A 138,895-nucleotide genomic window follows, 5' to 3' on the forward strand; every position below is an offset into this window, starting at 1 on the left:
GAAGGCGATCTCCGCTTATTCCGGTCGACAAGGAGTAAAAACAAAATTCTCCGACAAATACAACCACATAAACACGAGCCCCTCTCCCACTGAGCGCAACAGCAAAAGGGCAGCCATGTTACATTCAATTAAGTATAATAAAATTCAGTAAACATGCCTGACAGCAAGAGGTAAACACAAAATCCCCCGTCAAATACAACCATATAAACTTGAGCCCCTACACAAATTAAGTGACACAGGATTATGTTAGCATAAAACATGGAAATTACTATACGAGCACAATGTCACTTACCTGTCCCATGGAGCACAACAGCAAAAGGGGAGAGGCAAGGCGGGAGACACATCCAAAGGTGAACATAGGGGTACAGACACTAAGTATCAACTGTTCCTGGTTGGTTATTGATTTTGGAGGCCCTAGCGTGTCAGGTAATAACAACTGAAACTAATTTTGTGTAATTATAATAGATTAAAATTATCTTTGTCTTGTTCTCTTGCACTCACAACATTATCATTTATTTTCTGAGTTAAGTGATCTCATAGAAATCCCATTTCCCACAAACTCTCTTTCACTATCTTGAAGCTGCAGGGCACATTTGCGTGACGGCATTTTGCTAATGAATCTGGGCCTCAGTGTTGTGTTGATCAAACATTATTGAAAGGAGGGAGTTCACTAACTACTGTTAGTGGTGTCTTTTTTGTTACAAACTTTTAGTAGTGTCTGCCCACACAGAGATTTCATTAGTCAAATTAGTGTCAACCCTCTCACAGAGAACTAATGTACCTTTGTTGTGTGATGCATTTTCACAGCAAAAATGAAATGAAACTTAAATTTGTTCCTGTTGAGAAAACGTTTTGACGACACAAATAAGTGCAACAGTCAAACCAAAACCCATGAACACATATACTGATTTCCTTTAATCATGCACGCCAAAATATTTCTTCTCTTCAAAACACCATTTATTCCTTGTTGGAGCGCATGATTCACTGTTTTCCCTGCTGTGCCTTTATAAGCATCCAGAGCAATGAGACTTTTATCTAATGGATAATTGAAGCGGTTTATGAATCAGTCATTTCCGCAGCAGCGGAGCAAGCAAAGAACATGTAACCCATCCCAAGACAAGTAATGAACAGGCATCTGAGAGAGACATATCTGCGGGATTCGGTGTTTTGTTTTGACTCTCAGGCTTTTAGGAAAGCACAGCGCTGCTACAAGGGTTGACTTTGGCTAAAATACTCTTAAAGAGTAAACGGGATAATGCTCCAGCACAGGACGCACCTATAAATGCATGTTTTATGCCACCTTGTCATTTTCTTCTTTAGTCTTTAGAGAAACATGAGGATTAAGAGATGAGACAGAAGTACTTCTTGTATTTTATGCCAGTTTAGCACCTCTGAGTTTAAAGTAAAGTGACAGAGCAGAAAAAAGAGAAACTGATCTTCTTGATAGTACCTCCACAGAAGCGTCTTCACTTTATTGGCGAAATTAAAAGAGACAATTAGAAAGACAGAGATGGAGAGAAGAGATGTACAGTATGATTTCATCACACCTAACAGGGACACAGGTTGAAGACAACAGTTAGGAGTTCTGTGGGGGAAGGAGGGGATGAAAAGGGGAAGGGTGAAAGTGGGAAAAGGAGAGTGGGAGAGAAGTGCTGTTTGTGGGGGAGGGAAGGGGCAAATGCACCCGTGATGAGGCCAGGAGGGTGCCGAGAGTACCCCCCTCACACACACACACACACACACACACACACACTCCTGCCTGCGTGTCTCATTTGAGAGAGCTGTCAGCAAAATGAAGGAGAGGAGACAGAAGTAATGTAATGAGTGCGGTCTCGACACAGCCCCGGCATGTCTCTGCTGCTTCACTGGTCATCACTACATCCCACAGAGAAACAAGAGTGTTTGCTTTTATCTGCCGTCGCTCCCCCCTCCTCCTCCTCCTCCCCCATCACCACCCGGGCCGGTTGCCATGACAACAGCGGAGCTCCACCCAGGACAGAGATGTGTATGCTGGTAGAAAGAGGATTATTGGGGTCAGTGGTCTCTGTGTGTGTGCGTCTCTCTCTCTCTCTGTCTCTCTCTCTCTCTCTCTCACGCACTTACACACATGTTTTCTCATGGCATATGATTATGCACAGACACATGACAATACAGTAACTGCTTTACTCTAACCTGAATGGAGCCAGACAATTAGTTTTGTTTTGTTGTTATTCATCGTTTAATGGATTCTCTGAACGGATAATTTCATGCATTTCAACGCAAGAATTAATTCTCCACTGATTAAGTCCACATTTTATCGTTTTCTTTAGGTTCATATTTATGGATATTTGCTATTATTTAAAAATATTTACATGTTTTTTTTTAAAACCAATGGTTGGGTTTCTCATCTCCTTTAATGGCTACTCCAGTGATTTACTGCAGAACTTCCATGAGGTTAGACGACTTGCAAGAGACGGATTAAACAGGGTCAACACAGAAGCAGCAGAGGCGAGATACTCTTACTTATTGTTCCTGTTATTGGCCAAAACTCCATAAATACTGAATCTTACATTCCCCTATAATGTTAGAACCTCCATGTCTAGTAAATAATAATAATAATAATAATAGATTTTATTTATAACGCACTTTACATTTGAATACAAATCTCAAAGTGCACAGTACAAAGGCAAATAAAAGCAACAATAACAGTAAAATCGAGCAACAGAACAAAACAATAAAAACAGTCAGCAGATAAAATCAGATAAGATTAGTCAGGATAGGCTTTCTGAAAAAGGAAGGTTTTGAGTCCTTTTTTAAAAGCATCCACCGACTGTGGAGCCCTGAGGTGGTTGGGGAGGGCGTTCCACAGACGGGGAGCAGCAGCCTCGAAGGCCCTGTCGCCCATGGTCTTGAGCCGAGTCCTGGGCGGGCGCAGATGGTGCAGTTGGCCTGACCGGGTTCTGGCTGAGGCAAGTGGGTTGAGGAGTTCGGTGAGGTAGGTGGGGGCTACACCGTGCAGACAATGATGGGTGTGAAGGAGGATTTTGAATTCAATGCGGAGGTGAACGGGGAGCCAGTGCAGAGTGTGAAGGATGGGGGAGATGTGCTCATGTTTACGCACTCTCATCAGGACCCGAGCAGCGCTGTTTTGGACATATTGGAGCCTTTGTAGGCTCTTGCCCGGGATCCCGATGAAGAGCGCGTTACAGTAGTCCAGCCTGGAGGAGACAAAGGCATGGACGAGCCTCTCTGCTGCAGGACGAGAGAGAGATGGCCGGAGTTTGGCGATATTACGGAGGTGAAAGAAGGAAGTCTTGCAGATATGGTTGATATGATCGTCAAAGCTAAGATGGGGGTCAAACCTGACTCCCAAATTAGTCACGGAAGGAGAGAAGGAAAAGTTGTGGCCGAGAAAAGAGATGGAGGAAATGCGGGAAGAACGGAGCTGGTGAGGGGTGCCGATATGAATGGCTTCCGTTTTGGAGCTGTTCAGCTGTAAGAAGTTTTCACTCATCCAAGCCTTTATCTCCTCCAGGCAGGAGTCCAGTTGAGTGACAGAGGAGGAGGAAGTGGAGGAGGGGGTGACCTTGAGGTAGAGTTGTGTGTCGTCAGCATAGCAATGGAATTGTATTCCATGCCTGCTGACGACACGACCAAGGGGTAGCATGTAGATGGTGAAGAGGGTTGGACCGAGCACAGAGCCCTGGGGGACCCCACAGACAACAGAGTGGGGGTGGGATTTAGCATCCCCCAGGGCTACGAACTCGGTCCTTCCCGTGAGGTAAGAGTGAAACCATTGAAGGGCGGTGCCAGAGATACCAATGTCGTGTTGGAGGCGGTGAAGGAGGATGTGGTGATCAACAGTATCAAAAGCAGCAGAGAGGTTGAGAAGGATGAGGAGGGAAGTGGAGCCGGAGTCAGAGGTCATCAGGAGGTCATTGGTGACTCTGATGAGAGCTGTCTCGGTGCTGTGGGAGGGACGAAAACCAGATTGGAATTTTTCATACAGACTGTTTGATTTAAGATGGTTGTGAAGTTGGATGGATACAATTCTTTCAAGAGTTTTGGAGATGAAGGGGAGATTGGAGATGGGTCTGTAGTTTGACAGAGATTAAGGATCAAGAGTGGGTTTTTTGAGGAGGGGCTTGATGATAGCTGTTTTGAGGCTGGCCGGAACGTGGCCGGTTTGAAGAGAGAGATTAATTATGTTTGTTATTAGTTGACTGATGGAATGACAGTGAGCTTTAAGCAGAGGGGAGGGGAAGGGGTCGAGGAAACATGTGGACGGTTTGGATTTACTGATTATTTTTTCGACCTCCTGCTGCACTGTGGGGGTGAATTGAGACAGGTGTTGTGTGGTGGGTGCGATGTCACCTGATGGGATAGAACTGTTGGCGGAGGAGAGAGATGCGCGGATATTGTGTATTTTGGAGGTAAAAAAATCCAAGAATTTGTTGCACTGGGTGACTGTTTGGTTGTGGTGTGGAGAAGTCTGAGGTTTGAGAAGGTGTTTGACGGTGGTAAAGAGTTGTTTGGAATTACCTGGGTTATTGTTAATGATGTTGGAGTAGTGTGCTGACCTGGCCTTGGAGAGTTCTTTGGCATATCTCCGTCGATGTTCCCGATAGGCCAACTTATGCACCGTCAGCCCAGATGTGACATAGGCCCGCTCAAGGACTCGGCCGGTCCTCTTCAGCAGTCTCAGCTCCTCTGTGAACCAGGGGGCGGAACGGGTGAAGGTGACTGTCCTGGTTTTTAGTGGAGCATGAAAGTCAAGGATAGAGTGAAGATTATGGTTGTAGTAGTCCATGAGGTCAGTAAGTGATGTGTTTGAAGGAGGAGAAAGGAGCTGGAGATGCTGATTGAGGGAGGTGGAGTCAATGTTCTTGAAATTTCTAAAGGATATAAGGCGTTGTGGTTTGGTGAGGGGGGAGGGGTGAGGGGTCCTGAAGGTGACTGCATAATGGTCTGAAATGCCGATGTCCTGGACGTGAAGGTCTGAGATGTGGATGGAATCTGTGATGACCAGGTCCAGTGTGTGGCCCTTAGTGTGGGTGGGTCCAACATCAGATTGGTGGAGGTTGAGGCAGTCCAGAACCTGTTTAAATTCAACAGCCAGTTGGCAGGAGAGTGAGTCCATGTGAATGTTGAAGTCCCCCAAAACCAGAATGTTTGAGTGTGAGGTGCAAAGTGAGATGAGAAAGTCATGAATTTCAGAGAGGAATGATGGATGTGGTTTGGGGGGGCGATAAATGAGAGCTATGGTTGCAGAGGTGATGTGATGTGATGCGATGTGTTTGCAATTAAAAACCAGATGTTCAAAAGTGTTGACGGGTGGGACAGACAGTAGAGAGGTTTGAATGGTGCTGCGGTGAAAAACAGCAAGGCCACCCCCCCGACCGGTAGTCCAGGCCTTACTGAGGTAGCTATACCCAGGGGGACAGGCCTCATTGAGGACAGAGTAGACCTCAGGCTGTTGCCAGGTCTCTGTAAGACAAAGAATGTCAATTCCCTTGTCTGTGATGTGGTCATTGATAAGTCCAGCTTTGTTTGTCAGTGACTGAACATTTAGTAATTCCAGTGTGGAATGGCCTGCGGAGTCCAGTCCATTAAGGGGGCGCAGGACGCTGTGATCCACTCCGGGTTTTCTGTCCATCCGGCCATAGGCGTTCCTGTCTTTTGTGACTGGAGTAGTGGTGTTCTGATGACGCCATTGTTGTGCGACGGTGCGACCAGCCGACCAGAGGGATGTGATGAATCGGTGAGGGTTACCATGATTACCGTGTTTGGACAAAACAAACCGGCAACCAGATCCTCTGTGGCTGTAGCGGGGTCGGTGAGGTAGTTGGAGTTGATCAGAAGGAGTGCTGATGTGATGGGAGCTCTGAAGTGGCACAGAGATGACGGTGGAGTAGCCTGGAGTGTCGGTGTTAGCCATTAGCCAGGATCCTGGCGAGCGACGATGGATGGCAGCCGCACAGCCCAGGATGGTCCAGAGCCTCCACAGAGATGGCAGCCCACTTGCAGACATCCGTTCGAGGGCAGATGACATGCAGAAGCCGGGGAGATTGGCGAAACGGAGAGAGGTCGATATAACAGCTAGCACCAAGATCAGTCTAGCAGCTAGCACCGTATTAGCGCCACCGTCCCAGCTGAAGGGGGACCAGGCTTGCTAGTTACCATACAGATGATTCCTGGGGGTTTGTGCGATACCAGAGGCACAATCCGGGGAAAAATTAAGAAACCAGAGTTAGGTGGAGCAATAACCTAGCTGTGGAGGGTGAAATTTGTGAGGTTTGGAGTCAACAGGTATGGAGAAGCGGCGAACAGTCAACGCCAGCGTCCTCTCCCCCTCTCCGTCCTCTCCCAATGCCCACTTCTTTCATACTCTACATCTCCAGTTTGTTACACATTCTATTACAACCACAGTGTTGTTTACAGTGTTGCGGCACGGTGGGGCAGTGGTTAGCATTGTGGCCTCACAGCAAGAGGGTTCCTGGTTCGAACCCAGTGTAGGTGTTCTCCAGGTACTCCAGCTTCCTCCCACAGTCCAAAGACATGCAGGTTAATTGTGACTCTAAATTGACTGTAGTTGTGAAAGTGAGTGTGAATGGTTGTCTGACTCTATGTGTCAGCCCTGTGATAGTCTGGTGACCTGTTCAGGTTGTACCCTGCCTCTCGCCCAATGTCAGCTTAAGATACCTGCTTTTGTCACTACATGGCCAGACATGTCCCGAACCATCTTTAAAAAAACACCCGCTTTTGTTAGTCTTAAACGGATAGTGCACCCAAAAATGAAAATTCAGCCATTATCTACTCACCCATATGCCGAGGGAGGCTCAGGTGAAGTTTTAGAGTCCTCACATCCCTTGCGGAGATCCCAGGGGAGAGGGGGTAGCAACACAACCCCACCTAATGCAGGCTGATGGCGCCCCAGATTCAGATGTCCAAAAACACATAATTGAAGCCACAAAATATCTCCATACTGCTCGTCCGCAGTGATCCAAGTGTCCGGAAGCCCCGACATAAAAAGTTGTTTGGAAAAACGTCATTTGAACTCTGTTTTTAGCCTGTAGCTCTAACTGCCTCTCTGTGCAACACTCCCACAAGACCATGAGACATGGGCACCACCTTCATGTGTGTTCACGTGCTTTCGCTGGTCTCGCGCGCAATCACGCACACGTGAGCTGAGCTGAATTTTCATTTTTGGGGGCAGTATCCCTTTAAACAGGTCTGCTGCTGCCCTTCTCTTAATGAGAAGCTCAGCTCATATACATGTAATTTGAACAACGCCATGCATATCAAACAATAACAATGTATCATAGATGTAACATATCCGTGGTTTTTGTAAAGCAAATCCCAACTTTCTATTCTGGCAACTGGTCTCACACAGAACACTATGTGACTCTTGTAAGTAAGTCAAGTTTAAAAAAAGGAAACCAAGTGAAATAATTAGTTATTTCAACTGGAGCAAGTTAACAAGGAGATTAGAGTTTGGTCATTAGGAACACTGGCAGACACATTCACCACTCATTCAGGGTCTGGCTGCTGCTCGCTCCAGATCACTGAACACAATCAATTCACTGAGAAAAATTAGCAAGTGGAACTTATAAAAACGTTGCTGAAGGGGTTTTACAAGTTGTCGAATCTGAAATGGCTAAGTTGGCAACACTGGTCTCCAAGCCCAAGTCAATGACCCCTCATGATGTCAGTGGTAAATGGACTGCACTTGTATAGCACCACTCAAAGCACTTTTTACACAACATGTCACATTCACCAATTCATACACACATTCACACACGGGTGGCCGAGGCTACCATACACGGTGCCACCCGCTACATGCACTCATACATCAATGGAACAGCCACTGGGGGCAATGTGGGGTTCAGTATCTTGCCCAAGGATACTTTGACTCATGGACTGGAGGAACCGAGGATCGAACCAAAGATCTTCCGATTAGTGGATGACCCGCTTTACCTCTAAGCCACAGGGTTATTTCCTCAGACTTTTCTTGCCCTTTTTAAAAATATGTCCACATTCCTCCTAATAATACCGTTATTGTGACATTTCAGTTGGAATTTTAGCCCAGTCACCAGATGTTAATGTTGGTGTTGTATTCTTCTGAAACCACAGTTACGTTGCACATTATAAACGTATCATAAATGTTTCTAAAGTGACATACCTGTGATATGAGTATATGAGCTGACCTTGTCATCGAAATATGGAGGGGATGGTGGATGATGTGACACCTAGGTGATATTTCTGCCAAGCAGCAGACCTCTGTCTGAGACCAACAAACAACAAACCTTTTTTTGTGAGTCATTGGAGACATTTCCAACCAAAAACCAGTTATTTTAGGGTGCTTTCACACCTGCCTTTTTTGGTTCCGTTCAATTGCACTTAAGTTCGTTTGCCCCCTAAGTGCGGTTCGTTTGGGCAGGTGTGAACACAACAATCACACTCGGGTGCGCACTAAACACCTGGAAAGAGACCTTCTTGAAGAGGTGGTCTCGGTCTTACAAACGAACTCTGGTGCGGTTCATTTGTGGTGAGAACGTGTTCAGACCTTGATCGGAACCAACTGCAGTCGCATGACACATTGTTTGGGTTAAACATGAGCATGTTACAGTCCTGGAGGATTATTAATGTGCGCCTCCTCCTGTACTGCCTTAATATGCACATTCAGCACATCCAACGCATCAAAACATTGTTTTCTAGTTGGAGCCGCGCCTCGTTTTCAAACTGTATGGTTTGACTAAAATGAACAATGACAGCAATATAGCACACGATGACCAGCGCTAAAATCAACCTGCGTAGTTGTCCCTCCATTGTGACATTAGAAAGTGTCGCATTTATCTTGCAAGTGTACTCTTCCTCAACGTTTTGTTTTGTCTTGGATTTTTTCCGCATGGAAATTCTGACCAATCAAGAGCAGCTTTCTCACACAAGGCATTTGATCTGGTCCGCTTGTAAATGCTGCTGTGAGAACACGAACCAACTCTTGGCAATTATACTTATTATACAATATACAATTATAACTTTGTAACAAAATAAATCCCCGATTCAGACCAAAACAAACAAACTCTACGTCTGAAAGCACCCTTAAGCCAAAACATGATCTTTTCCTGACCATAACCAAGTGGTTTATGTGCCTAAACATAACCAAACATTAACCCCAGTGTTGCTGAAATGCAAAGAAACATCTAGTTGAAACATATCTGCTACATAACTTACAAATGTTGCATGTCCATGGTTTGCAGAAATGTACAATGCCAACAGTTAATCTGTGGACGGGGTTGGGAATATAGTAATTATTCTTGCAAACTGGCTCACTGGGCACATTACTGTGAACAAACACAGCTCTGCTCGGCTCCACAGTGAAGCCTGTCATCAGGATGTTTAATGCAGCTCAATTGACATGACAGGAATCTCCACCTGAGTTTTTCTGCCTGCTGCTTCTGTTGTGACTTTGTCTTTGTTTTCCTGCAGCAGCCCAGGGTTGCTCCCTGTTTGTGTTGTCTGAGGAGATAAATGTTGGGGCAGACAGCCGAGGTGGGTCGATGTTAATATCAGCTCTGGGTCTCTCTGTATAGATCAGACATTTTTGGGTCTGAGGGGGGCTCCTGGCGAAATTCTCATGAATGACTGGGCAGATTTTTATCCTCAGACGCTCAGCACTGTGTAGACATGTTTAAACAACAGCCTCCTGTTAATCACCCTCTGCGTCTCTCTCAGACATTGTTTGATTTGACTTGATATTTGAGGTATTTTAATATTTGAGTTTTGTCTGAGGGACCTCAACTTGCATTTATAAACAGTGTTGTGCACACACTCTGAGCAAACAGCAAATCAGAGCTTGAGTTGTGACTGATGAAAAACTAATCTTGCTGTCAAAAACTCTGAAGCTCTGACTGTTTTGACTTCCTGTGAGAAGAAGTTTTATGAAGTGCGTGAACTGCATAAAAAAGGTATATGGACCTATTTTTTTATTTAAAAGATGTGTCTAATTGGCTTTGAAGGACAGGAGAGAGCATGTTCACTGGTAGACAGAGCAGTGTGGGAGAAACAACGCAGAGTCTGAGTTATCGCGTAATCACTGTGCAGGTTGTCATACCAACTGATCCATGAATGGCTTATTTGTCTGATTTGTGTTCCTGCGTTCATCCAGAAGGATCCGCAGAGTGAAATCATTTGATGAGGCTCCACGTGTCTCTCAGTGGGTTGCTCCGCTGCCTCTAAATCTCAGAGCCATCCTGGCCTCCTCCTGCTTTTATGAGTTGTCATATGCAGCCATCTTGTGGCTATCATATGGCATTACAGACTCCCAGCCTCCCATGTGAGAGCTAATAACCACATCCCCTGAAGCAGAACACCTCCTTTCCCACAGCTCTGCATTTGTGATTCCATAGTATGAATAATGCATTAAAAGGTATGAAAATCTTAATTTATTTAATGGAAGAACATCTGGTGCCATTTCCACAGTTAATTGGATCCATCAAGCATGAGATTAAGCAGCACATGAGTGGCTGCAAAGTGATTTGATTATCAGCCGCTGCTAGAGTTTTGGATATATGTTCTTCTTCACATTATACCTCTCATTAATGAGACTGTGGAGCTGTTTCAGTCCACACATGAAAGTTTCTGAAAAAATGTTTTTCATTCTGCAACCTTGCTGAGAAAGAATCGTCCATTCCCAGTCCCGCTCCCAGCAACTGCCTCCATTTAGGGTGAAAAATGCAAAGATAGATCAAAGTTTCGAAATCGAGGAATGTCATCTGGACTCTGATGCTCACAGAAGCAGCAAGTAACTTATGGGAAAGTGTTCAAGAATTACGGAGCACATTTTCTGTGTGACTGTGAGCCATGAATTAACAAGATTTGATTTTGGTTGGTACTGAGGACTGTTTAGTTGGTCAGAAACAAGGGAGTCATAATTTAATGCCTGTATGACCATTCACCTCTGTACCACTTTCCAATGAGTCTTTATAAAGGAGTTATGTAATGTATGGCTCTGTTTTTGGTTAATAAGTTATTTATTAAAGCTTCACAGATCAGTAAGCGTGACAATTTACCAGGCTGTGAAACTCAATTTGCCTTGTGTTTATCCTCCTCCAGCAGTTAAGTTGCTTTTTAACTGGCTCTTAATTGAATTAGGAATAGCCAAATGTATGAAGAAGGAGTTAAGACTGAAACTAATATTACAGTAAATATGTAGCTGGATCTAGAACAGTGGCTCCCAGCCTTTCTTCTGAAGGGACCATTTTGCTGTCATTGAGTAAACTGATGACCTCTTACTAATGGAATCTAACCCTTTTTTCATTTCATGAAATGGCATGGGGGTCGTACACATGCTGTGTTTTTATGCCCTCAAATTCGTTGTCTTCAGTATAGATGCGCAACAGGCTCAAAAACCATAGTGACGCTGTTGCAGCATGCCTGTTCTTAAGTGCCTATTTTTCAACTTTTGTCATGTGTTAAGGAACAACCAATCACAGCGGGCAGATATCTTTCCCTTCTTCCATAAATATCAGTCTGTGATAAATATGGAGGAGAAGTTGATCATTTTAATGCAGAGCTGCCAGATCTTTACATCTGCCCCACGGACACCAGGCCGACACAAAAACAGCGCCTGAAAGAAGATCAGCTCTGCAGGCTATAGCCCCTTTTACACTGCCAGATTTTCAGCGAATGTTGGGCCGTTTTGCCGGCAAGCTGCAAGCGTTTAGACACACAGAGCCGGATTGGCGAGTTGATCCGAGGTGCCCAATTTTCCGCCTCGTAGAGTAGACATATTGGCGGAACCTTTTGGGTTTAAACAGAACGAGGCGGCCTTCTTCAAGGGGAGGGGCTGTTGAAGACTTGTGGGAGGAGCTGTTGATGACGCCACATGTGCGAGCCACTGGCGGTGGATAAACAGGAAACAGCTGATAGCAGGAATGAGCAGCAGGTAGCAAGAGGGAAACGCAAACCTGACAGACACTGTAAAGATGAGCAACTACGGAGACAAGGAATTGCGCAGCCTCCTTGCCCTCGCAAATTAACTGTCAAGTGGCGGCAACGGTGAAGGACGGGCCAGCTTATGAAAGAATTGCGGAAGGACTGACCAGCCGCGGCTTTCCTCTCACATCACTGTTTACGTCACACGCTGAGCTACACGTTTTGTTACTTGCTCACGCCCCCCATTGCCCTGAAAAAGGTACATTCTGTATAAACAAAAGTAGGCAGGCGGCATTTTGCCACACTCCCTGATTTTGTTTTTATACTGCCAATGCTGAAAGAAGACTGATTGGGCTTTCCTGCAGAGAAGGCACAAGAGTAGCAACCAGTGCCTGACCTTGTGTTTTCCAGGCAGTTAAAGACGCTGCATGGGTACGGCCCCTAAGGAGTCAGGACCTCCCAGGTTGGGAACCAGTGATCGAGGACACTGGTTCCCAACCTTTTTCTGGAGGGATCCATATTGTTACCAATGTAGACATTGGTGCCCTAAGGGGGGTGTTCCCCCTGGTTGGGAACCACTGGTTTGGCTTATGAAACAGGGGACACAGCGAGCCTGGTTCAGTCCAAAGGTAACAAAATCTGCCTCCCAGCACCTCTAAAACAAACTCATTAACATGTTAAATCTCATTTGTTTATTTTGCATTTTCACCCAGATCAGTAACTTCTGGGGTGTCTGTTGGTTGCTGGGCAACTGGTCACACACAAGGAAGTGAAAAAGCATATTTCCCCAAACTTTGAACTATTCCTTTAAATATTCTAACTGCAGTCTTGACAGCTAATTAGAGACTGCTAAATCACTGACACTCTATTAATGACTGGCTAAGATTTATAACTGCAGATTAAAGGCTTATTATAAAGTGAGTTAGTCAGTAATCCATCACGTCTGCTGCTGAGGCCGTTACAGTACATGCTGTACTGTACTGTGGTGGAACTCCTCACATTTCAGCTGGTCTGGAAGAAGCCTGAGAACCAGATCCCAACCACATTATAGAAAAAAAATGTACTTAGGAGACAAATCTCACAATGAAAAATGTCTCCTTAATAAGAATAAACAAATGTCCCTTCAATAGTAAACAAATACATTCATATATGAGGTTAGGGGTTATATTGTGTTTCAGTGAAAATAAATAAATCACAAAATAAAGCCTGTGGGCATCACGTTATCATTAGGCAAGCAAAACTCAGGTTTAAAACCTGTGGAAACAAAGTCCTGGAACAGTGAGATGATGCTGCTGACCTATAGCAACATATAGGCTCCTCTTTTTTTCTGAGACTCCAGACTTTCGTCCATGGATACTTTTTTCTTCAGTGATCTGGTTGGTCAGGTGCCGAGGTGTTGACAGGCTGTGATCCGATACTCTGAGTCAGCCTGCTCTGGAGCAGGTTAGCTGTTCTGCGTAAGTTACCATGGTGATGGCTTCATAGTACTGGAAACTCAGAGTTAACCCTGAAGTCACCTACTAACTCCAAATCCTGCTTCATAGTACGGGGCTCTGTTATTCTGGCTGACAATATCTGCTAACGTGATGTCTGCATTAGATTGAGGAAGGACCAGAATGCACTAGGTATGCAATTACCCACGTCTCTTAAGCCCCACAAGGCATCACCACACCCTGATTGGCCCAGGGAGGAAATGCTCTCAGTTCCTCTCTAGGAGACAACACTTTCATGTGATTACATTTTTTTTTCACTGAAAAAAAAAAAAAAAAATCTAAGAAATGATGATGTCATTTTTGCCCGGGTCTGCAAACAAGCATGTTCCTTATGCCCTACATCCAGCTGAAAACAACTGGGGAGAGGGAAATGACAGCAGGTAGCAAGGAATGAGGAACTGCTACAGTACTATCACTAAAGACAGCAGCTTGGCAACCCAAAAGTTGCTGAGATCTGATTCAGTGCTTCAGTCCTGTTGGTGATGTCATTCATCAGAGAGGCTGAGGAGAGCTACATCTTGACAATGGTCAGCCATAACAGTGGATGTGGAGTGACTCTGCGGTCCTGACTGGAGGTCAAAAGGTCACCTTCCACCACAGAGCCCAGGAGGAAGAACAGTCAGTCCTGTGTGGAGCCGTGACCAGGTCAGCACAGTGCACAGAGCCAGACACAGAGCTGTGACTGACTGCAGCGCTGCACCAGGCCCAGAGGTATCCAGGTCATGTTAGTTTGTCATCCTGGTGTGAGACAACCAGGGTTTATTGATACAAGCAGCCGCGGGGAGTCAGAGGAGGGAGGTGACACGGAGCTGTCAGACGGCAGGGTGGCCTCCACAGTTCAGGGTTTTATCTGTTAGTTAGTTTCTCTTTATGCACTGAAGCTTTGTTGGATCCTGTTATTCCACACTGTGTGGTGCTGCATTCAGACCCAACACTCAAACATTTAGTTATGTTGTAGCTTCACTGAGTCGTCTCTCAGCCACCCCTGTGTTGTCCCGACTGTGTGTAGGGTCACTGTCCTGTCGGAGGACGGACCTTCAGCCCCCTGTGAAGTGCTCTGGACCTGTTTTTTATTAAAGACATCTCTGTACTTTGTTCAGCTTTCCCTCCACCCTGACCCACCCCCAGTCCCTGCCTCTGAAAAACACCCTCCGGCATGATGCTGCCACCGCCGCGCCTCTCCGCTGGGATGGCATTGCGCGGGTGATGAGCAATGCCTGGTTTCCTCTAGATATGACACTTAGAAGTGAGACCAAACAGTTCAATCTCAGTTTCATCAGAGCAGAGGATCTTGTTTCTCACAGATCTGTGCCTCGACACAATCCTGCCTCTGAGCTCTGCGGGCAGTTTCCTCTGATTGCTGTTTGCTCATTGTCAGCTGTGAGACCTCATACGGGCAGGTGTGTGCCTTCAAATCCTGTCCAATCAATTTAACTGACCACAGGTGGCGTCTGATCAAGGTGTAGGAGCATCTCAAGGATGATCAGGAGCAATGGGAGGCACTTGGGCTTAATTTCAAGTGTCATAGCAAAAGAGCTTTATACTTCTTCATGTGTTCTTTCAGTTTTTTCTTCTCATACACTTGCAAAAATGTCTAAAATCCAGTTTTCACTTTGTCATTATTGAGTGTAGACTGAAGAGGGAACACATTAAACTACTTGTGTGAAGGGATCTACAAACTTTCTGATTGTTTGTTCAAAAGTTTCACTGAAGCTTAATGATTTTAAAACTAAGCAGAGGATTTTTGTTTTTGTATTTTTTATTATCATTTATTTTTATTTAATCTTTAATTCACCTACAAAACCACCCTAAAACCATTATCCATACCGCAAAAAAGAGCAATACGAATTTTACACAATGTTGGCTATCAGGAACTCACCAATAACCCGCTTTTGAAGTCACATGAACTGGGGGGTGTAATTTATGAGGTAGATTAAAATTGAAACAACCTTGTTTTCACACCACTCTTGTGGAACGCTCTGGGTGAAGATAAAAACAAAGTAAAGATATCAGACACTTTAAAGATTCACTAAGACAGTATTTTCATAGGGTACGGAAATGATTAGAGGGAATGTAATACACACTCAGGGTGATGCTGTTGCCTGTATTCCCAATTTGTTTTTTTTTGTATTTGTTTTATATGAATCTGTTTTTGCATCTGGAACCTCCCGTCTACAACAGGCTTGAGACGCGCCCTCGTTTGAGGACTTGGCTCAGATTCCGGTTTTACTCCTTAAAGGGATAGTGCACCCAAAAATGAAAATTCAGCCATTATCTACTCACCCATATGCCGAGGGAGGCTCAGGTGAAGTTTTAGTCCTCACAACACTTGTGGAGATCCAAGGGGAGAGTGGGTAGCAACACAACTCCACCTAATGGACTCTAAAACTTCACCATCGGCATATGGGTGAGTAGATATTAGCTATGTTTCCATCCAAAAGTGATTAGAATCATTGGGAAATGCGCATTAAAAGAAATATGAATCCTGTGTTTCCATTAAATGTTCGGACTTTGGTGAAAACTACTAACTCGCGCGAGTTTTCCGCAGAACCGGAAACAAAACAAGTCTCGCATTCTTCTTCTTCTATGTTTTCTGGCGGTTGGCAACCAGCTTATAAATGCATTACCGCCTTCCCGACCCGGAGTGTGGATATCACCACGGAGAGAGGTGCGCTACGTCAGACTTAATTCGAACATAACTGTTTCCATCCCCCGTTTTGCAAATCAACATTTTTTCAAATCAACCAAAACCCGGCTAAAGTGAACATATTTTAGTTTGTGCGAATCAGGGGATTTTAATTCAGATTTTGGCGTTTCCATCATAATTTTCCGATGAGATACTTCTAGATGCGCATCTAAACATGTTGATTGGCTAATGGCTGAATTTTCATTTTTGGGTGCACTATCCCTTTAAGGAATCTTATCCCATTTTGATTTGGCGGTGGGAACCTCTTGCAACCGCGTGCCTTTGCTGGACAAGTGCTCTAACCACTATTTGTTTTATACACGGGTAATATTGGTTATCAGGTATGAAGAATTGCAGTATTTATGTTATAGTTTGATTAGTGATGGATTAGCATAGTTTGGGATTAGGGGCAGGGCTACACAAGCATGTTGCTTCCTTCTCCTTTTCGGACATGAAATGTTCTTTTATGTTTCTCATTATAAATCTTTTCATGAATCACTGTTTGTCTCTGTTTTGTAGGGTTTTTTTTTAACAATATAGTCTTTTTTTTTAAATGTTCAACATAATTATTAGTATTATATTACTGTAGTGTTCCATCAAACTGAAAATATTAGATGTTATCTGTATCATTTCTTACACACCAGCATGACATGTTTAAGATGTTTGAAAGATTTGGGATCACCACAGGAGTTAAAAATCAAGTTTTGAGTGTTGTAACAGAACTTTGTAAAGTTTGTAATGACTGACCCATTAGCTGGCCACTGCTTGTTAAGAAGTTCAACACACTTTTGTTGCTCTGATAAAAATAAGAGTTACTGTAAATAAATTAAAAGTCATTTATCACATGGTGCGATAAAGATTATTTTCATTACAGATTGATCTGAAAATAATTTTCTCAAATAATCGTCAGGACACAATTACAAATAAATTAAAAAGTGACGTGTTAAGTTTGAATCAATGCTCCAGCCTTCAAACATTTAACATTAACTTTATGCACTAACAACACCAGCGACAGACAACCTATTTAAATCAGATTACCACAACAACCTGGTTCTCTTCATAAATACAGTTAGTAAATAACTGCACGCAGACAGCGGAGATATTTTTTAGGAATAATTTATTGCCAGTAGGAAAGCGTGAGCTTGTGGCAGTATTCAATAAAAACCTTAACAAGACCATAGCGTTGCTCACACACACATAGACACCTGAAAAAGTCACGTGTCCATGGATAACTCTGCACTATAAATATATTGGGTCCCATTTTCTTGGTGGAAAAATAAAGAGGTTCCAAAGTCAAAATTTACAAACAAACAAATAAAAAAAACAACACAAGAATATGCAGTCGTTCATTGAAGACCCTTTTTGAAATGAGCAGGAGACAATAAACGTTACGAGTACACTGTGTTTCGGAAAAGCCACGCTCTTTTCTTCTTTCTCTCTCTTTTTTTTTTAAATGTTTCCTTTTGTGAATGTAAGCACAGTAAGGCTGATAATGTCACACCATTTAACTCTTTTTTGTTGAAAATAAAAGCATAGAATATCTACAAAACCTAGTAAACTTTAAAATCAAAACTGTACATTTAAATTTACACTGAAAATGAGGACTTGTATAAAAACATTTTGCTTGGTTTTATTTATAGAAACGAAGATGTTGACGTGAAATATTCTTTTTTTTTCTCTCATGATGCTTTTCCTGTTGCACATTGAAATGTTGACCCTTCAGACAGTCCACTTCCTGTGTATGATGACAGTTATAGCGATGGCGCTGCCAACTCAGAGGGGCAGGAGTTGGACTGAGCAGATGTTGAGATGCTACAGAGTCTCTCCCATAGCTTCATGAGATCTTCTCAGCCGATTGGCCTTCACAACCAGTCTCAACAACCCGTGTTCAGACTCAATTCGTGTGTGTGTGTGTGTGTGTGTGTGTGTGTGTATGAGTGTGTGTGTTTTCTGTGTACACATACTGTGCGTGTTTGGTGTGGGTGGTGTGTGAGGGGTTAACATATGGTGTAGCTGTGGGTTCAGGCACTTTTGTTTGGATCCAGTGTCAGACTTCAGTGTGCTGTTGGGAGTCCAGCGCCGGGATGGCCAGCCGCTCAAAGTGGCCCTCATCGCCGCTCTCGTAGTCGCTTATCATCACCTCGGACTCCTCGCAGCACGCCGACATGTCCGAGCAGGAGGCTGTGGACGTGTACAGAGACATGGACATGTTGTCCAGAGCTGAGGAGTCAAAGTCCCGACTACAACCTAAAGGGTAGCCCCCTCTGTAGCCACCGGCGCCCATGGTGGAAGCTGGGGTGGTGGTGCCCGAGGTGGAAGTCGCACCCTGGCCCTCGGTGTCGCCCCCGTCGCTTGGGTAGGAGTGCTGTGGTAGGTACTGGTTAAGGCTGTAGAGCTGGGGCAGGGCCGGGCGCTGGCGGACCCCAGCCGGGCCGCCCGGGCCGGTCGTAGGCAGGTCAAAATCTCTGGGCCGCAGCGTGTCACAGCGGTCGGCGTACTCCGGCAAAGGTGGTGGCGGCAGGTCGTCGTTTGTGGGGAAGTCCTCCGGCGGCGGAGGGAAGTCGCTCTCAATGTCGAAGCCGCCGGGATAGTAGTCGGTGTCGATGGCATTGGGGTCACTGTACAGAGGGGCGGGCGACTCCACAACCTCATACTGTGGGCACTCCTGGATTCCAGGAAGTTGAACACTTGGCATCCAATCAGATGTGTCCCAGTGATATCCTGTTTGATAGGGAAGAGCCCAAACACACTCGTTAGTGTTCCGCACCAAAGCTAACACACAGTACAGTTAGTTACATCCACCAAATGACATCATGTTAATGTTAAAAACCCCACGCCATGCAACACAAACACAACACGTCACACACCAACACGATGAGTCCTTCATTAATAAACACACCACTTTGTGAGAGCAACTTTTTAACACACTGCAGACACATTTACAGACTTAAAGACACAGTGACATAAAAAATACATTTATTATCACCTAGTTCTGTCTGTCTGTTTTCTTGTTATGAGCCAAAAATATGTTAAAAAAAACTTAATCGAGGATTTTTATAGCAAAAAATTCAGTTTTCTTCAGTGTATACATATTTATTAAATCAAATGATTTATGGTGACAAGCTAACCCCACCCAACATATCAATCCCTGCTTTAACACACCTAATGAATTTGACTGAAGTCCCTCCAGCTATTCTATCTTGCCCATGTGATGTGTTCATATGGAAACGATAATAAACAGAAGATAAAGACGCCCTGACTTCCGTTTCACCGTGACTTAAAGACAGAGCTGTCGTTCCCTTCACCACAAACAAATCATATTAAATATATGCTTTCAATTTTAGGGTTTTAAGTGTTTTGAAAATAGTTACTATAAATGCTGTGACAAACACACACACACACACACACACACACACACACACACACCATCCAGTCTGTTAAATTTAAAAATTATTTACTGAGCAAAACCCTTGATCATATAATAATTATATAAACATTTTCTTTAACGTCACAGCATCAAAGTCATGCATGGGAATGTTTTCAGGCCGATAAACACTCTTACAGAGTCAGACGTGACGTAGAGAGCGCTCAGTGTCACAGCAGCTCGGCCTTAACCCTCTCCTCATTAAGCTCTGGGGTTAGTGGTTAAGAGTTAGACGGGGGGGACGAGATCAGGGGGGAACACCAGTGAACACCAGGCAAACAAAGATGTAAAAAGTCACCTCTTGGGTTCTTGAGATCATGAGCCAAAAAAGACTCTTTATACGAGGCAAGGAGGAGGAGAAAGAGAGAAAGAACAAGTCACTTTAAAACCTGAGAGGAGAGAACAATGGGCTGAGAACACCAATCAAAATGTGGACAATGAAACACTGAGAGACACGGTAATGATAAAAGAGAGCGGCAGGTAATTAATGGACAACAGCTTTGCCATTTTCTTAAACAGACTTGAGGTGTGTAATCAAAAGTTGTCAAAGATCAATAGTGGGACTTGAAGGCAACACTTCTGCGCCTGTTTAATTGAGTTTATTTGCATATCTTTTTAATTAGCGGCTGAATCTAGAAAGGAGCGCGTCAGGCTTGGCTAAGGTTTGTCAGTGTAAGATAATGGCAGCTCTATAACCTGCACTTCAAATCCCAACACCAAGGACAAAACTACTGGCAGATGGAAGCAATAAAAGAGTACCTTCTCCTTCCACCGTGTCAACAGCAGAGTTGACAAGGTGGATTACAGTCACTATGGAGGCTTGTGAGAGGCAGGAGAGGGGAGAGTGGGTGGAAGAGAGCTAGCATTAGTACAAATGCTTTTATAATTTCAAAAGTCAAGAAGACATATGGAGTGCATGGTGGTGGGAGTGGTGCCAACACAAGCGACACTTCCCACGAGCGTCTTTGTCCGTGTTGCTGGACAGGTTTTATCTTTTCTGTATCAACACTGAATGTCAGGGGGGGTGTTTCATGGCTGGGCACAAGACAATGGTGGAAGGTGACACAGTGGGCGGATGGGGAAGGTCTGGTTTTGTTTGTGCAAGATAACACACAACAACAACATACTGAGATGCTACAGGGTGCCATTGACAGTACAGATGGAAGAATCAGTGAAATCCCCCAGAGATATAAACACATTTCCAACCCTAACACAGAGAAAAGCCTGTGTGTGTGTGTGTGTGTTTAGAAAACAAACCGAGGAAATGAGGAAACAGAGAGGAAATATTCGATCTCTAATTCAATTTAGGATTCATTTGCAGTTTTCGAGGTAAGAAATGAAGGTTTTGATGACTTATGAGCAGCACAATCCCCATCGTGATATCCCGGTAATGACAGGGTAATAAGTGAGATATGAGGAGGAAATAACAGGAGAACATAACGTATGTGTGTATACCCTTGTGATATGTTCCTTGATGTTTGCTTTAAACATCCGTTTGTAGCTACACTTCGAAGAAAAAAAAAAGAAGAGACAAACAAAAGAAGGAGAAAAGGCATGCTTGTAAATTAAAAAGTAAATGAAAGGCAGACAGTTGTCAAAGTCGATGACCTTGTGAGTGATTTCCAAACAGAATGTAACTGCTTCCTGAGTAAGTCATCAAATTCCTTTCGAACATGACAGATTAGAAAACAGGGTCGCGTTGTTTTTTTATTTTGTTTGTTTGTTAAATACACATATGTCTGTCTATCATCCCGGGAGAATTACACCTAACAAGTTGTTGTGATTGCTTCCGTCTGTACCGGCAGTGATTGAGGACTTACAGGCTGGACCCCCCTATTTAAAACCTTGTTCTGGATCTGTGGACTGATTTGATCCATATGGGAGCTGAAGCCCCGCAGCAAAAAGAAAGAGAAAAGAACATGTGACCCCAGAGCCACCATTTGGGTCATCCATTCTGAGCATGCAGAGAAACAAGAGTTAGCATCGAAATCATTAAGACAAAAGGTAACTATTGCAAAACCCTGCAGGCTGATCACACAAAAGAAAAACAAAAGAAAAGAAAGCAATAACTCATCCCAGGTGCAGAACGACATCTCATACATGTACGTGTTACAAAAACATGGCATTTTTCACACTAGGCTGGCTTGTTAGTTTTTCTTTGTATGACTAAGAGGGATGACTTTAACATGCTGGATGGCAGCATACCGTTATCATCGCAGGACTCTGACTGGAAGGAGCTGAGGGACTGGACCTCAGACATGCTGCCCCTAGTGTTGTAGGGGTGACAGGCACTGTCCTCCACAGGCTTCTTGGTCAGGCACGGGTCCAAGTCCACCACTTTAGCTGGAAGAGACGGCACAGTTTGATTTTAGTGAAAACCTACATACATAGATGAGATGGCTAACCATACAGTTTGAAAACAAGGCGTGGCTCCAACTAGAAAACAATGTTTTGATGCATTGGATGTGCTGAATGTGCATATTAAGGCAGTACAGGAGGAGGTGCACATTAATAATCCTCCAGGACTGTAACATGCTCATGTTTAACCCAAACAATGTGTCATGTGACTGCAGTTGGTTCAGATCGAGGTCAGAACACGTTCTCACTACAAACAAACCGCACCAGAGTTCTTTGTAACTGGACCGAGACCACCTCTTCAGAAGGTCTTGGTTTGGTTGTTTTGGTGCGCACCCGAGTGTGATTGCAGTGTTCACACTTGCACAAATGAACCGCGTTTAGGGGGCAAGCGAATTTGAGTTCGATTGAACCGAACTAAACAGGGCAGGTATGAAAGCACACAAAGTAAAAAGTACACGATGACCAGCGCTAAAATCAACCCATGTAGTTGTCCCTCCATAGCGCAAGGCATTTGATCTGGTCAGCTTGTAAATGCTGCCATGAGAACAAGAACCAACTCTAGGCAATTAAGCAACTTTGTAACAAAATTCGTCCCTGCTTTGGAGCAAAGCAGCAAGCTCTAGGTCTGAAAGTACTCAGCGATTTGATCCTTGACTCCTTCAGTCCACATGAGGGCAAGATTGCTCCCAAATTGTTCCTGAAAGCTGTTCAATCAGCGTGTGTGTGTGTGTGTGTGTGTGTGTGTGTTAAGATTAGATGAAATCCTGATGAATATTTTGGCACTTTGCGTGGTGTGTTTATGAATGTAATATGTTGTGAAATGTTGAGTGGAAAGGCCTTATTGTCCATATATCACAATATGGCAAATATGTACAAAATCTCTGATATAATGTGATTAATGTTCAAAGAATTTCTGCTCCACTGTTGTGCATAAGGCAACACTTTCATTATCACATGTAAAACCACCACTATTTTCTTTAAATTTAATTTGGGATGAAGTTGAACAACAGAATTTAGCAAGTTTCCTGGCTGGAGCTTCATAATTTGATTCGCAATTATAGAGGAAATAGAGACAAAGTTAAACTAGTAATTAACTGAAGTGTTCCAGTTCAGCATTGCCTTTATTTTTCCTATAATTAGGACCAAATTACATCGTCCTTTCCCGGATATTCACAAGACAATGATTAGGTAAATATGGACCCATAAAATTGTGTTACCCAGAATTAAAACTAAACATTATCATGATAGGATTTTGCTGAAACTCAGTGATACTTTTGAATTGTTTGCTTTAAATGCAGCACAAGTCATAATAGCAGCAATTTGGACCTCCTGCCTGGGCACAGGTAAGTAAAGCTGTTGAGGACTTACCATCATAATCATAGTCCCAGTTTGGCTTCTGGATGGAGTCGCTGTCTGAGACAGAGTTGGAGGGAGGGGGAGGAGGGAGGTTGGGTGCTACACTGCACACAGCCACAGTCTTGCGGTGTCCGTGCACAGAGTCTGGGTTGAAGGTGCTGAACTCCGGGTGCTCCGGGATGGCCGAGCCCTCGAATGAGTTCCTGTCCAAGTTGTTTCTTGAGTCGCTTGGAATGCTGGGAGTGTAGGAGATGGGCCTCACGGGGACCTGAGGCGGGATGTCGGAGTAGATGTTCTTGTTGAGTTTGGCGTCAAAGTAAGGTCTCTGCAGGAAGGAGTGAGGCGCTGTTGAGCCTCCGAGATGTTTATCGTCGTCGTTGTTCTTTGACCTCCTGCGGCAAGCCTTCTTGCGGATGATGATGAAGAGGAGGACCAGGATGAAGATGCTGGACACAAAGACCACGATGCCGATCACTTCCTCCAGGCCAATGTTCCAGGAGGTGGAGATGAATTCATTGCGGACCTCAGCGCGGAGCTCACACATCTGTCCGTTGAAACCCAGCGAGCAGTTGCACTTGTAGGAGCCGTATGTGTTCTGGCACTGGCCTCCGTTGGCACAGGGGTTCTTGATGCACTCGTCCACATCGCTCAGGCACCTGGACGGCACAGTGGAATTTAGTGAGGTGTTAAAAACCACTGATGCAAGAGTGTCAAGGTGAAGATACTGAATAATTTAATGTGTTCAGTTCATAAATTCAAACACATACCTGTCACCCTGGAAGCCTGCTTCACACTCACACACTGGACCGTCCAGACTGTCAATGCACTTTCCACTGTTTTTACAGGGGTTGTCTCTGCAGTACGGCCCCAACTGGCACCTGCATTCAAAACAAGTTCACTTAAGAAGCCTAAAAAATATATGAGAACTGCATTTCTGAAATGTGTTTTTGCAAACGTAGAAAGGATATACTACAGTGTAAAGCAATGGGTATAATTCATGAATACAGATCTACAAAATCCCCCTGACATGAAAATGTAGGTTCAAACTCAAACGACTTCTCAACGTTAAATGTTAGTATTAAGTATGTATTTCAGTATTAGAGTTACAATATCATACCGACATGGCATCAATGCTGTATGCAGCAAGAAATTGTTCTCTTTTTCTATTTAAAACCAAACAGAAAAAGGTTGTGGTACCTTTGTCCTGAATACTGCCCTCTGCACTGGCAGTAGAAGTCCTCTGCGCGAGGTACACAGGTGCCCCCGTACAGGCAGGGGTTGGAGGCACAAGGGCTTATGCCAATCTCACAGTGGGTTCCCATGAACGAGGCGGGACACTTACAGAAGTAGCCTGCAGAATTTAGAAACAAGACAATGACATTTTTAAACTTCTCAAGTCCCAGTCAGTTTAGGAAGAATCACTGGAGGTGAATTTCCTCTTTAAACAGCTAAAGGTGAGCCACGTATAAACACAATTTCCTGGTGCTTTCACTTTAACTGTTCACTTGTTAAATTCTGCACATTCATATTAATTCCAATAGTACAATGATGAGCTGAGCATGCTGTTTGGAGTGTGATCTTTTTTTAAATTCAGCTGATGTAACTGTAATTTAACACATCCTGCAGATGTTTTACAAAGAGCCTTCCAGCGATGGTGAGGGATTATGCCCCCTGAACCGCTGGCAGGTTTTTAATGTGAAACAGATGCAGAAGTGTTGAGTTTGCAATAACAGCAAACAGCACTAACTGCAAATTAACACAGCAACAGGAACACATAAGAAAACAGTGAGAGGTCCTGCAAAGCTACGGTAGGAGATGCCTGACTCTAATAGCCTGTCTTGAATAAAAGAAGAGGGTAATCTGTTTCAGTAGCATGTAGCAGAGAGGAAACTATGCTTGATTTGCAGTTAGGGATTTAGAGCACAACTAAAACTCCTCTTCAACTCGCTGAGACCTAACATAATGTACAGATACTGACGTCGTAAAGCATACTAAAAGGACAGCCTTAAGTTTACCTAAAGCTACACCAGAGAGACTCTGAGTGCAATGAGCTGAGCAGGACATTAATGTACCTCCATTGGGCAGCGAGGTGCAGCTGCCTCCATTGGTGCAGGGGTTGCTGGAACAACTCTCGGCGGGTGCGAGCGCACAGCCTGGGGTGACGTCCACTATGTCCTCCAGCACAGCGTGGGCCCGGTGAGCTTTGGTATTGAGAGGCAGCTCCTGGCCGTTCAGGGTGATGGCCTCCATGCAGCCGCGGAGCCCGTTGGTGACGGGCAAGCTGCGTCCATGGCGAGCCGAGGCAAGCTGGCGTATGTGACCACCGAAATAAATGCTGTTGTCGAGGTTGAGGGTTCGCAGGGTGCCCGGTGCTGTGCCTGAGGCTGCGTGCACCCGGTCCAGCACCAGCTTAGCGTAGTTACCATCCACCTCCAGTGTGAGAGCGTGCCACTCCCCGTCATTAACCTGAGCGCTGTGGACTGACACGAGGCCGGGGCCGCTGCCACAGTCGAACTTGTACTGCAGACGGCCGTTCACGATCTGTCAGAGTCACAAAAAAAGGAGTTAGAGCACGATAAACATCCAGCAGTGAGCAGACTTAACAAAGTTTTTATCTCATCAATTCTGCTTTTTCATTCACAGTCCTCAAGATTACAACTTCGGTGGAAAAATCATAATCAAATCATCAAGCCACAGTTATAAATCAATGTCTAACACAGTCATAAATCCCTCCCCATCAGAAAATACACTGTGCATCAATGTATTACCAAGCCATGAAATAATTTTGACTCTTATCTTGATATAGAGCAGACTAATGTCGAGTAGCAACACAAGCTTTACAGGAGATCTTTACATAACATATACCTTGTGCTGGTGCCTCGAAACAAAACAAGACCCTCTCCAAACAGTTAGGAGATATTAAAAGCCTCACACAGCAACCTGATAAACAATAACTGCTTCTCTGCCAGCCAGGTTTTAGCCTAAAGTCTGGCATGCAGACTGCTACACCAGACAGACTCTGAAAGGAATGTGTGGAAAACTGCTTTCTGTTCCCCTCCCAGCACTAAAATAGCTCTTGTGTGTGAGATTTTTTTTTTTCTTCAACCCACCACCACATTCCCATAGTCCCTCAAGTGAAAGGGGTTTTAAAATGGCTTTTTGAACCCTTCAGCATAGTTGATTGGTACACATGGCTGGATGGTCTCATGGGAGGGCGGGTCAGTTATGTGTTTATTAAGCCCTTCTGATATGGAAATGCTGGGCAGTAATACAGAGGCCAGCTCAGAAATGCAGAGGGACTGTCAGTCTAGACTTAATTATGATAAGCGAAGGTTATCGTTTCGGTTTTTAAGAAGCAGAAGGAATAAATGCACGGTTACGGCTCAGTAATAAGGCTGGACCAATACCTTTAAACACACACACACACACACACCTCAAGGATGCTGTAGTCGGTTCCTTTAGCATACATGACAGTAGCATGGCTGGAGAAGGTCCTGAGTCTCAGCGAGAGTTTCATCAGCTCCTTGTTCTCATTCTCCATCAGAAGGTATTTCACATAGCCACTGCCGCTGAACGTCAGTGAGTGGCCATCTGATAAGAAGTAACAGACATGTGTTAATAATAAGGGTGGGGAAAAATAATAAAGGGTACAGGTAGAAGAAGCTAGAGACGAGTGAAGGACAAAGAGATATCTGGGAAGACAGACTATTAAAAGGTGGGATGTCTTACCAGAGCATTTGCCCTTTTTGCCCTCTGGACACACACAGCTGTACACGGTATCTCTTGGATCTGCCACACACTCCATCCCCTCAGGACAGGGGCTGTTCTCACACAGGTTGTTCAACACGGGACATCTGCCACCTAAATGAAAACACACCTCCATTTAGAAAAAGGTGTTTCTAACAGGCAGGAAATGTGTAAATGCACGTGTGTGTGTGTGTGGTGTAACAGTCTACCTTCACACTGGCAGGTTGCAGTTCTCAGGTGTCGCGGGGTGACAAAGCTCAGGCGAGCTGTGCTATAAGTAGACATAGCAGTCTTGTCCAGGGAGATGACCTCATCGCAGAAGCTTAACGGGCAGTCCAGACCCGCACACAGCTTCTGCACCACCCGCACGATCCTAACGCCCGTCATCTCCTCAATCACAGCTGCGGAGGAGTTCAGCTTACGGAAGACGACCTGAAGACAATTAAAACATGAGAATCAGCTTTTCTCCGTCGCAGACAAAATATCTATCTCAAAGATGCTTTTCATTTTTCTGATGTTTTAAGGCCTAATTGAGTGATGGTCCTTAGATGCTGCCTAGCAACAAACACTCTGGTACCATCTGCGACAAATGAACTTCTAGAGACATAAAAAGTAATCTTGGCTTACCTCCTGAGACTGGTACGGGCTCCCAGATCTCTCTAAAGCCAGCAGCACATCCAGATCTCCCTGCTCTGAAGGCTGCAGGCTCACTAACTGGACCTCACTCCTCCTGACTCCAGCGATGTTCCTCAGAGCCCGCTGGAAGTTGCGCCAGTAGTCCCCGATAAACTCCTCGGGGGCGATATTTGCAAAGCGCACTGCGATAGAGTTGTCCAGAGCCTGACGAGTTGCCTGTCTGACGTGCACGGTGACGTCAGCTGCTGTGGTGAAGCGTCCATCGGTCACCGTCACGTTGAGAGGGTAGTGGCCCACGTCGAGTGGTCGTAGGGCGATAACTTTACCATCAGAGGCTGAAACTGAAAACAAGGCACCACTCTCGTCTGAGGAAGAGGATGAAGAGGGGGCAAGGCTGTAGGTGAGAGTGTCATAGATGTCTTGGTCAGTGGCATGGATCTTGCCCAGGACACCTCCGGGGTATTCATCACTGGCGGTGGTCACAAAGATGTCCAGTGGAAGAATGGCAGGAGGGTAGACGCTCTCCTCAATTATGCGTACGCTGATGAAAGCGGTGGAAAAGAGCTTGGGTTTGCCGCTGTCTGACACCTGAACATGACAGAGGAAAAGGAGACATATGGAAATGATGTGCACCGTAAGTTTTATTTTTCCAACAGCAGAGGGCAATCAAGCTCTTCAGTGATATCCTTAAGCTGCCAGCATCTACAAACTGTAGGTTCACTGGATATTAAAGCCAACATCTACAGATCATGCATTTTAACATTCACACTCTCACACGCATGGTCATCAGCTCAACCCAAAAAACAACCGTGACTCAAATCTGAGTGTACATCTCGTGTGTAACAAGACATCGCACTTACATTTCATATCCCGTCTGCCCACTCATTTTTTTCCCTGTGTTCTCTCCTCTAAGGTGACACATCAACACCCAGCAACACACACCATCATGCCACCTCAAAGCAAATGTCTTTGATTTATGATTCTCCTGTGAGATGCTCTCTGATGCAGCAGCATTACTGTATGCCTCTTTCAATTCTTATAGACACTTGTTTGTTGTTAGAATATGTTTAAAGGTTTCAAAGATGGAGAGATGAACACTGACTGGTTGGGGAGGGTTATAAGAGATAGCATGATGGAGAGAAGGCACAGAGAGGGAAAAGAGGGAAGACAAATAGATCGGGCTGCTGTGGCATGACGGCTAAATCAATACCACCTCTCCACTGTGGTTTCTTCTCAGCGCTGTGACTCACCTGAGCTTGAAGTAGGTAGTGTTCTTTACTTTTCCTATTCAGCGCTCCCACGGCCACTAGAGCTCCCTGCTGATTGATGTGGAAAGCATCACCCTCGTTCCCATCCACGATGGCAAAGGCGAAAGGTGGGCCGTTGTGGGAAGCGTCCCGATCGGTTACGGTGAGCTGAAGAACACTTGTGCCTTTCGGTCGATTCTCCTGTGGGATACAAGAGAGGCATGTTTAATATTTCTGATGAGAGGACGCGGTTCTCCTCATGCTCTTTGGCTCTGCAATGTTTTCCAAAAGATAAGAAATGCACCCACAGAACACTGCTGATGTGAGAGAAACTGAGTCTGAGTCTGTTTAAACCTGCTGTTAATATGTGTTCTAGTGATCTGAACACAAGTGGACAGCCGACACATTGACGTTCACATCTGTGTCTATCATGTGTCTCCAGTACATCACTTGCGTTCCAATTTCGTTACAGACTTGCAGCAAAGGGTCAAAGGGCCCTGGTCACAGTCTGACAATGAAGATTCTCAGTCGTCCAGGTGAGGTGTCAAAGAGGCGTGGAAGAAGTCATCTCTAAACTGGAACGACCATCGTTAAACAGAGGAGGTGGCCTACAACACCACTCATCTCCCACTTACAATACAGTCTTGGGATCCCTCCCCAGACGACTTAACACCCATTCTCACTTGAACCCATCTAACCCTAATGACACACAAGATGGCCGGGTGGGTCAACAACTCACATGTGACCTCAAAGACTCTGTAAGGGTTCACAACCACACAGAGTTTGGAGCCTGCGACTCTGCCCCAGTCCGTTAGAACTGAAGAAGCTTCTTGGATGAAAGGCGAAACGTCTTCAAGAAACTCAAGCAAGTCCAGTTGCCTATGATATAGCACTTAAGATTACCCACCCACAGTCATTACGTCCACACTGGCTAGTCAAGTTAGCAGCTGTGTTGGTACAACTGAAGATATCGCTGTCACCAGAATTCAACACGTCTTCATCCACAGGCCTAAATGATGCATGGTTATGCAACACGTCATCCAATTCATTGTAAATTGGCCAAGTTATCGAGTGTTAGCAACAACAATCATGTCCTGCATTGATGTTGAAATTCTTGTTGGAATGCATCTGGACAAATTAGTGTTTACATTACAAAAGATTCAATGGTCCAATGCGTCCCAGACCACCTTGGAAAGGGGTTTGAATGATCAGATCACAATGTGTCTTGGTGGTCATTTACACTTGTATATATTGCTGTCCCCTTGTGATCAGATCACCCAACATACATGTTAATACCAGGTATAAACAGGTTTATGGAATTTTTTTTACAGCTGAAAATGGACAAACCAAAGCTTTCCTTTTTGTTTTAAAGGATTTCTATGTCAACTACTCACCCAATGTTACATTGAATTCATAAAGACAACTTTGTTTTTCTGGCATGCCTCAGGGGAGAACAAAGAAGCCACATCAACAAACATTCTTGATGAATTGAAGTAAAGCAGGGCTGTTTTTAATGACAGCAGAATCATATCTAAATATCCGTTTACAAACTCTCACACAACTCGACTTGCACTAAAATCCAAATCCTATTTATCCAGTTTTTCTTAGTACTTCCCAAACACTTGCATTTTCCCTAAAACCTTACTATTTGAATAATTTCTGCACGTCCTTCCATTTGAACTCTGCTCGTGCATAACACTGAGATGAGTTCAAACGCACTCAGGTTACTCAGGTGCATTACTCGCATGTATTTGGGAAGCAAAGAGCAAACGACCTGATAAATGAGACTTGGATTATACTGCACGAGTTGTGTGGGAGTTTGTTAATGGATGTTTTGATGTAGTTTTGCTGTATGGTGAGTAATTGATATACAAATGGTCATTTTTTGGGTGAAGTATTCCTTTAATTAAAAAACTGATCACCACCACATAGTCATTTGACTCATTGCATATATAATACTGATTGACTTTGGTTTAAAGACTTGAGCAAAGTTACAGATGACCTAATTCTTCTGTTATTAACAGAACAGCTGGTCCATGATGTTGTGGCTCGGCTTCTGATCAGTAAAAGGTAATGTTGAAATTAAGTCTTTGTCTTTAATGTTTTGTGTCCCTGAATGGGCGTCTGATCTATCTCTCATGTTGACACTTTCAAGTCCCAAATCAAAACGCACTTTTATTCTCAAGTGTTAAAAAGACTCTTGATATTCCTGACGGTGTGCGCAGTGTGTGCCCCGTGTTTCTTTATTGTTGTGTTGTAGAGTGATTTTGTGCTTCACTTTGATCAAGGATCCATAGTAAGTAAAATAAAGCCAGTAAGGATTTTTTCAGAGGCAAAACAATGTTTCATCCTGAAGTGCCGGAGCTGTGTACAATATGTGCCGAGCCTCCCCACAGTATCTTTTAAATTGCTATTTTTCAGTTTTCTAAACAGACAGGAAAATTGGAAAAGAAATCATCTTCCATCCAACCTTTGGAATTATTATTATTTTTTATCTCTCAAACTGGAACACAGATTCATCTCCTTTCATTCTTCTCATTCTGGTACATTTTTCCTTTACTTCATACAAGCATCCATTATCAGCTCAGTATCTTGCACATTCCCACTGCCTTACAGCCGTTCCCTTCCATCTCTTATCTGAATTCCTATACTTAAGATGCAGCCTCTGTCTTTTAATTCCCTCGCCCCCCCTTCTCCCTCCTCTGTCCTTACCTCTGTTCTTGCTCCAACCTCCTACTTGCTTCTTGACATTCTAGTCGCACAGTCTCCCATTATTCCTCCTTGTTAATCCCTCTCTCTGTGTCCACTGCTTTCCCCCTGCACCTCCCCCTCGCTTTCTCCCTTTCCATCTACCTCAATCTCATCCTTTCCACCTCTAATCAGCCATCTACACTGATCCCTTTCCCCCTCTCACCTGGATGATAAGGCTGTAGTTGGCCTGGGAGAATAGTGGCGGGTTGTCATTGACGTCGGAGATGTCTATGTTGATCATGGCACTGCTGGAAAGAGGGGGCACCCCGTTGTCTGAGGCTACCACCGTCAGAGTGTACCCTGAAGTCTGAGACAGAGAGCGAGAGAATTACCATACAAAGGCAAAGCTGCTTTTGTGAGCAATAATGCAGCAGAGATCAGTAAACAAGCTTCCCTATTAGGCCTGACATGACTCTGATTGGATTCTGCATAGAGAGCAATTAGTTCCTCAGTGGATTAAACTCCATGTGTACAGTCAGCATTGTATCTGCTGTTTCTCTTACTCTTTCTCTGTCCAGCTGGCGAGCAACTTTAAGCTCTCCTCTGAGTGGATCGATGGTGAAGGGGCTGCCTTGGTTACCGTCCACGATGGCGTACCGCACGTGATCGTAAGAGGGGCCGTCGACATCTTCAGCCATCACCTTTGGGTCGATCAAACAAAGAAAAGATCAATCAACAATCTGTGAATGTGGCTTTACATGGCAATGTAACGATTCTGTTTGTACATGTTGTGTTAACTAGTGCTGTCATGACACCAGAATTTTGAACTTCAATACAATACCCGAGTAAAAAAAAGGATGCTTGATACTTCTTTTGATGCCAAATCAAAAAGAAAACAGTCCTTGGAGGGGGGATTAGAATTTTTTTTTTACTAGCAACCTGCCCATAGTGCTGATACATAAAAAGTTACTGAAAACATGACCCCGGTCACGTGATGGGTTTGTTGCTGGAGAGAGTTTCTATCAGCCACAGACTGATGACGAGATGATTTTCTCCCCTGTTGTTACATCAGTGCAGCCTTGGGTTGAAAATCTAATCCAATCTGTTTTTTTTATATAGCTTTGGTACGTTTGATACTATGGAATGTAAAATTTATGGAGAGCAAAGTTTTTGAACACATGGTACCAGAGAAGATTCAAAGTATCAGTACTTCGACAACCTTAACGCGTGTTGAAAGCCGTAAAAACCTATTTTATCAGCTGATGGGGTCCCTACCTGAACGCACAATTACCTGCGAAATGGAGAAGAGGTGATTTCTCCTCTTGTGTTTGTGTCTGTGCTTGTCACTTTTTTTTAAAGTGGGTGGGACTCCACACACCAATCAGAATTTGATTGTTGAAAATTGCGCACACAGTTCTGATGAAGCAAATGAACCATTTTTTTCAGTGTTGATCTCTTAAGCCTAGTTCAGACCAAAGATTCACGACAAGATGAAACCATTTTTGAGTGTTGCAGAGAAAAATTTCAGTGGTGTGAACTGACCGTCTGAGCTCGACTCAAGTCGGCTGCCAACTGGCTTGTAGTGAAGTCTGCTGGTCAGGTCAAAATGACTGCAGATGGTGTGTTCGCTTGCTGCGGCAGGTGCTCTGTCCCTGCCGAGCTTTCTGTTTTTGTCCTCACAGTGTGTCGGTGTCGAATGGTGGGTCGCTGCTGCTGCTCTCTGTATGTACTTATGCCCCCTCACACACACACATGCGTATTGACTAACTAACTGGCGCTGCTTACTTATATTACTGAGGCATATTTATTATGATTACAGTCCATCTGATTGTACTACAAATGCAACTGTAGCCAGTATCTCACTATCACTATCCTTATTCATATCTTAAGAAGCTACAAAGTATATTCAGCCACAAAATAAATCTGAAAAGCTGCAATCAGAACAGAAGTACAGAGAAGTGTTGCATAGAGATGATACACCATCTCATCTAGTTGCATTGGTGTGGACCAGCAGGTTTTTAGAACGCTGCAGAACGGCGCATTGCAAGTTGTGTGTTTCAACTCGTCCCATCACGAATCTTTAGTCTGAACTTTAGCGAATAGTAACCAAGGATATTTATTCTTAAATGTATCATTAATTGTTGTTTGTTAATGAATATTAATTGTTAGAAAGAATTAATTTGGATTTGAAATCAAGTTTTCAGGACCTTTAAAGCACTATTGTAAAGCAGAGACCATCAGCTGATTAATCGATGAGTCATTCTCCACAAACTAATCAGCCACTCCTTTGATAATTGATCGTCTGAGTAATTTTTAAAGCACAATGACAAACATTTTCTTGTTCCAGTTCCTCAAATGTCTCAGATTTTCAGTTTGGGTTTTAGACTGTTGAACGAAGTAAGATATCTGAAGATGTCACCTTCAACTTTTTCCTCATTTTCTGACATTTTATAGACAAAACGACTAATTATCTATCAAACAAATAACCAGCTGATTAATCGATAATGAAAATTATCATTAGTTTCACCCCTAAAATCATATAGATGCCTACAATCACTTCTCCCTCCTGTGCACCCTCCTCTAAAACACACACAGTCCTAAAACCCACCAAGCGTCACATATTGAAAGGGATCCCCGGGGAAATCAGCAGACAGTGAAGATTTACAAGTCTGAGACAATGGCAGGTATTAAAATCTAATTTTCTGATGGGTAATTTATATTCAGGTACATTAGACACACAGATAAATGGCCATAAGCAGAGGTCTTTTATGAGGGAAGGGTGGAGAGGAGGGCAGCGGGGACAGACGGAAATAGATGGAGAAAGAAATGGAACATGCTAAAAGCTAGGGAATGCTTTATCTAGGAGAGAGGGCTTAATGAGTCAAACGCCTTTCAATTAGACTGTTTGAGCATGTGTGTCAGATAATGCATGAGAACAGGGGTGCAGTGAGCATGAAGAGCATTGGTGCTAATTTAGCTGTGCCACCAGATGGTGATTTGCCACAGGTGCAGATATGTGATAGTGTATGCAGTGAGTAATGGGCAGAGAGGAGAGAGGCTGGAAGGGGAGTAAATGAACAAAGGTGAAAGAACTGGCAGATCTGGCTGTAGGAAAGTTCAGAGCGAGAGATTAAAATTGTCTTCTACCCTGCATGCAGTTTTTTCCTTTTTGTAATTATGGGTTATTTTCCCACAACAAGCACCATCTGTCCCTCAAGATAGTGTGTGTGTATTTTTACCGCCATCACAGTCTTTCCCAGCTCAGTATCCTCGCTGACGACGGCTGTGTAGATGTCCTGGCTGAATACAGGTCTGTTGTCATTGACATCAGTCAGGTTGATGTTCACAGTTGCCATGTCACTGAGCGGTGGTGAGCCACCATCTGTAGCCTCAATGGTGATGTAGTATTCATGGGACACCTCGAAGTCCAACGGCTCAATCACAAAGATGTCACCTAAGGACAAAGAGACAGCAGGAAGTCAGAGAGGTAGGGAGACCTGGTGTCATGTTGGAATACACACTTCAATACTGGTATGATATCTCAATTTAAAAAAGAATATATCAAAAAACACGAGTCATTTTGGTGCCAAACGCTGTGCTTCTTTATTTTTATGTATTGTATTCGCAGCATTATTTGCAGAGGGGGTAACCTGCTGCAAGTCTTTCCTTCCTCTGCTCCTGTCATACATTCTTTCAGCTGGTTTGTAACTCTACTTGCAAACATCTTCAGCTGAAATGCACCGCAAACCAGAAGTCAAACAGTCATCCATCACTGACTCTCATTTGAAATTCAAAAGTTATGCTTGGCTCAGCTGCTCTAACTTGAATTACTGCCTGCAGCGAGACAACAGGAAAGTATCAATTTTTTGTTTTCCTGTAGTGTCGTGTTGCACGGACTAAACTTCCCAATCATAGCTCAACCTGAGTGACACTCTGTGATGGCTGAGCACTGCTTGCAGTTCCATTACCACTCTTTCATCTGTAAAAATTCACACACAGGATAAGGTGCTCGCTTGATGACACTGCCATTTGTCAGCCGTTTTTCCCCATGGCATTTCAGCATGATGTCATGATAATGTTAAAGACAGGAATGCAGACTGTGTAGACACAACAACAATTAGATGGCATGTGCGATGACGCTCTTTATGTTTTGACTTCCTGTGTCCTGTGGACTTAAAAAAATCTATATGGTGTGTATCCTTGAAGCCTAACAAACCTGATAAACACATTTCCTTTCTCGTATAACACTTGCAAAAATTATATTTTTGAGCATTTTAGTTAAGGATGCACAATAATATCGGCATGTCATCAGTGAAAGTGATGACGCAGTAATTATGCAACTTTAATTACTTGAAATTGGTCAAATTAAAGCAGGAAGCCTGTTAAAGTTGGATGAATTTTAAAGTTTTGTTTTAAAGTGTTACATAAAATTAAAATGGCATGATTTACATGTAACGTGAGCTGAAGTAGTACTCTGATTTTGCCCAGTGAATGTGTGCATTTTGAAAAACATTACATTTTATGTCTGCATCTACCAGTTGGCCATCAAAATAAGAGTAGGCATAATAATATGTTTATTCCACTACAGGAGAGACTTGATGTTCTCTGCAATTAGATGGTAAATTTTGTGCATATATTTGTATCAGCAGTTGTCGAAGGGCAAAAATTTGTTGGAACATATCTTCATATGTTTGGCAAAAATTGAATATTGTGCATTCCCAATTTTAGTTTACATTCATGCTTTCTGTCTTCCTCATCACAGCCTTTGTTAACAAATTGCTATGCTTCTTTGAACACAACAGACACCAACTGTTTATCAGTGAAACTGTGTGAAACCAGGGCAGGAATGCACTTCCTCGTTTGTGTACATGATATAAACAGAACAGGAAACCACTAACACAACACTGCTCAACAGCACTACTAGTGATCAAACCTCCACAGGGCACATTTAACCCATTGTGGTGACAGTGAAAATGTCATTTAATTTACTAAAGTTATCAAAGTTTTTTAAGAATTCAGTATCAAATATAATTAAATTGGAATTATGTTATTTTTTGTTTCACCACCACAGTGAAAAGCTAAGAGCACAGTAAAAGCTAAGCTAAAAGAACACATTTCATGGTGCTACATACCAGTACGCCGGTCCACACTGAACATGCCATGCTCATTCCCACTGATGATGCTGTAGGAGATCTCTCCGTTAGCGTCCGTGTCCCGGCTGGCTGCCTGCACTCTGAGCACCTGTGTGCCCACCGTCACATCCTCAGACACGGTGGTCGTGTATTCACGGTGCTCGAACACCGGCGGGTTGTCGTTGATGTCTAGCACGGAGATCACCACCTGGCACAGTGAGGAGAGACGTGGGGAGCCCTGGTCACTGGCGCGGGCCTTCAGCTCATATGTCAACTGCAGCTCGCGGTCTAGGGGGCGCTCCAGGCTTATCACACCGGTGTGCTCATCGATTGAGAAAAATCCATCGATGGAATCCACCAGTGAGTAGATGATGTCGCTGTTGAGACCTGGAATGACAGAAAAGGCACAATTCAGTTTGGTTTTTGCAATTTCAAACTTATTTTTACAGTGTAGACGATCTTTTCTGGTCGTTAAGATGTGACACCTCAGCTTACATCCTGTCAGGCTGTCTGTCTGTTCATGTTGCTTCCCACATCTCAGCATTTTAACTGCTGAGTAAAATGTTATCCTCATCAATAAGACTGAAAGCAACGTCAAGAGAAATACGCCTGTGAGTACGGGACGTAACAAGCAAATTGATTCTCATATTGATGTATTGATTCTTCAATGATTAAAATCGTCACCCTCTGTTCTCGTTCCGAAACATCCATCTTTGACGCAGCCTCTGATAAACAGGAGCTGTAAACGTCTAATCCATGCCATCCTCATAACTCACGTCCTCCCACTAGCAAGACGCTCCCAGCAACAAGACAGAGACGGATCACAATAATAATCATAATGCCTTTCTGCAGGTGGCCCCCATTTGGAATACGCTATTATATTCCCATTTATCAGGTAAGTGCCCCCGTCCTCTGTGGATCTCATTACCGTGCTGGAGACACTACCATGGGGAGCGCTGCTTATATGGTTTCCCATCACTTTTATCAGGTCTGATCATCTTTGAGACAACTGCTTAATGGTGATTAAGTGAATTGTGCTGCATCTCGAATGGCTATATTGCCTAAAATGCTGTTTATCATCGTGTGCTCATCTTAGGCCCCTGGCTGGAATGTTTAATATCAATGTAAAGATGAATTAGGGCTGGGCAATATGACGATATTACATTTAAATCGTGATATGAGACTAGATATCGATATATTGTAAGTGTTGTCTTTTCCTGGTTTTAAAGCTGCATTACATTAAAGTGATGTAATTTTTTCAACTTCCCAAACTGTTTTACCTGTTCTGCCTTTTGCCTTTACCCACTTAAATATTATAGCCACATTACTTACTTATCAAAAACCTCATTGTGTAAATATTTTGAGAAGCACCTATAGCTGCCTAAAATATCGATATCGAGGTATTCAAAAATATCGTGATATTTAAATTTGCTAGAAAATGAATCAACAATTTCTTTGTCATATATAATGATATGGACTGGTGCTTGAATAAAACGATACAATTTGAATATCATTTTTTGGGCTATCAACAATTTTTTTGTCGTGTTTTTTCATAGAAAAAAAACAAGAAATGAATCATTAATCGTTCTTGGCTGCAGCCCTATTTTAAAGACAATATTGCACTTTTATTCATGTAAATTTCTGTCATATTGCTAAAAGTAAACATAGCAAATTGCACACTGATCTTTAAAGCAACAACCACATTTCATTTTGAGGTCAGCTTGCACTTTAGGACATCTTTCAGTATTGGAGGCAAGATGGTCAAGAACATGTGCTGGTGCTGTCTTGTGCAGCACCACGGTGGACAGAGCAGCACATGATTAAATTCCTCAACAATGGAGCGACATGAGAAATCGAATAAAGAAAATAACAACAGCGAGGCAGCACAGAGAGCAAGGAAAGACACTCGGATCGAGGCTGAGTGATAAAGGATAAAGTAGAATCAAAGACGGAATGTGCGCTCGCATAACTTTAGTTTATCACAGATCAAGGCCACCAGTCTGGATCTGTTTGTCTGTCTGCTTAATAAACATCCTGCACTGATAAGTGCTGCCTTTCAGAGATTGTAACAGCAGGCTGAACCGAGCAGCAGCAATGTGGGTAAGTATCAAACATCTTCCAGCCAAATGGGCAGACGGATCATGGAGGCAGTGGCACACAGCAACCGGTGCCAAGATTGAGTCCTCGCAGAGATATGCAGAGTCAAATATCGATGGAGGCTAAAGCAGCTCCTTTCTCTTCGGATGAGGGATACATTAGGCTTCACATTTTGATGGTTGCCTGCAAAGACAGTTGACTGAAGCCTGAGTGAACTGGGTCAAAGCTACAATGCCTGTTCCTCTTGTACAATCTACATGTTGCTTGGGACTTGCCAGTTGTGCTTCAAGCTTGCACCTCAATCAAAAAACACTAGTCAAACTCACAAAAAAAAAGAACCCCCTGTGTGTGCGATACCCACACATGAGAGAAATACTAATCAAATCCTCCTCTGCCTTCACTCAGTGTAACTCTAAATAATTATTGCCCCTGGCTAAACTGCAGGAAGCACCTTTTTTTCTCCACCCCTCGTTCAAGTACCCTTATCCTTGATATTCAAAATGTGAAGCATATTTTGTGCCAGCAAAGCCTCAGGGAAGAAATGTCTTAATACCAGTGCTTTCCATTCACCATTTCAGGTTTCTCTCTGAGGGACCCAATCCTAGCATCCCTTTCATTCTGTCAAGCTGTCAGTCCACCCAAAACGAGGGACTGAAAAAGGGAAATAGAAAGAGAAGGCGTCGATTCTCTGACAGTGAACGGGCCGGAATGGTTCCTGCTCCAGTAAACTGAAGGTGTAATCTGGAACGGCAGGTCCAATAGTTTCCTGGATAAAAGTCTCCGGGAGCTTAAATGACTGTTTAACTGCATGGTTTAAGTTCTCTGTCTTATCCACGTGTTGGCTTCTCAGTGGCTGGCAGTGCCTGCTGAAAGGTGAAGACGGTGGAGATAAATATGTGGCCCTGTGGCTTTGCACCAGGCAAATGGAAAATTGCAATCAGCCCTTTTGAGAATTCAGCTTGAAGAGAGAGGAATTTCATTAGAGTGTAATGGAGCTTTTAATTTGAGGGGTTGATCATTCATGAAATTCCACATTTGTTATCCTTCCCTCTTGCCATTTAGTGTAATGCAGTTGCATAAAGGGAAGATAATGACCTGTGGATTGTGAGTCAGCATTTAGCCACGACACATATGCATTCTTTACAGCATGGTGCTTAAAATGTTATTGGATTTATTGTGACCTTGAGTAATGCCTTTGTTTGCCATTAATTGCAATTAACTTTTTATTGCCTCAGCAAGAGTGTTCATAAGCTAGTGTTTTGGTGGTGTAACAGCAGAGTGACACAGACACATCACCACACAAGTATAAATGCTTGCAGCGGCGAAGGCCAATTGCGTAGGCTACGGCGTAAGGTCTGCAAGTATAAATCCCCCTTACAGGCTCAAGATTTGAGCCTAACATACCGATCAATATATTAATTTCTTGTTATCAGTGAGACGTCTCTTGGTATACTCGTTCTGCAACTGAATTTACTTTCATTAACAGCAATAATGAGCAATACGGTGTTTGAAGCTGTTTCTCTTTTCTAATAAAATCTTCAACAACAATTTTTAAATGACCTAAAAGGGCGTTTGACAAGTGATAAAATAAAGAAAAATCAAAATCTGCTCATTAAACCGCTGCCCTGAACTGAGACTGTCAAAACATAGCTGAGTGACTGTAACTAGGTGTGACAGGTCTGTCAAACTCACCAGTATCAATATCGTTCGCCTGGAGTTTTGCCACATACGTCCCCATCTCTGTGTTCTCGAAGACCGTGAAGGTGTAGGGATCGGATGAGAACTGTGGCGGGTTGTCATTGACGTCCTCCACAGTAATGTGGATGTCAGCCTCGCAGTATCGCCCTCCTCCGTCCACCGCCCGCATTTTGAACCTGTGCTCATCCTGCTCCTCTCGGTCCAGGGGCTGTAGCGTCTTCAACTCCCCTGAAGGTGAGACAGAGGAATTTAGAGCATAAGTACAAACACATAGAGACAAAAACTCACTGGGGAGTAGAGGGATGTTGTTTGCTATTTTTAGAACAAGTAGAAAAAGAAAGAAAATCGACTTACGGACATAAAAATGTGTGTAAGCACAAGAGATCAAGAATCAAGAGACTGAGTTTATGTGTAAGAGGACAAACCATGTTTGCTCTACAACACTGTGACCCTCTTGTCAGCTGTCTACTAACCAAGAAAAAAAATCCAAACAACTGATGGCTTTCAAGAGAGAGAAGAGGTGAATAAATAAGTAATTGAAGCGTGAGAGAGGGGAGAAGATGGCAAAGAAGAGTGTGGAGGGGGGGAGAAGAAGGAAACCATCAGAGTTGGCAGCTAAGAGCAGCTTGGAAGTGTCCTGGGATGTGAGGCAGCCAACATTACCACAACCTCTCTGGAAAACTCCGGAGCCTCTTGGCGGTCCTCATCTGCAATAATCCTACTTGTCTGCACTGAGAAAAAAAATAACATCCCCTCTCCATAACAGTAGCACTGCTGCTGGAAACTCAATACTGAAGGTTGCCAAAAGACAGCTGGATGGTATTGTTGCCTCGGTTTTCGTTTCTCGGCATATTAAAGCTAAATTTCACTATTACTGCGGGATTCTGTGCAGCAGTAGCAGACGTGTTGTATAGCTGTCTAAATCTACCGGCTTAGTTTGTTTTGTCTGTTTGTGCTTTAACTTTGCATTTATTTTAAAAACAGGTTGGCGGTGATTAACTGGCATTGTTTTCCTTTCTTTTTCCCACCTTCTTTCTTCTTTTTTCATCCCAGCAGCCAGATGGAATCTCTGATTTAAAGGGTCTCCCAGAAGAAATTATTTGCAGGCAAGAAGTATAGCAGTCATAAATTCAATTTAAGTGTGCAACTCTGTATTTTAGTGCCACTGCAGGTCTTTCAGTTGCCCCGTGGGGAAATGTTCTCGGCTCTTTTAAAAATGAATAAGTAAATAACAACTGGGCACAAGAAAACATGCTTGCCTCTTCTGTCTCTGATAGTGATTCACACACATACAGAATCACAAATAAAAAAAAAAAACACTAACATTTTGCAGAGGAATCACAATTCTCAAATCTTAAGAGTGTAGAATGTAAGACTGCGGTCATGCTGAGCTGCTTTTTTTATTTTGCGGCTCGAAGCAGAGGGCCAATGGCGTTTCATGAGAGGCTTTAATGTGCATGTCCCACATACTGCTTCCTAATATTCAGAGTAACCTGCGAGACAACTGGAACGCAATCCAACTGGATGACTGTGGACAAAAAAGGCTTCAAAAAGAAAGGACAGAGAAACGTAGCAATCATTTAGAAAGAATTACTATTTTACACAGACCACAAAACATCACAAAATCAACCCTCTTCTTCATACATACAAGCATTCATTTCAGTAACAGATACACACCTGAATCAGAGTCGATGATGAACAATTCAGACCCAACTCCCTGGAGCTCATAAGAGATTTGGGCGTTTGAGCGGATGTCAGCATCTGTGGCAGAGACCTGCAAGACGAGCCTGCCAGCAGGGGAGTCCTCTGGGACGCTCTCACTGTACAGGGACTGCGGGACATTAGAGAGAGAAGATGAAAAAGGGGAGGAAATTAAAGTGATTTCCAAGAAGAAAAGGGCGCAGCAAATTAAGTGCTGGAATAACAACACAGTAAATTAAAAAAAAAAAAAAAAGTACATTACCTTTTCACACACTGGGCTGTTGTCATTGGCATCCAGCACCTTGACCTCCACAACAGCTTTGGCAGTGAAGATGCCATCACTGGCAGTAATGTTAAGGAGATAATTGTCCTTCTCTTCACGGTCCAAGGGCTTCCTGACAGAGACCTTCCATTCATTCTGAATGTGTTCGATGGCAAATTGGCCAAGTGGGTCCCCTCCTGTTTGGTGTTAAAAAGAAATACACCACTTCAGAATGATCAACAACTCACAGGCAGGGAAGCAGCCGGAGTCATTAAAAAGACACAAGGATAAAGGTCTGTCCTGAATTTTAAACCGCATTCCTCTAAGTATCAATCAATAATTCCTAAAAACCATCTTTTAAGTATTCATCACTACTCCACAAAGCAAATTCTTGTTTCTAAATCAAATATGTTTGCTACACAAACAAGCAACAGAAAATGAACATGGACTAACACTGGATTTGGAGTCCTCTTGATATTCCCAGACTTGGCATACTTATTCACACTTGCTAATTAGCACCAGAGGAAGTATTTTTCCCCAGTCTATTTCAAAGCATTATTCAGATAATTATACATTTCTGTATTATGATGACCTTAATATTTGCCTTGAGCTTCGGCAGATTAGGCGATAACTCAGACTCCTAACAGATAATAGGACTGTGTAATGTTTCAAAGATGAGATATTATCATCATATTAAGTGGCATAAACGGATGATCCCCCCTAAGCTCTGTTTATGAAAAACCATTACACAAAGGAGTAGGGAGTAAACTCTATGGGCTTACTAATTATGTGTTTCGCAAAATAATAAACACCCACCTGTGATGAAGTAGTTCACTTGTTTATTGATGTCCTCCGAGTCATCATCTGTGGTGCTGAGGATGGCGATCACCCCGCTGGGAGGAGGGTCATCTTCACTGACTGTGCCTTTGTAGATCTCTGCGGTGAAGCGGGGCGGGTTGTCGTTTACATCGGCGACTGTGACCTCCACTCTGGTGCCATTAACATGTTGGACTTTGTCGCCTTGGTCTGTGGCGAGGACGGCGATTGTGTATTTGTTCATCTTTTCGCGGTCTAGCTCTTTTAAGGTGGTCACCCATCCAGTTTCACTGTTAACGGCGAACAGCTCTGAGATCTCCGGAGAGTTCTGCTTGGGGTCGAGGCTGTAAACAACATGGCCGTTGGTTCCAGAGTCTTGGTCGTTGGCTTTGACTTGGATCACTTGAGTCCCGCTCGGAAGGTTTTCCACAATGACTGCCTTGTAAGGGTCGGACTCAAAGACAGGTTTGTTGTCATTGAGGTCTTTCACTTGGATGTTCACATTTACAGATGCCACTATGTCATAAGTCTCGTGTTTGGTTTGGGAAAGCAAAGTGAGTTGGTACCATTTGGTCGTCTCATGGTCGAGGCTTTTCTGAAGCTTTAAAGCTCCACTGTCTCTGTCTACAACAAAAACCTCATCTCCATTGCTCTCAGGAGTATTGCCCTTCACAAGACTGTACACCACTGGTTGCTCACTCTCAGCCTGAATAACATCGATCTCCGTGCCAATGGGAAGGTCTTCAGCAATTGTGTAGCGGTAATGTGGTTCAGCAAATTTGGGAATTGGTGTCTCTGGTGCAACAATCCTGATGTAAACCTGTACAACAGAATGTTTGGGTGGATTCCCAGTATCCTTCGCCCTCACAAAGAATGCATAGAGCTCATTTTCAAGTCCGATTAGACTCTCTTTGGTTGTAATGACCCCAGAGGTTGGGTGGATTTCAAAGTTCTCCCCAACGTTTTCAACATCTGCTTCAATTGAATATTCAATATCAGCGTTGCTTCCCTCATCCATGTCTGAAGCAGCGATTTTGACCACAGAGGTTCCCCTTGGGACATCTGATGCAATAGTGGCTTTGTACTCAGCTGCTCTAAATTGTGGGGCATTATCATTGACATCTGTGAGAATTACATTGACTACAGAAAAGCCTACTTTTCCACCACCGTCTTTAGCTATGAGCGAAATAGGAATAACTTTTTCAATGGTATTCTCACGATCAAGGACCTCAAGAGAGAAAATCTCCCCGTTTTCATTGACAGAGAACTTGTCTTTTGCAAAGTCATTGACAATCTGGTATGTTATTTGCCCGTAAATGCCTTCATCATCATCTGTTGCCTTTGCTTCTGTCACCAAGGTACCAACAGGTGAGTTTTCAACAAGCTCTACCACATAGTCCACCTGAGAGAAGGTGGGGTTGTGGAAGTTGGCACCAGTAACTGTTACCATAACCAGAGCTGAGCTTCTGAATACACCGTCTGACACTGATACATTGAGGTTGTAAAGAGGCTGCATATGTGGCCTACGATGGTTGGAAATGGCAATGGCGCCTGTGCGTTTGTCGATGGAAAAGTTCTGATCCTCATTGCCAGATATGATGGAGAACTCCAATTTACTGGAGTCCGAGCTATCAGCATCAGATGCCTGGACTTGGGTGATGAAGTATCCACGTGGAGCTAACTCGCTAATAGTAGTTTTGTAAGTGTGCTCTGTAAATACTGGAGCATTGTCATTCAGGTCAGTAACGTCTATCGTCACAATGACATCACTAGATAGAGCTGGAACTCCCCCGTCCACAACACGGACTCTCAGCTTGTACTGCTGGTTCTCCTCATGATCCAGAACTTGAGCTGTAGAGATTATTCCTGTGTCTCGGCCAATGGTGAAATAATCTGAACTCTTCCCCTTTTCCTCCACCAGCTGAAAGAATACTTCTTGGTTATTACCGGTATCAGAATCTTTGGCATCAACTTGCAAAATGGATGTACCGATGACAGATGCCTCTGAAATATTGGCATAGTAGGCCTTTGACAGGAACACAGGGGCATTGTCATTTACATCCTCCAGTATGATATCAACAAACACTTCAGAGTGAGCTCCAGTCAGAGAATCCGTGGCTCTTACATTTAACTTATAAGCGGGATGTGTCTCAAAGTCCAGAGGCTGAATCACATGAATTACCCCTGTGTTGAAATCAATTGAGAATTGTTTGAAAGGATCCCCTTCAGAGATGGTGTACACAATACGAGGGCCTTCGGAATCGTTGGCCTGTACGTGAAGAACAGGTGTGTGTAACTGAATGTTTTCAGGGATTTCAATGCTGTAAAAAGGCTTCTCAAACACAGGCATTGCTTTGTTCACCACTGTTATTGGCACTTCTACTTCAGCTGAGAGTGCTACCTCTCCGTTATCCTTTGCAATAACAACAATGACAAAGTCTGTGTTAAGTGAATCCTTCTCAAATTTCTTTTTGAGGGAGATTTCACCAGATGGGGTTATTTGAAAGTGCTCCTGGTGTTCCTTCAGGTAGTAATGTATTTCTGCATTCGCGCCCTTGTCTTTGTCAACTGCTGTGACCTGCCGGATGACCTGGCCCTCCTCTGCGTCCATCTGGACCAGGGCGTGATAGGGAAGGTTCACAAACATAGGTTTGTTGTCATTCACATCCTCCACTGTCACAGTAACTGGAACATGGGCCACTTCATCAGATTTCTCCTCTCTGGTTACCTCAACAACTATATCAAATGTGTCCTGTGTCTCGCGATCAAATGGAATCCCAGTGGTTGAGATTACCCCAGATGTGCGGCTGATTTCAAACCTGCTGTCAGGGTTCAAAATTTTGTAAAACAATGGCTCGTTCACCTGGTTTCCGACAGCAGCAACAACCGCCAGTGTCTTCTTCTCAGAAAAGTTTTCTTGGACGAACGCTTTGTAGGACTCCCTGGTGAACTTCAGCTTACTCTCCTTGTTTTCCCTCACATTTATCTTTACTGTAGCAACAGTGGCAAATCTACCATCTGAAACCCTAACCTTTAATTCATATCTGCTTCTGAGCTGTGTGACATTCTGAATAGAGATTATGCCTGTAATTGGATCAATTTTAAATTTATCACCAATATTTCCCTCAGAGATGGAGAAGAGAAGTCTGGAGTTCGGCCCAGAGTCTGAGTCTGTTGCGTTGACTTTAATGACTTCCACCCCTTTGTAGGTTGGCACTATGACAGTTGTCTCATACAGCTCTTGGCTAAAAACTGGTGGACAGTCATTAACATCAATTACTTCAATGGTCACGTTGGCCGCCGTCTCTGCAAACAAGCGTGGCATTCCTAGATCATGGACCTGGACTGTGAAGCGGAAAACACTCCTCTGTTCATAATCCAAGGCTGTTGTGATTCTGATGGCTCCGGTGCTTGAGTCAATGGCGAAATAGTTATGTGCAAAAGGTTCGACAATTTGATAGATGAGCATGGCATTCTGGTCGCAATCAGCATCAGAGGCACGGATGACAAAAGGGGTGTTTTCACGGGTCAGAACAACACTGTTGACAGAGGCCGACTCGCTGATTACTCCTTTGAATTCCCTCTGGAGAAAGACTGGAGCATTGTCATTTTCATCCTTTAGGTGAATCAGAAGTGTGGCGTTGCTTGAGAGTCCCGCCATGTTTGTGCCCTGTATGATGAGCTTGTATTGAGAGGTGGTCTCATAATCTAAAGCTTTCTGGGTCACAACTACTCCTGAATTTGGGTTTATGTCAAAGGCATTGTTGATGTTGCCACTTTTTATCTGATAGAAAACGGACGACTGGCTGTCGGCTGTGACCAAGCTCACAAAACTCCCTGGATGGACTGATTCACTGACTTCTGCAGAGTACTCCTTTTCTGTGAATCTGGGGGCTGCGTTGTCCGAAACTGTTACCACAATTTGTACAGTGGTTGTAGTTGAAAGAGGAGGTATTCCACTATCAGATGCCTTAACAGTGAGTTCAAATGCAGTCTTGCTGTTGCGGTCAAGCTCTTTGGCTACTGTAATTGTCCCGAGAACAGGGTCGATGGCAAATGAGTTTGCAACATTTCCTGTGAGAAAGAGACAACAAAAGAAGAATATATTTATGTGGCTGAAACAGAAATGTTTTTCATTCTAACCTGTGATATGTGCCTGCAAAATTAATGCAAAACATACATGAAAAAAATAAGAAGAAGAATTATGCTACTTGTTTCACCAGAAGATGTGGTTGAAAAGCATTTGTAATGTCAGAAATTTTCCTAGCTACCATCGTAATCCTAAACCCTCAGTTTTACTCAAAACAAAGCACTTCAGATGCATTAAGTCATCTTAGCTATGTCAAATATGCATGTATTCAACAAAATCCATTAGCCACGTTTCTTGTTCTCATACAACAGCTTATTGTAGGGGAAAACCATCGTGGGAAATTCTGAGGGGGGATCTGCCCATCTCCCACGTATTTGGAGATCCTCTAGACAAAGTCTTCAATATTCTCCTTCTCTTTGTAAAGTATTCCATTCATGATCAAGATCCAGTGGGCAGTAGGACTCAAGATGACTCATGCATGTTTTACGAGCTGATTTCATTTGCATGAATTTACAGTGAAAGCTTTCTGCTATGTGAGGAAAAGAAAAACTAGGGAAAGTGTGGCTTAACAGAGTGGCGCAGCAGTTTGGTGTGTATTTACCTGATTCAATGCTGTAAACAATCTCTGCATTATGGCCCTTGTCTTTGTCAAGAGCCGTGACCTGGAGCACGGCCGAGCCGATGGCTGCGGATTCAAACACACGGCCGGAGTAAGGTGTGCCTATAAACCACGGTGCATTGTCATTGGTGTCATCTACGTTGACAATGACACGAACAAGGTTCCTCTTAACTGGGATGTCCTGGTCTCGAACCTGGAGGAGGGAAATTTACGAAGAGACACGTGCAGAGGAGGAAAAGGAAAAAAATGACAGACAAGAGCGTTAGAGACCTCAAGGAATAATTCATTCTTCAACAGTAACATAATAGAACAGCAAATTATTCATATTTTTGAAAGGCATAGCAAAAACAAGCTTATCTTAATTTCATGGATGTTTCATTTCCCAATGAAGTACACAATCCCAAAATAAACTCCATTAAACCACACATAATTTATCAAACTATTGTTAAATTGCCAGTGTTCACTAATTCATACCATGACGGTGAGGATGTGACGATGCATAGTCTCGTGGTCCAGTCGCTCAGCTGTGTACAGAGTGCCTGTTCCCGGGTCGAGTCGGAACTTCCTCAGGCTGAAGGGATCAGTGCTGCTCAGGAGCGTAAAGGTCAGTTTGTTCTTCTCGTCTCTGTCCACAGCGCTGATCTGCAGGACCTCGGTCCCTGCTGGCTTGTCTTCGGGGACATTCACCTCATAGACCTGCTGAGAGAACTGCGGCCGGTGGTTGTTGGTGTCAATGACACGGATAAGCACCTAGAAGAGGAAAATTAATTGTAAAGTTAGAACAGAAGACTTGTGTCAACTCCCAAATCATATGTGTGAAAACAATTTGATTATGATATCTGACAGTTTTCTAATTCCGTCATCGTGTACTCAGGACTTGTTTCAGAGGATAGCTGAATAGCTGAATCTATCCAAAAAATTCAGTGTTACACGTTACTGTTGAACATGTATTTGATAAAAAGCATAGAGGATAATTCTAAAGCAGTGGTCCACAACCTGTTTCAAGTTTCTGTGAGGGTTAGGTTTACATGTGCAGACAAATTACTTACAAACACCGGATGATAGCCTGAAAACCAGTGTGAGTGTAAATGTACTTAATGGTTTTAAACAGAATAATAATTCACAAACAATAAATGTTTAGTACACTCAAATGGCCAAAGATGTGTTAATGACCCTCTTTTTTTATTTCAGTCTCTCCTCTGCACACACACACACACACACACACACACTTCTGCAGTCCTTCTAAAATGCTCTTCAGTAAAACGCAGTGTTGTGTAAATATAGACCCGATCGATACGTATGATGGCAAAAGCAATATTTTAACTGAATGGCCACTTGATACTGCTAACAATGGAAACAAGAAATCAATGCTGAAAATCCACAATGCATCTAAATGAACTGTGAGCTCCGTACAGGAGCAGGTGATTAAACTGAGAGTATATGTGTGATAAACCATTTGACAGTGGGCTGCCAACTGTGCAAAGTCACAGGGCCTCTCCGGGGCTATTAACAATATATAACATGTCTAAAAGTACTTAGTAACTTTTAGGATGGTTAAACGTGTTTTAATGTTACTGTTCTGCAGATTCAATATTCTGCTAATATATTCAAAGCTGTTCAGACTCACATCCATGAGACAAATCTCTACACATGTGCTTCTTGCTTGGGACAGCAAAAAGTGCAGTCGCTGTGTTTCTTTTGCCACACACACAACAAAGAATCTAACATCCCCAAACTGTAAAATTCCACTGGGAGCATGTTTTATCAACACCAGCCACTCGTCTAGTGGACTTCCGACAGAGGATTATGGAGAGCTGCTGGAATGCCATCTCTGCTTCCCAGACCAGCGAGGGGCTTCTACCGTTGCCAAACATGGGGAACAAAGGGATCAGCCCAGATTAGACACCTGCATACCAAACACCAGGGGGTGATGTCCCGTAAGGAACTGGGCAAAGCCGAGCTGTTTGGTGTAGGAACAGTGAAGGAGACGTCAGTAACAAAAGCCCTGACCAGATGACAGCTCGCTGGCTGACCAGGATTTGTCAGACCTCTGGTCAACACAACTGCCCACTGTTGTTTTTTTGTCATAAGTCTGTTTGTTGAGCGCTGAGAGCCTATATCAGAGACAAATATAGACTCAATCCGACAGCACTGATAACATTTACAATCTGCTGTGTGCTGTGATGTTGGCAATGCTGCTGAAGCTCACAGATGTCTTCTTGCAGGGGGAGCGTTGGGCTGCATGCTGTCTGTCAGTGCTGTAAACTGGCTGATTGCCACAAGTCATGTGTCATGAGCGACCCATGTCACAGTGCTAATCAGTATGCGTAATGTAAAATAAATGTAATTTTCTAATGAGGAATTAACCCTGAAAAGGCGTATGAAATTGGGCCCGTACTGTATGATTCAGCAGGCTGACAAGCTATCTCATTCCAAGCATGTCTTCTCATGTCATGCCAGACATTATATACCACCACATCCGCAATGTCTCACAATCCACCTTTAACACACACTGATGCACATGCGTGCATCCACACACACAGGCTCATAAAATGTGCACTGCCACACATACATCCACACAAAGAGGCTGCCCAATGTGTCTCAATCTGGCCAGCGTCAGATAACACGTCTTGTGAATAGTGAGGAAGGTGGCAAGAGCTGATAGTGCTGTCAAGAAGCAGAAAGGAATGGAACCGGGTCAGTAGTATCCACATCTATCCACAATGTACTATTTCAGGTGGTTGAGAAAGCAAACAAAAGGCTATTCAGCCTCCATATGCACACAAACTTGCCTTTCCCCTTGCAAGGAGGCTCTACAACACTTCAAAGGAACTTTGCCCCCAAACATCACAAAGCAGCATGATACAGCCTGACTGCAGCAGAAATGCTGGTGTAGAAGAAAACTCTCTAGTAGTTGTATATGGCTTCCTCTGGGAATGCTGGAGAGGAATAAGATTGAGACAGAGACACGGACGTGACAGATGGAGATACTAAAGAAAAAAAGTGCTGTGAGGGTGAGACGAGAGAATGAAAGAGAAGTGACGGAGAAAAACCAAAGAAAGCTAAGGGAAATGGTCAGATTTAGAAAACACAGGTTGTGGGAGGGAACGACAGAAATACACACACACACACACACACACACACACAAAGATGTGGCTGAGAATAAAATACAAATAGTATACAAAAAGAGTCCTAGATATAATAGTCAGCTTTAATACTGAAGGCAAGAAAACATGGGAGTATGAGTGAATAAGGTGAACCTTCGAGCGAGACATAAAGACGGTCTTTGTAATGTGGACTGAGATAACACAAGAAACAGGAGACCAGGAACAGATTGTGAACAGAACAGCTTGAGGTGCTTGCACGGCCAAGGGAGGATGTCATATAGCTGGAGATGGGGGAAGGGAGGCTGGGCTGCATGCCGAGGCTGCCTTGTTGGCGCAGCTCTTGGCTATGAGGTGCCCGAGCTAGAATGCAGCACCCCTTGTCTACATCAGCTGATCCTTCAGAGACGCCTTCATGCAACCACAATGGCCAAATGGAGAGCACAGAACAGAAGGGCCGACTGTTTCCCATAGACCTCCCACAGGCCATGAGCTTCATACTGATATCACCACTGGAGCTGCAGGCAGGTTGGATTAAACATAATTTCCAATTTAGTCATTTGAAAGTAAAATAGACATTCAAAAACAAAAGTGTGCTTACGAGATCACAAAAAAGGAGCCTTCTGAATAACGAAACACCTTTTGGGTTTTGTGTATCCAGGAAAGGACACATGGGGGCTTTCATTGTGCTCATTGTCCTCCTGTGCCATGCGTTGGAGAGGAAGCCCTCCTGCCAGGTGGCAGGTTCTGGGCAAAGGCAGGGCACTGGCACCAAGCACTCCAGCATGTTCCCAAAACAGGATTAACACAGCCCACTACCCACAGAGGTCCAGTGCTCTTGTTTGCGTTTTATTCTACCCAAACAGAATAATCATCATCCCTGCATGCCTGGCCAATGAATGTGGAGCTTTTTGAGAAACGGAGAGGGAGAAAATCAGGAAGAAAGACAAAGAGGGAGAAGTAGAGAGAGAGAGGGAGAACAAAACGGGGGAAAAAAAACATTCCAAGGAGAGAGAAAATAGGCCAGCCTGTCTGGCAACACAGCTTCCACATGACTTTGATTTGAGGAACAGATAAGTCCAACTTTGAGCTTTCACGAGGTGCGCTGCACGTGTGTCATCGGGTAGATCTAATTTTCAGTTAACTTCTGTATGACTTGTTTTACAGGTAAACTAATGCTGGAAAATTCATAACGGTTAACAAACAATTAACAACTCTTTTACATTGATTCTTGGATTCGTGTTATGTTGCGAGAACGGAGAAAGAGACAACTGATTACTCAACATCTTTTATGTAACAATCTACAGATTAGACTATTTCTTCAAGTGTTCAATGGTTAATCCTAATACTGTGTAATCAGGTTGATAAACTATGGGGTTAATATAACACGCCTGCCTTGAGAAGACAGAGTAAACCTACCTGAAAACGACACTGATACATTTCACTGTGGTCTGACACAAGCTTTTCAAAACCACAGCCCTTTGGGTTCCTCACTGTTACAGAAAACATGTACTTCTCAGCAGGCAACAAGAGGTGCATTTACAGTTTCTGTTAAAACCCCCGCTGACAAAGCAAATACTGTCAATGCTGAACAATGTTATCGGATAAACAAGTTAGTAGCCAAAACACTCAGGTGGCTTTCCTGAAACATGAAGCACTCAGTATGCTGAATCCTTGGGACATTAACGGCTCTCCCAAAAACGTGTACAAGTCGACCGACTGGTGCTATATGTCATATATTAAACCTGCAGGCTACAATACTACACTAAAGATATATGCTTCTTTCTCACCCGTATTCTGATTGTCATTAACATTAAATTAACATTTCCACTTTGATGTATTCATTCCTAACCTCCAAAATTTGGACGATTGCTGCGGCCTCTGTATGCCTTTCTCAGTCACCTATTTGGCTCTCAGCACATCCCAGGCAACTGGCCTAAATCACATCACAAGTGTGGTTTATAGAGCATACAAATTCACTAAATCCGTTCCCTCTGTGGAAAACAGCTGACCTACAGCGGTCAGCTGGGTCTGCAGGACTGCATCTTACATGCTAGCGCTCATCTACGGGAGGGCTGCAGCTCCAATAATACATTCAAAAATATGCACATTTGAAATCTGCAGGCGGTGCGAAAGAGTGCACTGTTGCAAGCAGTAAGCTCCATCTGATTTACTGTGGGAGTGATTATTTGTGGGAGTGATTATTCTTTGACCCATTTCTAGTGTGAAACTGATGGTTCAATTGAGCTGTGATGACTGGAAGAGATGGGAATGATAAAGCTGATTATGGAGTAGCACATACAGTAAAACTTGCCATCACGGTAGGAACATTTGAGGTAAAGATATACTGTACATTTTGAAGATAGATTATTATCAGGAAATCTACTTTTGCTGCCAAAGTCAAGTTTTCTGTGTAAATTAAGTATCATAACATCACAGCAGCATTTGATACCATTTCTTTGCTTTTCTGTGTGAACTAAATAAATAAAATAAAGCTTTGACGTCTAATCAGTGACCCTGTATATTTACATGAAGACTGAATTAAATCATTCCCTGTAATGTGAAAGGGTTCCTGGTACAGTCAGTCCCACTGAGAGTCGAGCTCTGCTGAGAATTAGACCTTTTGAATAGTTTAACCTTTGAATGTGATTAATTTGACTTAAAATGTCACTGCATGCAGTATTACTGAGGGGCTTTTAAATAAGTGTCTGTTGCCAGGGCTTTTAAAAAAGTGCTTTATGTGGCGAGAAAAATCATGGCTGAGAAAATAGGTACTCTGTGTCTGTTTTTTAAGGTTTTGCACTAAACTAAAGGACGTGCCGCTTCCTCGGATGAGCTGCAAAATGCCAGTGAAGGCGGCGCTTCATCCAAGGTTCAGTGGAGCACAGCAGCCAGATGATGAAAGGCTTTATTCATACGGAGTGACAACAAATAGATTCTTTTCCAGCTACAGTTCTCTGAAGCTCCCCTTTGAGGACAAAGGACAAAACATTTTGAATGCCACCATCCCATATGACCCAAAACTACCATGTACAAACCTTCGAAATCTCATGGACAAGGCATGACCATCCGAACAAAAACCGAAGACAACTTGCATGCTTAAAAGCTTTTATCGTGGTGGTTCAGCTTTGGTATCAGCTGGGAAGCTCGATATATGCAAGAAGGATTAAATTAGCATAATAATATATTAAAATGCAAGTATGCGACTGCTTTGGAAGTTTCTTTAGAAGCAACTTTTGGTTTCATCTTTCATCAAAATGGTTCACAGAGGGTCTTTTGGTGACTAATACTTTTCTTCTTCTGCATAAAAGCATCTTTTCCGTTGGTTTTGTAGTTTCCAGACGGCAGCATGAGCACACTTGTGTATGTATGAGTGTAATATATTTAGCTATTTTGAGTCCATTCAGAAAAGACTGAGGCAATCTGTTCTTGTCGGAGATGGTAAGAGAAGGTTCACAGGTTCAGAGAGAGAGAGACGCAGCAGAGGGAGGAGTGGAGGGGGCTCAAGAATGTATACTTAAAAAAAAACCCTCTGGCTAGACGGCACCAACATCACAGCAGCTCTGCTTCGGGAATGAGACAATGGAAGATTCCTGGAGTTTAATGCTCAACTGAGATGGCAGAGAACAGAGGAGGAGGAAAACTGACTGCTCATATCATGGTTTAAAAACTTGTTCAACAAAAGAGTCTGATCGTTCAATTTCAGACGACTGAGGCTTGACTTAAAGGAACAGTGTGTAAGATTTAGGGGATTAAGTGGCATCTAGCAGTGAGGATTGCTGAAACATCTCCCAGTTAAAATTCCTTCAGTGTTCATTGTTCAGGAGGTTTTCACAGGGAGCTGTTTATCCGCAAAGGTCTCTTCCTCTCCAAATCAAACAGACCAGGTGATTTAAACCAGCATAAACACTGAATAAAGCAATTTAACATTAAAAATCAGTGTTTTTCAGACACTCTCATCACAGAGGGGCTGCATTTGTGGCTAAACAAAGCAAAGCTGTTAGCTGTCATTTATAGCATTCTCTTCGTTCTAACTTGTTAGCCCAGAAAACTTCGTATGGCATAAGTCCACCAAACACTTTCGGTATGGTACCTTTGGAACCAAAAGTAACCCTTCAGACATGGTACCTAGACCCTAGCATTTCCACCACAAACAGTACTCTTAAATGTGGGCGGGATTGTTGTCACTCACTGCTCCGTCCAGCACTCACTGTAATTCCTCATTACTGGTGACTCAGATGGAAGTCTGCACCTTGTTTATCGTCCACAGAATGAGGCTGCACACTGACATTTTGCAGAACAAACAGAACAGGCTGCAGTGAGAGTCTCTCTCCATGGGGTATTTAAAAATAGTGGGTTTGTGCACTTAGTCCTTATTAGGCAAGCTTGGGGGTTAAGTGATCCGTAGCCCACAGGAATGACGCTCCACAATGCTTTTTTTTTGTCTGAGTGAGGATTCTAACATACGCAGTTCGCATAACATGGTCGAAATTAATATACATACACACACATATATATATATAAGTGTGCTTACGAGATCACAAAAAAGGAGCCTTCTGAATAACGAAACACCTTTTGGGTTTTGTGTATCCAGGAAAGGACACATGGGGGCTTTCATTGTGCTCATTGTCCTCCTGTGCCATGCGTAGGAGAGGAAGCCCTCCTATATATATACAGTACAGGCCAAAAGTTTGGACACACCTTCTCATTCAATGCGTTTTCTTTATTTTCATGACTATTTACATTGTAGATTCTCACTGAAGGCATCAAAACTATGAATGAACACATGTGGAGTTATGTACTTAACAAAAAAAGGTGAAATAACTGAAAACATGTTTTATATTCTAGTTTCTTCAAAATAGCCACCCTTTGCTCTGATTACTGCTTTGCACACTCTTGGCATTCTCTCCATGAGCTTCAAGAGGTAGTCACCTGAAATGGTTTTCCAACAGTCTTGAAGGAGTTCCCAGAGGTGTTTAGCACTTGTTGGCCCCTTTGCCTTCACTCTGTGGTCCAGCTCACCCCAAACCATCTCGATTGGGTTCAGGTCCGGTGACTGTGGAGGCCAGGTCATCTGCTGCAGCACTCCATCACTCTCCTTCTTGGTCAAATAGCCCTTACACAGCCTGGAGGTGTGTTTGGGGTCATTGTCCTGTTGAAAAATAAATGATCGTCCAACTAAACGCAAACTGGGTGGGATGGCATGTCGCTGCAGGATGCTGTGGTAGCCATGCTGGTTCAGTGTGCCTTCAATTTTGAATAAATCCCCAACAGTGTCACCAGCAAAACACCCCCAAACCATCACACCTCCTCCTCCATGCTCCTCCTCCTTGCCATTTCTGAGGCTGGTGACTCGGATGAACTTATCCTCAGAAGCAGAGGTGACTCTTGGTCTTCCTTTCCTGGGTCGGTCCTCATGTGTGCCAGTTTCGTTGTAGTGCTTGATGGTTTTTGCGACTCCACTTGGGGACACATTTAAAGTTTTTGCAATTTTCCGGACTGACTGACCTTCATTTCTTAAAGTAATGATGGCCACTCATTTTTCTTTAGTTAGCTGATTGGTTCTTGCCATAATATGAATTTTAACAGTTGTCCAATAGGGCTGTTGGCTGTGTATTAACCGGACTTCTGCACAACACAACTGATGGTCCCAACCCCACTGATAAAGCAAGAAATTCCACTAATTAACCCTGATAAGGCACACCTGTGAAGTGGAAACCATTTCAGGTGACTACCTCTTGAAGCTCATGGAGAGAATGCCAAGAGTGTGCAAAGCAGTAATCAGAGCAAAGGGTGGCTATTTTGAAGAAACTAGAATATAAAACATGTTTTCAGTTATTTCACCTTTTTTTGTTAAGTACATAACTCCACATGTGTTCATTCATAGTTTTGATGCCTTCAGTGAGAATCTACAATGTAAATAGTCATGAAAATAAAGAAAACGCATTGAATGAGAAGGTGTGTCCAAACTTTTGGCCTGTACTGTATATATATATATATATATATATGCTTGAAGATTCACTCATTAGTGCATGTAATATAAAAACTAAAGTAATGGTCTAAGTTGTCACAGTGAAATTTAAGGTGTTTCGATGGATTCATGTCATTAACTCGTGCATTGAGTAACATCACAAGTTAACGTTCCATCTTAAAAGTTGCCAGCAGTCGGCCCAGTGAAGGAAGTTAGTTTTTTCTCAGACTCCAGCTGCTGCAAGAGGCAGCAAAACATCCTTTCATTTTATAGTTACAGTCTACTGATAACACTCGTTCACAGCTCTACCTTTCACTACCAGATCTCTGTGTTAGGTACCCCAACAGAGGGGGGAGCAAAAATGGGGACAGTTCGGAATGGTCCCATTGGTACCATCCACAACTTTTCACAGTGGAAACGGAAAACTGTACCGTACTGTACTGCTCGGTGGAAACAGGGCTATAGCTAACATCATCTGCAGTAAACGAGGACAGAGGGCAAAAACTGAGCATTTCTGCAGATTTATTTTCTGCTTGTTTGCCAAATATTTTGATAAACTGCCAGCTAACCTTCCTTTTTATAACATTTGTGACAACATGCATTATCAACATCTACTTGAGTAAAATGCAGCCATACTTGTGATTGTTTTGCTTTCTCTACCATGACGAGTGCTAGAAGTTTTACTGGAGTCAGTGTGTGAGTGTGTGTAAAAGCACAAACTCACCCCTCGCGCAAATACAGCCACAGAGAGAAAGAGAGAACTGATAATAATTGCTTGATAACCTTATTTTCAGCTATGGAAATCTCACTCCCTGAAGTACCGATAGCAAAAAAAAACTCCAGACCTTAGCAATACTTTGAGTTTTTAATAATTTAGAGCCTATTTCCCATTTCGAGCCAGGTTTGTAAGGGCATGCCTACTCTTAACATTAAGCTTAACTTACCCATTGCCTTATATTGTGCAGACAGATATTAAAGTGCTATTATCTAAACCTTGCCGAGAAAGTGAATAAGCATATTTCTCAAAATGTCAAACTATCTTTTTTTAATCAAAAGATCTGTCTCTGTGGAGCTGATAATGAAAATACAGCAGTAAATCTAGCAGTAAAACACAATTCAACCACACCCTACAGGCAGCACCAGACAATATGAGAAGATCTCTTCCAACAGCACAGCCTTACTGAATCATAGCCCATAGTTTTGTATTACCTGTCCAGTTTTTGCAAGGCCACATTACGGAGTTAGAAGTCAGGTCATGTAAGGATGTAATGAGACTCAAACCTGTAAACAGTCAATTTTCCTGAGCCAGTTGAGAGTGATGATAGCATCACGACACAAATATATCATAACAAACACAACAGTTTGGCCGATGCTTCACTCATTACCCGTCCCATTCTTCCTGCTATTTCTAACATGAGGAAAAACAGAACCATGACAACTGCCTCATCAGCTTCCAGCCGTTTCATTAGTGTTTCAATTACCTGGGTGCTGACAGTTCGTGTCCCGTCTGTGGCTTCCACCGTCAGGTTGTAATTTGATTTCTGCTCGGCGTCCAGGGGCCGCGCAACAATCAGGGTTCCACTGGCCTTGCCCACGTCAAAGCGGCTGTCATAATTACCACCTGTGGAATCATTTTTTTTGTACAAACAAAGAGGGACAAAAGATTAGTGACAAATTGTCATTTAGTTGTGTGCGTGTAGCAAGGTTGCACAAACAGGAAATGAGGGCGCTGAGATGGGCAAACAAACATCAACTCTCAGCTGTGATGATTTTGAACATAATAATGAACAGAAACACTTATGCTGATATCACCAACTATCAGTAGAGGTGTCTTGTTTATCAGAAAATAATCCACATAATTCATGCAATTCCCCCACACAAAAAAATGACGGGCACATACAAGCAATGAATAATAACTACACAACATATCTTTTACACACTGAATGCTGAAATATGAAGGCTCAACCACACAACAGTGGATGTAAAATGAAGCTGTAATTCACATAATGAGAGGAGAGGAGGTTTTCCATTTTCTCTTGAGACTCTTAATCAGGTCACAGGTTTAGGGGGGAAAAACGTGGCACAACATCAATCCAGCAGCACGACACAGTTCAACCACAGCCAACAGGCAGCACCAACACACAGTGTGGGATGATCTCTTAATATGACTCAGCCTATTAGGAGATCCCAGCAGCTACCTTCTGCTGTACAGTTGTGGTCACAAGCCATCTGAAGGATGTAAAACATCTCAGTATCCTCTATGCCGTCTTGCAAAAATCCAACCAAACAGAACATTCCAGAGAAAGAGGAAAGCGGTAAGCGGAGCACAGAGAGAGGAGAAGAAAAGAGACGTGTCAGTCAGACATTGATTAGAGGGAGGACAGGCTGGGAGGAAGAAGGAAGAGGCAAGCATTTTGAAAGCAGTCAATTTAAGTCTTCTCATGCATACAGTGCCTATCACAAGTTTAAAAAAAACACATTTGAGAGGAGACAAATTAAGTTTTAACACTTTAAAAAAGAGTTGTCAATTAAAATTCTGGGGAAATATACTTCATCTCAGTTGGCTCACTCGGGGCAGCCGGGAAAACTATCAATATTTATTGTTTCTGAGCCATTAATTTACAGTACTATGCTGTTATCTAATCTGCCCTCTGAGGCAGAGAGCAGAAGTATGGAAAAAGTGAAAATGAGAAAAATGGTTTGATGATTTGACGCTGGCTAACAAAATGCTACTGGCCTTGCCTTCAATGTATGCATGTTTAGCTTAATTAACAACTTGTAAACAGTAACTGCCATCAAATCTACATAGGGGCTAAACACGCAGGTTCTGCACTAGTCTCTACAAACAAAATTTGTCCTTCCACACACAAACACTATGTTAGTCCTCAAAAGAGTTCTTCCACCTACGATGCATTTCTCTAACATGGGGCATTTCGACAGTATACATGCACACACACGCGACAGAGATGCACGAGAAGGAGGCATTACCTGTGATTTCAAACCACACAGGAACATCAGAGGACTCTGTGGCAACGACCCCCACCATGTGCGCCACGGGGTCGCTTTCCATCACAGAGAAGGTGAAGGGGGACTCCTCGAAAAGCAGAGGGGCCGCATCGGCCGGCAATTCTGGCTTGGGGATCCACTCGATGTGGAGGCGACAAGTGGAGGATTTCTGAGGGCGTCCGTTGTCGACGGCTTTAATCTGAGAGAGAGGCGGAATGAAAGATGTTACACAGTGTTATGTAACATTTCGTTGCAACTGAGTTTCTGTACGTCTCTCTGTTGGATCCTCTGCCTGAAACTCTTCAGAAGTACATATGCGGGGAGTTTGTGTTGACGCTTGCTCGTTAATGCTTAAAGAAAAAATGCACCAATAGATCTTCTGTAAGTAGAACCACTAATATATGGCACCAGTCCACAGAATGGCTTGTGTTTCAGTTGTTAAAGCTTTTCTGTCCTCCGAGCTGTCCACATGGCGTTAGAACTGTGCGTTTTGAATAACAAAACACCTTTTGTGCGGTATTCTTTTGTGATTTAACCTTTGTGTGAGGACTGGAATTACTGTAAACTGTGGTGAGCAGCGTCCTCTTGCAGCAGGAGACACAACTTACTGGTGTATATGGGGACATAAAATCTAGGTGAAAACACCAAAAAAGACGAGCATCAAGTTAACACCTCAGCAGTTTATCACAGCCAACTGTGATGACTAAACTACGTCTCCCAGGCGGAACACTGACAGATAACACTCATTTTTTCACACATATAACACATTAATTCCTCGGTAATTCTAAGATACTCTCAACAGCTGCCATGATGAGAAGAATTTTTTTCGAGTGCTGTAAACTGTAAGTTTGTTAATGGCCAATAACAAGTCACAATAACGATTGACTAATCAGGCTTTTGATGACGAAGGCTCCACAGTAATGCTGTATTTACACTGCACCTTACTGCTCAACTCAACTCGACTAACTTTTGGTACCAGTTAGGGGTGGGCAATATGGCCCTAAACTAATATCAACATATTTGATATTTTTGCAATAACTATCTTCTTGGTACCAAAAACAGTACCAGGTACAATCCACAACTTTTGCCGATGGAAAATTAAAAAGCGCGAGTTTGATTCTGTAGCGCTGTGCCGTTCCACACAGTGGAAATGCAGCATAATAAGTCTACAGTAATAAAGCAAACATACTGAACATCCTTGTAACAATGACATCCTAATTGGATAGTGTGGGCTGGTGGTTGGAATATGCTCCCTATAATTTTAAGTAGAATCTTTTTGCAAGTAATTTCCTTCCCCACTTGTGGACCAACATGATGTGTCTGGACCAATTATCTTCTTGTCTCTTTAACAGAGACTTCCTTTACTGCATTTTTAAACACAAAACCCTAAAAAAAGCAAGCTGCAGAAACAAAGGAGGTAAGAAGACTTGAGAGGAGAATGAGAACACAACAGTAAAACAATAAACAAGCATCTGTTGTAAACATTTACAGCTCACTGAGACTATCAGGCAGAGGACAGGGTGAGGCCCTGGTATAGATACTCACTGTAAGGATGTCGTATTCTCCAGCAGATGAGAACTTCTTTGAAGACACCAGGCCGGTTTTGGGCTCGATGAAGAACTTCCCGTTTTCATCCCCCTCCTCAATGCTGTAAGAGATCTCGGCGTTAGGTCCCTCGTCGCGGTCTGATGCAATGACCCGATACACTGGGTCTCTCTTAGTGGCTCGCTCTCTCTCTGGCCTCTCCCGCTCCGGGAGCTTGATCTTGTAGATTTTCTCCAGGAACATGGGCCTGTTGTCGTTCTCATCGAGAACTCGGACGATGACACGGACAGTGGTGGATTTGGCAGGAACGCCGTGATCGGTGACTGTGATCTGAGGAGAGAGAATAACAACTTCAGAACAAGAACATAGACTGAAAGGTTTGGTGCTGACAGCAAGGAAGCACATATCTGATGCAGTGAACTTTAAATCAGTGGTTCCCAATTGGTCCAGCAACAGGGTCCAGATTCTTTCTTAGTCATCAGTTCAAGGTCCACATGGTTTATTGGAGAACAGATATCAGACGAGGTGTGGCATTAAACTTTTTCAACAATTTTTGGACGACCGGTTGCCCCATCTATGGCAATATTTGAAGTAACCCCTTTTCTACCTTAAGTAGAGCCCCAACGGACACTGTCTCTTTCTGCTCACGTCTGGCCAGAAGGCTCATCCTGTGTAAACTGAAGGACTCTTCACCTCCAACATATGGACACTGGATGATGGATGTTATGTATTATTTACAGTTGGAGAAAATCAGTTGTTTTCTTAAAGGATCAACAACCATTTTTAACTTTTGAAGGAAATATGGAAGCTGAAAAACTGTAATGAAACAAGTTATACTCCCCTTCTTATGTCACACAACTTAATTAATTTGTCGTCATTTTTATTTTATCTTTTTTTATTTTCATTGTTTATATCTATATATCTATATATCTATCTATAGATAATTATTATTATTTTTTTTTTATTCATTTATTTTTTCGTTCTTGTCTTTTGGACCTTTCGCTGGTCTGGCTTTCTCTGTTTGCTCCTGAGTTGGTGGGGATGTTTTTCTGTCCTTGTTGGTTCTGTGTTTGTTTGTTGATGCTCTGTGCATCTTATTAAATTATCAATTAAAATACCTTGTTTAACCACACAGTTAAATATATTCAACATTTGGCCATGTCGTTGAGATAGTTTGCTGTCTCTGTCGAGTAGCTGTCCGTCCTGTCAATCACACACACACACAGCAGGAAACGGCACTTTAAAATAACAGCTCTGTACCAGAAATTCACTATTCTTCAAAATACAGTGTGTCACAATTGTGAGTCACTTTATTTTCCTTTCAGAATAGACCAGTGACCCACTTTTGGACCACAACCCACCAGTTGGGAACCACTGCTCGCAACACATTAAGACCTGAACCCTTTTAATAGTTATTGTGTTACGAGTTCTGGAACGAGAAGAGAGTAAATTATTTTTTTAAAGTGATAAATTCCAGCAAAATCAACATTATGTAAAAATATTAAGATAAAAAAAAAAACTGTGTTTGAAACTCATCATTTGAAAGCCAAAAAAAATCAAAGAGAGGGAAAAAAAAGGTAAGCTTGCTTTCCCTTCATCATGCTTTCATTCCACTACTTTCTCTGCAACTTAACTAGCAGCCAAACTTAAAGGCAACTCCTTCTAAGATTTGCTGGCAGGTTAAATAAACATTTTTACTTGAAAAAACACAAATACACAGGCCATTACCTCATAACCTAATACTCTAATCTCTACAGTATAATGAATGAATCCTGTCAAATACTTTGTCATGAAGTGCTCCACAGAGTGTGCTTCCTCCCTGACTGAAACTGTCTTGATGTTGTAAAAAGGGGGACTTTTTCAGATCTACAAATACAACTCTCTGAGTCTTGTAAGGCAGAATTCTCCAGCAGGGAAATAAAAGACTAAATTGGATTTTAAATATATTTTTTTATCCCTACTAGACAGGGAGAGTGCGGGACTTTAATAGCAGCAATTGTGGTCCCCTGGTTGTGTGGCTGCTCTGTTGGAACCACTTTTGTCTGTAAGGAGCAGCGTTACACCGCTGAGCCTGTCAGACTCGTGGGACCTGCTTTAGCCAAATAATTGAGATTTAATAAGCTAATTTTATGTACAAAGGTGCACTGTCACAATTTAGGGGTATTTTAGGCCATCCTTTAGTATCAGCTCTAATGCACACAGCGATGTAACTACCAGATCGCCTTGGAAATGAAATAATTATAGCCAAATTAGCAAGAGAGATATTATCATATTTTCTTATATAATACTAGATCCACTGTTGCCCCTGGAGAGTCACTAGCTAGGGCTGATGTATTCAGGTAAACACGCTTTGTTCATCTGAAGGCTGTTAAGGTGAACCCAAAAGTTTGCTAATCTGAAATAACATTTAATTTGTTTGCCTGTGATCATGATAACAGTAGCTTGTATGGCTGCTACACGAACAACCCACCAGAGCTAATTATTTTTAATTAGCTGCACCTCTTCATGGTAGCACCAGCTGCACTGACTCCACTGCCGTGTGTCAAACTTGCAAACAAATATTTTGCACTGCTAATAAACATTAAGTCTTACTGCACTCCACTAAAGGCTGGGGGCTTTTTTAAAACCCCAGACGTGCTCAGTATAAAAGACGATGTCGCCACAACTGCATCGTTAATGGGGCCCTAATTTAAATCATGACATCAAGCATTACTGGTGGCGTGCTAACACTTTGTAATTTGTGCCACGGTTTAACACTCCACCGTGTCTTCGGACATTTGAGAGCACAGTTTGAGGAGTTTAATCAAAAGCAAAGAGCCACAGGCTGACCTAAACAAACACAATTTTCATAGAGTCCCAGAAAAAGCGCTGCCGACTGGGCGCTGGCAGAGATGTGAGCATTTCTAGCTCCGAGCTGCAAAATACTGTAGAAAGGCAGAACAAATGCCACAGTCATTTAAAACCATCTGCTAAGTGCTTCACTAAAAACAGTCAGGAGTCCAAGGCCAGGAACACACCATTTGGTGCTGTAGTTTCAATTACTAAAGTAATGTGTTTTTGTTTGTCTCGCAGTGTCTGCAGCTGTCCGTAGTACTCGTACGAGCAGAATTAATGAAATGGAATTACAAGAAACTCAGTGTGAATATCTCTCTCATGGAGGATGTGTTACGTTGGATGCGGCGCCCATCCTGTGCTGCTTAATGAACATTTCCATTATGATCACATGGGTTTTAGCCTCCTGTATGAAGGTGTAGTGCCTGATATCACTGATTATATAACATAATTTGATGAGAAACATCAAGTATAGAAATAAAATGTCCCAGCACAGCATCCCAACATCACTGCAGTGTGTGTATATCTGTGTGCATGAACACTATAGCTACCCAGAGATTCATCACCACACGCGTCTCTTTGGAACATTTTCATTAAAAGCCTTTGTTTGATAATTAGAGAAACCACACAAAAGACAGAGAAGTTACACCAGAGGGAGGGTGTCTCACTGCATCAGTATAGCACTGCTGTGAAGTGAGGGGATCTGAGCCAAGCCATTATGTTCTGATTATCTATTGCAAAACTTTCAGCTTTTTCTGACTGACCATATGGAAGTACTGTTGTTTTAATGCATTCAGTGTTATTTACACAAACACTGGGAGTCAGGACAAACTCTGTTTCCACTAGGCCTGGGCAGTATCACAGTATTATGGTGTACCAGGGTATTTGGAAATCCTGACGGTATGATTTTCAATACCATCATAAATAAAGGCGTTCTTCTTTCTATTAAACTCATAGTATGTAGTGCACAGCATGCAGCACCAGAGGTCAGTCTACAGTCCCTACTGGTGGACAGGCAGCTGAGGTGACACCGAGGGGGAGGAAGGGATAAGTTACAGGACTGTAAACAGCAGCCCAGCAATGGTACGGACATTTTGTTTGGTTTTTTTTTACCAAAACCGGAGCTGGTGATTGTTACAACAGTGGACTAACTAACCAGATAACTAAAAAGAGTAACTAAGACAGTTTGGGTTAGTTTTATTTTGTTTCTAATGAGTATGAAGGAAGTGTGTTTTACAATGAGTTAACGAGGCAATTATGCCAGTCTTAGTTCTGTGACGAAAAGAAACGACTATTACAAAGGTGCACAGTGGTATTTCTCGGTTTAAGGTGGGAGATACTATTTTTGTTAAGACTTTGTGAGTTTCTATTGTGTATTTAGTCGTCTGTAAAAGCTGAGAGAGCTTGCAGAAAGTGGCGAACTCACCGTAACTCATCATATACGTATGGAAAGTTGGATACCGCCCAAGCCTAGTTTCCACTGCAGGAACTTCGCCTCGGGAACTCATGTTGGTCAGGAGCCTCATCAAAAGTGTTTTGCTCAGTTCTAAGTTCTTCAGATGAATTGGAAACCCAAACAGTAAGGCTCAAAGGGTAATTTTAGTTTCTACTATACTTTACTTGTTGAGTGTCGTCCCTTTAGCTTAAGAGTGTCTCGAGCTACTAGTGGAAACAAACAACGCATAAACTTGATTCAAAATGTAATTATATATCTACACTGTTTTGTGGCTGAATGTTGTGTCAGTTGATTAAATGGTCAACAGCATATTGAGCAACACAAAGTGACTGTCAGTGGTAGACTCATCATTGAAATCATTTCTTAAGAAGAAACACTCACTGGTTACAGCTCCTCATGTGTGATTGTTCTATAATGTAGAGTGAATGTGTTTGGGTTTTGGAGTGCTGGTTGCACAAAGCAAACAATTTAAAATGCTTGTTCTGTTTTTTTCATTTGTTTGCTTGTTAGTTTTACACTTTTTGACATTTATAAAATAATTGATTGATCAGGGAAATAGACTCAGTAGGATCTAACTTCCAAGTCAAATAAGCCACACTGGTAGCCTGTCCAGTTACCCTGTGTGTTGCCAGCTGCATGCTGGGATAGGCTCCAGACAACAGATGTGAATGGCCCATTCACCTTTGCATTTCCATTAAAATGTTCTCTCTCTTCAGTCCCAGGCCTGAATCCTAAGCATGTCCTGGCATGTCCCACTTTTGCTATTTACCCAGCCCCCTCCTTCCTGGGATGGAGGCCTCTCATCCTGCCGCTAGAGCCCACACTCAGACCATCAGGAGCAGCGTTGCCTTTTCTGAAATTCCCCCACTGCCTTTCTGCCTTTAGCTCCCTCTCTTGCTTTCACACACAGGCACACGACGACTACCAACCCCCATCCTTCTCATCATAAAAGCTGAAGGCCCCCTGTGCTCCCTCCACCTCCTCTTGGCATTTGGTGCAAACAATGCTGACACAGCCCCCACCCTAATTGCTCCACATGTTCCACATGGCCCCACATGTTTCGTTTCTTCTCCTACAACAAGTTCGCACAAAAACTTCAACACCGGGTAGGTCTTCAATTTGAATTGTTCTGCCAGCACGCAGCTCACACACAAAGGCATGTGTGCACACATATATATTCTCCTGAGTCATGATTATCCCTCAATTAGCTGCCCCGAGGATACACTGAGGTGTGTGTGTGTGTGTGTGTGTGTGTGTGTGTGGGGGGGGGGGGGCAAATTGTAGGGTTAAGGGATCTGTGCTGCCTCATGAATGTTTGGCCCAATAAAGAGTTTCCTGCTGGATTCCCAATAACCACTGACCAACACACACAAACTTCTTAAGTTGCCATGGTTACACAGCTCTTTCCAGCCTGTGTTCACTCAGCCACTTTCTACCTATTTAGGTCAAAAGTTACTTGCTTTAAATTATCCCTCCAACTCATATTCAAATGAAATAGGACCGTGAGAGAGCGGCTTTTTATTAGTTATTCTTCAGAAAAATGTTCTTTGTGCTCTGGATTTACAGTGTCTGATATGATCGAGAGCTCAAGCAATAAACATTATAAAGAAAAGCACGAATATTAGCATGAAGGGAATAGGCGTGTTGAATTTGGCGTAACATTAAAGCCAACCAGAGTTTAAACTGAGTCTTTAATGTGGTTATTAAATGTCTGTCTGGAGGCATTTTGTCAAATGAGACACATTAACAAAACTCAGGCGGGAATTTGCTTTTTTCAAACAGACACAGAGACTTTGAATGAGACACCAATTCCAACATAGTAATTCAACAGCTTTCAACCACATGTTGGAAGTAGCAATTCTATGTCTCCTGCAAACCACCAGAGGAGCTTTGGGTTTGAATGGAACCTTTTTCTGACCTTGATGCTCAGTTTTTGTCACAAAATCAACAGGTGTAGCACAAAATATTACTTTTTATTGTTTTTCTCCATCAGCCTTTTTATTTAATTTCACTAATCAGCAAAGCATTTTCTTAAAAGAACCCAGTCTTCCCTCATTCCCCACTTCCATCCCTATCATTTACTCTCAGTCCCATAATGCAATTAGTGCAGTGGAATGTACAATCAGAGTATGAAATACAACACTGCTCTGGCACCAGATGCACCAGCATTAACCGTCACCCAGTGATCACTGAATTGTGTAACTTCTAACAATAATTAAAAGGCGTCCAATCTGCTGCCTGTCAGCACCGGAAACACAATTAAAGCAGCTATTATCAACCTCTGTTCTGTGGCGAGGAAGAGGGAGCGAAGCATCAGGAGAGAACAGAGCCCAGCTCAATTAAAACCCACAAGTTTAGACATTGGCCTTTTGGTCTGACAACAGCTTCCTGTCCCAGCTTGCTCCATCCACGAGACGGAACAGTGGGAAAGAACAAAGGGAACAGTCTCCGAGATCTCCCACACGCCTCCCGCCTCTCCTTCCGACCTCGTCCGGAAATCAGTACAAGGTGAAATTATTCCGAAAGGACCCTTCTTGAATATACAAGACTTGTTTTTGTTGGCAGTGTGTGGAGCTCAGCCAGAGTTGGCTAGATATGCCAAACATCAGAGACAGAAAATCTTTTGTTTTTAAAGATGTCTGATTATCATGTTGTTCATTATTTTATACATGACTCTGAGTGGCTGACACCGACCTGTCTCCAACTTTTAATTTAGAGTTCAAATTTGACAAAATGAAGTGCTTACCTCAAGAATGTGCTCGTCTTGCTGCTCCCTGTCCAGCTTTCTTGAAGTTGTTGTAACCAGACCTGTCGGAGACATCAATAGTAACATTAATTATACAGATATAAAATTAATTACATAAAGCACCAACCAAGGAAATCATTTTTTCATAACGAAGTGATGAGAAAATCATAAACTAATTATCGCTGAAAATGCTGGACCAGTGGCCAACACATAAGTGGGCCAGCCAAAATGAGCATATTGCAGATAAATCTGTATCACTGTATATGTCAGACAATAAGGACCATCTCCCAGTCTGTCTATCAGATACTGTAGCACTGAAATGTTTATTTTTCACCTGTAAATGTTCCACTCAGAACAAATCTTGCTCATTTAACTGACAAATATTGATACTGACATCAAATATCAGGTACAAGTAGGCTTTATTTTTCCAGTAGGCTTTCTTTTCAGAAAACACCCAGACAGTGAAACAATACCCAGTTACTAAAACTCTACAATACCAAACCTTCCACTCACTGCCTGGTGACATAATCTGAACCCTGCTGTTTATCTCATCACCCGTGAGTTAGGAGTTTGCATCTGGAGGAGCGCTCTCCCAGTAGGTCTTCCCTGGTTTTGGTTAAACCAGCTGGCAGACAGCCCACCACACTGCCTTATACTTGTGAAATATCACAAAGGTCTGCAAACAGCAGCATAGCCTTGACACCCTGCTTTTAATCCTTCCGCAAGCTGAATAAATAGAGAACCAGTCAGACATTGCCCCCAGTCCTCAGCACTCTTTGAAACACAGAAAAGGCAACTTCAGAAAAGATCCTGCTGCCAGTTGAAATGTTCCTTGGGTCTTTTTGAGCTTTTTGATGTCTTGTGACATCAGTCACACAGAGGACTTAAACCAAGCTTTGACAAAAATAAAAATAAAACATGTTTGAGTCTTGAGTTCATGGCTAATCCAATTCTGAATCACATTCACAAACAAGGGAAGATGGTAGAAGCAAAGGGGGGAAGGATAACGCTACATGGCTATGTTATAAGCAGAGTTCTGTTCTCACTACCAATGTAATTGCAACTTTGCAGAGACACTGAGTGTAGAGTAGACATGCCAACTTCAACCGCACCAGAGCTGTCTGCTTGCCACACTGCGCCTGATTAGCATAAAGCAAAGGATTTCCGAAACCCAAACCCATCAATGGCACATATGCCTGCAACGAGAATAGCAGGCCACAACTTACAGGTCCTGAAATAGCCCTCCCTCAGCACTGCAATTGAGGCATATGAGCGAGGCGCTTTTGCTCCCCCCATTTTTTATCTTCTCCTTCTTAGGCTTTATTTAATCTTCACAGTGAGCTGCAAAGACACACGTCTGCTGATATTCAGTTGGAAAAAAACAGAAAACACCAAACGCTTCCTGTAGGTGCAAACTCATTTGTTTTGCACTGCGTACTAAACACGGCTTCAAACTGATGGGCAAATAATTCAAATGTTAATTTACACTCGTAAAAAAATCTCACCTTTTGCAGGTGCAAATAAGAACGAAAAAGATTTCATTAACACAAAGACAAAATCTGCCACTTCCATCATCCTTACCACTTTTAAATACACCCCCTCAGTAGAAAAGAGGTGATACTGACAACTCAAGTTAAGTTTAGTAAATTCAAATGACCTGCAGGAATTGTTCTTTGCAGTGTTGCATAGTGTCTGCAAGAAAGTTTGCAGAGGATCAGCATGGGTTACATGAGTTAGTGAGCTGTAGATTATTACTGTCAAAGCTAATAGTTCTGCTGTGCCACATCAAAACAGACCGCGTTGACTAATTATTCATGTGCTTTAGCAAGGCTGGAGCTGATGGATGATAATGTTTTTAAGCTCCCCTGTGTGCTGTGTTAGGTAACTCCTCTCTTTGTACATGTATTATAGAGCAGAATACAGATGACAGCATTAACCACACCGAGTCTGCGTCTCTGATTTATAATTCCTCTGCAAATCAGCTGCCTAATCAAAGCCTGGCCAGGTATAACAACAGATACAGTGTTCGTAATGTAGGCAGAATGCTCTCAGTATGGAAGCACAGTGCTGCTACATCAGCAAAACTAATGAAATCACAAAACAACTGGCCTTAAGCCCACTCTGGAAAATATAAATGTGTTTTGTTTTTAGTTTTGCCTCCCTAAAGATTTTAGAGAAGTCCCATTTTACAATTATAATTTACACCTTGTCATGGCAACAGCAGGTTCACCGGGAGATCACTGGGTGCCTTTTGTTTGTGGGTACACATGTGCAAGAATCTTGTACACAAATTAGCACTGCTACCTCCAGCTGAAACTAGGGAAGGGAAATCTGGAGAGAGTGCACTAACAAGAAGGAAAGTAATGCTAAACAGGAAGTGAAAAGTTATTTGGTCCTTTTTTTCACTGTTGTTTCTTGCTAAAGTAAAAATAGCAACAGCAAACCTCAGGTACTGAGCACACTCAGATTTCATGTACTACACCCTGCTGGAATTTCTTTGTCCAGAGAAGCAACACAATTGGCAAGGTGTCATAAATGTCAAGCGTGTTTGATAAATATGGGATGTCTTCCAGATACAGTTGTGAATCTGGCAGAGCAGCGGAGTGCCAACTCCTTCACAGCAGGGCAGCGACATTTTCTGCCAAACTGTGTATTCTTAATACACATCTCGACTGCAACAGACCATCCATCATGTAGTGAGCATCTGCCTTAAATCTTATGATCTGTCCCAGGTTCCTCTTTTCAATCGCATAAAGTCTGTCCCGCAGGTGTACTCAGTTGTCTGGAGCTGAAACTAGCGGAGCGTGTTAGCGGAGTAGAGCGCTGAGAATTTCTGGTCCTCGCTTACGAAGCTGTTCGTGCCCTTCGCTCCTGCTCAATATTGCTCTGCATTCAACTCAGATTGCACCCCACTCCATGAAAAATCGCTCGGCGCTCGCTCAGTTTCCTTTTGGAAGTTCTTTGTAAACTCCATCGTCGAGCTTGTAGCAGTCAATTTTTGACAGAAAGTAGCGTGTGCACAATTCACGGATACATTCAAATGCATTTTAAAAATGCATGTTATAAGGACCTCGAGATAAAAGGTCTTCATTGTCACTGCTGCCATAAACTGTTGTCTGAAGATTGCTTCGACCTGGACGCTGTAGAACCTCCTACTGAACCACTCTATGTGCTGTTTGTTGTCGTCCATCACTGTTGAATGTTTTGTGTGTTTTGTATGAATCCTAGCTGCAAACCAATTTCCCTGAAAGGAGCAATAAAGATACTTTGAGCTTCTCGGCTGGGCATCTTCGAACTCACGGTGTGAGTGGTACCGGAGGGAAATTAGAGAGGGATGGAGCTGAGATAAGTGGAGACACTCCAACTTTTTAAAAGAATCCACTCTGTGCTTCATCCAAAATCCTTCCACTCACACTCCGCTCACATGCTCTGGCAACTAGTAATGACTTTCACTGTTGATCAATCTTGTTTTCCCTATTTACAAATCAATGTTTTGGTCTAGAAAATACTAGAAACTTGTTAGAAGTGACCTGAAACCGAATAAGGACATCTATTCAGTTTACTCTCACTGGAACTAGTTATTGTCTTGCATTTTTCTCTGCTAAGTTGACTTTAAACGTTTGACCAATTCTCAAAATAGCTGCAGATATTTTTCAGTCGATAAGCTGATTGATTAATTCACTTACTTTTTCAGCTCTATAATAGCTCAGTGGTTTTGGGGCACAGCCTCTTGGTGAAATAGTTTGAACCACAAACTCAACTGTACTGCTCTCTCACATTTTTTAACTATTTTAGAATTTTAATGGTGCATTAAACCAACATCCACTTCAAGATGTAGAGATGTCTGGGCGTAGAATCATCTGAAATGCAAAAAAGAAGTAGAAGAAAAAGTACTGCATTACTGTGGATGAGTAAAGCTATTTCGATGCATGTTGTGTTGTGGCTTAAACTGCTTTTGTTTGCTTCTGTTCCATTTTTGTCTGACATGCTGCCAGCTCGCTGCCAGATCTCTGACCACAGGACTTGCCGCCCACTCTAATATCCAAGCACTGATCTCACTTCTGGAAACAACTTGTTTCTAAAAAATCCTAACTATTTAAAATCCAACTCTATTCAAACTTATCCTGCAGGTCCGATCACTCAGAGAGAAGCTTTCCTGGCACTGGTGTTTCAGCGTATGAAGGTTCATATCTCTCTGTCTCTACCTAAACGTTAAGGAACTGTAAAATGATTGCTTGGTAAGCCAGAGCTCACCAGAGAAGTCTGCACTTCCAACCCACAGCCTTTGTCACAACACACACACACACTCACAAAAGCCATCCTCAGGCGTGGGCTGAGCTGGGCCGACAGTAATTATAGCCATGCTGTTTTGAGAGGGGGAGAAAAACAACAGCAAAGCAGCGGTGGCACTCTCAACCATGTCCTTGAGCGCTACAACCACTGCTCCAAAATGGAGGCCTGGAGGGAGTTAAGGAGTCCAGCACATTGTTGGGCCGGTTCAGACCCGGGCACTGCTGCTGTGATTAGCAGTCTTTAGAGTGACACACATATTTATGTCACACACATTTAGCTGTAACTCCAGACAATCGGGAATGTGCTGGGTGTCTGCAGTGGCTGGACTTGTTGTGCAGTTTTAAAGTCCTTGAGATATTTAGTATTGTTTATGGACTGACAGTATGCTGTGAAAACTCATTATTTAAATGCTTGCTATTTTTCTCGCGTGTGAGGAAAATAATGAACACACTGCAACATTTCTTACCCTGAAACCCAACGTTCAACCCCAGACAGCTATATCAATATTCGCAGCCTTATTATGAGCTAAGTGTCTGCCAACCGAGCCTAAAACAACACTGTGAAAAGTATCGGTTCAGATGATGCCATCTATACTCTCAAATGAAAACAGTGGGAGACCAACATCCAAAGCCACTGTGGGAGTTTAAGAAGGGATTGGTGCCTTAACGTAGGTGCTGTTTGTCGCTTTCTTTACAACCGAGTCTTCAAAATAGTGTTGAACAAGAGCCACTGACTGTTCTCTTTTACTGAGAAGGAAAGCAATGCTTGGCATGCCATTTCAATGGCAGCATAACGTCCTATTCTGTTGTCCAGAAACACACAGAATTCGACAAATGCAATAAAGGGAGGCCATGTAAGCTACTGCAAACACATTCATACATACAGACGGTCTTTGTGGAAATGAGTAAAAGGCATGTAGTGGGGAAGCGCTGCTTGCATTAGGATTGAGATATCTCAGCACCTAACAGCTGCGAGGCTTATTTGTAATCTGAAAAAGACAAGCACGTCATGGAAGACTTGGAGCTATGGGGGATTCAGGTTCCCAAGTGCTGCTGAAAGTGAATGTTATGGGGAGTTGTGTAAATGTGCGAGATGCTTGGAAGCAGTGGAGGTACCATAGTGCTTGCTGGTAGTTCTGACTTGTGTCAGTTCTGATATGTACACATGACTAATGGGAGGTATTAAAGACGAGGCATTACAGACAGTAACAGTAAGAGACTGTGGGGAGAGAACTATGCATGTTGACAGCGCAGGAGATTATTTGGTTTTAATACATATTTTTACATATCTTGTTTGACTGAATGATTTTCCCTCCTTCTTTTTAGACTTTGGTCACTGGATATCTGTCAAATTAAATTGTAAACTACTTAAGTAGTTTAGTTGCGGTCACGTCATAAGAATACATCTAACCACCTGTCAATCAAATACTCACCACTGAGTATAATAAAAAGTTAAGGTTTGAATTAGTTAGATCTACAAGGGCACATAATTGATACAAAATATAATCTTTGGCAACAATCTGCAGAACTCACATGGACAGAGACCACACATGCACAATTTTCACTGGGTGAGTCCTTTGACAGATATGTGTGTGTATATAATAATGCCTTGGTCTCCTTGAAATACACACACTTGGATTTTGTTTATTTTAAAGCCTGACTGGTCCCGCAAGCACCAAGGCTGGGAATTACATTTTGTGGTGAAATTTATTCCCATCGCCACAACAGGCAGATTCACTCTCTCAGGCAAAGTAAATCTGCACAATTTTTTCACATTGAGTTGTGTCTCGATGGTGCTGACCTCTGAGGAAAGGAACAGCTGGAGATGTTATTGTAGCTTATTGACTGTGTTGCACCATCCACTGTATCTAACTAGCTCTGTTAGACTATTATCTGCTACACAAAAAAAGGAATGCTTTGAAGACAGTTAATGGTACAAATAAGTATTTAGAAATAACTTATTGTCCCCGAGCTGACAGACCTGCTAACTGACAGTTAGAGAGCTTGTTAGCTGCGACAGCTTAACTTGCCTTTCAATAACTCTCTTTACTGAATATAATGACGTACAACCCCAAGAAGAAAATGCCCTGGGGGAGTTAACCTCATTGTTGAGAAAATACGAAGAAGCTTGGAGAGATACTGTGACTGACTAATGCTAGTATGGTCCTGGCTCATTAGCCGGTTAGCAGTTTGCTTGCCAGCTACAGCTCTTAACCATCTAGGTTTGCAAGAAGTCCAGGTTTTCCCACACGTTCATTTATTAGTGGCGGCCCACCACAATATCAGCATGTGCCACTACATATTGATTTTCTATTTTTGGAGCTGGACCGTTCATTAAAAGCACTGTCGGAATATTAATACCGTTCAGCTATTCAGAATACCACACTCGTTTGGAGTGCAGAGCACACTGTGGGCACAGACGGAGCAGCAGAACTGTTGAAGAGTAGAATGATCTATTTGCGAACAGTGCAAAACACAACAGTGCTCTCATTTTTGTGTTGGCCTGCATTTTTCCCTGGGGTCAAGCACTGGGTCTGTTTTCGCTCGCCTCTGCAGCAGCTGCACCTCTTATCTTACCTTGGTGCAGGAACTTCGCCTCAATGATGGTCATTTCCAGGCATATTTTAGGATGACTGAGGGGCAGTATAGCTCATTGGGCCGTATAGCCCTGGGTATCCAGCAGCCCCTACCGCTAATTTCTCTTCCATTGTTTACCCACTGTAAACTTGTTGTCGTGACCACCACAGAAGCCCCGCCTCTCAAGTCACCCAATTGGACAATGGGAAAAAAGTGGAAATGACATGGGCTGCTTTTCCGGTCTGAATTGAAGTTTTTTCAACTCAAAGAGCTCAGAGTGCTTTGGCAAAAATGGCAGGCACCTAGAGCACAAAAATGTGAGGCACATCGCGATGCAAAAAAACGCAAGCAAAAAAGCTTCATTCTCGTTAAAACAATTACAAAAAGCCGCCTCCAGCTACTAAAATGCTTTCTGTGTGATCAGGGCCTTAAGGTGTGACCAGGTCTCTACAAGGTACCACATACCTGTCCCCTGTAGGTCCCATATGAGTGGGACCTACAGGGGACAGCATACTAAGAATACAAAATACAGTCCAATGTGTTGCTGCCTACAAATTTGCACACACTGTTGTCTACACATTGTAGCTTTGCACTTTTACACCTTCCACATTTAAAGTGATTAAGTTTATGGTTCACTTGAGTCGGTGAGGCATTATGATGTGCACCTGCAAGAGCAACCAGGTCCATTAACCGAGGTGCCTTAGAGCACTTCCACATTTACCCTTGAGCAGGAAGATTTAAAACCTTCAAACTAAAACACTGCACATTCTTATTCCACTGTGTAGTGACACTGTAACGTCAGCAACAGTGTTTAATCTGTAAGCTTTGGTTTACCTCACTCAACCTACTTGTAACAGTGACAAGTGTTGTGACAGATCGCTGTCACTACAGCATCTTGACAATAGCCTCTGTGCACCCACACAGGTTTGCCCTTGTCAAATAAGAATGCCAGCAAATCAGCCAATCAAAAGTCTAATTAAAATGTGTCACTTGATCTGTGTGGATGACACAAACTGTTGTCACGGTTACTATGCTTCAGTTCACACAGAAAGAACAAGCTTACTAGGTCAGGTCTTGTTTTTTTCTTGCTTTTAGGTCATGAGGTGGGTCACCCTGCGCATAATGGTTTGGCTTCACTTTGAACTGAATAAATCACAGTTCTCCTATGGTGCTTTTATTAAGTTGAGAGTTGAGTAAATGTTTACATATCCCTCCTTAATCGTGGGAATTTAAGGAAGGCCTTTGATTAAAATTTCAGCTCCATGTTCACAGTTTCAATTAAAACTTTGGACACCCACAATGCCAAGATGTGGCATTCTTTACTTTTTAAAGAGCGAATCAATGGTATATTTTCAAAAAGACATCACACCGCAAAGGTCCCAGGTTAGATGTGTTCTGAAGATATTTAAACTGAATCTAAGCCAACTAAGCCACCATGACCACTCTGAAGTTTCAAGAGGACAATCAGCCATTTTTCATTTCCATATGTTCTTCTCCCAATGTCTCTTGAGAGCTGTAACAATTCTTTGGCTGCCAAATCACCGGAAACATCAGGAAGTTGTTGGAAGTATCCATTTCCTATTTCACTTCCCCTGATAGTGGTGGGGCTTTGGTAACCCACTGATAACACCGGTGTGTGTTTTCTTCCTCAAACAGAGAAGGCGTTACTGAAAGTTGATATGTGCACCACAAAGAGCGGATGATTCGCAGCGGCAGTCCCAGTGGCTGTTTTCCCTTACCTTTTCATTCAACCCTGGGGATGACAAATGCACATAAAACCTGTCCAAGGTAGACAAGCTTGCCAAAGAATTACCCACGGCACTCCTTTTCAATTGATGACAATGAGCTGCTGGCTGCAGGCGAAGAAAAGGATGGGCCAAAATTGTTCAATACCAGAATTCACCTGGGAGTATATTCCTTTATTTGGATTGAATCACTGGAATGAAAGCTGCCATTTAAGGGCAGCCACAATCAGGTAGAGACAGCTATATCTCATTAAAGGCAAGCTCTTGTCCAATATAACAACACAACTGTCTGGTGACGAATGCAGACAGGCGCCATCATTACAGGGTGGAGTTTTCTACGGGCTTTAGGCGCTCTGAGCACATATCTCGTACATCAGATCACCACAGATTAGTGATACCATGTTCTGAAAAGTCAATAGACAACACTGGGACAATTAGAGAAACTTTAGAAAGTACTAATACTACACAGGGAAAGGAAAAATAGGTACAAGAGGAAGTAATGAGCATTCAGCAAGATAAGATAGCTATCGTAGTGATCTTTGCTCCAGCACTCTCTCCCCTTAGCTTAGATATGAAAAACTTCCTGTGTGTGTGTGTGTGTGTGTGTGTGTGTGTGTGTTCTGAGTACATGTTCTGCTTGATTGACCTTTCCTAACACATGCGTGTTCTGGCATAAGAGCTCTGTTCAAAGTCCAGCAAGTCGTAGCACGGTAACAGCGTTTCTGAGAGGAGAGAGAGTGATTCACCAGGTAATGAACGCTGTTCACTCTCCCACAGAAAAGGTGGGCACTCATGTCAACCTCAGATGAACTAGCTCAGCGCTCTGACAACTCCTTTATGAGGGAAAATAAGTGGGCTGGATGTCTCAAGTGCTGTATGTGCGGACAAACCATCCTCATTCTATTTTGTGCCCAGTCAGTACTGGGCAGTAATGGTTAACTAGTAATGCATTACAGTGACAAAACAAAGACAAAACAAAAATATGAAAACTCTATCAGGAGCTGAGCCTTGTCAAAATAAATCAAAACCTATATGACTGGACCATGTGGGAATTTAATTTGAAAGGACAGACACAGGAAGTGGCCACGCTCAGTAGTCAGGAGTCAAGCTAATTTCCAGGGCTGGTACCTGTGGTTATTCCACAGGCTAGTTAATATCATGTCAGGCAGGAAATCCAAAGTGTGGGATCATTTTGAGAAGGTGAAGGACGAACCCAAGATGATATGTAAACTCATCTTCATTGGTCGACTACAAACATGACGTATCATCTGAAACATGGAAGTAGCTACATGCCCATTAGCCACTTAACACAATCATTACTGCTTTGCCGACAGCGTCATTAACAGGCGGCTCGCTCAGTGTGTGACGTGCACTTGTAGATAAAATATAGGCCTATATTAATGAAGGTTCATTAGTACGGTTTGTATTTCTCTGTAATGTAGCACAGTGTTAACAATGTTACTGATACTATTCTTTCTCATACCTTCAACTCAAACCCTTGTGTTGCCCCGCCCAAAATATATCATTTAATAATTACATTAATAGAGATTATCCTTACATTCACTCAAAGGGCGCACATGAGAAGCATGGCGTTAGAGGAGAAAGAATGTAAGTAATACATCAATTTTGTGAGGTGTATGGAAAAAGTAATAAGTAGTTTAACAACTGTTGGCAGGGAGTAATGAGTAATTTACTTTTGAAAAGAGTAACGAGTAATGAGTAATTAATAAAAAATTTAAGTAATGAGCAAAACACTGCGCCCAAGTAATAAACAACGTTTGATCTACACATTTCACACAGAGCACACATGAATATCTATCTGATTGTCTCACAATATCCTGTTGTGTTCTGTTGACAACCAGCCTGTGAGTCTCTATCCAGGGAATACAATTCTCCTCAGCTGCCAAATCAAGGCCTGGAACAACCATGGTCATGTCTGTGGGTGGGATGAGATCTGTGCCATCACAAACTGAGCACTGGTCCATCTTTTAAATATCTCAGCCCCAAACAGCATTATTCAAATTCACTGATCTCATACTGATTTAGAACACATAATTTATATCCAGCTGACTGGCACAATTCTCACCCCACGCGGCTCTGCCTCCTTTTCTCTCTCTCTCTCTGTTCCAATCCCCTCAAAAGCAAGGCTATATCAAAACGTCAAGTTCTAAGCTCTTAGACATTGGGACTGCAGTAGTGTCTGCGAGAGAGAAGAGCTGGCCTTGCACTTTAATGACAAACTAAAGTCAGAGAACAGCCAAAACAGCAGGACTTGTTTACTTGGCAGAAATAAAGCAGGCCTAAGCCTTTCATCCTGGGCTTTACTGAGCCAATGTGGGTCTGTGCGGAAAAAGGGCACCCAACGCCACCCAAGGCGTCAAAGTGAAGCCTTCATATGTGTTTGAAGCTTGACAGGCTGCTTGGAAAGCTGCACAGAGCTATAGCCTATGATAGAGGGCTAGCTAGTTAGCGTGGAACACATGCACGGTCCAAAACCCACACACAAAACATAGGCCTTAACGTCTTTTCCTTTTTCCCACCCCTTTGTGGATCTTTGTAGATATGCCAAGGGCCTATGCTTCCAATGCAATTTTAGAACATATAATTACAGAGACTTACATGTTGTAAATTTAAACATTTTCAAAAACCTGTAATATGCGGTGAGAATGCCATATTGAGTTGATAATGTGGAGAGATATCAGGCCTATTTTCATCTCATTTAATACCACAGATATAGAAAATAAAATAGAATTTGTAATCGTTCTTCAAGACATTCAGTCCAATCCTGAGCTAAAAACACTGGCTAGTTAAACATGTTGCTGTCATTTTAACTAGCGCTCTGCATAAATCACTGTCCTCTCCAGTAGGCAGCTACACTCGGCTCCCTGTTTTCTCTTGTTTTTTTTCCTCTCCCCACCCACCTGTCTACCTCCACTCTCTGCTGCAATCTTCAAAAACAGAGAAGAAAGAAAATCAAAGCAAAATAGCAGTGATTTAATGAAGTTTTCTTTATCCAAACCACTCTTTGTTGAACCTGACGCAAGGGGCTCTGGTGTCCCACCGATAAAAGTTTTAGCATGCTTTGATATGCATGAATGGGTCTTATCCTTATGCTTCAGTGTCCTCTGTAAAAACCAGTTTTCTTTTTTTTTTTTTTAAAGAGCAACGCAAAGATACAGCCAATTCTACTGTAAAGAGGTTCTGCCCACAGACAGCTTGACCATAAGCTTCATAAAAACTCAGTAATCCTATGGGTGGCACATAATTATTTCAGATATGTGGGCTAAGAAGACTTTCAACTGCTGAATAAGTGAGTGCGTTTACGAAAATCTCGAAACAATGGATCAGGAAAACTATGTATGCCATAAATTCAAAGATTATTTTACTGTGAATGCATCATTTTCAACGGGAAGAGAGATAAATACACAGTCTTGTGTCGTAAACACCAAAAGGCAAAGGCATTCAGCTGAAGATCAGCTGCTTCAGTGTAAACATTCCTTTCCAGCTACGGTCCCATATTATCACAGGTTACTCGTCCATAGAAAGGGGGAAAAAAAGGAGAATATATCTGGAAGACCCATGATTGCAAAGATATTTTTTTCACAGCTCAAAGTCTGCATACATTGTTAAAACAGCATTATGTATGACTGCGTTTTAGGAAGATAAATATTCGATTTCGCAGCACTTTCCTTTTCCAGCCTCCCAGAGTTCTTATCAGCATATGTAAGCTGATCTTGTCATGCATGCAGACGCAACACCAACCTTATGTGTCCGCATACCTAAGGATCCCACTTTATCATTTATTTTTTTCCTCTTCCTGTCCATTGGGGAGTGCCCAGCATTACTGTGAGGCTTGTTTGGGAGGCACGCTACATGATGAATCCTTATTTGGTCAGAAAATTCACATTGCCACTTCCAACAAAAATAACTCCAGTTTGTTGATGTGACAACCTTGGGAAACAGGACCACACACATCAGTGAGGACGAACTGGAGCAACTGCTTCACTGCCCGGTCCTCATTTCAGTTTAATGAACACTAGCACTTAAAGCACTGAGACACCTGTGTGTAAGCTAGTTAAGGAAGAATAACAAATTCAGTAATTGGCACTTTCAGATGCAGAGTTTAAAGTCTCATTTTGCTACTCTGATTTATGTTAGTCACTAACTGATGTCCTTGGTTTGTTTTATATTTTTTCACTGACTGAGGGAAACGTAACAGCTCTGAGTGGGTTTATACACATGCAGAACAAATTCTTCAATGGAATTACACTTTAATCTGAGTACAGCACAAGACAAAATCTGTCATTTACAGGGAGACTCTGATTGTACATGGAGCTTCACTCTGCACCTTTTACAAGTATTTTCTCTGCTGCTCAACTAAACATAGCTAGCTCCTGCAACTTTAAAAGGACCAAATGAAATATTAATCATCACACCATTTGCAGAGGACCATATGAGAACACACTTTAGAGTGTTAGAGTGGAAAAACCCCTGTAGGCTCAACCCACTCCTGTCCTGGGTTAAAATATTGTGTTCACACTGCTTTTCCTTCTCACTAGAAAAGGAACAGAAACCTCACAAAGGCGCATCAGCTTGTCAGCCATGCAATAGAGTGCTCCAGGGCTGATGTTTTTCTGTAGGCCGACGCGGAAGTTAGCATCGTCAAAAAGCCTATGAGAGCCTATCAGAGTTTGGATTATTGCCAAAAATAAACTCTGAGGCAAACATATGTTTATGACACTTACATGTTTTGTTCAGCAAGATTATCTTCACAATGAGCACCACTTTCATGATTACTGAAGCCTATCACCAGAAGAAGAAAGCTAATATTAGAACATAAAGGAACTACGCTATGTTGACATGACCTACATGTCACCACCATAACAAGACTGGAAAGCTGTGCTCGGAGTGACTCAGGGTTATGACGTTCTGTAGTCTTATTCAGCCACTTGGTTTTAACACATACAGTAGCTTCAAAGTTCACGAGTGGGCTATTTACTGACGTAACATGAAAGTTCCTTAAGCTTGTGTTAACCACAGACCCTATTTCAAGACCCACTGACCTAAAGAACTGGGAACCGTGAGTGGTAAAATGCTAACTAATGTCTGGGTTTTAGGACTCATTCCTGGGATACTCTATATAGTATATTCTTAAATTCTGGCCCCAGGTCTCAAAGGATCATTTAGTATGTAGTCATTGTATACATTTGTCACATTCATGACCTTTAAAGAAGCTGCTGGCTTTAGATGAGGCCAACACATGTAGCATTTCATGTTAAATTTGTGTATGTGTATCAGTCAGTGAGGATATCCCAACTGATCCCTGCTTACATGCAAAGAATAAGATCTGACCTTCACAGTGTGAGACTGTACAACAAGATACTGTTTTTATATCTCATAATTCAGGCATTGGTTAGATAAACAGTCCTGGAAAAGGGCTACCGTTACCCTTTGAGCTGATTTCATTGTGTTGTTAAAAGTTTCTTTCTGAAGGTAGCAGCCATATTCAAGGTTACAATTTGTCCTGGAATACAATATAATCTCATAACTCAGAGCAGGGACTTCCTGCTTTGAGGAAGCAATTTATAGAGACATAAATATCCATCACAGTAACAGCAGTCTTACCTGTCCTGGCATTCACAGCAAAGAAACCCTGGGGATTGCCGCTGGTGATCCTGTAGGTGAGTCTGTCACTGGCCTTGGCGTCTGGATCGACTGCATTGATCTGGATGATTGACACATCTTTAGGGGAGTTCTCCATGACAGAAGGGTAGTAGACAGGTTCTGAGGTCTGCGGCGCATTGTCATTGACGTCCAGCACCTCGATGTAGACCTCGACAAAGGCAGAGAGCGGCACCACACCGCGATCCATCGCATAAACTGTGAGCCAGTAGTGAGGTGTGGTCTCATGGTCCAGCAGTTCTTGTGTTCTGATAATACCTGGAAAATGAGACATAAGCAAACTCTTTAGACTGCATCATGTCGTGGAACAATTTTATGTGCACCACATGCCATGAGCCTCACATCACTGCCTGCACTATCACTGATCTCCGAGATCGATTTCTAGCAGTGAAGAGAACAGAAGCTTGAGCACCAGCTGCGGCTGAACAAGCGGGTATAGGGGTTTGTTGAAGGCACCTTGACTGAAACATGTCAAGGTGGTATATTAACAACAACCAGTCAGTGCTCTCCTGTTTACATTAACTGGCAGGGAAGTTTTTTTTACAGCCATGTGGGGGCTGCAGCCTTCAGCTGAGCAAACAAAAGAGCTTTCAGAGGCCTGTGAGTTGTATAAGTTGACAAAGGTTAATAGAAGAGTGGAGAATGAGTGCATTTGGCAATCTGAAAGAACCAAGGGGGATATATTAAAAATGTCAGACTCACTCAAACAATAAAAGAGTCTGAATGCAGTTATGGTTAAATAGCACAAGGGTGTTTAATGTAAATACGTCCCAATGTACTGAGACAGAAGACCCGAGGTGCAGGCTTTGTATCAACAAGGCAGATTTGAATGTCATACTGTGCTGTGTAATTGGTTTACTGTAAAAGCATTACAGTTCTGCTGGACACAGATATACATGCTTGACCTGTAAACATGACAATCGTCAACACTAGTTCAAATGTCTGAATGACTGAAACTGGTGGGCAGTGTGAATGTTATTTCTGATCGTTCTGAGGAGAAGCTAACAGCAAAGTTCACAGGAGTTAATTTGCTTTAGTGCTTTTCATTCCCACCCGAGCCCACTTGCAAGCACTCACCAGGTGCTCGGTAGGTACATATGAACTGTAGGAAAGGGATAAGTGTGTGTCTGTGTGTGTAAGCTTCCTTATAGGTCAGGAGTTGACAACCTTTGCTATCGAAAGAGCCATTTTTGACCAAAATAATCAAAACAAAATATTTACTTTGACATTTATATGAAGGGAACTCAGCCTATTGAATCTAACTTAGCCTATCAACATCATTAATAGGTCAAATGAGCATTTATTAATATGTTTTACCATAAGGTGGCCACTCTGCAGTGGGCTCTGTATGATTATTCAGTACGTTATCTTTGCAGCATTGGCAGTAAAAGCAAACAAACCCGTCCACACCCCGTTAAATGCCCTATTTCCCGTTTTGGATTTGAAATCCATGGCTAACCAAGCTAGGGAGACTCAAGACTAGCTACTGCTATTGAGGTTTGGCCAAATTTAGAGGAAAAGGTGCCATAGATGAACATTTTAGTTGATGAAATGCTAGAACATTTTTCCTATTTGGTGTATAGGCTACACATTTTTACAGTTAAGATTTATACGATGATAAAAGAAAATTAAACTTGCTCAAAAAATAACCACTATTTATTTACATATTTTTTGTCAAAGCCAGAGGGAGCAACTGGAGAGGGGCGAAAGAGCAGCATGTGGCTCTGGAGCCGCAGGTTGGAAAGTCTATCAATATAGGAGTAGTGGTTTTTCAGTTTGAGGAAGAAGATGTGTGCACGTCTATGCGTTAGTTTCCTTATTAAATGTGTACTTGTAGACTTGGGATTCTTGTTTACTTGAGCATTTCCATTTACCATTGCGTTTATTTGACAACTTTAGTTACTAGTTACTTTGCACAATCAGATTATTAATCCAAAATATAAATCAACTAGTAAATTATGACATATTATCATAGAATAAGTTACCCAGCACTATATAAAGAAATCAAAATGAGCTCCCTCTTTACCAGCTGCAACATCAAAGTGATGTCATCAATAAATAAAATGCAATAAAATCACACTTTATATGTTATTCTTATAGCATAATGAGTACTTTTACTTTTGGTGCCATTAGTATATTTCAATGCTAATACTGTCATACATTAACTTACATAAAATTTGAATGCAGGACTTTTACTTGTAACAGTATTTCCACACTGTGATATTGCTACTTTTACTTGAGGACAATATCTGAGTACTTCGTCCACCACTGCAGACACATAATTCAAACATAACCAGACTACGGTTTCTGTTTTTATTCTATACGAGCACGAAAATGTCACAACATGAACCTGATCCATTGTTTCTGTAAACAAGCAGTGGCTACGCTGTCACTTTTGAGTTGAATATAAAAACTGATGAATGCGAACATTAACATCAGTCTTCATCAATTTCCATCACCTTCAAAACAAAGTCGCTTGCGTTGTTACGTTTCTGATGGCTAAAACACATCACGTCTGACTATCAAACAAAAGCATAAAGTGGGGGAATCAATTAACTGTGAGGCATGTGGATGCCATTATATAGCAGTTACCTTGATTGGTTATTCACTGCAATCACTGTAAACAAACTGATTGACGCTATACAGAGAACATTTCGATACACTTTCCTTTTGTTTTAAAACAGTGGGGGACACAAAACAAAAGCAAAATCCCCAGAGAGTAAAAACTGAAAGAAATGAGCTGCTGATAATGAAACAACACTACATTATTTGGATAACTTGCACATGTGAGGTCCCATTATTTCAACAAGCACCAAATGTAAGGCAGTGGAGGGGAACATAAACACAGAAATATCTTCCAGACAATGGAAACCCTGACAACCTTTATAATAACAACCATTTCCATGTTTATGTTATTGGCGATACCTCTATAGCCTTGACAGTTGCAATGGAGATTTATGGCTATATTTGATTTGGTTATCTGGAACTAATAAAAGTGAATCATGGGACAGGCGCACCCAGGTCATTACCAGGTATAGGTGGTGTCCATTTTCCAGTCTGAATCTATAACGCACTCACTTTTGGCCCAGATAAAGGAGCCTCCACAAAGCCATACCCATAAGGACACATTTCAAAGGTGGAAATAGTTTACATAGACTATCTCTTTGCTGCTGCTGCCTTTGTTCACTCACTGTAACTTGATGAAGTGCCATGACGGAGTGTAAGTGAGAGCAGCCAAACCTCTTGCCTTGGGTAAAGACAGATCTCTCAGAAAAGAGATAACACTCCAAATGACTTTTCACAAAATTGTCAAATTTAACACAGGAGGGGAGTTCGGGGGGTACAGCTCATTTATTCCCTCGCCCTGCTTTGCTTTAGCGTCCCCGCATTTTCGGCCTGGGATCCTCTCTTGTCATTAGTCATCATTATAGCTCTCTCAACTTAGCTTGAGGCATGTAATAAGAGGGGTAGTCAGGCGAGGGAAAATAGGTAGCTCCCAAATGTTTCCAAAAGCCAAGAGCCCCATGGCGAAAACAACATCCACCAGTGTATCAAGAATGCAAATTTGATGACTCTGTATAATCTAACTAATGGCTTAAAGCTGACAGTACACACGGAGAAAAACACAACCAAACATTTGGAGACGTAGTACAATAAGATTAAAAGATATAACATGATAATTTGATTGTGATAATTGAAAAATAAAATAACAAATTATTGACTAATTTATGAGCTTAGTGAAGCTGACAACTTGGAGTGGATCCCTACTGGAAGAAAACTTGTGCGGGAAGTTGCAAATGTTAGACATAAATAAGAAATGCTGTTGTTTATGTGAGGCATCCTGAGCAGAAACACAACGGGGTAGGAGGATAAACGTTTCAGACACCCACAGAGAGGGAATCAGTAGACAAGGGGTAGGGCTGGGTACCTAGCTTCGAAACTTCTGAGGGAACGACCAAATTCCAAAAATGTCCAATACCTGAGGAGTAAATCTCATCAGTATCAGTGAGCCAATCAGTGTTGCATAGGTGTATGAAACGTCTAAGAAGAAATCAAAAGTAGGGCTCCATTATATCAGTGAAAATGCCAAGAGTGTGTGATGCAATATATGCAAAAAGGACATTGTTGCCAAGACCAGCAACACCATGAATTTACCAAAATACTTGAACGCGCGTGGAACAAATTTAAGTGCAGAAAGTTCCATGTTCAACCGCAAGAAGAACAGACCACAACCATCTCCTGTCAGCATTCAAGTCCGCCTAACGTTACCGAGCCGGACCCAGCACCCACACTCAGCTCTGAGGGAGTTTTATATTGTTTATTTATATATTTTATTTTATCTTCCACAGCCTGCAGTCCCCTCCTAGGAGGTCGGGTGTACGTGCGGTAAGATTGCCCGGCCTCCCGGAGCCCCAAGGCCGCCGCAGGGTAAAGAGGATGGAAGGTGGGTCGGTGTCATCCTGAAAAACTGAGTCCTGCTGAGATTTTAACATCAAAACATCTTCAAAAACTGCTTTGAGCGGAAAAACACCAGAGTGCTGAAACATAAACTGAAGAGTTGAAACTAAAAACAACATTGTGTGAAATAGCGTTTATGCTATGAAACTGCTCTGAGTGTGTAAAAATGCCATAATGTAATATGATTTTATTTCTAGTTCAAATGGATTTTATCATTAAGAAACCAGTATAGAAGTTAAGGTTCCAGTACCAGAAATTTTGAACAATAGCAATCCATAAAAAGGGAACATTAAGTAGAGAGTTTGTGATGAGATGGGAGGTGAAAATGGTGAGAGGGGTTGGTGTGAGGACAGGAAGTACAGCAGAGCAAAGGTGGTCATGTGTACAAAATGCACACATGCTGATAAGATATAGTACCAAAGAAAAGAGGAGACAAACAGGAATGTATGACACATCTTTGTGCCTGTGCCAACGAGATGCCCATGCTTGAATGCTCATGTGTTTGACTGGCAGGCACCAGCATGGCAGAACAATTCAACTTTCTCCAGGGTCATGCTTTTTGCTCGCAGTTCTTTACCCTGTTTCTATCAGTATACAGAAGATAACTCCATATGCTGCAGTTAAAAAAACTTGCAACATGAACAAAACTGCAGCTGCAAGAGGGATGTTACCATGCACACTCTTACATTTTCATACTACATCTGAAGGCCAGCTTGCACACTAGAGCTCTTTGTTCGTATTTATCTCTGAAGAGACTCAAAAACAGAACAACTTAACCTTAAATTTGCAAAACGGAATGAAAAGCTATCTGCCACGGGCCTTTGGCTGGCTGGTTACAAACAAAGCACATGAAAGGCGAATCTGAAGAATTTAGTTGCCACACCCATCCCATATACCTAGCCTACCCACTAAGGCAGAAGCAAAACCTGCCCTTAGGCCACAAGGAAAAAAAAAAACAGAGCGTGCACCAGCCTCTGCCAGATTTACTTTCCGCTTTTTTTCCCTTGCTCTTTTCTTTTCCCTCTAGCTTTGTTCTTCAAAGTTGCTTGAGCACAGTGGCAGTGTGGTGGAGCCTTCAGACAACCAAAGGATTCCGAATTATCAAGACCAGCAGGTATTTCACATGAGTGTGCTTAAATAAACGTCCTGCACAGACACACAATGAGTTTATTCTATAACAACTTCCAGTCGCAGTGAAGCCACAGTTTGAAGAGGGTGAAATTTGGTTTTGAAAAGCTGCTTCAAACTGCTCACTGCATGTCACAAGTTGTCTGGTGAAACAAAGTGGCAGTAAATACAGTATCTGCGGTCAACATAAGATTAAGACTTACAAAATCCAGATTGTCACTCATGCTGATTTTCTATTTTCTATTCTGACTCTGGAAACTTGCTTTTGACCGTTTACCCAAAACGTGACTATGTGCTGCCAGTTCAACGTACTCTGGGACTTCCTTGTTCATTCTGCCGTTGAAAAATTGGGGCTTGCTTTGAACTACCTCCGGTAATTCCGCTCAACCCTACCCCACATTCCTCTGCCTTCACAGGCCTCTCGCTCACATGCTTACATAAACTTTCTCAGTGCTTTCTCCCCCCCCCGTCTCTTTCCACAGCCCTGGCAAAATGCTTCAAATTCCACTACCACGTTGTCGGGCCTAGTGTAATAGAGAAAGTCCTAAAGTAAGCTTTTTGTTACCCTGCAACTTAATATCACATCATCCCAAAGTTTCCAGACATCTGTAGCCATGATCTGTGCTTCAAAGACATCCAGCCTGTTGGAATTAATGCCTGAAACCCTTGAAAAATTCAAAGATCTAAAGAATGGTCCAAGGCAAAAATATGTTGTTGTTGTTGTTGTTGTTGTTTATTCAAAGCATTGCCTAGAGCACTGATTTCATCATCCAGTGCAATATGGTGAGGGGGTTAGTCAAAGGCAAAAAAAGACTTAAAACCTTTAGTCATTATATAGGCTAAAAAAATGTAGTGTAATGGAGTTAGTGGGTGTCAAAATTTAGCAACAACTAATCAGTAAGTTAGAACTACTTTACTGCTAGTGTGTAGGATTTAGGGGCACCTATTGGCCATGTTTTCATTAGTTTATAATCACCTGAAAATTAGAACCTTTGTGTTTTCTTTATCTTAGAATGACCCGTTTATATCTACGTACGCAGTGGGTCAGCCATGTTGTTCTACTGTAGTTTACGACCGACAAATGAAACACCGGCTCTATATTTGTTATGTTTGTATGAAATGGTTTTGGGATGGTTATGACCTTCCATAGTTCTTAGTACCTACTCGCTACTTTCAAACCAGAAATGGAGAAATAATTGATTCAAGTTTAGAGTATTCATGCAGTTTAGCAAGATGTATGCTATAAATATATGATAATACAAACCTTGCTGACGTTAGTAGGTAATTTCACAAAACTTCATTAGCATAAAAAAAAATTTGATCTTGTGTTGTTTTGTGAAATGTTACATAAAAACAAATTGTCATGTGAAATCTTCCCAGTGTGTATCATTTTTAAGCAGCATTTTGGTTTTGTTGACCACATTCCATGTTAGCGAGCTAACATTAGCTTTGTCAGTTAGCGACGGTTTTAACTGGCAGTTAGAGGGTGTCAAAATTTAGAAACAACTAACCTCTACGTTAGAAGTACTTTACTACTAGTGTGTAGGATTTAGGGGCCATGATTTTAATAGTTTATTATCACTTGAAAATAAGAATCGTTGTGTTCACGTTACTTTAGAATGATCTGTTTATATCTACATACGGAGCAGAGCTCAAAGTCCATCATGTTGTTTCTACTGTAGCTCACGATGGACAAATCAAACACTGGCTCTAGAAAGTTGTAGTTCTCCTGCATGCTTGGCACATGGGATAAGTTTCAGTTGGTTGCAATGTGGAACCTCACTGCTAGATGTCACTAAATCCTACACACTGGACCTTTAATTGCTGTCTATTAAAAGTCTTGAGGTTTAGGGTTGGCGATTGTTGGGGCTGTTTCTGGTTAAACAAAAAGAATCTAACTCTTAAAAAAAGGTTTAAATCTGTAGGGATCATTTCTACATTGTTGTCAGACACTTAGAATAATAATCTGAGCCTGTCAGTGGAAAAAACAAGCACTTTTAGTGGACGTATGTAAACCAACGGTGCAAATATGCCCTGAGCTGTTCCGCCACTGCTGGCAGCAGCACGGTCTCTAAATTCTGAACCAATTTCCAGAATTGTTGTCACTATTAGACTCTTAGATACAAAACACTGGAAAATAGGGCCAATGTTGAAAAATACCCTTTGTCCTTTAAGCTTCATGACTCTCTGACTCACAGTAATTCCTCTGTTTTCTCTGAAGGGCACACAGAGGTCATTATACATTAGGAGAGGTCTCAGAGATAATCACAATGATGACACTGTATCACACAAAATCCATGTCTATCTTATCTCCTTCAATATCCCGGCCTATTGAGCCAGTAAGCCATTTCCACTTCATGCATCACTGTGCAGGCTCTATACTGTCAGTACTGGCAAAGAAATGGCTGTCAACAGCTGGCTAAAGCAAGAACGGTACTTAAGACAAGCTCCGTCATTTCCCCAGCCTAACAATGGAGAGCACTGACGCTCTGTGTATCAGTGTAATCCCACAGTTTTTTGTTTGTTTGTTTGTTTGTTTGTTTTTACAGACATTGCTGATAAGTTCAGAATTTCTTTCGCCCTACTATAGAAAGGGTGTCTGAAGAAAACCTGAAAATCATTTATTTGTGCACTGTGACTACGAGCTGAAAAAAGTCTTTTGATACACTTGTTACATGTCTGTGATGTATGTCAGAATGGGTTTTTCTTTCCTCGTTTTCAAAAAAATTGCCTATTAATTCCAGTTGAGATAGCTTTTTGGGACTTAGCTGGCGATACAAAGCTTCCATTGTTACTGGGAACAGCGTTATTTCAAAGGCCTTTGAACAGGCCTCAGAGCAATACTCCTTGATTCAATATCATAGTATTATTTAGGAACAGTAACCATACCTCCGAGCTCTCTGCCTGTGCCTCTGGTAACAATGAGGGAAACAGAGGGTCTGTCTTCATTAATGAATAGTTTTCTATCTTCCTACTCTATATCCCTCTCTATATTCCCACTGTGCACTGTAACCCAAGCTGGCCTAAGGAGGATGTAGACTTTGAGCTGACACAAAACAATTTCCCGTTCATTTGAGTGGAGATTCATGCCATCTCCTCCAGGTAATCCTCCGCTGACCAGGACATCATGTCTTGTTGGCTTCCCATGCAGGAAGCAAAAAACGATCATCTTAGAACCTGGCTATGAATCAATACCGCTGGAGCAGTCACGACAAAAGTTTTAACAAAACAAAAACATTATAAGCTCTGAAGTGGCAGTATATAAAGGATATACATATATATATATACAGTACAGGCCAAAAGTTTGGACACACCTTCTCATTCAATGCGTTTTCTTTATTTTCATGAAAATTTACATTGTAGATTCTCATTGAAGGCATCAAAACTATGAATGAACACATGTGGTGTTATGTACTTAACAAAAAAAGGTGAAATAACTGAAAACATGTTTTATATTCTAGTTTCTTCAAAATAGCCACCCTTTGCTCTGATTACTGCTTTGCACACTCTTGGCATTCTCTCCATGAGCTTCAAGAGGTAGTCACCTGAAATGGTTTCCACTTCACAGGTGTGCCTTATCAGGGTTAATTAGTGGAATTTCTTGCTTTATCAATGGGGTTGGGACCATCAGTTGTGTTGTGCAGAAGTCAGGTTAATACACAGCCGACAGCCCTATTGGACATCTGTTAAAATTCATATTATGGCAAGAACCAATCAGCTAACTAAAGAAAAACGAGTGGCCATCATTACTTTAAGAAATGAAGGTCAGTCAGTCCGGAAAATTGCAAAAACTTTAAATGTGTCCCCAAGTGGAGTCGCAAAAACCATCAAGCGCTACAACGAAACTGGCACACATGAGGACCGACCCAGGAAAGGAAGACCAAGAGTCACCTCTGCTTCTGAGGATAAGTTCATCCGAGTCACCAGCCTCAGAAATCGCAAGTTAACAGCAGCTCAGATCAGAGACCAGATGAATGCCACACAGAGTTCTAGCAGCAGACCCATCTCTAGAACAACTGTTAAGAGGAGACTGCGCCAATCAGGCCTTCATGGTCAAATAGCTGCTAGGAAACCACTGCTAAGGAGAGGCAACAAGCAGAAGAGATTTGTTTGGGCCAAGAAACACAAGGAATGGACATTAGACCAGTGGAAATCTGTGCTTTGGTCTGATGAGTCCAAATTTGAGATCTTTGGTTCCAACCGCCGTGTCTTTGTGAGACGCAGAAAAGGTGAACGGATGGATTCCACATGCCTGGTTCCCACTGTGAAGCATGGAGGAGGAGGTGTGATGGTGTGGGGGTGTTTTGCTGGTGACACTGTTGGGGATTTATTCAAAATTGAAGGCACACTGAACCAGCATGGCTACCACAGCATCCGGTTTGCGTTTAGTTGGACGATCATTAATTTTTCAACAGGACAATGACCCCAAACACACCTCCAGGCTGTGTAAGGGCTATTTGACCAAGAAGGAGAGTGATGGAGTGCTGCGGCAGATGACCTGGCCTCCACAGTCACCGGACCTGAACCCAGTCGAGATGGTTTGGGGTGAGCTGGACCGCAGAGTGAAGGCAAAGGGGCCAACAAGTGCTAAACACCTCTGGGAACTCCTTCAAGACTGTTGGAAAACCATTTCAGGTGACTACCTCTTGAAGCTCATGGAGAGAATGCCAAGAGTGTGCAAAGCAGTAATCAGAGCAAAGGGTGGCTATTTTGAAGAAACTAGAATATAAAACATGTTTTCAGTTATTTCACCTTTTTTTGTTAAGTACATAACTCCACATGTGTTCATTCATAGTTTTGATGCCTTCAGTGAGAATCTACAATGTAAATAGTCATGAAAATAAAGAAAACGCATTGAATGAGAAGGTGTGTCCAAACTTTTGGCCTGTACTGTACATATATAGAATATATTTAGGAAAATGTTTAATTTGTTTCTTGCCAACTGTTATATGAAAGGAAGATTAAACAAAAAGCTACAGCCAGCAGCCAGGTAGGTTAGCTTAGCATTAAGACTGGAAACAGATGGAGAATATCTCGCCTTGGTGAAGTATCAAAATTCACCCAGCACCACCTCTGAAGCTTACTAACTGACATGTCATATATCTCAGGTCTCTAAATGCTAACATCAGCATGCTGAAAAGCTGACATTACACAGGTCTAATGCCCTCCAAATAGTTTTTTACATATTTCAGTCTGCATCAAAGTGATAGACTGACCGACCAACATCACTGGCGCAAAGCCACTACTAGGACTAACAACAAGCCCAAACCATGTTGTACACATAACAAAGCTGAGTAATCAAGTAACATGTCATCCATCTGTAAGGATACATCTAAATTGCACTTCAGACAGCAGACTCACGACCAAAATTATTCACGTCCTCTTGAGAGGTATTTTTTTTTACATATTAACAATACAGAGGTACCGCCAGTAGCTCAGCCCATAGGGGCTCGGTTTGGGAGCCAGAGGGTTGCCAAATATGGAGTGTGGAGAGGTGCCAGTTTGCCTCCTGGGGCTCCTATCCATTGGCAGCCCCTTCGTTCTGACATCTCTCCATTTAATGCATGTGTAGGTCCCGTTTGTGCTTGTGTGTGTATTTCAGGCCTGTGTGTATATGACAAATGTGTGAAAAAACTGAATTCCCCCTTGGGATTTAATAAAGAATAACTTCTTCTTGTTTTCTGTCCTAAGTTATTAACGTTGTCATCACTACCACCTTGCACTGTGGAATACTTTTGCTGGTACTGTGTTTGCATACTATAATATTTCACTGGACATAGCATGGAATTCATATACTATGGGTTTCATACTGAGGTTTTAGACATTAAAAAATCTCGCATACTGTTTTAGTGTACTAAACAGCATGTTCGTATGAATTTCCAGAACTCTTAAACTCTTAAACTCTTAAAATCTGACGTTCTTACACTTTTTCTACAGATTAAACATACAAATAAAACTTGTTAATTAGTAAGCCTTAGAGGTGCTGATAGGAGGTTCCCCCCCTATCAAAAAAATTGCAATTTTCTAAATTTCAAACTATTTCTGGAACGCAAGGCAAAGTCACTGAGTTAAGTTATTTTATATAGGAGGCCATATTGTTGTGTTGAGTTGTAATCCTTCAGAGATATGGCAAAAATAAATGTCTTGTCACATAGGAGCTTTGTGGTGGCCTGTTGGTTAGGACGCATACCACCAATTGTGATTGCAAAGTCACCAATTCAACCCCTCTTCAATTTTAGTATCAGTCAACATGGCCATAGAAATCATTGGTTGACAGATAGGAAAATGTATTTTAGTACACCCACTTCACTGCACCTGAGTGTATTTGTGGTCAGGGCTGTCACTTGTCAAGTAGCAGACAGCATGAAATTGGCTGTAAATGCTTGAAATAGTCGCTGAAATTTGAATAAAAGGATAAAAGCATATCAGTATGTCTTATATCTCTGCCATAATTTAGCGCTGGGATCTCCTTGTGAAGATACGTGGATGTGTCTGTCGGGACCATGTTAATGTTTTCTCAAATATCACCTCTGTTTGTGCTACATAATGCTATGCACTGCTGTTTATGGCAGTGATTCTGTTTAGCAGCAGTGGCTTACAAATTTAATAATAACAAACTAAAACTGATTAATATAACTGCTCTCTTCGCTGTGTGTTTTATTGAATTAAATAAACGAGTTTACACAACATCATTATGGACCTCTGAATGAGGCCCGCTGTGAAAGACACTGCTTTAAGAGAGTAAACTACTGTCTGCAGCACACCAACAGGAAAAGAGAGTATAGATCTAATTCATGAGTGTTAGCATGACAAGAATTAACACACAATGAAGCACATCCTCTGCACAAGGCAGCCTTAAGTTTCTTTAAAAAGATTTAATGGACTGAGAGAACAACATACTTTTAACTGGGGAAAGTGTGTTTTTCATTTAGCAACCTACAATCAACTTTGTCAAGCTGCACATTCCTGGTCCCGTCTCCACAGTAACAGCACTCAAGCAAAGACTATTTGGAATCATGTGCCACTTTGCAGTCCCACTTTTATCTCAGACATATAGGCACTGAATAAAAAAAGGGACAGAGGACAGCAGTTCTCACTTTTAGCAGACTACACTTGATGCCAAAAGCCCGACCATAAACATTTTCTCATTGTTGTCAAGAAAGTGTTTAACTGAAGGACAGTGGGAAAAAGAAGTGAAGGATTTTTTGTGTGTAAATGGAAAACACAATAACAGGACTTTGTCATTATGCATCAAACAGTTTCATTTGCTTTCACAAAGAACGCATTTACAGCAGAGGCTGCAAACAGCTTCAAGTGAAAGGGCAATGCATATATTATCCAACTAGAAAGGGCGATGCATACATTATACAATCAGCATCTGTGTCTCATCTAGACTGAACACTCTCTGCTATGGTCACCTTGTACACAAGATAATTTCACTTCAAGCTGGGACAAAACTTGCTTTGAATACATTTTCAAAGTTGTGTCTAACTTCATACAATCACCTCCACTGCAGCACAGCCTTGAGTTGCTCTTTACTTTCAAATGGAGGTGCACAGATTGGTTGTCCTATGGCCTTCTTTAGCAGATATTCACAGAAGGATTGGAGATATGGACTGTATATCTGCATACCTGATGTCTATGTACAGGGCTGTCTGTTAGCAAGAATCTAGTGCTATGATACTGTAAGCAAAGCAATATATTCCAGTTTTGTAAAATCTAATTTAAGGAAATCTATCAATGCTAGCGGTTCCCCCTTTATGAATCTACCTGTGGAAGAGTCAAATGACTGAAGACAGATTGCAACACTGAAGGATCTAGCTGTCTGGGTTTAATCACAACAGAAAATGAATCACTGTCATGAATCTTTGCATGTAAAGTATTAATTAAAAGTATGGATATTTTCTTTCACTCCTATTCATGTGTACTGAAAATTCAATGTCTACAATGTCTAACTTGACGGCAGTATACCCTTACTCTTCCTTTGTCTGAAATTAAGCACTGCCCATCATACCCCTACCCCTCCTGCTATTCAACAAATTTCCTAGTACTGTGCCAGGGCTAATCTAATAGCAGTGTTTGTCTACAGACATTCTTGACTGAGTCTTGTGGCTCGCACCCTTTCTATAGTAGGCTCGCAAAGCCCATGACATCACTGTACAACATCCTTCAATTCAAATCCTCAAGACATTTTTATCTAACATTCCTCCATCCTGCAGCCTGAGATGGAGTCCTTCAACGGTTTTTGTATACCTAAAAAAGGCCTCCTGTGAAGGCGTTTCTCTTCCTTTACCTTTGACTTAGCCGTACTTCTGCAATTGTCTGCTAGTGCTTTTGATCAATAAGGGCTCAGCGTCTTGATTTGCACAATCTCCCTCAGTCATCCCAGCATAAAGAAATAAAAGGACGGTTACTCATTGATAATAAAAAAAAACTTGACTTGCTTTGCATCTGTTGGTTGTTGCCTGATGTCTGAAGGTGTGTCAGGGTGAGCGTGAGTCAGGTATACTTAGGAGTGGAGACTTGCCTAGGTTCATCATGATAAGAGCTGTTTTATTGCCAGTCCATCTCAAGTAGGATTGGTAGCTGTTGACTGTTTGTATATATCTTTGTTTCTTTTAAATGTTTCCACTGATCTGACCTTTTTTATGTGCAAGAATGACATCATAGTTGGGCTTTGCGCACAGAGATACAATCCTCACAACTGTCTTCCCTACTAACCCACATACAGTATGCAGTGCTCTTTTGGATTACACTGCAGCCATTCTGTCCTCTGAGAGTGTGTGTCCAGCCTGAGAGTGCTAGCATCTTTTAAAACTGTTTCCCATGGTTTCAGAGCACTGGCTGTGAAGCCTTTCTGAAGAGGAAATTACATCGGCCATTTGCCACACTTGCCTCTTCAAAATTGGCATGAGCCCTTGAAAATCCATATCGGTTGACCTCCAGGGCCCAAACGTGTTAAGCTATAGCCTGTCACTTGGCATACAAGCCCTCACAAGTAAAGTGCATGCTTCCTCCCTGGCACAAAATGGATAAGGAGGTGGAGAAACCAAGTACACTGGTGGGCGGCGAAGGGACTCCAACGTCTTGCATACATATTTCTGGTTCAGTAAACTAGGGCTAAAAGCTAAGGCAGTGCTTATATTCAACAGCAAAATCCTGATTTGTTTCAGCTGAATCTCCAAGTTGGTTAACATGTTAAACATAAGAACTTGGGAAGCTTTCAGTGTTGCAAAGTTCACTTTTGTTGCTCTGAGTCTTTTTGTTCCCTGTCAGTCAAAAATCACTTGACTATTTACAAATTTTCCGATTACAGAGAGGAATGGTAAATTTGGTCTACGGCATGGGAAAGAGCCCGGAAAGGCGTCTTGATAAGAGTACGTTTAAATTAAGATGGCACCGAGCCAGTGACCACGGAGCTTTTAATAACACAGAGAATGCCTGGGCAAACAGTTGCCATGGGCTCCCCAAGCAGCCCGACAGACTCCGTATCTGGAGAAGAAACTTGCATAAAAGGGGTTCTTTTACTTGAAATTGATGTAAATGAGAACATGATGGTATTCAATAAACAGCAATCACAGACACCACTTTTAAATTTAATCACTACGTCTCGCAAAATAATAACTTGTTTGTTCCTTGTGCGGTTTGGGAACGCCAGTCAAGTGGGTAGCGAGCCTGTTTGGCTGTCCTAAAATACAACCTTTGTTCAGATTTGTTAGATAGACCTACTGGAGAATCACTCACTGTCTTCTTGTATCAACCACCACAGAGTGCAGTGTTTTCCACAGCAGCACTTTGTTGCCCACAAAGTAGTATTGTTGTTACTGGGTTATTGTGGATGCCACTGTAAGAGGGATGGCTCAGAGAATAGTGATTTATACTGTGGTGATAGAGCAAACAAAACACTACAACACAGATAAAACCATGCAACAGGCTGATGTACGCTTAACAAACACAACTGCGTGAGTTTAGAATTACAACAGTCAAGAAAAACAGCAAAATACTTGGATAGTTTTCCTTCACTCCTTCCCACGCTAAAAAATAAATTCCATGACTGAAGGTGTGCAACGCCTGGCATTTTGGCACAAGCCACTTTTTTATTTGTTTTCTAATTTTAAACCATCTTAAACATCCTGGTTAAGATTCACAACATGCAGCTGCAGCACTGAATATATAGCAGGGAGTGTACCCATGCTTATATTTTCCTTCTGGAAGCAAAATATTCTAAATGCATATGGTAGCCTTACAACCACACCCTTCATCTAGTGAAATCATAGGAGGGGCATTACCACCTTGGCTGTATTTAGTTGTCTACTGACCCCAGATGTAATCCATAATAACAGGACCCAACCCAGGACAATCCTATCATTGCACCTCCTGATAATCACTTAATATAGGCCTCTAGGATTAAGTCGAAGATCAGACCAAGCTCTCTTAGTCTGTACCCTATACAGGATTTTCAGTTAGACACGGAGTAGCTGCTGGCCTGCCTGTGGCCCCATCAAGACTAATACTGTAGCACTGCAGTCCACCTTAAATCTATACTATTCCTTGCAAAACTCAACTTCCATTACAGTCAGTTTACTACATACACAGGAAGACACTGAACAACAACACCATTGAACAGCCCTTATAATTATTGCATGAAATCATTTACAGTCACCAGTTCAAGCTTGTAGCATGTCTGCTCATAACACAAAATCTTATTACAAATCAGATTCCAATGACTACCACAGAAACAATCACAGGCACACCAAAGTTGACACGCAGCCCTGGAGGACAGATCCTTCATAAAGGCTTGTCTCTTTATGCTAAATTTACCAGGCAGAAGAGAGTATTTCCCAACAGGTTCACCAAGGCGACTTCCTGTCAACTTATTGAATAATTCACATACATCTGATTCTTAACAAACTAAAAATATAAACCACTTCTACAACAGTAAAAGTCAGCGGCACACTAATAAACTGCATTCCCAGCTTTCTTATGTAGATAAGAACCTTTGAGGTTACATGTGCCAAGAGAAATCAATGTATTATGCATTAAGTTTCACTGCCTCATTTAGACATTAAATATGTATCATGCAGAGAGAAATTTAATTTCAAATAGGGGAGAAAAAAAAGTCACATTAAGCCTCATGAGGATGCGGTTACCAAGTTTTAAAAGGAGGGCAGAGAGCCAAGTCCAAAACATCCAAATCAGGTGATTGCTGGGTTTTGGGAAGGAACTCCTGGAATTCCAGACTGCTTATTTTGAGCTAATTTGAGTCAGCTGTTAAAATCATTCTGGGCAGCTGAGCAAGTATTAACATATTTTCTGCAACATTATAAGAAACCCACATGCAAATCCAGCCTTCATAAGCTGTTACAAAAACCCATTTATTTCTAAAATGCTATTAAAGGGACAGTTCACCCCAAATTCAAGTATACATATCTTTCCTCTTACCTGTAGTGCTATTTATTAATCTAGATTGTTTTGGTGTGAGTTGCTGAGTGTTAAAGATATTGGCCGTAAAGATGTCTGCCTTCTTTCCGATATAATGGAGCTATATGGCACTCTGCTTGTGGTGCTCAAAGTGCCAAAAAAAATGCATTTAAAAACTCGAAAGCAACATTTCTTCCCAGAAAACATGACCCGATTACTCAAGGTTATCCACAGACCTTGTTGTGAGCAGTTTCATGTAGGAACTCGTTTCTTTGTATACTACACCATATTACTTCACAGAGGGATGCGTGGCTGACTCTTGGAGGCTCGTGACAGCTATAGATATAAACATTAATGGCGTCCTCCTTAGATGAGCTGTAAAGTTAGCTAGCCAAGTAGTGCTAGGTGAGCTAACAGTAGATGCACGTTTCCTTCTGTGCGGTGATACGGTTCACAAGTGTTGTTCTGTAGAAAGAAAATAGCTCCTACATGAAACTGCTTACAATAAGGTCTGTGGATTATCTAGGGTAGTGGTTTCCAACTGGTGGGTCGCAGCCTAAAAGTGGGTCGCGGGTACATTCTGAATTGACCGCAAGTGACTTGCTGATGTATCAACTTTGTAGAAAACTCACTTCTTTTTTTTTTTAAATACAGTGAATTTCCAGCAAAGAGCTTTTATTTTGAAGTGCCGTTTCCTGCTGTAGAGTGGGTGAATAACGAACAGCTTCTTAACGGAGACAACAAACTAGCTTGAGACATGGCCAAACACAAGTATGAGGCTGAACCACTGATCTAGAGTAACCGCATCATGATTTCTGGAAAGAGAAGTTGTTGAGTTTTTCATGGGTTTTTTTCTTGTCACTTTGAGCACCACAAACCGAGTGACATCTAGTTCTATTATACTGGAGAGAAGGCAGACATCTCTACGGTCAATATCTCCGACACTCAGCAGCTCTTACCAAAATGATCTAGCACCACTGCTATGAGTAAAATGTGTACTTTTGATTTTGGGGTGAACTGTCCCTTTATAGTATTTTTTACCTAAGGTCCAACAAATGTGACTGCTTTCCAAATGAATAATATAAAACACAGTGTGTGTTTATACGGTGACTGAGGAAGGATGAGGGGAAATCACTCAGAATCTTCTAAATAACACAGCAACTTCTCAGGAATGTCCACACAGGTCTGACAGACAGCTGCTCCATCTGTTCATGCCGTCAATTCTCCCAAACAGGAAAAATGACTGGAATCAGGAACCTCTCTCGTCTCCTGGAAGACTCCCTTACCTCATTGTTCCACACAGTGACACGGACTGAATCAACTCTGGCTGCATAAAACTTTCCTGATGCAAATTATTTCAAGCTGATACATCCCTGTTTCAGAAATAAACACAAGATTCGAACAGTTCTGTAGAAACACAGAGAAAAGAGACTCACCAGTTTCCTCATCGATGGTAAATATCCCCAGGCCGGATCCATCTCGTATGGAGTATCGAATCTCTCCATCTCGGTCTTTGTCTTCATCTTCAGCTGATACTGTCATTACTGAGGTCCCGACAAGTGCATCCTCTTTTATAAATCCCTTTTCCACAAACGATCGGAACAAAGGCCTGTAGAGATTCTCGTTGACATCCACTACGTCCACCTCAATGAAACAGGTTGATGACAAGGACATGGGCTTCCCTTTGTCTTTAGCTTTTGCCGTCAGGTTGTACACCTGTTTGGTCTCGTAATCAAGATTCTGCACGATCCGCACAGCACCGCTGAGTTTGTCTACCTCAAAATTCCCGTCTCCATTATCAATTAGGCTGTAGCGTACCTGACTGGAAGGTCCGATATCGGGATCATGAGCCTCCAGCCACATTATCACAGTACCGATAGGAAGGTCTTCTCTCACCTTCACGCGATAGTTAGGGGGGACAAATTTAGGTGGATTATCATTCACATCTTCCAAGGTGATTTTAAGCGGCACTGTGGACACTAGCTGAGGCTCGTTCGCTGCCTGGTCATGTGCGGCGATCTTCAAGACATAAACTGGATGGAGCTCACGATCCAGCGGCTTTGTCACAGTCACCACGCCAGTCTCCTCATTGATCGCAAAATGATCTGTGCCTCCCAAAATTGAATACTTGACAACTCCGTTATTTCCTTGATCCCTGTCTGTCGAATCCACCTGGATGATTTCCGTGCCGACAGGTGTATTCTCACTTATTTCAACTGAATACGAATCTTGCAAAAACTGAGGGCTGTTATCATTGGCATCTAGGATCTTAATACCTAAGAGGCGTGATGAGGATTTCTGCGGTATGCCAAGGTCATAAACGGTAATGTTGAGAGTGTACTGGTCTGTTGTTTCCCTGTCGAGAGGAGAATAAACCAAAAGCCAGCCGGTTTCCATATCTACTATGAAGCGGCTCTCTGTGTCCCCTCCTGAAATAACATACACTAGTTTACCATTAAAGCCACTATCTGAGTCTGTGGCGCTTAAATGGACGATCCGTGCCCCGACAGGCAGGTCCTCTTTAACTTCAATAACACTGGGGAATGACTCCGCAAACTGAGGAGCGTACCGATTGACCGAGTGAAAGTCCATAAAGTTGTCATCCGGCTCAGTTTGCGTGTGGATTTTGCTGCCCTGAAGCAGTTTTTCAGCCAACATGGTAGCGACACCAGTTTCAACACATTTTAACTGGACAGGCTTGCGTGCCGTGATGACAGTTATGTTCATGACCATTGGCCGAGTCTCGTGTTCCCCGTCCGTTGCGATGACTTGTAAACTGTGAAAGGACACTTTAGCCGCCTCTCCCTCACTCAGCGTGTGCTTCAGTGAAAGCACACCAGAGTTTGGGTTCAGTTCAAACAGATCGAGATCATTCCCAGCTTTAATATGGTACCGCACTAGCTGCAGCTCATCAGCATCTATGGCAGACACGGTTGTTATCTGCTCTCCCTCGCCGTGATCTCTTGGCACAGTCACTTCACAGTCTACATTTTCAAACAGGGGCTTATTGTCATTCAGGTTATTTAACGTTACGGTGACTGAGGCCTCCACCTCTCTCCGGTAAGGGGATCCCCAATCTGACGCCCTGACTTTGAGATTATAAATCCTTGGCATGAGCTCATAATCCAGGACCTCTGAGGTACTGATGATACCGGAGAAGTAGTCAATGACAAATGGTTGAGGGCTCATGTTGGTAATGCTGTAGGTCACATAACCGTTCTCGCCTCTGTCTAGATCAGTGGCTTTAACCGTTACCACACTGGTCCCTATGGGTACATTCTCGTCAACACTGGCCTTGTAGGATGTCTGCTGAAACTCAGGTGCGTTGTTATTCACATCAATCACATCAACAATCACTTTTGTTGCTGCTTTTCTGTCACTGGTGATCACGTCTAGCTCAAACCGGGGCGCAAAATCAGCATTGATTGGTCCTGCAGTGCTGATTAAACCAGTATCTGGATTGATGGTAAACCTGTTCTTGTCAGATTTGTGTCTGAAGGCATACTTTAGCTGTGGATACTTTGGCACGGCTGTTACCATAGTGACAGGTGTAAGAAGAGGGGCAAATTCACTCAGATTGACTCTGTAAACAGCCTTTTCAAATATAGGAGGGCCCACTTTGAACTGTGCAGAAGTGACATGTACCAATTTAGCAGATGAAAATTGAGGGGGGCTGCCTTTGTCCTTCGCCTGTAAAGTGAGGTTGTATCCAAAAGGCTGGCTCTCCCAGTCCACGTCTTTGACTGCTTTTATCTTATACTCCTTGCTCCCGGGGCTGCTTCTCACAGCCTTGAACTGCTGAAGAGGATCGCCAGCCACAATACTCAGTGATGCGATCTCTCCATTTGGTCCCTGGTCACTGTCCTCCACTGTCACAATAGCATAGGTGGGATCATGGTCTGCATCTGAGGGGGCCAAGGTCACGGCGGTAATTACAGGTGCATTCTCATTGGCCTGCTCCACCCTCACTGTGAGTTTGGCCATGCTACTGAAGCCACTGCTGCCGTACAGCTTCATCCCCCTGTCCACTGCGAGGATCTCCAACTCGTACAGCTTGGTCTCGGAGTAGTCAAGTTTGCCAGTGAGTGTCACTACACCGCTTGTCGGATGAACCGCAAACATGTCCGTCCACTCCCTGAAACTATAGTAGTACTCTCCGTTCGTACCGATATCTGCATCCGTCGCCGTGACCTTGGCCACGCTCGTGCGTATGGCCGTGTTCTCCGGCAGAGAAATGCTATAGGACGTTGGCGAGAAGAGAGGCCTCAGATCATTGGTGTCCAGTACCTGCACCTTAACTCTGGTGCGACACTCAAAGTTAGTGTTCCTCTCTGATGCTTTAACAGTCAGCACGTAGTGGTCTTTCACCTCCCGGTTCAGAATGGCAGTGCTGCCTCCTTTGGTCCTTATTCGCAAAAAACTGAAATCTCCCAGCAGGTAGTCCTCTGCTTTGAATAAGTTCTCATTATCTCCAGAGATGATTTTGTACCGTATCTCCCAGGCTGGGTCTGTGATATAGATCCCCATCTTGGTGTGACTCTCTAAGTAAGTCTTAGCAGCAGAGTTCTCGTATATGGTGGCGTTGTAAACAGAGTGGGTGAATTGCATGGAGGCGGCCCTCACCATCCTTTGGTTCCCTGTGCAGCCACAGAGGAGCTGCAGGAGCAGCACAAGCAGTGAAACCAAGTGCTTCCCCATTATCGTACCGTGTCCTTCACAGAACCACCTGGGGAAAAAAACAAAATATAACAGGTTAGTGCAAAAAACTCACTGTAATTACAACTAATATAATACAAAAAATAGCAAATTACAACATCATATCCTCATTTTCTACTATCATGGACATCAGGACAGTTTAAATGCTGAAAATCATTCCTTTCTTCACTGTGCACACTCCCAGACTCCTCTAAATGTCATGACAAGTGATGGCCTGGCTGATAAATAGCTAAATAGGCTTCATGTGGAAAAAGATAAGGCAGAGCAGTTGGTCAAGTGACAAGATCTAAGCCTGAACTGATCCCACGTCTGCACGGTGCCAGATGCCAAATATGTGCACTTCATATCAGAGAAACCTAATTTACGCAACGCTTGGTGAGCTCACAGAAAAAACTGGCGACAAGAACAAATGTAAATCTTCAATTTCAGTGTTGATGCAAAATAATTTTCAGTGTAGGGCTGCACATTTAATACTGACTTTAATAATCCTGTGCAGAACTGCATAAGAATTAACATTTCAGCTCACCCACTAAGGAGTTAAACATTTGCACAAGCTGCAACAACTATGTAATACAATAACTTACAATGATACTGGACTTTTCTGCCAGTAAGACCAGCAATTAGAAACCCTGCCGCTGTAAATCAAACATAAAGGCTGATCCTTTTCCATCTCGTGGAGCTCCAAAGACTGAGGAGATGTGCTTGAAACGGCTTTAAAATTGCAGATTCATTCGTTTACAGCCGCTTTACAACGTCTCGGGCTGCGTGAGAGTCCGTACAAAGACAAATAAAAGCAAGACGCTGCTGTGTCTGCAGGAGTGTATAATAAAAACCTACATTATTTACTTTTGGCGTGTCAAAACGACCTGAGCAGGGTTTAGTTATTAATGCTTTATGAGGGGTTAATAAGTGACAGAGAGTCTTAACTAAAAATACCTTAAATGTGAAGCTATAGCCTGCAGGTACAAAAGAACCATCTGCTTGTGTGCGACCATTGTAAAAAAATTACAACTACAGCCAAAACTTCTACTTTATAAAAGATTAAATACATTCCTTAAAGATTTCGCATTTGCTACACTATGTTTCTCTGCAACCTTTTAACTAATGAGCTATTTATATTAAGAAAAAATAAAAAATCTTAAAAGGAAAATAACTTAGGTGCCTTCCGACGGTTTCATTTCAAACCCCATCCCCCAACTAAAGCCATTCACTTCACGAGACGATAGCAGCCGAGCGCTGAGCACAGATTTGCCTGATAAAAAACACTCTGCACTTTCCCAACACCGCGCAAAACAACACAGAAACTACTGAATTCAAACAACAGAATTATTTGTTTAAATCAAAAACGACACTAAACCAGTAGTTTTCATGAGGCTAAACTTCCCCCAAAGAGGCAGAGAGAGCAGCGGCGGCTGGTTTCTTTCACAGCCCCGCAGCTCACAATAGCAGACCTAACCTATCTCAACTTTTTCACTCGTTACACAGATGCCGAAGCTAAGCGCCAAAAGAAGCGGGAGCACAACAGAGTATAAAAACAACCATTCACGTACCTCTTCTATTATTAATCTCGTATATTTGGAGGTTTTGCATGTAGTTTATGTAGTCCAGATCTCGGCATGGTAATACGTGGACTTGTCTCCTCTCCGTTACTCCATCTACCACCAGCACTCTCCACTCACTGGTTCCCTTTCTCTCCCACACTGGCGCTGCCCGGTATCTCTCCGCGCTGCGCACGTCCGGATCTACTTTACCGGCTGGCAGCAGGATAAAACCCGGGACCAAGACCAGGGCAGCATACTTTGATCTACTGTCCCTTATATTATATTTATCTAAACAAATATTATTTAAAAAGGGCAAAAAGATGCGCACAAATAAATTAGGTTAATCTTAATCTGGTTGCAACCACTTCACATCACCTATAGCCCCAAAGGTAGCATTGTATTCATGAGAAGCATCCTTTCATAAAACTTCTCTGGACATCCATTTATGAGGGCACTTTGATTAGTATTTGATTTTTTTTTTCTCAAAAGCTCATTGTGACCTTTTGTGAGACGTTATTTGGTAACCTGGGACTCTCTCGTGTCACATTTTCCTCCATATAGGCTATGAATTCTAGTCCCATTTAACCCTTCCTGTCATTACTATAAGCCAAATTAAAGTGACCTACAACAAAGTCCTCATATGACACGCGAGATACTCTTACAAAGGGCAAAATCTCGACCTCCCCAAACGGGACTAACCTTAATCCAATATTCACCACGTGAAGCTGCAGCCCAAACCACTTATGTGCCGTGACAAGGCTTTTTCGTGGAAAAAAAAAACAAGGTGAGTTCAGTGTGACCTCAAGCTGCTGGAAAGCAAACAAACACTATAAAGACAGTGTCAATTAGACAATAATTTATGCTGGCTGTGCTGCAGAATGACCCGTGGATTCACATCATAATTTAGTTGTCAGCATTTTAAAAAAAAAATAACTGTTGGAAAAAACTATTTTGCAAATAAAATCGCAGTTCAGGGCATCTCTGATGATGATAAATGGGCTCATAATACGTGCAGATTCAAAGTTCCTCGCGCGTGTGGGATGCAATTTAGATGTTTTAACATCACTTGTGCAGATTATCTTCCTTGTCATTATTCTTAGCCGTGTTATTGGCTTTTAATAGGGCTGGCTTAGGGCTGGGAGTGTAATGTCCAGCAGTGCGTCCCAGGGTCTGTATTTTGGCATTAGAAGCAGGGTGACTGATGGTGGAGGTACACTCGCCATGAAGGCGCTGATCCCATCAACCCCCTTCCTCACACAGCCATGCTGCCTGCTTCCCAGACCAAACGCTGCACTCCAATCCCTCCACAGGCACTCAGGAGTGTGGCTGCTATGCGATTGATGGCGCTGTCTCACTGCTCTTGCCCGGACTGCAGTGATCCAGCTGGTGCGCCTGCAGAAAGCCTGTGCTGCATGCAGCTAGACAACTTGTCAACTTGTACTGCTGCTGCTTGTGTGAGCGCGCGCGTGTGTGTGTGCGTGTGCTTTTGTGTGCGCGCGGTGCGTTTGAGTGCCCCTAAGCGTGCGTATTTGCGCATTTGGTTATTTGGCACAAGTCAGACAGAAACTCACTTTTCTTTAACACCCATAAAAAATACGATTCGAGTTGAGCATAAAAGTTTAAAGAGCCGTTTCTACGAGCTGATGTGCTCTGGTTTTTACTCAAAGCTACTCACCAGACCAGCTGGATGATCGCCGGCTCCAAACTTCACTTCACAAAAATCCCGGCAGTTTTTGGTAAATATTTTTTCGCGAGCATCTCTCGCACCAGGGTAGGCTTCTGTCTGTGAGAATCCGCCACCTTGTTCTCTTCTTCAGTCCCTCACAGTTTGCAGAGCCCTCTGTTCCGATCCGCGCACAGCAGTCATCACACTTGGTGGCTTGGTACAGTAGAGCTGTAGGCTACGGTGTGCTCCGCTCTTCTCCTCCACAACGGCTCAGGTGGAGTTGCATACTGTTGCTGCCTTCAGGTGATATCGGAAATATCGTAACCGTATTAGGAGCGCGCAAGGGGACAAAGACACAGGGAAGAAATGGCAAAGTGGTGGCTGTCTTGCCCTCAGCCCTCTCGCATGGTGAAGTGACAGAGCTGCTGAGGGTGCCAGGAGAAAGGAAGTCACATGAAGGACTGAGAGTGATGGCTTTGATTTTTAGCTTTTATATTCTGGCTGCCTGCAAATCTTATTAGCCAATTTGCCAGGCACATAAATGCCACTTAGTCTAATAAACGAATTAAAACATGAACTGTATGTCTGATATATATTTTATTCTTAAGCATTGCATGCTTTGATGCATTTCTAAATGCATCTATGTTTAATTTGTGGATAATTTTCTACATCAAAAGCACTTTAAAGTCATTTGGAAAAACCCCAAAGTTTGACAGTGTCAGATCTTCCTGAAGGCATCCAGGATTTTACACCTTCAGCTCTGACGTCACAGATGCCACTCTCATTCCCTGCATGCACAGCTCAGTGTGTGTTGCCTGCAGTTTAGCCTTGTTTATCCTCTCCAAAAATCAAAGCACCCAACCTCGCATGCATTTTTTATTTTGTTTATGGCTTTCTCAATTCAGCTCAGGTTATGGATTGTGGGGTTTTTTGTGCCCTTTAAGAAACCGCCGTGTAGTTTTATTAGTGATCAGCGAGTGCGCTTGAGCATCAGAGAAGCAAATGTCTTCATTCAGCTCCTCGAAAACATGTGGTTAACAACCACACTCGACACCATGCTGTGAAGTGGCTGCCAAAAAATGCCAGAGCAGAAAGGGGGGCTGGGGATTGGGGGGCTGTTGGATCCGGCAGTCCAGCGTGAGAATCTCTGCCTAATGTCCATTCAGCACTGGCTCATTAAAGTCACATTTGCCCACAGGCTGAGTAAACGAATGAGACCTATGGGTTTGGTGTGTGTGCATGTGTGTGTGAGAGAAGGAGGGAGGGAAGGGAGGAGGGAGAAAGATTGAGCTTGTGTGTCAGAGAGCAAGTGTGTAATGTTTCATCTCTCGCTCCTCTCTTGGTCTCCCCTCTATCTAGCTCCCACTTTTGTCCTAGACGATGTTAGGTATCTGAAACAGCCTTTCTCTTCTCTCCGCTGCCTCTCCTCTGATCTGCCTGTAAAGCTTTAATTGAATTCAGGTCAGGTGATGCCCAGGGCTGGTTCCTCTGCTTTGATCTCACCAAGTGTTTGCAGTCCTGACTGCTGGGGGTCAGGTCCTGGTGCCTTATAGACCCTATATGTATGGGGAGGCTGTATAGTGTTTGCAATGGGGAGCACCTCCAGCCCCTTAAAGCAAGTACAAGAAACGTAAGCCTGGAGAGAATCATGCATTTGGTCATGTATGAGTGTAGGCTATGTGTGTGTCTGTCAAAAGTGAATCTCACATTCTACTGGACCAATCATCCCAATATTTTGTGTGCACATTTATGACTGCATGTTCAAGGACCTCTTAGGGTTGTTTCCCAGTTGTTGAGAAACCTGTTTTGTGATTTGTTGATTGTTTACTGCTGACTGCTCTTATGCTGGGTTCAGACTACCCGATTATAACCGTCCTACAGCGTCGGCTTTGATCAGGAACAACCAGTGTCATGTGCAATAACCGATCATTTTATTCCATGTAGTGCGTCATAGTAGACGAGGTGATTCATAGACATAGTAGGTGTCTGGGACACCTCATGACGCCCCGACAGAAAGTCTGGCATGTTGATTTGTCTTTGTCTACCATGACTCTTTGCATCACAGCTGTCACTTTGTTCCAATAGGAACACAGAGCGATCTGCTGCCGTGGGCAACTGTACGGCAACAACACCCCAACTATTTTGATATTTCCTCAAGGGACTACCATGACATAGCCTGGAAATCCAGACCCAAATCTAGAAAGATTTAGGGTCTGGTTATGAGTAATGCAAATGGCCCAACTCGAGGGGCGGCACCAAGCATGCATTTGAAAATATAACTGCACGCAATTGGATAACACTACGACCAATCAGAACAATACACAGGGTGACATATCCAGGGCGCTACCAGTGGAGCTAACTGGTAGATTAGACTCTTGCCGTATCGGCAACAGCAAAAATGTCCTTGCAAAGGAAAGACTCGAGCGTCGTCTTCTGTTCCTCTTTTAGAGAAAAAGCCAAGTCTAACTCGTTCATTGTAGCAGCCAAAGCCGTTTCAAACAGCCGGTGTTCATCCGTAGCCATCTTGCAATGTTTACTCACTGTTTCCGGACTTCGTCGTCGCAGCGAAGTCTATATATCAGATACACCGATGTGACCGGTGCTCCGGATTTCCAGGGTAACCATGACATGGAAAAAAGGAAAATGCTGGCGGGAAATAGCAGACACTCTTAAGCAACTCGGTCAGTACTGCTATTAGCATCAAAGATCCTTCTTTGGAGAAAGACTGGGTAGACAAACATACCATAAAATTCACAAATAGTGGCAGAGCCTTTACTTACCACAAGTACAGAGGATACCAGCTTTATTTGAAATAGACGACATTAGACACAGCCCTTTATCTCTCATTCCATTGGTATTTTTCTATTCTTTAAATTCTTAATCCGCTCCCATTTGCCCTGTTAAATTTAATGCATCACGCCATCATGTCAAACTCAACACTTCCTGTATCCATTTGAAAATAAAAGCCCCTTATCATCGCAGTGGAGAGAATCCCTTTATTTTCTAAAAAGGCTTTTATTCTGAAAGATTTGCAGGAACTTGTTGTGGAGAATTCAGTGAATTGCACGCTTTTCATGCGGTACTTCAAATGTACCTCCTGCCATCTCAGTTTTTACATTACTACAAAAACAGTTCGGCTGGGACCTGAACACCCAAAGTAACAGAATTAATATAATAGTAATGAAAACAGAACAAGAACAATCTGATGACATTGCACACGTCGCAAAAGACAACTAGTGATGGTTGATCGTGGACCAGTGTATAGTCTGTCATGTCTGTCCGCCAATTCACGGCAAGATTTAATGACTCAATAATCACCTAATCTGACATAGTGACTGTCAGGATGGACAAGCATATCATGTAGTCTGAAGCTGGCATTAACCAGACAGTGCAGGCCGCAGGTTATCAATAAATGCACAGTGCTAAAGGTGTTTCCGGAAATCGTCTTGGCTAAAAACAAGACGCCTGACTGTCTGTTGCAGACCACACTTTGGCCTTCATTGTGGCTAAAAAACTGACATCCCTTGAAAAGTTTGGTTTCATTTTGAACTGGAGCATCTGCAAATGAATTCCATACCTGACATGGTGTGATCGACCAAAGCTAGGCAAGATACAAGATGATGCAAAAACAAATAAAGTTTCTGTTACCTTTGCAGCCATTTTGACTGTATCAAGCTGAGAGAGATAATATACTGTATTGGGCTTATCTGAGCAGTATAAATTATTTAGAGTGACCGTGATAAGCTCTGGCAGCAGCTGATCAGGCATACATCTACTGAGTGCAGTTTTCTAGTTCCGTGTCGATTTTGGAGCCCCCTATGGACAAAAAGGGTAGTGTTTCCCTGAAAAGTCTTCATCTGGCTAGCACTTGCATCTGTTTTGGAAACGAGTGACAGGAATATGCAACTAATTTTTAATACTATTCTACTTTTTTAAGCACAGCTGTTGGCAGGATGATTAGCAATGAGGTAGCCTAATGTATCATGTTGTGGCTATGTAACATTGATAACTAGTGGTGGATGAAGTACCAAAAAAGTCATACATGACTAAAAGATATCTGACCAGAAAATGACTTTGGTAAATGTTTAAGTCACCTTTTAGAATATTAGTAAAAGTCTTAAAGTATCTGACATTTACTGTGTCTAAGTTATAATATTACATGTACTTTAGTATTAAAAGTAAAAGTGCAAGTAAATGCTGTCAATAAAAATGCAAGTGGTCAGAATTCAGAGGACCATGAAGTTTATTTCCTCCAAACATGAACATCAGCTTAAAACCTGGAGCATACATTACACTTGAAGGAAACTTCAGCTCAAAGGATTTAAAGAAAACCTTTGAGTATCCAGGGCTGACACACAGCAGGGGAGCAGCCACTGCACAGTTACATGTCACGAATCTTTGTCTCCTTTGAATCATCTGCGGTGGGACGCCATTTTCTGCTTCTGTCATGAAGTCGGTTTCATCATCGAGTGACATGTCATCGCTAACATATAGCATCTAATCTGACATGCAGCCTGGGCTTGACAGGAAAACCAAACTTTGAGAGCACTTGTGTGCACTTGCTCTTTTGTGATAAATCTATGATATAACTTGCAAGCTGGGATCACTGATTCATCAAAGTGTTCGGTTTTAACGAAGTAACAAAACTGCTTTGGGGTATTGTAGTGGAGTTACAGTGAACGTTGACTGAAATATAAAAACTCTAGTAAAGTAGATACTCCCAAAAGAATACTTAATTGTAACAAAGCATTATTATTGTCTAGCTTTTCTTTTATTCTTTGCTAACCCTGCTCCAATACCAGCCATAATCACAAAATATAACATCAGAAATAAAATTCTCTAAAGAAAAATGTCATCCTGCTTCCTTTTAACTGGCTAATGTTCTACTCACTGTGAAACCTTGCTTGGGAAAATGTAAACACAGGCTCTGTCAGCCTGCGTGCCATAAATCATATCATCTAATTTTGCGGGGAATGGTACCCAGGGACAGGCATTAAGAATTAATCCGTAGAAATAGCCAATTTTCTCACTGATGGTCCGGTTTGCTCATGTAAGTCATATAAAGTCATCAGTATTAAAATGAGACTGTTTCAAACTGTTAAAAACTCCAGTAGATGCTTTAATTATTAGTTAAATTAACTTTATGGAGAAAACGTTAACTTGAAATCAGGAGGCACAGGGGAACAACATCCAGGAGATTTTTTATAGGAGACCAGTATTCTTTTTTTATGTCACTCTGACTGCATATCATGTGATAAATTGACGACTGACTCATCAGTTATGTCTCCTGTGCCGCCCATACTGGTGTGAAAGACACTCCAGTCTTGAGTCTAAAAGCCTCATTATAAGAGAGGCTACACTATGCGGCATGCTTCCTCTCATGTAACACACTGCAGGCTCAATTCCCTCTTAAAATCATACTAATCCGCTACAGATTGTCCTCGTGTTGTTGAGAGATGTTAGCAGTGGGCACGGACTGCCGTGCTGAGTGAGTTACTTCTCCTTTCCACCCATGACTAATGTCTTAAGCTGTAGGTTCCCCTGCAACTTGAAACTGGAGAGAGATCAGGGAAAGATACAGATGATTTGTAGCGCGCCTGCAGCAATAGAGCACCCAGGTATCTGTTTCTCCCACCAACCAATCTGTGTAGAATCTGAGTCCTGAGGCAGAGCTTAACTGTAAGAGAGATTAGAATAATTCAATATCCACCCTGCTGTAGTGTCCTCCAGTAAAGACACTGACCCTCCTGGAGCTGGTGCCACTATTCTTGAGATGAGCCACTGTGCAGAAAGGAGTACATTATCACAAAATGAGCTAGTACTACCACAGAACTGATCTTTTGGCTTCAAAATTAAGCACACAATGTACCTGGCACTAAGTTTGTGGAGTTTTTTTTTTTTTTTTTTAGAAACGAACATGAGAAATTTATGTGAAATAATAATAAACAATTGACATTGCCCCTGCAGCTAGAGACAAACTGCTGTGCTCTGAAAATAAAGTCTTCATGCCGCCTCAAGCAAAGCAGGAGATTATCTAAGCAAAGCCCCTTGGTTGTAGAAGCTTCCGTAATTACCTAAAAAAAATGACACAAGAATACACTGAGCTATATCTGGAGCAACCTGTTTGGAGAGTTAACATTACTGCATTATTTAGTTGGTCGTGTTACTTTGAGAGAGCATGCGAGTGAAAAATAAAATGTGTGAAATAGATTAGAGCACTCCTCTCTGCATGCAAGGTTATCATGGAAACCTGTACCGTGTCCTGGGGGAAATCAATAGCCCCCTTCTTCCCGGTTTATACACTCTACATTTGACTCACACTGGGTTGCATTTCGAAGCTCTTTGTTATTCACTGGTTCATAAGCAAAGTAAGATGGCTGTCCTCGGAGACGTCCCCAGATGGATCACAGTAGTGCATTCAAAATGTACTGTAAACAGACTGTTCGCCTTATTAGCCATGAGAACAAAGTCCATCTCGTCACCCAAGAGGGGAAGGGCGCTGAACATGATTCTATACTGTATATTTTGTACATTTTGGATTCATTCTACATTATACTCTCTAACACTTGCACGTAATATTTATTCATGTATTAATAGCCTATGAAAAGGAACATTGATATTTGGGGGAATATGCTTATCCACTTTGCTGTTGAGCGTTAGATGAGAAGATTGATACCACTCTCTTGCGTAATAGCTGTATCAATCTTCTCATCTAACCTACACATGTTTGTGCATTTCCCAGAAAAATGTGCCATGTTGGGAAATACTTATTTGTTCTTTGTTAGGATAAAACAAACAGGTAGCCTATAGCATGTTTACTTGTGAGGTTTTGGAGGTGCTAGAGAGCAGATAGCTTAGCCTGTTTACCTTTGAACAGAGCCAGGCTAGCTGTTCACCTGTGTGTCTTTATGCTAAGATAAGCTAACTGACTATAGCATCTTCTTTAACAAACAGTTTAAATGTATGATGAATATGTAGCTGGGGTTAGCGGCTTGTTAACTTAGCTTAGCATGCTAATTGAAAACAGGGGTAAACAGCTGGCCTGGCCTGGCTCTGTCCAGAGCTAACAAAACCTGCCTACCTGCACCTGTAAAGCTTAACTGACACATTATACGTGTTTTTTCAGTCCTTACAAAATGCTAACGGTAAAAATGACAATTTGTGTTGATTGGTGAGTTTAAGAGGTGCTAGTAGCATATTTTGTTACCTTTGGACAGAGTCAGGCTAGCTCTTTATCCCTGTTTCCAGTCTTTATCCTAAGCTAAGCTAACAAACTGCTTCATATTTAAAGGTCTAGTGTGTGAGATTTATGGGAATTTAGTGGCATCTAGTGGTGAGGACTGCACATTGCAACCAGCTGAAACTTTTCACGGTTAAACTTCCTTCAGATTTCTTTGTTCAGGAGGTTTTTATCAGTAGCCGAATTATCTGTAGAGGTCTCTTCCTCTCCAAAACAAATGGACAAGGTGATTAAAATCGGTAAAAACACTGAATAAAGTAGTTTCACATTACAAATCAGTGTTTTTCCTACCCTGTTCAGCACCTTGCAGATGGGCTGCTAGTAATGTGTGCTCATATTTTTTTTCTGATCCAGATGTTCAGGAGGTTTTTACCAATTATTTGCAGAGGTCTCATTCTCTCCGAAACAAACAGTCCCAGTAATTTAAACCAGTAAAATCACTGAATGTAGTTGTTTCACATTACAAATCAGTATTTATCCTGCCCTGTTCAGCTCGTCAGAGACGGGCCGCTAGCTCAGCACCTGCTAATATATGTTTCTCCAGCACTTGCAAAATGCAAAACCACAAAAACATGAATGGCCCAGGCCAGTGTTTGGTTTGTCTGTTCTGGGCCACTGTAGAAACAATACATGGTGATCTCTATGGACGAGGGCCAGCTCCCTGTGGAGACATAAACAACTCATTCTCAGGTAATGAAAACACCATTCTTATTTTCTGGTAATTTAACATAAAGAAAACAATATATTCCATTTCTGCCCACATGTCACCCTAAAGCCTACACGCTGGACCTTTAAACAGACAAACATGAGAGTGGTATTGATCTTTGTACTATTCCATAAAGCCTATCAGAGGAGTATTTTATTTGATCTTGTTTAATCATGTGGCTCATGCATTGAAACATGTGTTTGTTCACTGTGTGTCAAATCACCTTCCCTCCTCTACTCCAGAGACTCTGGACTCTGGAGTGCTGATTGACTTGCTGGTAGAGTAGGTGGCTTGGGGAGATAATATCTCTGAAGAGTGTGTGCTCAACATACAGCATCATGACTGCTTACCATATGCAGTGCAGCCTATCTGAGCAATGTCATTCCAAGCCAAAAGCTTGACTGAGGCAGAATACATTGTTGTGATTTAGGATAAAGTAATTTAATCTGCTTTCGCATGCAGACCAACTCTCTGAGTCTGCAACATATATGTTGCTGTCACACATACGCTGCTCGCCAACATGCAGAATCTGGTTACGTTTTTTCTGAAGCACACCTCCTTCAGCTTTCTCTCTTGAGAGGCCAGCTCTTTGATGTGACGTAACGTGTAAAGGCGGTGGGGGATAAACAACAAATTGAACACAACACTGACTGATATTTTTGATGTACTGTATTCCAGCAGTCATTTTTGTCCTTACTAAATCCTAATCCCACTGAAATTGTGTCGGGATTATACACAAAAGGCGCATTTTGGACATGGATTTGCATGGATGGATTAGTAAAGCCTTGTAATGGAGGCTCGTGCTTGTACAGAAACCTCCATCCTCTTGTTGTTGCACATTAAAACGACGCGGCGCTCCACTTCATGTTAACACACATTACTCATCTCCCACCCTGGGAGCACAGATAATTTCTCATTGCTATAAAACTTGTGAATTTGTATATATCAGCAGGAAACAGATGCCCGAGTCAGAAACGTTCTGCTTTACAAGGACAGTTTCACGTGTCAACAAACCACTCCAAACAGCAGACACCCAGTGCTGTATGTTCATTTGCAGCTTAGGGCTTTAAGACAGTGATACAGAGGATTGTGCTTTGAACCCCTGAGGATGATGATGCTGCCTTTCACTCTCACCCAGCCCACATTTTCCCTTGAACAAACTGGAGCTCAGGAAACAGAAAACTGCAAATAAAACGAAACCATTAAGTCCTTCACAGTGTATTCATTCGGGCTCCACAAGACACCGCCTTGCTCTTCAATCGTATTCTTTGTACAAAAACAAGCCAATCATGCTCCTCTGGCAGTCATGTATTATGTATTTACAAACACATTTGCTTATCTAATAGGAGCCATATCGCGTCTCAGATTTAGACAGCTTAGGGAATGCCCTGAGGCCCTCACACTGATTCCTAATCCTCAGATCTAGGGGATGTCATATCTCTCCTGGGAGTGAATGAAAGGACCTAAAAGGACCAAAGTTTGCCTCGTTCTCTTTTGCTTTCCATCTTGTGTACAAAACAGAGAACATTTGTGTGACTAAGTGCTGGAATAATGCGTGTACGTCCTTGGCAGAGTCACAGCAGAGGATGGGTGCTTGGTCCTTGCCTGCAGACAATATTTTGTGTAATCGCATCTGCAGCAAACAGACAGGCCACATTCAGTCCCATTTCACAGCACATACAAATTAAATGTGTGTAATTGAAGGTGTCTTGTTGCTGAAGTCTTGTCAGCTTTTTGCCACAGGTAACACCAAACCATGGATCACTTTTACGCTTTTACTTTTAACAATTTGCAAAACCCCTCCCCCCAAACAGCAACTGTGCAATTAGCTTCCGTAACTAGGCACAGCCGGCTTGTCACTTGGGAGGCTGGTGGGGGTGGCCTTTCGAAAACCAAGGAAATGTATTGAACGGTCATTTTCTGCTCTAAATTAAGCTGCACATGTGACCATGTCTGGCTAGCTATCTTACTACATACACCTAATCCAGCACCAGGCTATAAATTCAAAACCAAAGAGCATATCATCAACTAAACACAGTTGTACATTATTTTGTAGGAGTACAGATTACATTAGAAAAAGCCCCCTTTAGGATTAGGGTGCCAAAATTCCAAAGCCTTGTTAGTCTGAAAAATGTCCCATTGGACTGAAAGCCCATTTGTCCAACAGCCCATTATCCCAAAAACAAATGCCTATTGCTCCCAAGCCCTGTTTCTCCGAGAATACACACTCTCTTCAGTTAGTTTCAGTTTCTCAGCGTCGCCTGAGCCACTGATCTCACGTGTTCTCACTGACCTTTTGTGGCGTTTCTCAGCGGCATTTGAACCACTGATTCCACGTTTTTAACGACCCTTTTGAGTGTTTCATAGTGACATTTGAGCCACTGAATCCATGTGCTTTTCACCCACCCGTTCCTGCTTTGTCAGAGGCTTTTGTGCCAACAAATGTAGGCAGTTAAAGGAATACTCCGACGATTTGGGAGTTATGCCCTTTCTCTATCATTTTCATATTGAGACAACATGATCAATATCTTTTTTGTGTCTGTACGTCCAGTGGCTGGGTCTCAGCGGTTAGCATTGTGGCTTATCTTAGCGAATACAATTGAAGTCTATAGGGGGTCAGTAGCCTTCTCGGTAAAAATGAACAAATAAACGTTACAGAAACCCTGAAACTGGTATTTCTACATGTGCATTTAAAATAAACATGTTTAAACATTAATTTGAGAAACGAGAGTCCTTTTTAGTCGTTTTAGAAGAAGTCTGATACACAGAACTATAGTGTGTTTTACGCCCTCTGTGCAGGGCGTAAAACACACTATAGTGTGTTTTACGCCCTGCACGGAGGGATACACCGGTGAGCAACAGCTGCAGCTGGCTCTGGGACAGGTACACTAGGTCATTCGGTAAAAGCAAACAAAGAGACGACACGGACAATCATGCCTCGAAAATGTATTATTGCAACTTGCAAAAACATTCAAGGCAAACCTACAGGCTAGATGAAAAGGCACTGTAAATGTGCATTATAAAGTGATATTACTCACTCGACTGAAAGCTGTCCATCAGCTCCTGCAGGCCTGGGCCGTTTTTTCCAGTTTATCTTATGAACATGAAAAAATGTTTCAATCATGCAAGGATTAGTGATTGCTGCAAAGTTTTCACTCCTTGTGATGCACTCTCTGCGGCGGTTTTTCCTCCTGATGATATATCTCCCCAACGATGGTAGCACCGAATCCCATTCTGTGCAGCAAAATGATTCCACCTCCGTAAGCATAGGTTGGCAAGCCCCGCAGCTACACCACCAATCCTCCCCTGACCTCCGTCTCCCCTCGGCCCCTTGCTGTTCCACTGCCTCGGAGGATTCAGCCTCTCTTCTCGCCCGCTCAGCATCCAACACCTGGAGTTCCTCATCTGTATACTCTGGCTCAAACAGGTATGGCTCTGGGTCTGTGTCCGCTACAAGAAACTCTTCAAAATCTCGTTCAAAGTCATCCATTGCAGCTACTATAGTCCGGAGATATCGTTAGGCTAAATAAACACTGAGTTTTGTTTACAGGCTACGTCTGTGCCTGTGCCTGCTCACCCTCGTATCCCTCTGCAGATCACAGCGCAGGGCGTAAACACACTATAGTTCCGTGTATCAAACTTCTTCTAAAATGACTAAAAATGACTCTCTTTTTTCGAATTAATGTTTAAATATGTTTATTTTAAATGCACGTGCAGAAATGCCAGCTTCAGGGTTTCTGTAATTTTTATTTGTTCACTTTTACCGAGTAGGCTACTGACCCCCTATAGACTTCAACTGTATTCGCTAAGATAAGCCACAATGCTAACCGCTGAGACCCAGCCACTGGACATAGAGACACAAAAAAGATATCGATCATGTTGTCTCACTATGAAAATGATAGAGAAAGGGCATAACTCCCAAATCGTCTGAGTATTCTTTTAAAGCCAAAACACAAACCATAACCAAGTGACCAACAACGTGCGCCTAAAACTTTTACCACATTCACTCAGTATTGTTGAGAAGTGTGTAGTTTCAGTGTATTTACTGTGGAAAAAATATGCATAAAAGTAACATGTCCATGGTTTATAGAAACGTACAATGCAATTTTTTTCTGGCAATTGGGTTGTCTAACTCTAAGAAGTAGTGGGGCTTTGGAGTAATTTGTTTTAGGGATAACGGGCCATCAGAGAAATGGGCATCCCATCTAATGGGCCATTTTTTAGACGAACAGGGCTTCAGAATTTTGGGCCGTTGGACAAAGGGCAGTCCCCTGGATGGTGACATTCTCTTAATACCCACCATGGGTGTGCCAGTTCTAGATTTTTCTGTATCAGAGTATAGTATCAAGTTCGCAGCATTACTATACCTAACTGTACGTAATAGGTTTGCTACATCCTGCACTATGAAAAGATGCTGTTCCTTTGCTTCCATGTCTTCCATGGATCATCAGGTAGTGGGTATAACGACTTCTTGCCTCTCACTCTTGACATTAGTGCCAGTCTTATAGCTGTAACTTTCTGGATTTTGTTATATTTCCTATTTTATTTTGAATCACTAACCTCTTGTGTCATTGCAGTTTCCTGTATTTTCCCATCTTCCATCAACCACACCTGCTGCCACTTACTCACCTGCCCCTGATGATCCTCTCAGCCATCCCTGTGTATATATACCCACCAGCTCTTCATGTCTCTGCCAGATTGTCTTTGCTCCTTTGTGTCATTGCGTTCCAGCAATCTCTGTGTTTGATTCCCTGGATTTTTTTTTTTTCAACTTTGCCTGTTTTGGATTTTAGGATGTTTTGCCTACTCCCTGTCTGTTTTGTTAGCTTTTTGGACTCTTTGTTTGTGTATTACCTTTTTTAAACCCTACTCTGCTTCGTGCCTCTGCATTTGAGTCTGGCTTTCATCATACAATAGCATGATGTATGGAGCAGTATTTGGGACCCTTTTCCAGGGCTCTCGTCTCGAAACAAGTCATCCAGACACTAGTCGTAGTTTTCAGCTCATGGAGTTGGTGATAAGTAGCTCACTAGCTAACCACAGTAAAATCTGTCACTGACAGTTGTCATTTGTCAGCAGCTACAAATGACAAGGCTGTTTTTGTTGAAATCTGTAAAAAATCACAGACATAGAAACAGTAAGAGTTGTTTACTGAACGTCAATTCAGTATTTATTTATTTTTATCTTTACATCAGTGCGTGTTCGGCTGTCAATTTGGTTCTCAGATTGCCAGCCAGAAATATTGTTTCACGTTTTCTTCCCGCTCCCCAGAGTTACTAACATTCATGGCACATGAGAGATGTATTCTCATGGTGCATTATGTGCATGAAACTGACATTGTGAGCTGGACGTCAGCTCTGTCTTCTCCTCACAGGCTCGCAGCAGGAAAATAGCAAAGTGCTTCGGTGGCACATAATCTACCCTCAGGACATGTTCAGAGACGGCTGTGCTGGTGGCACTAACAACGCTGTTACTGTAATAAGGCGATGTGTTCCTGTGTGTGCTTCTGTGCCATGCTTCTGTGTTTTACCGTGTGTAACACTTTATATAAATGAACTGGCTCTAAGACAGGGACTTTAACTGAGGTGCATTTGCATGTTAAAGTTCCCTCTGCAAAACCCAGAAATAGAAATCAGTGCCAGCACGGAGATGCAAATGAGTGGAGCAGCAGGTGGAGAGTGGCCTTCATCAATGTTTGATGGGCTTCTTTCTTTCTTAGCAGCAGACTGGCAATATCACAGCAGCATGAAAAGATAAACAAGAGGCAAGCGCACACAGCCAAGCTGAAGAGCAGAGGGTCAATTTAATGTTACGTTGTTTTTTTTCTAAATCAATATTCCATACGTAAACATTCTAAAAGAATAAAAAGACCTTGAAAGAATAACTCATTCCATTTTCATCAACTTCCTCGTCTCTGTCGGAGCTAGTGAGTCGCTCAATGAGTGAAAGCCCTTTCTTCACTGTCTGTCATTCAATTAGATATAATGGGGTAAAATGTGCCATGCTTGCAGTGCTCAGGATTATTTTTAATACATCAGTTTCCGCCCTCTGCTCCATAAAGAATGACATCACACACAATACTTGCTGACATTTTGTCACTTGTTGCAGAATAGATTTGTCGCCTTCGGAGCAGGTTTACTCAGTAATCCAATTGTAAAGTTTTTGATTTCTTGGTATAAAAATGCCTTTGAACTGGTGATGCTGCTTAAGCTTATTTGGATGTAGGAGTTCAGGCAGCTGCACACAGCGGCCGCGTCACTCAACTGAGTATCAATACAACACATCAGCACAGCAAAGAGTCGTAACTGGTGCTCATTTTTTTACACACTGTACATGGCTTTTTAAAGTTAATAAGGCCTTGTGGCAATACTGGCGCATGATCTTACGTGAAGGTGCCTTTAATCAGGAGATTAAAGATGGTTTCTCTCTCATGTCACATGTCCAGATGATGTTGACGTCCAGTTTACAGGGACAGCTGCTCACATCTGGCATCAGCATACGCTTCATGTCGTACATATTAGGAAAACAGTTATACTGCATCTGTGATGTCACATGTGACTTTCTGAGCAGATGTTGTGAAGGCTGGAGTTGAGTTGGATTTGCTTGCTGTCGTCTTGGCTGTCAAAGCCTGAAAATTCACATTTGGAGACAGGGACAGGCAGCAGCTGAGAGTGATAGCCTCAGACACCTGTCAGTCATAGCAAACACACTAATGATTATATTATAAAATAATACATATGCTCTTATTGAAACAACAATTGTCATGATTATTATGTTCGGAAAGGAATTAGCTATTTGGAGCCCAATGCTGCATTTCCCCTGCGTGTTATATCACAGCTCTACTCAGCTAGCTGTTTTTTGGTTTTCCATGAGCTGAATGTGTTATTATTTTGCAGGCTACATGGTGTTCCATAATATGTCAATCAAGGACACATTTATAAATAAATTTTACATAATTTATGAGTCGTAAATTTCACCATTATTTTTACTTGCATTCAAGCCATCATCTCCCTGTTGGTAATTGTTTCATTTTATCCCATGAAGCCTTCTGTGAAGTCAGTTTCCATATTAGCACTACGGATGAATCATTGATCATCCTTCTGACGTTTAATAATAATGATGATTGAGCCTTTACGGCGATGATGGTTTGCAGAAATGTGATGAATAGGTGGTACAGACATTATAAATAACCACAGCTGTGCATAATGACAGCTGTTCTGGTACCGTTGGAGAACCTCGCACTTCTTCTCTGCTGTATTTCTCATTGACAGGTCTAATCATTGGTGGAGGGATATACAAATTTTTAAGGGAGTTTCCACAACCATATATGTCTAACAGTGTGTGTGGAAATGGGGAACAAGATTTTATAAAAACAGAACCAGGTATACGCACGGCTTTATAAATCTGACGAAAATAATGTGTTTCAATATTTCTGTCTTTGTGGGTACACACAGTTTCAGTTGTGGTTCTACACAGAGTTTCATGCATGTGGCCCCTGGTACCAGTATTCAGCTGAGTTTGGTCGAGTTGGATCCAAACTAAATTAAATTCAAATGTGTCCTCCTTATTTTGTTGTCAGTGTAAAATACATTTTATTACAAAGACAGAGCAGGACTTATGGAGTTCCCCTGCAGAGGGAATACAGTAGAACAGAAGATACCTTTACATGCCTATTGAATAGGGGTGGGAATTGCCAGACTCATGAAATTCAGTCACGATACGATATCATTGTGATATTGCGATATGCTGAGTATTGCGATATAATATGTTGCAAATAATAACCTTTTTCCCAACGGCAAATTCTTTCCTCAGTGGAAAACTTTTTTCAATTTTACCTCATTAGATAAAGTTTTCAGTCTGTTCATCTGACTTTAATCATTTTTATTGCAGCAAAATGTGATGCAAAGCAGACAGACTGACCGACACTGTCATAAAACCTGTCAGAAATGCTGCATACACCTGACAAAGTGAACTGCTGGCAGATTTAACGCCCTCTGTGAGGTCAGATTAAGCACATAAGCGAAACACTTCACATGCAAGTGTCTCGCTAACTGAATGGTAACACCCAGGTTAGAAGTGTTGTCTGTTACAATCACAATTCCCAATTCTTCCGCTACATTTCGCAGGAGGTCTGCAATGTGTGCTCCGGTGTGACTTTCGTGTACTGCTCTAGTTTGGAGAGTGTGAGACCGCAGTCGCCAGTCCTCTATGGGATAACATGTAGTTATAGTCACATGAATCGACTGACCTTGAAGTCCAGGTGTCCCAAGTTAATACCACCCTTCCTGCTGTACTCAGAGATTTCTCAACTTTATGCATCACTTCTCTTGAGCTTGGGTACGGCTGCGTTGGTGAAGAAATGTTAGCATGGAGTGTTTGTAGCATGTAACAAAAGCCTTCATTTTCAACAACTCTGTATGGACAGAGATCTTTGTACATGAAGTAGGTGATGACTGTGTTATTTTTCTTCACTGTCTTAGAGTGTTATGGTATAGTTTTGTGAAACTAACTGTGTCCAGTGGTTTAGCGTTAGCTTGAACTTAGCTAACGTGTCAGCGGCTAACACTATCTCTGGATGGAGGCCTGTGAGGTGTCATGTTCGTAGTATTTCGAGAGTATTTTATTTTCATATGATGCTGCTTGTAAATTGCATGTGTCATATCCAAGTCCTTTTTTCCTTCTATGCTAAAAAAATCCCAAATAAATCCTGATGTTTGATTTAAACGCCGACGGCGCATTTCTGACTTCTTTCTGTGGTGCCTCCATCTTTGTTTTGATGAACATCCAGCTAAGTGCTAGTGCTAATGTAGTGGACCAAAATGTTTTTATTTATTATTCTAGTTTCAAAAGTTGTATTTAAATGTCTATTTGCAAACATTAATGATGTATATGAAATATTTGGCATCCATGTATCCATGCAATATCGTTAGGCAAAATATCACAATACCGTATTGCAGTATCGTTGTATCGATTTTTTCCCCCACCCCTACTATTGAACAATAAGGCAGTCATGACTTATGTTTTCAGCTCTAGATCTGAAAAAAGTAAAAAAAAAAAAAAAATAGAAGCAGACAGGGAGATAGTAAAATGATTCACAGATTGTTTTTGAACTATTGACTCTCTGACTACATTTTAAATGAAAACTTAAGCTACATTGATGAACTGATTGCCAAAGGCAGTACAGCATTAACGACATTAAATGCCCCACATGGAGACTGCTGAGAGTACATTCACCCCTCTCTGGCAGCCCTCCCTCAGACTGCAGTTATTAGCTATTTAGCAGACATTAGGCTGACCCTCGTTAGCTGATGACCTGCCATACACAACTCTGCTGCTGACTCAGCACAGATGTCCGGCGGAAGCCGAGCCAAAGTACAGTGCATAAGACAACAATGTGCATGAAATGAGAATAAACTTCCAGCGCTAAAACAACACGGAGCTAATACAATTAAATGTCATTGTCTGCCTTTGCGCTTGAAAAACTGAAAAGTTCACGGTCTGTTTTTTTGCTTATCTAATAACAATCACCTCTCAAGTGCATGACCTTTTCTGAGAACAGGGATCAATACAGCTTGCCATGATGCTGCAAACAAACCACTGTTTACTTTACCTTAGCGTATCTTTCACTCATTTAAAAAGGTCAACAGACTCTGTTATACTGATAGGGAGAGAACCCTGCCCTTTCGTTTTTGGACTGATCTGAAGGTTGCCGCAAAATGGACTGTACTTGCTCCTGCTATCCATCTTTTCCCTGTGTCATTCTGTATGTATGCCTGTGTGTGTGTTTGTGTGTGTGTATGTGGATGAGAGCGTTTGTGTGTGCTCGGGCTTTTGGCACAGTTCATGTATTGTAACACTCTTCAAAGAGATGGGTCAAAACAGTGTTTTATCATCAAGCAGGTTCGGCTCCCCTTTGAAGGTCTAACGAATGTTTCTTGCAGCCCGGGCCCTCTTTTGGGTTTGTGTGCAAAACATTACAGAGGCAGTTGTTGTGGGGGAAGTGGCAACAGCGGCGGCTATTGAAGTTTGGGAAGAATGAAGGCTGAGGATTAGGCTGTTCAAACATCACTGTCCTGTGCAAGCCTTGATATGACTGTACCTGGGAACAGGCTGTTCTGTGCAGTGGCAGTTTCACAGAGTCCAAGAGCAGCACTGTTAGTACAACAAAACTGCCTCAAAAGAGTTAGAGAAATGAGCACAAGCCCTGAAATGTAAAACACATCCTGTGGACACATGTTAGGATGAATCACTTATGTACCAATCATGACATAGATGCATCATTTTACCAATATCAACTTAGTATACAAAGATAAGGTTTTATAAAAATGAAAACATGCAGTAAAATGCAGGCCTATTTAAACCATCCGTCACCCTGACCTCTAAAATAGAGCGACAGAAAGTAAAGCTGCAGTGTCAAACTATTGCCATTTTCAGGGTGCACTGCTGCTATGTAATCCTGTTGGGATTGAAAACTGTAACTCTCTCATTTTTCTTGCACAGGGGAGGTTATCATTTAAAGAAACTGCTCATTTCACGAAATTGCGGGAGACCAGGCTGGTCTTTGTGATGTCAGGGGGCTGCTGTGCAACGCCAGACAGCAGAAGTCAGCAAGTTAAAACTAGGTTTGTAATTATTACAGGAACTTTTTTTACATAGATGTTTAATAGTAAGCTGATGTATTGAGAATTTGAAGACAAATGTATTCTGTCATTTGTATATGATGTGTTAATTAAAGATGTGAACAAGTAGTTAACTTGATGCATCCTGCAGCACTGTGTCCTCACACACACACACACACACACACACAGAGGAAATTGATATCAACTCTCAGTCAAACTTCAAACAAATTATGAAGGTAAATTAGTGTAATTGGGATTGTTAACTGTAATGTTACCCTACTGCCAAGGCCTACAATGATCTAAATAAGTGCATCACAGCCTGCATCGCATCCATCCTATAGACCCTTTTAGGGCCGATGTCACAATGACATCATTTTATTAGCTGGAGGCAAAACAGGACTCTCCACCACAGGGCTGTAGGCTACATAGGAGTCTTAAATGTCACCTTGTTGTGTTATTGGGAGCCAGAATAAAAGGAATCATGGCTCAAAACTTAAATTTTATCACAAACCAGTCGCCACTGCCCGTCAACAAAGACAAAGACAACTATGGTTAAATGTGATAAGACGAAAGGACTGGACGGAGGCGATCATCACACTTCATATCAGGTTAGGGAAAAAGTATTTACTGTTGTACGGATGAAAAACACTATGTGTATTAAGGGTTATCATGTCCACCTCACCAGAAACTGGGGAGGTATTAAGAGGAATATTGGATTTCTCTGTAACGCTAACTTTTAGCTAACGTTAGCTTCAATAGCAAAACAAACTGGTGGGAACTCTTTAAGTGTCATCCTCCTTTGTAATATTGGCATTGTAATCAACCCCAAAGCCAGACATCCCTAGCCTGTGTCAGACTGAAGCTCCCAGAACCTTCAGTCTGACATCGCCTCCATTGAAGGCGATTTACAAGGGGGAGGGAATTTGATTTTTCCCTAACCAATCAGTAGAGATCAACGACTCACCCAGAATCTGACATCATTAGTATCCATGCCTCGGGGGTGCCAAAAACAAGCAAGCATTGCCTGTTTAAAATGTCTCCGTCGTCGTGCACGCCCAGCTGCATTGCCGTCAAATCCAGTTTAGCAGCTCCCTTAATTTGGTCCTCCATTAATGCGAGTAGTGGCGAAATACCTCGATAGCATCGTTAATGTGGTTTGTAGGATCTGTAGCGGTTGTCATTGTTGCTATCCTCACCAGTTACCCACCGGCGTACAGCTTGACATCAGTGTGGTGCTGATTGGCTAATCACTAGACCCGCCCCCACCGATAAATCGCAAATTCATTGCAGAATGCCAGACCAGAGATGCAAGCCTACTCAGTTGAGTGGGAGGGGTCTATGGTCTGGAACCAGGCTAAGACATCCCACCTTCAGCAATCATGTCAAATCATCTAACCACTGAGTGAGAGCATACGGATTGGCCAGTCTGGTCCCGCTGGTCAGTGTGAACTTACATGGTGCATTCGTAAATTCAGTCTGATGCCCTACACTAAAATGAGAGTCCTCTTGGTCGAAGAAACAGAGCGTTCTATATCTATATGAATTAATGAATGGTTAAGTTAATCACATATTCACTCTGCTCCGCGCTCTGCTGCTCCGAGACTGCGCTGCTTTGGATAGCCAAATGGTACATTTTGACAGCGTTACAAATTTACGAACAGTCCAGTTTGTGCCAGAGTGCGCTCCAGCACTCAGAATGAATATTTCTGATACACCACTCATATCATCTTCCTCCATTTTCTAAAACAAGCCAACAGAACTCCACTTAAACTCCACACATGAAAATCCAAATCCCCTCCCGTGATATCACAGCTCTTAGTTCGGTCCGTAGGATGGCCTTCTGCATAAAACCAGGCTCCACCTACAGCCCTTTCTTTTGCCCAACTCCAACCAGGAAGTGACTTCAGGTAACTCCAAGACAAAAAGAAAGGAATTAAATTAAAAGCAAATAGCAAAGTGACAAAAGAATGTAAACTAAAGGTGGGTGCTTCATCTGCTGTCAAAGCACTTATACATTTTAAATTAAACCTGGTGTTGCGTGTATTTTAAGTGACTGCAAATTAAAGGTAAGTGAACATGTGGTAATGGTGTGACTGTGGGCATGGCTTTCACCACTTTCATTAAATTAGCTTTGTATGAATCCTCCTGTCACAGTATAAAGTCATAAAACATCTGTACTCTGGTTTCTTTAAATACTTCCTTACACATGTAAATTGATTGTGCACCTTAAGTTAATCAGACGCTTACAGTTTTATACATGCAGTTTATTAGCTACAGATTTATTATATTACTTTGACACGAGCAACACAGACTAAGTGGTTTTTGTGTGTGGGAAATTGAAAAGTTTTAAGGTTTCTGGTAAAACTTTGGCAACGTTTGCAGGCAAATGTGTAATCATTTGCTCTTCCTCATAAAAAGCACATCAGGCTGGAAGTCTTGGGGCGAAATAAATGAAATTTTGCCCTCTGAGATGGCAAAATTCAATATTTTCATAATGGATCAGATATTCATATATTATGATCAGGAAGAATACCAACTGAGAGGGAAAATGATAAGGTAGCATAAGTACAATTGACAGACTGCTGTGAAGCTTTCATCTACTATTTTAAGCTCACAGCATATTTCAGGTGAATAAATGCAAGAGAGGGACTATTTTTATACTATCTGTGTGCAACACTAGAATCACAAAAAGTGTCGTCTGTCCCTTTTCCACCTTAAAGAGTTCCCTTATAATGCAGGTTTGACAAAAAATTCCTTTAGAGACTTTGTGATTTATGTTCTTGCATAAACAAATGCAACACAAACAGTATTCTATTTTACGCTGATATGAATACACAAACACGAGCTAACCGAACAGACTGAGTGTTCCCGTGAGAGTCAATAAGCCTGCGTGTTTACTCTCTGAGCATAATTGATGAAGTGCTGTTGTACTTGCGGATCTAACAGTTTGATACGGTGCTGTGTAATGCTACCTGTATCAAAATGCTGTTACAGCCGACTCCCTGCAGAGAGAGGCCGCTTCGTATTTCCGTCAGTAATTTTTTCCCCCTCCCCTCTCTTGCTGGCTGGAAATAACAAGGAGAATATTCCCTCGCTTGTCTCATTTTGCTGGTCTGCCCCCCGCTCTTCACCGACAGGAAAATGCCAATAGGAGAATATTGAACCAGATAACAGACTATGACAGTGTTGCTTTAGTGAGGTGTCAGTGACATTACAGAGGATTGCTCCTGAAAGTGGAAAATCCAATCAGGCTGTGACTCTCCCTGGAGCCAAAGGCCCACAGACTACAGAATGATTCATTCAAATTCTTTGATCAGACCGAGTTATCTCCCAACTCCTCTGGGATTGAAGACAAACTGAGGAGATCCGGACCTTAAGGAGGGAGACAAGAAGTCGTCTTTATACTGGGATAATGTGACGCGAATGTAATGCAGTGCAGCACTGACTCATTGCAGTGATACATTATGAAAGAATTAAATAATGGGTATTATTTCATCCGCATGGTCATTAGTACACAAATTGTAACGTCTGTGTGCTCGGCTATATGAATAATATCCGTAATATAACGTGTGCAGCATGTGAATCTGTTTCTTTTTGTGAGCAGCAAGGAAGTTAAAATATTGATAAAGAATAATATGACTATTTTATCATAAGCAGTAAAGAAATCATGAAAATTGCATCGCCTTTGCAAAGTTAGCGAGACTGAAGTGAATATTTAATTCTTTCATTTCATAGCAGGCTGACGATATATAGCAAACTGGGCGGCAGTAACTGGAGAGCCTTTGGACGTAGCTGATACTGGAGAATCAAAAATATATTGGATAGAACCGAAGTATTTCACAGAACTGCAGGGGTGACCCGGGATGTTATTATCATCATCATTCATTTAGTCCCACCCTGAAATTGCCCTTGGCCAGTGACACGAGGTCCAATCTTCAACCTTTCAAAGTCTCTGGCATGTTTATGCCCTTAGTCTTTTTTCACTGTGTGAATGGCCGGGGCTCAGGCATCAAGGCATGTCATTAAAAGATCATGAGCACGGGACCAAGGCTTGTGGGTTCATGGTAAGACACAACAAATTGCAAATACATTTATACATTTATTCATTTCACAGATGCTTATGTTGTGACCCACAAGTCAAGAGGAGGGCAACGCTTCCGCGGTGACATCTGGGCATTATGCTCGGCCATATGTTATTATGTTCCTTTATTTAGGTCCCTTCTAAAAATAACACATTTAAATGCTAGGCATAGTGTGCTTTAGGGACTATTTTGATGAATACTTGATAAAACGTATTTATTAAAATAAGGAGCAGACAGAGGTCTGGTAACTCACTTCCTTCTAACTCCACACTCCAAGAGTTTCTCTCACAAAGCTCCATCTGGAGCCTCAGAAGGCTTTACATATATATATATATATATATATATATATATATATATATATATACATTGTATTTTTTTCAAATATGCAGTAGTTGGTAGAGTTCCCCTTCAACATTTCAGTCCCAGTTGATTTGGTGACACCCATGGTAACTGGTAGTGACAGCCAATGACAATATTTAAAACCAATCTGCTGACAAAAAATGCAGAAAATGACCATGTGTTGAGAACACATTTTTGATTTACAATCTTTAGTGCGAACCTCAGAGACAAAGGCTGAATCCAAATGTCTGGACTTCACCGCATATGCAGACTTGTGGACATTGCGGGCGTGTTTCCAGAAAGTCTGGGAGTGCTAAGTTCTGTCCAAATCCACAGTTCAACCAGTCCGCAAGGGGCCTCAAGCGGACTTTCTGCAGTTTCCCAGAGAGTCCACTTGGAGTGCAGACTTCACTGATTTAATAACCCACAATTCGCTGCAATACAGACGTGATATTGTGGGTTTTTCAATTGCCAAAAAAAAATTTAAAATACGAACGTATAAAATAGTTATTGATAGGTAGGTCTATTAAAATGCTACTTGAATTGTGTAGGCCAGAAATATTATTCAACCACATAAAGACACAGAAATATATTTAAATATAGGCTGTAAAGGGACTGAAAATACATTTTATTATTGCAGCCTAACAGGCTGTGCAGCATTTATACTTGTGCAGTGGTGTGTCTGTGTCACTCTGCAGTTACACTTCCAAAACACTAGTTGGCAGCAGGGTTTCTGTGAAGTGCTGTAGAGTTTAGTTGATTCAAAACTCAAAACACACATTAAACATGCCTTCATAGAGATAATTTCAAACACAAATACACAAATCAGCTTCACTATAACTCACAGCATTAACAGACAAACATTTGTCTTTATCTGGACACATTTTCCCCACAAATACAACATGCTAATGTCATCAGCAGAAGCCTATGGCAATTTACATTGTACAAATTAGCCTAGCGGCCAGTGAACTGTTCCTCTTCTCATATGAAGCCAGGGACAACAGCAACAGGTAATGGTTCAAAATTCTGCACTATTACAACTCATTAGGTTGACTGGCAAAACAACTGTCTTATACTAAACACGTTTTCCAAACAAAAACAACATGCTAACGTTATTAGCACAAGCCTATGGCATTTTACATTGTATAAATTAGCCTAGCAATGAGCAGAGATTTCCTCTGCTCATATGAAGCCAGGATAAATCCCTGAAGGATAGATAACACACAAGATTTAAAATGCTATTTTGTGGAGGATTTATTGTCTTTATAATTTATTGTTTCTTATCTGTGAAATTAAAGGAAATAAAAGCTTTGTTTCCACTGAGGGAAATGGTTTCAGCTTACAAAATTAGACAGTACGTCTGTGTCGCTGCAATGTGTAGTTACATTTCTGGGGAGGTGCACGTCAGGCTGAGGCGTAGGCTCTATGTAAAAGTATGAATTCTGCCTTAATAGCCGACATTTTTGTTTAGTCACAAAAAGGCTATACATGGGATTTATATCCTGTTATCGATAGTTGAATGTTTCCACGGCAGCGAGTAAAACAGTCTTGAGGGCTGTCTGTCAACCATTTGCAGTCTCTGCCCTTGCAGACTTTACGTGATGACAGTAAATATGTCACACTACCTACAACTGAAGTCCACAAGTCAGTCTGCAAGTCCAGAGAGTGGACGTTTGGATTAAGCCACATACTTTGTGCTTAGTGTGACTGCTTCATGATAAAAGCCACCTCTTGCTTGTTGAACACTTTTAATGTGAAATAGCAGCAGTAGGAAATGTTTGAACAGTATACTGTATTATAAAAGAAAGTAAACAGTGAGGCTGATATTGATGAGATTAACAGTAATGCTGGATTGCATGTGTGCACAGTTTCCTGTGAATCTCTTGAGAGCAGAAAGGTAATTTGAATCCAACACAGGATGTGGATATGGAGAGGTAATTACAGAATGTAACATTTAATGGCTATTGCATGAAAACACACATAGCATCAAAAACAAGGTTTGATTTAATGACGATCTTAAGGATTATAATTCACACAGTGTATTTAAGAGGCAGCCTCCCCATTATACATCATATCCCAGAAACCCTTGGAAAGATATTCTGTTATTAGAATTTATATGCAACAAATGTGAAAATGTCCTGAAACCAATCTTTCAATTGGCCTCTATCCATTTATCTGTTGGCTGGTCCTTATTATGAGGAATAACAGTAACCTATGAAGGTGAGGGCATCGGCTGCTCCATCAGTAATAAACTGTAGTTGCCAACTGGCCACAAAACAAGTAGCAATGCTAAATCTTGATGCGCTTTATACCAGTAACATGTTTTTCACACACACACTGTTTATCTCTGAAACTGGATTTCCTTGTCAGTGTTTATCAAGATTAAATCAGCCAAATGGTGTCTGAACTTTATCTACAGAGTTTAGAAGAAAAAAAAAATCAAACAATTAGAGTCTCCAATTCAACCATATCAACGATAAGAATCTGAAATTACAACTTTCTATTTCCACTGGGACAAGAAAAATTGCTACTGTTTGCTTGCAGTAGAAAATTGCCACAATACAATTATATTGTCACCAGCAACTTATAAAGTATTTCCCATGTATTGACCGCAGTCTGTGAACAAAGGCTACACACTTCCCTTTTTCCTCCAGCCCATTTATTCTTAAGATGGTGCTTCTACCATAAATCTTTGTCAGGCTTTTATTTTCTATTGATCACTGAAGTTGCTAAGTAGCATGTTGGTGCTGGGACCGAGGAGACGAATGAACTGAATTGATTTTGTGAATTGGATTTAGACATTTATCTTTCGAGGCCATAGAAAGATGCTGAAAGTTGCAGATATGGCACTATGTTTATCAGCTACAGTGGTCTCAAACTGACCAAGATGTGTTCTTTAAAAATAAGACTTAGATGGAGGAGATATATTTTCATTTCTCTGCCATTTGGTTTGGTTGGTCAGATGTGTTAGAGTTATTTTATCAGAGGTTGTTTGTTGAGAACAGCCCTCTGCTGCTGGAATTGGTTTGATGAGAATGATGTGACCTAAACATACAGTAAAAGCAAAGCAATCAGCTTCAAGAGGCAAAAAAAGCTCCATAAAGCGGCACAGCTGATGTTTATCTGTGGGTTCATCACTACAAGCGACCCCTTTTCCTATTACACACAGCCATTTGAGTCAGTGTTAATATAAAATGTATTGATTCATTGAGCTTTAAATTATGAGCAAAATAAGAACAGGACGCGTAATTTCTTCATTTGGGGTCCCTGGTGGCTCGTGCACTCTAAGCAGCCACTCTGTCTACTAGCACCTCGGCGGCCATGTTTAATGATGAAAGATATGTTGGAATTGCGCTTTTTTTTCCTGTCATTGCATTTTGTTCATTAAGCCTCCACTACAGCTAAATGGAAATGCCCTTCAGTTGAGGCAGCAGACCACCCAATCTGGCCCCTGGTGAATTTATGACAGCTTCCTCCCCCCAAACTTCCGAGCAGTTGTACCCTGAGGTGACAGGCACGTCACCATTATTTACCCTCATGCCACCGCCAGCAGAATCAGCAACTGGCTCAAAGGTCAGCAGGCCGTGTCTGTCTGCGCCTCAGCCACCAGACGCTCGCTCTTTTCTCAGCCCGCCTGAGCCTCACGGACACTCTGGGGAAATCTGATACCCCCACAGCTGCGGCTACCAGAATCAACAAGTACATATTCTGTGCAGTCCCACGGCACATCCGTGGCAATGACAGATAGACCTAATTAATTAACAGTTCATTCTAATGTGATCTCTCACTCTCTGGATCCCTTGATCATCTGCTCTAATCTATCCTATGGAGAATACAGTAACATCAACTCACTTGGTTTGTTAGTTAACATCAACAATTGAAACATTAGCAAACATACTAATGCCAGAGATATAGAAAGGTCCTGCTGTATTGAAACTACCAGAATATTGCTTTGTTACAATCAGACAACTACTATTTATAATAATATTAAATGAAAAGTATTAATTCTGATACAGATGATAATGATATGATAATTCTTTTTTTAGTTTTTAATACTGCATTAAGTAAAAAAATAAAATGTGAGTCATTTTAGTTTCATTAATAAAGGTTTTATGTTAAGTTTTGGATGACTCCATGTCTTGTGGTGTGCACAGGGCTATTGTAAGAACAATACTGTATATAAAGAGTTAAGTAGTTGGTGTCCATTTATTATGCCACGTCAATTACATTTTCATTTTTAAACAGCATTTTAAAATGAAAACGCGTTTTAGCATTCATTCATTCATTCACTCATAAGTGACTACTTATTCATTTTCTGTCACCACTTATCCTGTTAGGGGTCGTGGGGGGGCTAGAGACTGTCCTAGCTGACACTGGGTGAGAGGCTTGCATTCACACCTACGGCCAATTTAGAGTCACCAATTAACCTGCATGTCTTTGGACTGTGGGAGGAAGCCGGAGTACCCAGAGAAAACCCACGCTGACATGGGGACAACATGCAAACTCTGCACAGAGGGCCTCCCCCACCCTGGATTCGAACCGGTTACCCTCTTGTGAGGCTAACCACTGCACCACCATGCCGTCCTGTTTTAGCACCGTTTCAGAGATAATCCCTGTCTATACTGGCACATGACACTTCATGTACATTAGGCATGCACATGTCAATGTAAGCAGGAAGCAGACTGTCTGCTCTATGGTTGGTTGCTTAGTTACATAAAACCCTACGGAGATGGTTAAACATAAGACCAGAGATGTCTTTGCTTGGATTGATGACGAGATGGAACTGTTACTGAGTGTAACACAGGCGTATAACACTCAAGGCAAAGAAATCAGATTGAGTGTTGTTGCAAGGCAAATATAGCAACATATCATAATATTGGGAGCATTATCCATCGCCAGAGGAAGCCATGGCAATAGGAATGGAGATGGCTTGACACGTTGTGACTGATGAGATCCAATCGGGAAGCAAACATGGGTGCCTGTTTTCAAAGGTCTTTGTTTCCGCCCATCCAAGTTAATCTGCAACCTCAGAGTTTTCAAACTAGAATGGGGTTAGCCGCATTTTTTAAGGTCTCTGTTTTAGGGGTTCTAAAACGCTGGATTAGTGTGGATACTAGGTGTAAATGTAGCATTAGTTATGTATTAAAACATGAAAATATATTAGTTTGGATGTAGCATTAGTCTTTCAAAAACAGATGAGCACTGCATTTGCTCGGCTTTAGGGTAAGCTACAAATGTTAGCCGGCAGCCAACTAACTACCTTCATTGGTAACCTTGCAATACTTTCAAAACCAAGAGTTAGCATGTCGACTGATTATGATATTTCATGGGTTTAAATGTTACATTGGCAGCATTCATTCCATTCAGGGCTGGCCCGCGATACATAAGAGTGCTGTTCCATGTCTTCTTGCTGCACTAGTGAGGATGCAGATTTGTGCCTGAGACATGCTGCCTTAGCCTCAGTCTTTTAGCATGACATTATGTATGTAGCCACTGAATGCACATTGAAGACCCTATTACATGGTTATTGTTTTAAAACGAGTCAGTTGAAGACAGCAATTGAGTTACGATTATAAGCTAGCTACAGCTGACAGTCTCTGCTGACAGCAGCCCAGCCAGCACAATCAATTGTCAGTTAGAAATAAGAAGCCTGCTTTTGTCTACATGTGCTGTAAAACCTGATGAAATTTGACTCCACACGTCATTTTGAGGAGAAGTGTTTCATTTGAGTGTGACGGACAAACCTGAATTTCCTTTCTGATAGCCATGCACTGAGGACAGAGTCAAGATATAATCCACTAAACATTTGTGGTCTCTTCTGTCAACCTCCTTCTGCCTGAGTCCGAAAATATCTCGTTAATGCATTAAAATGCATTTGCATGTTTGTGGTATGAGGTTTTGATTTTATCTACCTTGGTTATGGAAATGAGAACTCAGTGAAATCAGGTTTGAGAGATGAAAGGATAGAGGGGGGTCGATTGTAGATTACTCCTCAAACAGACAGATAGGTAAACAAAAGATAGTGTTGAGCTTCTCACAATATGTAAAACCACACAGACAGTGTTTGTAATGTGTCTTCAAAGCCAAGCTGACATCACATTCAGAAACATTAACAGATCCGAGTTAAGATAGTGAAAATGTCAGCTTTCCCCATCTAGAGAATGTTATTTGCTTTCTAAATAAGGTTACATTCTGCTCACATCCATCATCTACAAGCCTGGAGGGAGTGTGAAACCGTAAGACAGCTGTTCAGTATGTATGTATGTGTGATGTCTGTATTTGTGTGTGTGTATGGGTGTGTGTGAACCAGTCATAGGCTGGTCAGTGATATGACACAGACGCTGGAAGCGATATAAGAGAAAATGAAACATCGCCCATTGGTAACTCCCACATAAAAACTGTATTACACTATGGTGTGGTAAGGGCAGTGATGTTACACCCCACTGCACTTGATTACAGCTTCAGCAGTGTTGCTCATGGCCGCCTACATGTGTATGCAATCACTGTAATTGTGTACAGTATATCCCACAGTTATACTATTATCAACACAGGCGTTCTCACTTCTCGCCTGCTCCCAGACCTGAGCTTTGCTGTGGGCCATTATTTTACAACGTAGCCCAATAGGCTTGATCTTAAAGGGGGGTGAAGACACGGAAAATTAGCCCTGATGCTTTATGCCTGGAGGCAGGACACCAGCGCTGCAGAGTAAAAGTTTGTACTGGTGCCAGCAGAGAATGATGGATAATATACTGATTCCAAACCTGCAGTCAGAATCACAGCTTTCACTGTCTGACTAATGGATGTTTGGAGAATGTGTAGTTGCAGCCAACATCCAGTGTTTTTACTGTTTATATTTTTTGGGGAAAATGAATACTTGACCCATTGTGACCATGAACACAGACCAAAAGTAGGAAACACTGCATACCTCTGCCAAGGTTGCACCATCCTGTGAATTCATTGTAAAAGAATTTTTAAAAATCTGCATCTGGTTTGGATCTGTACACACAATATAGCTCTAAACAATCCTGTGCAAAGACCAAAACCAACAAGGTGGAAATAGTGCCAACATTTTCCGACTTCCGCACATGTATCCTGTCTGCGGCAATCAGTCCCAAGCCCCTTGGCTGCCACTTTAGACATGAATGTCTATAAAAACAACTCACAAATATGTAGTTTCTCTGTTAAAAAAGGCTCTGTAATTTCCTTAAACAGCTGCAACCTGCATATAGCAAATAGTGCTCACACTGGAGGAAATACAAAACATGTTGGGGACTATTTTCAGTCGTGGATGGATACAAACTAGTAATTATTGAGGGTATCAGGAGGTTGTATATGGCATTGAGTCAAAATCATACCACAAACCACCACAGTAGCTATTATCATTGTAATTTAGGAACATGAAACTCAGCTCGTGCTGTGGTTCACTGATGTGTTTTTAAATTTTTAGTGGAGGTCTATGGCACAGAGGAATAAGCTAATATTAAGTTAATATATCAAGCTCTGGATACATAGAAGACATTTGCTAGTAGGATTAATTTATCATTGGTTCTGGTCTTTTGTTGCCAATAAGAGAAATATGAATTATTGTCCTTTAACCTCCTCGATGGAGAAAACTGTCAAACCTGGATTTAAAGATGAGGAGATGGTTCTTGGCATTAAAAGCTGGAGAGGGCCCGCAGCACTAAAGTTTTAGTAGAATTATTTTATTAAAGAAAGGAGACCCCAGAAATATTTCATCTTGCCCAGAGTTGCTGTACTTACACTCGAAAGGCGGTACAGAAACTAACTAAATAGTTAAACTTTTTACCCGCGGTACAAATTAGTTTTAGTGCATCCAACAGCGAAGTTCACTTGAAATATGTATCGAGGTATCAAAAGGCTGTGTATGTTCCAGTAATAAATATCTAGTGAATCACGGTGCCAGTTGAGCCGAGGAGATCATAAAGTCACAGCTGTAAGGCACAACATCAAAGGACAGTCCTAACATGGAAGCTTACATTGACAGTTTGGAGATACACAAGTGTCGCTTGATGTCTGAATCGGTCCCAGAAGTG

At 42.3% G+C, this 138,895-nt stretch overlaps 1 protein-coding gene across 8 annotated transcripts; it reads right to left on the reverse strand.

Moving 5' to 3' along the window:
• Positions 1 to 17,195: 17,195 nt before the first annotated feature.
• Positions 17,196 to 108,000, reverse strand: fat1a (FAT atypical cadherin 1a). 8 transcript variants are annotated; one of them, XR_013490759.1, is made up of 32 exons: positions 106,199 to 106,334; positions 101,369 to 104,658; positions 82,869 to 83,183; positions 68,630 to 68,691; positions 61,596 to 61,925; positions 60,033 to 60,249; positions 59,243 to 59,311; positions 58,526 to 58,665; positions 48,444 to 48,719; positions 47,952 to 48,162; positions 43,261 to 47,334; positions 42,445 to 42,641; positions 42,159 to 42,312; positions 40,476 to 40,709; positions 36,687 to 37,073; positions 34,794 to 35,008; positions 32,118 to 32,255; positions 31,778 to 31,921; positions 28,867 to 29,064; positions 27,608 to 28,204; positions 27,190 to 27,412; positions 26,963 to 27,094; positions 26,667 to 26,824; positions 25,306 to 25,774; positions 24,431 to 24,584; positions 24,001 to 24,111; positions 23,246 to 23,889; positions 21,725 to 21,862; positions 21,340 to 21,403; positions 20,279 to 20,338; positions 19,818 to 19,853; positions 18,776 to 18,816 (listed from the first exon to the last, which is right to left on the reverse strand). XR_013490759.1 is itself a non-coding variant. In XM_033624378.2 (30 exons), the coding sequence occupies exons 2-30, from the start codon at positions 104,628 to 104,630 to the stop codon at positions 18,143 to 18,145; spliced, it is 13,959 nt and encodes a 4,652-aa protein (XP_033480269.2). In that variant the 5' UTR covers positions 104,631 to 104,658; positions 107,865 to 108,000; the 3' UTR covers positions 17,196 to 18,142. The 8 variants fall into 8 exon arrangements, 6 of the variants coding, with proteins under 6 accessions (XP_033480269.2, XP_033480268.2, XP_033480271.2 ...); XR_004501557.2 differs by lacking the exon at positions 20,279 to 20,338 and having other exon boundaries at positions 17,196 to 18,816; XM_033624378.2 differs by lacking the exons at positions 20,279 to 20,338; positions 21,340 to 21,403; positions 106,199 to 106,334 and adding an exon at positions 107,865 to 108,000 and having other exon boundaries at positions 17,196 to 18,816.
• Positions 108,001 to 138,895: the final 30,895 nt, after the last annotated feature.

This window comes from Epinephelus lanceolatus, chromosome 3, assembly GCF_041903045.1.
Source record: "Epinephelus lanceolatus isolate andai-2023 chromosome 3, ASM4190304v1, whole genome shotgun sequence".
Lineage (NCBI taxonomy): Eukaryota > Metazoa > Chordata > Actinopteri > Perciformes > Serranidae > Epinephelus > Epinephelus lanceolatus.

Excerpts from the sequence above, each read along its gene's own strand:
- fat1a (XM_033624378.2), bottom strand. The coding sequence starts at position 104,630 with ATGGGGAAGCACTTGGTTTCACTGCTTGTGCTGCTCCTGCAGCTCCTC. Across the intron at positions 25,775-26,666 it reads CCGACTACAGCATCCTTGAG|ATCGTGAACGGCCGTCTGCA; the intron begins GTGTGTGTGTGT and ends TGACTCTGACAG. Across the intron at positions 24,112-24,430 it reads GGGCAGTATTCAGGACAAAG|GTGCCAGTTGGGGCCGTACT; the intron begins GTACCACAACCT and ends TTTTGAATGCAG.